We start from the raw sequence: 107400 nt of genomic DNA, 5'->3' as shown, positions 1-107400 counted from the left end.
TGTATTTGGGCAGTTCACGTGTTATGTTTGCTTTGTTAAAATCCCCAAGAATAATAATAACTGAGTCTGGGTATTGTTGTTCTGTGTCTGTGATTTGTTCAGCCAGCTGTTGCAGTGCAGCATTCAAACACGCGTTTGGCGCGATATAAACACTCACCAGAATAAAAGAGGAAAACTCCTGCGGCGGGTAGAAAGGCTTACAGTTAATAAAGAGCGCTTCCAAATTAGGACAGCACATCTTCTTTATCGTTGTTACATCTATACACCAACTTTCATTGATGTAAAAGCATGTTCCACCACCTCTCGTTTTCCCCGTTAACTCCGCGATGCGATCCGCTCTGAACAGCTGAAAGCCAGGCAGATGTAACGCGCTGTCCGGAATGGCTTCACCCAGCCAGGTTTCTGTGAAGCACAAGGCAGCAGAGGTTGAAAAGTCCTTGTTTGTGCGGGCAAGGAGATGTAGTTTGTCCGTATTGTTAGGAAGAGAGTGGAGATTCACAAGATGAATGCTCGGCAGCATTGTTCGAAAGCCCCGCCGACGGAGCTTGACCAGCACGCCTGCTCATCTCCCTCGCCTGCGTCTCATAGCGCGTTTAAACAACACAGCCACGCCTCTGATTAAAATGTCAAACAAATGTCCGAATATTCAAAATCCAGGAAAAGATTGACTGGTATATGCTGTCGAATGTTCAGCAGTTTGTCTCTGGTAAAACTGACTGGAAAAAGATTACTAAACACAGGACAAACAAACAAAAACAACAAAACAATATAAGCGCTCCACACCGAGGCGGCCATCCGTGGCGCCATCATGATGTATCAGTATACAACATAATGCAAAAAAAGGATGAGTACCGGTAGTATTTGGGCAAATGTATTAGGTTATCCTAGTATTATGGAGTACTCATCCGAGTATTCCATGCAAACAGAAAATTTGCATGCTGTGAATAGTATACACATTGCAAAAAATAGTATGAGTAGTATGTATGCTATTTAAAAGATTCCTATATGCGAGATCTCACTTTCTTTCTACTCTTAATGATTAGTCCATTTCTTTCTTTATAGCTTTCCCTTTTTCCCCTTAGGGTGTGAATAATCTCTCTCACACACACATAATCATGTTCACATATTTATTTAAATATGCTGAGACAGAAGTTCAACTGATAGATGTTGATGGTACATTAGCAGACTTTTAAATACTTCTAGGGCATGTGGTACCTGGGCGAGGCATTTCTACAGCAGATTGATTTCATTAGAGCATGCTGTTGTGTGTGGGTGCATGCAACCTAATGCATTCTTAAGTGTGGCCGATCAATGAGGAGTATGCACTAAAATTTCGCCTTCTCAGCAAACAGGAGGTCGGAGCTCAATCTGTTCACTCTGACCTCCACGAGCCAGAGGACATCTGTCCAACCTGACTGATCACCACCTGCTACAGTTCTGCTACTGCAAAACAGCACTGACACACACTCAAACACTTGGATTAATACTAAAATAATCCAACATAACAGAATCTTATCAGAATATCAAAAATGTATATATATATGTTTTTTCTCCTATCCCAGCTGGAAGGGTTACTTTACTAAGAAATTAAAATGTTGTTCCAAAGCCACATTACTTTTTCTCTTCTGTGGAATGCAAAAGGAGATGTTAGGCAATGTTAGGGACTGACAGCTTCAGTCACCATTCACTTTCTCTGTATGGGAAAAAAAAAAAAAAAATGCAATGAAAGTGAATGGTGACTGAGACCAAATGACAGAATTTTATTTCTGAGTGATTTGTGTGATACACAAGCAAGCACATCTCTTTGTAACATCTCTCAAAACCACATGACCAAGTCCAGAGCATGTGGCCTCGCAGTCACCTTTGACCCAGATACACTACAGCGTAATTTTTTTGCATTTCAACTCTGACCTTAACGGATTACGTTTTGGAATCACTGATCATTTGGCGACGCAATCTTTTGTGGTCACTGACATTCCTGGTCCAAAAGGTTGCAGAGAGGTCTCATAATATCAGTGATCTTTCACCGTTAGGAGTGGCACTGGAGTTTTGGTTTATCCAGTCATTAGACTTTGCATTGAATGACAACAGTTAGTAGGGCTTATGTGAAAACAGCTCATCATTTATTATTGATGTTTTGATCTGATGCAAATAATGCTCAATCCATTAAAGAGAAGGGACAGAGACAGGGTAAAAAGAGAAAGCATCACTGAGTGTGTTCAGCATGGCATACTGCTTCATTATGTTTAATAAAGTAGTATGTAGTATGTATAAAGACAATAAGGCATGATATACTATAAAGCTGTTCACTGGGGACATTAAGACTTTAAGACATGACCATCTGTAAAGCTGCTTTGAAACAATGTGTTTTGTGAAAAGTGCTATACAAATAAAATTGACTTGACTTTTGCACAGTATGTATAATTTCTGTGTGTATTGAATTCCTGGACCAACTATATTTGGCAGAATTTGCTGTATACAGCCAAGGGAGAGTCTTGGAGCATGTTTGGAATGGCATACTACCTACTTTTTTTTTTTTTTTTAAAGAGAGTAGTGTGTAGTATGTATACTGTGCACAGTATGCATATTTTCTGTATTGATGGAATACCTGGACCTGGTACATTTGACAAAAACATGCAGTAAACAACCAAAGCACACTGCATAGCATACTGTATCTCAAAATGCAATGTGTGGAAGAACCAGAAGCAATATCAGCCATTACTTTTAACATCTTGACTCATCATTTAATTGGGCTCCCAAAACATTTTTACAAAAAACTGGATTAAAAATGTAAAATAACCATATTTCTGAGACGATAACTAGAGTCTTACATACACCAGTTTCACTTGCTTTAAAAAATTTTTATAGAAGGCAGAATTCAATACAAGAACAGTATGCAGTAAATAGTATGCCAATATTCTATTCCGAACACCTTCTCAGCAAAGTAAATCAGACAACAGGAGACAGACTTTCACTGATGGTAAATACTGCCATTGTCATACTATATATATATATATTTTTTCATTATATAGAATAATTATAGAGATTAAATAGATTTAAAGGGTGGTTCACCCAAAAAAAAAAAAAAAAATCATGTCATCATTTACCCTTATCTTTTGAAAACTGTATGTGACTTTCTTCTCTCATGGAACACAAAAGGTGTTATTTACAGTAGAATGTCCAAGCTGCTCTTATTTTAATCATGTACACAGCTGTCAAACAAGTGAAGCCCCTGGACCCGATCAACCTTTAAGTGAAAAAAGGTATATGGTATTTTTTTTTTTTTTTTTGTAAACTATTGCCATCTGTTTGTATCCAATACAAAAACTAAGAACTGATTGCTTGCATCTTGCTTATATGATTGGGTTGTCAAAACAATGTCCATTCGTTCACTTGCCGTTTCTCCCTTTTATGGCATTTTTGTTAACAGTAAATGCTATAAAAAAAAAAAAAGTAATTTGTTTGTAATGTGAAATTTTAACAAGATACATAAAGGGATAGTTCACCCAAAAAGTTAAATTCTCTCATCATTTACTCACCTTCGTGCCATCCAAAACGTGTATGACTTTCTTTCTTCTGCAGAACACAAATAAAAGATTTTTAGAATACTATCTCAGCTCTGTAGGTCCATACAATGCAAGTGAATGTTGATCAGACCTTTGTAGCTCCAAAAACCACATAAAGGAAACATAGAAGTAATCTAAAAGACTCCAGTGGTTAAATCCATATCTTCAGAAGCAGTATAATGGGTGTGGGTTAGAGAAACAGATACAATTTTAAGTCCTTTTTTTACTCTTAATCTCCACATTCACTTTCACTTCTACATCTAAAAGTCACATGTGGTGCCTGTTTAGTTTCACTTTCACATCTGAAAAGTTAAAAAAAAAAGGACTAAAATATAGTTCTGTTTCTCACCCACCTATTATAATGCTTCTGAAGATGTGGATTTAATCACTGGAGACATATGGATTACTTTAATTTTCCTTTTTTCGATTTTTGGAGCTACAAAGGTCTGATCACCATTCACTTGCACTGTATGGACCTACAGAGCTGAGATATTGGTGTTCTGCAGAAGAAAATAAATTCATACACATCTGGAATGGGATGAGGGTGAGTAAATGATAAGAGAATTTTCATTTTTGGGTGAACTATCCCTTTAATGCACTACAAAAAAAACTTTCAATAATAGATATTTCTGCTTAGTTATCCTGTGTGATACAAATGGGATGCTGTAAATACTGAAATATAACAAAATTTAAAAAAGGACAGATATCTATAAACCAAACCTTGAATCATCAAAAATACCATATTACACTTTCAACAGCTCTTCACAACTATCTACAATCAGAAAGCCAAGGGATATCCACCTGGAAACAAGGCCAAGGTTTAGAGTGACTGTCACTTTCACAGATGAAGAAAAGTGCATGAAAAAGTCTTTCATGCTGTGGTCTTGCAATATGTTTTTGCCTCAGGCCATCGTAACCTATCGTGATTAAACATGTTTTTGATTAGTGTGTGGTCCTGATGGGGTTTGAGACACATGGACTGAAGCAGTCCAGCACAATGGATTTGTTTTCAATGGTGTTCTTCCTTTGAGACTACACTGATCTGCCGTCAGCCTGTGACCACCAGCGGAGACAGTAGACAATTGCATTTCAACAAATCATTGATCTTCAATCAGCCATAAAAATTTGTGAACTTATTACTGGACCTCTAAATTCAAAACCAGCTGTTACTGTACCAGTTCTGACCCAGAGAGGGTTTATCAGAACAGTTGTGAATGGTGTGCAGTGATTTGTGGTCGGTGGGGAACGGTTGAGCCTCAGCTAGGGAGTGCTTCCTGTGTCATCTCGTGAAAGGCCATTTTACAATCTGAGCGGTAGACTTTATGGACAGCAGGAGAGAGATCTCTACGCCCCTGATGTACTTTAACAGAGATGACTCTGTTCTCTTCCTCACACATAAATCGACACACATGTTAAGAGTTTCCGAAATAACCTTTAAAAAGTCATGCAGATTTAACCAATGTGCTTCTTTTGCACACTGGTTAAATCTGCATGACTTTTTAAAGGTTAATTCAGAAACTCTTAACGTGCAGAAAGAATGGCATGTATTGTAGACTGTACCAAAGATTCAGATGATCGGACTGTCCACTGAGAAATTAGGCTTGCGCACTGCTCTTATTATTTTTCTGTACATTAAGTACTCACACTTACCACATACTGTATATTACTATACATGTTGCCTTATATTATTTACTTGTACTTAAACGTATACACATTTTGCATACATATTACTTGTTACTTTGCACATACCATTATTCCAACTGTTTCAACATTCCAACATCACACAGGAAATGTCCATGCTCTGAAAATGACCATGCTGTGCCTTTCATGCCTCAACCCTCCTGATTAACTAGATACAATGGGCATTTTCCAAACGGCATATTTGCACCCTTGAAGTGCACTTCGGGAAGGGGACGCCACTTGAAGAGTCGCTCCAAACAAATGTAAGAAAGTTAATTTTTTCACAAAGGGTCCTGTCACTAAAATTTTAGTGAAGGGTACATTCAAACTGTGATGCCATGCTCTCCTTATAGAGCCCACATCAAGAGCTTTGTCCTTTGTAGTGAGTAGGGCATAGGGATGATCACTTTCGATAGGAATTCGCCCTATATTTGTAAAGAAGTAAGTGAAAGAACACCGTTTTGGTCTCTGTATTGTTAGGGTAAGGGTTTGGAGTATACTAATGAAATGGCTACTCAAATGATTAAAAAAATCGGAAGCACTGTGCATTTCACGTCACATCTGTTAACAGAAGCGAGTTCTTTCACTTGCATAGTGCGAAGGTGCACATACGCACAACTGTAGTTTCAGCCTTGAAAACCATAGACCAATTTTATCAGACAAAACATTCGGCCTGTTGCCGATTTTTCGCAAGATCACTCTGACTATTCTGAGCCACATTCTGTTCTATATACACCATGTCATGCATTACGATGATTATTTGAACTATACTGTCATTTCTACCTCGTTTGCACTTATTTATTTATTCTATGCTACATGTAAGGGATAATCTATGGCTAAGTGTCTGTTAAACAATTTTAAATGCACGACGTGGAGGCGAAGAACCACCCAACGCGAAGCAATGGTTTGAACTGCGTGCATTCCAGCCAATCAGGATAGAGTATTACAACAGACCATGGTATAATACTATATGCACTTCTAATTAGATGCTACTTATATTTTATTGGCTCTGTACTTGTAATATGATATATTCTAATGTAATCTAAGTACTGAAAAATGCTAAATTCTGTTGCGGTGATTTATTTACTGATAAACTGCATCAATTTTTTCCATTGCCATCGGTGATGGAAGACCTGGGGCACGTTCAATCCCAAACGGTGTGCACCGTTTTGCTATGGTTTCCGGGTTGAATGACATGTTTCCTCGAAATGGTGTGAAACGGTGTGCAACGGGCTTTGAGGTACGTTTTCTCTCATTTGGTGGGTGTGTCAGAGGTGTTACCCAATCAGCAGCGACATGTATATAAACCGCGCCGTATTAAAAAGGCAGTGCGCACAATGGATCCAACTAAAGTCCTTCACAAATGTGTCCACTGCAGCTTGGTGTATATGCAACAATTGAAGACATTAGAAGAAATGTTTGCCTTGTCATCCTATATTTAGGATAATTAGGAACCACAGTTTCCATATATCCCTTCACTCGATTGGGATGTTCTCTGCTATTCTGAATGGCAAGGGCAGTGACTGTAACATTGAGTGTATTTTGTAGTATTAAACACGTATTTAAACCGATTTCATCAGGCTCCGAAAATTCTTCGAAAAGAATGCAAAGCATGGCCTTCTCAGCTGTCATAGTTGCAACGCTTGCGTAACACAACAGTGTGTTCAACGCACCACTGTTTCCGTTTAAATAAACATTTTGCTACGTTTTGTCGGGGCTGAACGTGCCCCTGACTTAGAAAGTGTGTTTTAAGCATCATTGTGTGCGAATGTGTTTTAAGGGTTATGAGACAGATATAAGAGCACTAAGAGCAACACTGGCCTTTCATGCTGTTGTTTTTTTTATACACTCAAAGGAGCTCTTAAAATTAACAGAGGGAGAGAGAGAGAATGAATCCATGCTGCACACTTAGAAGCCTGCTAAAACACATTTTATAGCTCTTTAACAGATGTTGATGACATTACATACAAGCCTTTTTTAAGAGCTAAATGCCAAACCTCATTCATGCAATTAATATAATTTAATAAGTCTTAATTAGTCCTTTATTCCATCCGTAACAAATTTTGACTTGAGGAACATGTGGACCTTTTTGTGTGTGGTGGTAAGTGTAAATCAATCAGGCTCTGACACCCTTTCTGCCGAGGGTGTTTGACATGTTGTCTGTGGCCTCTGATGTAAAAGCATTTCAAAGGCACTATGTGATGGCATGCCATGTGTGCTAATGAGAGAATGCTGGTCTGGGACTTGTCACTAGATAATCTACCCACTTTCAACCCCAAAATAAGAAAGCTGTGTTTAAAGCAGTGGGGGGGGAGGGAGAGAGGGAGAGAGAGAGAGAGAGAGAGAGAGAGAGAGAGAGAGAGAGAGAGAATATTGCATAGAGTATTATAGTACTAAATAGCAGCACAGTTTGACACACTTCTCTTATCTCTTGCACAGGTTAACCAAGGCCCCCAGGCAACATACAGTAGAGTAAAAGGGCAAGAGAGAGAGAGAGAGAGAGAGAGACAGAGAGATGCAAGAGAATAGTACAGTGCTAAATAGCAGCAAAAATTGATATTCTCTTATCTCTCATCCGAGTAACTGAACTTAGAAGGTGAGAGCGAGAGAAAAAAAAAAGTGAGAGAAACCGTCTCGGGATCCTTTACATGTACACACAGGCTGACACTCCAGCACTGGCAGTGCGTTCGACCAAAAGCTGATCATGGTCCAGCATCCAGTCACCAGATCTGAGGAATTTGTAAAGACACGCAATTTAAATATATAAATAGTGAAGTCTGTAAAGATTTAATAGTGATGTTTTAACATTAAAAACCAAATGCTGCTGCCAAGAAAAGCACAGATCCACAGCTGTACAAGTTATATTTGCACTCTTACAAGGACTGTAGGTTATATTTATACTTTATAACTACAGGCAAGAATCGAAAATGTGTGCATGTTCCACACGGTTCTTCTTGCCTGCTCTAATGTGTTTATTGATTGAGAATGAAAACACACACAAGTCCATTCATGTAACATTATATGGGATAAATTTAACATGCCATTTTCCATGCAGACTGCACTAGGTTTAGTCCACATTTACAGAACAAAACATTGTTATTCGTGGTTATAGCCCACCCAATATGAGAATTAAAAAGTTTGTTAAAAATTGTTATCCATCTAATCAGGTTTCATTTAGTCTTATGTAGCCAAACTTTTGACTTGAAGTCTGGTCCTCATTGCTGCTTGTTCTGGTCCAAATCCACCCACTTAGACAGGAAGAGGTTTCCATTCAAATGTTTCGCATTTTTAAGCACATTTCTAAAAATTACACCGCAGAATGAGTGCAATATCTCAAGTAATTAGTGCTAAAATGGCTGCTATGCCTAGGTCAGAGGTGCACAAACCAGGGCCCGTGGGCCAAAGTTGGCCCGTGATGACCTTTGATTTGGCCCGCCTAGCCATTTATGAAAAAAAAATGAAAAAAATTGGGGGGAAAATGTATGCCATTGACACAGCTCTTTATTGCATTAGTTAAGCAGATTGCAGAGTAATGTTTATATATATATATATATATATATATATATATATATATATATATATATATAATATTTTAATATAATACAGTTTGATATTATGCAAAGTCTACTTTCAGCCCACGGCCATCAATCAAGATTTTTGGCCCTTCGTACGAAATGTTTGGGCACCTCTGACCTAGGCTATGCACTGCCAGCCAGTCTCTATACCTGGGAACGCTTGCACTCAAACCTATTTTAAACTTAAATGATAAACTTTTATGCTAAGAGTTAATGCTCATATCAAGCATTTCTAATAAAGGGATAGTTAACCCAAAAAGGGAAATTCTCTCATCATTTACTCACCATCATGTCATCCCAAATGTGTATGACATTTGAGGTTTTATAGTAAAATGTCTCAGCTATGTTAGTCAATTCAATGCAAGTTAATGGTGACCGAAATTTTGAAGCTCCAAAACCCACATAAAGGCAGCATAACAGTTATCCATACGACTCCAGTGGTTAAATTCATGTCTTCAGATGCGATTTGATAAGTGTGGATGAGAAAAAGATCAAGATTAATGTCCTTTTATACTATAAATATCTACTTTCACATTCTTTCTTTTTGGTTTTGTGGTGATTCACATTCTTTGTGCATTTCACCACCTACAGGGCAGGGAAAATTTATGGTAAAATAGGACTTAAAGATTTATATTAAAAATAAGTTGTTTCTGAAGACATGAATTTAACCACTAGAGTTGTATGGATTACTTTTACTGTAAGCTGTTTTTATGTGCTTTTTGGAGCTTTAAAGTTTTGGTCACCATTCACTTGCATTGTATGGACCTACAGAGCTGAGATATTCTTCTAAAAATCTTTGTGTTCAGCAGAAAGAAACACACCTGGGATGGCATGAGGGTGAGTAAATAATCTTTTCATTTTTGGGTGAACTATGAAGCCCAAATTTGCTTAAAAAGAGTTGGATGGAAACCCAGCAATTGTCTGACTGACATGTAAAGTGGCCAACCACAGTTTGTTAAGATTTAATGTGCCGTTTAGAACCACAATAATAAATCGGCGTGCCGAAGAACAATTCTAATTGTATAGAAAATGCTGATCAGATTTCCTGTTCAACCAAAAGCAGCAAGTGGTGAATAAATTCTCACTTTCACCAGTCTAAATCCGATATTCCAGACTTAGCCTACCATAACAGCAGATGAGACACATACAAGTCTGCTTTATTATGCATGGGCTTGGGCTATGTTTGGAATGGAATAATAGCCTACTGCTTACTGCACAGTATATACTGTATACTGACAGTATTTTAAGTAAGGTGAATTCAGGTAAATTGGACAACTTTTTGACAATTATGGAAATGTAAATGAATATTTTAAGAATATTTTGCATTTTAACCGAAGTTTGTATCTTAAACTGTTTGGCAGTACAATCAAATATGAGTCAAGAAAATGTTATTAAAAATGACAGTTAATTACCATCCGGTTCATTCATCACACTGAAAATGGATGGTCAAATCAAGTCCATTGCATTGTGGCATACAGTATTCCAATGTGCTCTGTTTTATACTTCACATTTTGGCAAATGTAGTAGGCCATCTAGGTATTGTATGCATACAGAATTTTGCCTACTATGCAAAGTATACATACTATATACGGCAGAAATGGTAAGAGTAGTATGCTATTCCAAACACAGCTAAGCAGTCTGAGGTCCAAGACTGACCATCATGCAAATAGCCTAAAAAAACTGAACGGACTTGAACTCAAATAGGACACAACTAACAGTTTGGATGTGGAATAATGTTTACTAATGGCTCTAACATCATAGCACACTGAACAAAGGCTTTTGTGAGTATTCAATCAATCACTTTTAAGACGTTTATTTCCCAGCCCTATTCAGTAATCAGTAAAACTTAAAATCAAACAAATCCCAATCATGTGAATCAGTCAGTTTCTTTAGCGCCTTAATCTCAACCATATGGCCAAACTTTTGGCCTGTGCTCTCAGCTACCGGGCACCGTTAGACCCGAGACACAATGAGACTCCTCACTCCCACCGAAACGGATACACTCGAGTTTTACACAGTGATTAATCACACAAACAGACACGCTATGCTGAACATGCCCCCTGATCACCTCCACAGCGGCGGCCGGGCCGAAAGGAGGCGGCCCGGTCGACACAGAGGCCACTTTGTGCAGGGAACACAAGCGATTGTTGGTCTGGGCGACAGGGGCCAGTTGTGCACATGAAAGTGCACATTGTGCGGCTGTTTTGACAACCTCGTCGAGAGACTCTGAGGATTTCCTGTTCGGCAGACTTTACTGCCGCTAAACGGTTATACAATCCGTCACAAAACCATTTCTCCTGGAAGTTCATAGGTGTTGTGGACACAAAGCGACATCTACTGGGGGTTTACAGGTAGTGCAATGAATTGTGGAAAGGAGAGAATGATGGACAATTGTTTTCAAATGGAGGTGTATAAAGTAGGAAAGGCACAGACAACGATTTAGTCGGCAAGGGTTCAAAGTATTTATTGTATCCAAGTAGGCCCCGAGCTTACCGTTTCTATGAGCACCATGTCAATCCGGGTATTTCGCAGCTAATCATAAATCTTCATCCACTGTCAATAAATGTGAGCTGTCCTTGTTTTTTATGAGGTATGGCTTCGCACTGTTTGGCTGCTCATTGTTGTTTGGACTGTCATGGGCTTCTTTATGGCGGAAGTCAACCAGCTAATCTTTTGTCATTTGCAGGGATGTTTCTAGCTATAAGCGGTAAAAGCGGTCGCTAAGAGCCCCAGAGCCACCAGGGGCCTCACACAGCAAGGTTGTTTTTTGTTTGTTTAATGCTGTTTTATTTTTAAATATACTGAAGGTGCGAGTAAGACTCAGGCCAAAGCCCTTCTGGTATTGAGGCCTAGAATGTTAGCATTGATTAGCGTAACACGACCGTTCCATAAACATTCTATGGCGGTACTGGCGAGGAAACAAGAGGCGGTTCTTTTTGAATGGATGTCTATGGAGGAGATGCTTCACAACGCTGAATAAACCACTTTAGTGAGGAAACAGCTAATCATTTAATGAGTTAACCACCTGTCTGCTAATGCAACATGTTTTACACTTAATCTGTTTGGAGTGAACTATGTGTTAAGTTTACTATGATAAAATTGCTTATATATATATATATATATATATATATATATATATATATATATATATATATATATAAAACAGAAGTCACAGACGATTTTATGACCGGAAGGAGTCAGTTTACGGCTGTCTACATTCATTTGTGACCGTTACAACCGTTACGCTCTCTCCAAAGATAGAACCGCAAAGGTTATCTCAGTGCTACATCCCTGCCAACACTGGATTGTGAAAAATAGGGATTTTTTTTTTTTTTTTTTTGCATGGGTGTATGGGGAGGAAACCTGGGTGTGTCTAGTCCAGCGGAACCCCATTATGAATGCAGTTTCATAGATTTGGGGATTTAGTAACTAAGGGGGGCAAATACTTTTTCACACAGGCCCAGTTGCTATTGGATAACGTTCTTGCTTCAATAAAAAACATTAGCATTTAAAAACTGTATTTTGTGTTTACTCAGATTGCCTTTGGTTTTGTTAGAATTTTTTTTACAATTTAGTATGAGATATACACAAAAACAGAAGAAATCAGTTTGCCCCATTTTCTTCCATTGTAAGTCCCTCACTGTCTGTAACCTAGAGTACCGCTTTTTGTTTAAAAGGAGGGACAAGTCGAAATTACTTTTGTGGTAGACTAGTCAACATTATGCCACAAATGCTGTCGATTGAGCTTAACTTGTATTGAACCCGGAATATTCCGTTAACCAAAGCTATGGTCTTTTCAGCAGGGAGAGTCAAACATATCAGTTTAAGCATCACATTTGACTACAGTCCCTTCTTAATGAGCAGTAGTTTTCTAAAGGTCCTGATCTGACCCTAATCACTCAATAGCTGGGTGGCTTCACATCAAAAGGCACATATGTAGAAACTCCACTGGCATCCTAACCAGTTTGATGTGCACTGGCAGTGCAACATTGCCAGTGGGAACACCAGTGATCCTCAAAACAGCTAAATCAACTGCCGCTTAAATGAGCACAGACACCCACACACGAAGAGGGAGACACTCACTTCAGTCCATGCGGTGATGTTGGCAGAGTGCGTCTTCTTTGAGGAACTGCCAGTAGCTCTTGGATTCGACTGGCGTCGGATGGGGATGAGCTGAACACTGGGAGTGTTTGTGTGGCTTGATTTGTCACGGTTAAATTTCTAATTAAAAGGCACGTAGAGATAGATTCTCTGTGCGCCGTGCCAGGACACTGCAAATGCAATAGCATGTGCGTCTTGCTTATGTAGGCATAATGTCTCCAAAGAAGCATATTGCGTTCAGGCAAAGATGAGGTGAAAAACCATATGCTTTAAATTTGTTTAAAACAACATATTTAAGGAAAATAAATAGAGCATGTCATGTTTATCATGTTTATTTCCTGCTAAAGCTGAAAACAAACCAGGATTGTTCTAACTGCTCATTTGCTGATCTGTGACATCTGAAAATCGCTTTAAATTTTTTATGCAAATTTAAATGGGTTAAAAAGTTTATGACATGCCATCTAAAACCTACAGAAACCTGGTTTTATTTGTGAAAAAATAAAATGGATATAATAGTCCATTTTATCTCAAGTTTGTGCTCTGAAAATTATTAAAAGTAATTGTCTTTCCTCTTCTTTTGTATGTGTATAAGAGTTAAAAGGATAGTTTAATCAAAAATGTCGATTATTTCATTTACTTAACCTCACATTGTTCCAAACCCATTACTTCCTTCAGTGAACAAGAAATGTGTTCTCAGAATGTTGGACTCCATTCACTTTCATTGTATGAAAAAAAAAAAGTTGCATTGAAAGTGAATGGTAACTGAGTCCAATATTCTAACTAACATCTCCATTTGTGTTCCACAGAAGAAAGGTCATACAGGGTTGGGACAATATTAAGATGAGCCATTTTTATGACGGAATTCATTCTTGGGTGAACTATCCTTTTAAGGTGAAGTGCGCTTTCTAGCGCACAAATCTGTCTGCACCTTTACTCAACTCTCAAACACCAAAATAAACGGTGCATGTGCATCTTGCCATCTTAATTCCTGTTACATGAAGCTGTGGGTATTCAAGTACAAAGTGAAACAAATAGTAATTCAGAAAATAAAAACTAATATCTTTAATTGTGTGCAGGTTGTTTAGCCAGCCTCTGTCAGCAGAGGCAGGATTCTCCATTAATGTATTCAGACTAGTTGACAGGATCAAACTTAATTTCAGTGACAAAATCCCATTTCAAGAGACACTGAGACCAAGGTAGCATGGACAAAATATCAGCACAGTTGACATGATACAGGGAACCAGCACAACCGTCAGAGATCTACTACAGCAAAGATCTTTTTAATGGTCCCAAATATACCAAACAACCAAGAGTACACTAATGTAAAAGAAAAATGAAGATATGACAAAAATCGATCACATCTAGAGTTCCACTCAATCTTTAATCAAGACGGGCTTACAAATTTTCCAAAAATCTGCAGTTTTGAAGGGCAACAAAAAGGTAAAACTATCTCCCCCCCCCACCCCCCACAATTGAGGTTTTAAAAACCTGTTCAAGTGCGACTGAAAACGTCCTGAACATTTAAAGGCAGGTCTCTTGTGTCATTTAAAAAAATGAGAGAGGAGAAGAACAGAATAAGAAAACGAGGGAACTGCTGGCTTTGAAAGAGGAAGAACTTCCCTTGCTGAGCCACAAGAACAATGGTGACATCAAACAATGACGACCCAGACCTCTTTGCTCCCTAATGTCCCGTCTGGCCCTAGAAACTAAAATAAGGAAAAAAAAAAAAAATCAAGAGAAAAAAGGGCAACAGAAAAAGGCATAGAGGAAGGAGAGAAAGAAATGGAGACGGAGTCAGCAAAGGTAAGTGGTGGTTGTGGATTGGTTGGCCCAGCTGGGTCATGTGAGGTCCTTCCCTGAGAGGGGGGGCAGTGTGTCTGGTCCAAGCCTGGGACGCTTTGTGGGGCACCAGTTTTGAGTGTCTGTGAGTGTGTGCGTGTAAGGTCTTTTTTTACCCCCCAGTACTTTTAGCTTTGTTGAAATACATTTGTTATTCAATCCTTTGTTATTTGTCCAAACCAGTTTTATATTTTCTTCGCTCTCCCTGTCCATTTCACGAGTCTTTCTTGCTCTCTCTCGGACTGGCACTTGGACAAACTCCACGTGGAAACATTCACCTTTTCATTCTGTGACCGAATCTTCTCCGTCTCTTGCTCTCCCTTTCTCCATTCCTCACATGGCGCCCCATGGACTCCTGTGGGGGGCTGCATTCATTTATTTATCCATTCATTTGTGTATTCATTCATTTAGTTTCAGTTTTGAGTTCTAGGCTGAGCACTGCAATAGTCTCTGGATAAGGCTCCCTTTGAGCATGTCCGTGCTGACTGAAGAAGGGAGTGCTTTAGGAGCTCAGCTTGGATTTCTTGGACAGCGGAGGACTTTCTTCTTTACTGTCTGCATCTTCCTCCTCCTCCTCCTCTTCATCATCATCAGGATAGTCCACCAACCCCACCACACCTCCCTGCAATAGGAGAGAGATGTAATCAAAAACAAGTAAACAGTAATAAATAGATTTCTATCGCATTATTTCAATGTAATATGAAAGTTAATGTGCACAGATTTTTTTTGTTGTCTAACCTTAGTGGTGACAGCTGCCATTGGGGGGGAACTCCGGGCTCCTGTCCCGGGAGAGCTTGGAGAACCAGGTGAACCAGGGTGGAGGGATGCGGTTGGGGGTGAGGACAGACTGGCCTTAGGGGAGCTGGAGAAAGAGAGTTTCAAACTGGGGCTCTGCCGTCCTGAGAGGCTTGTCTTCCCTGTCAACACCTCTTTCTCCTCTGACTCTTTGACTTTAAGAGAGGGGGAAAAAACAAGTAAACTAATCGCAAAGCAATTTGACGAGGATAAATGTCCACAGTATAAAGTACACTCTCCAAGCACTTTATTAGGAACACCTGTACACCTCCATATTCATGCGATTATCTTATCAGCCAATCATGTGGCAGCAGTGCAATGCATAAAATTGTGCAGATACAGGTCAGGAGCTTCAGTTAATGTTCACATCAACCAAATGTGATCAGTGATTTCTACTGTGGCATGATTGCTGGTGCCAGATGGGCTGGTTTGAGTATTTCTGTAACTGCTGATCTCCTGGAATTTTCACGCACAACAGTCTCTAGAGTTTACTCAGAATGGTGTCAAAAACAAAAAACATCTAGTGAGTGGCAGTACGGAAACACCTTGTTGATGAGAGGGTTCAACGGAAAATTGCCAGATTGGTTCGAGCTGATAGAAAGGCTACAGTAACTCAGATAACCACTCTGTACAATTGTATTGAGCAGAATACAATCTTAGAATGCACAACACGTTGAACCTAGAGGCGGATGGGCTACAACAACATAAGTTTTTGTCTACAAAACTAATTTAAAACATTTAAGCATACGCCTTCAGATCAAAAGATTTTTAAGATCATGAGAAACATTTCAGTCAAGTGTTTCAAAACTTTTGACCGGTAGTGTATGTATATTCTTGCAATAAAATAAAGGATCATAGTGGGTTGTCATCCATGTCATTGCGGATGCATGCACAAATCACATACGTTTCTTCCTCTCCATGAACTTGCTGATGGGATCCATCAGGTCCTCGTCACTCTTCATCTTATCTGAGGGCGGCACCACAGCTTCACCATCCTCCAAGTCTTCCTCATCCGTGTTAAACCACATCTCCTCCTCGTCTTCCAGCGTCCGTGCATCCCTGCGAAAGCGGTGATTTCTCAGAATCGACCGCATACTGGTGACAAACATATTAGACACACAACCAACGTTCATCAAAATGTACATTCATTTGAAAGTAACATGGCATTTTGATAGAGATTTTGCTAAATTTGAGAATCCATATTTATCAATATTGGTTTGAACGTCCACTATGGCACTGATTTACTAAGATCCCAAATAATGGGTTCCAATTTGCTTGTGCGCGACGTCGGCATAATGCGGGTGATTCACTAAGAAAAACTGCAAATAACTATACGTTCAAATATGTTGGAGCCGCCCTCAAAAAGGTTTTGCATGTGGTAACTGCATCAAATGCACACTCACTAACAGTATGACTCATTCATTATGCCATTTATAAGAACTATATGATATCATGATAAAACCCCTGCTATTTAACAAATGTAAGAGTAGCTACAGTTGAAGACAGAAGTTTACATACACCTAAGCCAAATACATTTAAACTCAGTTTTTCACAATTCCTGACATTTAATCGTAGAAAACATTCCCTGTCTTAGGTCAGTTAGGATCACTACTTTATTTTAAGAATGTGAAATGTCAGAATAATAGTAGAGATAATTATTTATTTCAGCTTTTATTTCTTTCATTACCTTCCCAGTGGGTAAGTTTACATACACTTTGTTAGTATTTGGTAGCATTGCCTTTAAATTCTTTAACTTGGGTCAAACATTTTGGGTAGCCTTCCACAAGCTTCTCACAATATGTTGCTGGAATTTTGGCCCATTCCTCCAGACAGAACTGGTGTATCTGAGTCAGGTTTGTAGGCCTCCTTGCTCACACACGCCTTTTCAGTTCTGCCCACAAATTTTCTATCGAATTGAGGTCAGGGCTTTGTGATGACCTCTCCAATACCTTGGACTTTGTTGTCCTTGAGCCACTTTGCCACAACTTGAGGGTCACTGTCCATTTGGAAGACCCATTTTTGACCGAGCTTTAACTTCCTGGCTGATGTCTTGAGATGTTGCTTCAATATATCCACATAATTTTCCTTCCTCATGATGCCATCTATTTTGTAAAGTGCACCAGTCCCTCCTGCAGTAAAGCACCCACACAACATGATGCTGCCACTCCCATGCTTCACGGTTGGGATGGTGTTCTTCAGCTTGCAAGCCTCACCCTTTTTCCTCCAAACATAACGATGGTCATTATGGCCAAACAGTTCCATTTTTGTTTCATCAGACCAGAGGACATTTCTCCAAAAAGTAAGATCTTTGTCCCCATGTGCACTTGCAAACTGTAGTCTGGCTTTTTTATGGCAGTTTTGGAGCAGTGGCTTCTTCCTTGCTGAGCAGTCTTTCAGGTTATGTCGATATAGGACTCGTTTAATTGTGGATATAGTTACTTGTCTACCAATTTCCTCCAGCATCTTCCCAAGGTCCTTTGCTGTTGTTCTGGGATTGATTTGCACTTTTCGCACCAAACTACGTCCATCTCTAGGAGACAGAATGCGTCTCCTGAGCGATATGATGGCTGCGTGGTCCCATGGCATTTATACTTACATGCAATTATTTTTACAGATGAACGTGGTACCTTCAGGCATTTGGAAATTGCTCCCAAGGATGAACCAGACTTGTGGAGGTCCACAGTTTTTTTTTCTGTGGCTGATTTCTTTTAATTTTCCCATGATGTCAAGCAAAGAGGCACTGAATTTGAAGGTAGACCATAAAATACATCCACAGGTACACCTCCAATTCAGTACACCTATCAGAAGCTAACTGGCTAATTGTCTAAAGGCTTGACATAATTTTCTGGAATTTTCCAAGCTGCTTAAAAGGCACAGTTAACTCAGTGTATGTAAACTTCTGACCCACTGGAATTGTGATATAGTCAATTAAAAGTGAAACATTCTGTCTGTTAACAATTGTTGGAAAAATGACCCGTGTCATGCACAAAGTAGATGTCCTACACAACTTGCCAAAACTATAGTTTGGTAATATTAAATCTGAGGAGTGGTTTAAAAAATGAGTTTTAATGACTTCAACCTAAGTGTATGTAAACTTCAGACTTAAAATTTGATAAGAATACCAGTGTATGACACTTCTCTCGAAATGTTTCAGAACAATTGTGGAACAGAGGATGAAATCAGCTCAATAACATATTGCTCCACTGATGTATAATAAAATGAAATCTGTATTTCAAACTGCAAATATCTTGACCATGGTAAAGTTAGCTGCGTGCAAGAGAGACACAGAAGCTGCACGGGAGAAAACCAGTGCTCCCTGCTCGTTTCAGGGAACAAGACACAGTAACTGTTTGGCCTAACCATGCCTACTGGTCCGCTTTGAGCACTGGAGGGAACCGGCACTTAAAATATTTCACAATATTTTGCCAGTTAAAAGCAGTTTTTAAACCAAAGAAATTCCACAATTTGGACATAAATTGTTGACATAAATTGGACATCTTATTTATAATAGTTATATCAGTTATGTTATCAGTTTTGATTTAGAGTTCTAAAGTACAATAGAATGTTTGAATAACAGCATGATGCACAGTGCGAATCAGATTAACATCTGCCTTTCATTCATATTGGGGGTATTTACACTTGGCCACTTCATTTGTTTTCAAAGATCAGATAGCTATCTGATCCTGAAAAGACCAGGTGTAAATGGCCTCCGAAACGCATTAGAGATGGATTGCAATCCGATCGCTCAAACCACTTCAGGAGGTGGTTTGAGATGCATTCCAGATGAAACTGGTCAAGTGTAAATGCATCTGGCTGTTCAAGACGCATATGTCAACTTTACTCTGCTCAAACTACGTCAGCATACGGAAAACGCGAAATATAACAGCTGCTACAGAGTATTTGCATAGGGCTCATATCGCGCAATAAATAACAAATTAAGACACAGATGCACGTTGTAGGAAAGACAAGACTTTCTTCATTTATTTTATGCAGATCGCTGAAGAAACTGAAACTAAACTCTGGCAATGAGCGCAGCCATGTTATTTGCATGAAGTGCGGGAATTGAAGATCGGATTCATATCCGTTTGGCGGAGACACATTGATGTGGCCAAGTGTAAATGGAATGTGCTTTTTCAATCAGATAGCAATCCGATCAGTAAAAATGCATGAAGTGACCAAAACCCATAGATAGACCCATAAATAGACCCATTGATTTGCTCTCACAGTTTCAGTTTCTGAAATGATTTCCTCGATAAAATACTTTGCCAATTAATCTATTTGAATTGACACACCCTTTCTTTTGTGTATATTGGAGGTACAAACTGAATATTCATTAGGTCAAACCAGAAAAAAATCTTACAGAATCTTGCGCAATCCTCAGAAGACAACATTAGTATATTAATTCTGAATTTTTTTTGAGCATGCCATTAAGTTTGCAAGTTTTTATACATGCAAACCTTGTGTGGTTAATACAAGGGATGTGCATGAGTAATCAAGTACTCGTTCCACACCAGAGTATTAAAAACACTACTCGAATATCGCAAATTAATTTTCCATTCGGCATTTGTCTGCCTTGAGCAGCACTGAATTACACAGTATTTTCACTCTAAATCGTTCACCAAATCCCGCAGTTTCAATTGAGCCCATTGGGGGCACTGTGAATACATGTGTCGTCGAGGTGTTGGATGAGAGATGATGATATGATGACATCTGTGCTTTTAAAGCAAAGCCAAGTAGGGCTGGGCGATTAATCTAATTTTATTTTCAATTACGATTTTGGCTTCCAATGATTATGAAAACAAGATAATCAAGATAAAACTATTATTGTGCCACATTCCATTTCACAATGAAACACCCCGGCGTTATATCTTTAAAGCATCCTTTATTTAAAAAAAAAGAGAGTGAAAAAAAAAGAAAAATAAATAAATAAATAAATAAATCGCACACATTTAAAACTACACTTCTCTCTCTACTGCCCCTGAATACCATATTAAATCAGGACTCAACATTAATGCTTGTCCAGGACAAGTTGATTTTTGAAGGGGCAAGTGAAAGAGAATTTTACTTGCCCGACCAGACAAGCAGGCTGATTAAAATGTTGATAACGGAAGAATAACCAGCTATATTTGTGATAGCCTAGGCCTGTGTCACTTATTAGAAAGTTCATATTCTTATTCTGCTGTTGAAATTAATCCAGAACACATAATTTTATAATTCGCTAGTGATCTATTAACAGCTGCACCCTGTTTGGTTGACAGGCAGCGTGTGTGTGTGAAAATGCTCGCACTAATGCGCACCTGAACGGTCAAATACATTTCAAAATTCTGCCAAAATGCCCGTCTTGGTGAGGTATTCATGTAAACACAGAGTGATGTCTAAAGTGAACGTTAACAGTGGAGAAAAAGTGGATTTGTATTAAAATGTCGGACTTGTAAGTATAAATGTAAGCTAATAGACCTGCTGCCGTCTAGTGTGTCATTTATAATAATCAAACAACCATCAGAAAATGAGAAAACACTCCCTGCTCTTGACTGGGTAACTTTAGTAGCTTTAAATAGTATTAATGTATTATAATCATACAGTGAAGACCAGTAGTTTGTTGCATTTCATTCTGAATGTTTACTTGAATACTTGATAGCCTGCAGACTGCTGTTAACTTTTAGAGCTGTTAAAAAAAAAAAAAGCACTGAATTTTCTTAATTTGTATTTTTTGTTCTATTATTTTTAATCTATTTCTAATCATTGCTGGTTTTTATTGTTATTTTATCACTGACTGTTTATTAGTCTTGAATAATTACTTAAGAACTTGAAACCATTCTTCCATAATTAACATATTAGTGTTATTTGTTGTGGTTTTGAAGCTGGTATTGAGAATAGTCAAATTTCACTACCGACTACTGAAATGTTGGTACTGTGATAATGTATAGCCTTTAATGTACATGGTAGATCTTGCTGCAATAATGGTGAAGTGTGAGCACCCCTGCTGTTAATGATTTCCTTTATTTGACTACCATACGTAACAAGTGCAATTTACATTTCATGTTCAAGGAAATCCACTGTTAAAAAGATACGTTTTTTGTTTCCAATGTCAATGAGTAATTGTGTTAAATAATCGTGATCTCAATATTGACCAAAACAATCATGATTATGATTTTTGCCATAATCGAACAGCCCTAAAGCCAAGTGTGGCAATAATACTGATTTTTGTTTTATTCTTATTGAATTCTACTCTATTTGGAAGCTTATTAGGCCGTGTGTTAAACCTCTGAGCACCAGCAGAGTGCATTTTATCAAAAAGCCAACATTCACCACTTGTTTTTCTGAGTATTATGTTAAATGATAAAAATGTGATAAAAAATGTGGTAGAGTTTATATATGTGCATTACCCTGATGCAGTCAGTATTGGTTTCTATGTAAGCTCAGGTTGAGTGCAAATGTTTTTTACTGTTATTTTTGCAGTTTTCCATTTTTATTATTGCATATTTTTTCCCAAAAGAAAAGCATAGCTTGTTGAAGTTCTCTTTTACCATTCTTGGTAATGTTTGTGAATAAAACAATATAAATTTCACATACTCGTAATCCTTGTAAAATTTAACATGCATCTTAATTTGAGTAATCGGGTACCCGTTTTTTGTGGGTTAGAACTCAACTACAAAATTACTTGAAAATGCCCATCCCTAGTTTATACACGCAAACAATGGGGTTATTTACACAGTCACTTAATGCATTTTTACTGATCGGATTGCTATCCGATTAAATAAGGACATTCCATTTATACTTGGTCACATCAATGTGTCTCCGCAAAACAGATATGTATCTGATCTTCAATCCCCACGCTATAGACCTTATTCACGCTAGCGCCATCTTTAATGGGAATGACAATGAGGCTGTGTGGGATAGACTTACCATTTCTTCAATGGCATGAACAGTATAAAGCTGTATAAAGCTCCTAGATCACATCTGATTTTCAACAACTCATGTTGTCTGGAGTTCTTTGTATACTGAATGTCCTTAGACAGATATTTTATCAATGTTTTGTCCTCGCTATCATGAATAAGGTCTATATGCAAATAAAACAGAGTTCACTTGCATGATTATGCTAATGCCGGGCAGCGAATTAAAAAAGGTGTGATTTATTATTTGACTTTGCCTGCATGTGCGTATCTGCATGTGCATGCGCTGAATTTCTGCCCCCTCAGGGCTTGTCGTAGGTACGACACATGCGTGTCAGCCCTGGTCATTGTCAGCTTTTAGTTTCAGTTTTGTCTGCAATCTGCATCAAATAAATTAAGAAAAAAGTTCTTTATATCCTACAACATGCAAATTCATTTTCGTCCAAATATGTCATATTCCACGACATTCTGCGTTTTATTGCTAATGCCATTTTTATGATTAGATTCCGTGTTTTCTACATACTACATGTGGTAACTGCGATATAAGCGGACTCGGATCGTTGAATTATTTAACATTTATTACTTTATTCAAAAATCAGTGGTCCGACTGTCATCGTTGTCTAAAGTTTATAACTTTCGCAAACTCGGGTGAAAAAGGTGAGACAATCAGTGATCCCCGAGCATGTTTTCTGGGGTTATTTTTTAAAGAATAAGCTAAAAGCACTAACTTAAGCTATTTTAATGATTCAAGTATAGCAAATGATCTGCACAATTGTGCAGAATTAGCTGCAAAAACAAAGGGTACTTTGTTGTGACTTGCTTCTGTTTCACAGATTTGTTCAGTTTAATCAATTGACTAGTTTAGTGACCACTTCTGGAGACACCACTAGGTGGTGACAAATGAGCGTCTTATGTGCTACGATTGAGTCATTGAATCATTTTGAGGTGTTCACGACCGAAATCTGCCAAGGAAATATAGTATTTAAGCACCATAAGAACAAAGCAGATCTATAGTTCTTTCGGTTTGTGAACTGCCGAGCATGACTTTTTACCCAAAAAGACATCAATAATAGTCTAATAATATTAATGAGTATCTATTATGTTCTTACATTCTCCTTTATTAAAATTTGCATGACAAATCTACTGACTTCAGTAGAATGTTTAAGCATTATAAGAACAAAGCAGATGTCCTCTGCCACCCAGATTGAGGCAAGTCACTGCGCCACCACGAGGATTAGAGTGCATTAGGAATTGGGCATTCCAAAATTGGGGAGAAAAGGGGAGAAATTAAACAAATATATAATAAAATAAAAAAGAACATAGCAGATGTACTGTATACATTTCCAACATGTAATTTTGCGTCAACGCTCCACTCAATGGCAGCGTCAAGCAGCGCTTTGCCCCTCCACATGACAAGCATTGCAGAAAGCATCATGGAGGGGTGAATTTACGAGCTTGCCATGCAAGAAAGCGGGAGATGTGCACAATAAACATTGAAAACATATTTGGAAGAGAAAAAAAAAATGTCACTTGCTTTGATTGCAGAAAATAAAGAGGACTTGTTTATGTTTAGGTCTTAGCATTTTTTTTGTTTTGTTTTTTGGTGAATGTAATGACTGTAGTTCAATAACTTGGGTCTCTGGATACTCTGAAACGATAAGGTAATAATTAATTAAAATACATGAGACATTCAATATCTCTTCATAAATTTGGACAGTTTTAAAATATTTATTGTAGCTTTGTACTCTCAAAAGACATCATTTATGAGGCAAAAATGTGCGTGAAAAATATTTTGGTGTGAAGTTGGAGCCGAGGTTGCGCTGACATGACACTTCATAGACTTTAATGTATTCGGCAGCACTGACATAAGTCATGTGAAAGCCCCTCATCATGTATAAACATCAGTCACTTTAACACATTATTAGCTCTTATGCCCTTTTCTCTATGTGATGAACAATGCTGATGCTGAAGTAAACTAACAAAATGCCCCTTTCATTCAGTCGGTCAGTCCATGTACCAGGTCATTCAGTTTATGAATGAGAAGTTTCACGAATGCCGCTTCTCACTGCGCACGTGCTGCTGTAGCCAAGCACGCGATTGGCTGTAGCTGTACCCAATCAAGCGATCTGCCTTGGTTTGACCACGATTGCCAAGCACAAGATTGGACTCTGCTGTAATCAATCACGAGGGTTTAAGCACCCTTAACCGCTGACTTTGTTTCCCAATGCACAGGCGCCGGCAGTGACAAAACGATACAAATTTGTGCATTTGACTCCTATTCTGAGTCCCGATCGCTACCATGTTTTTGTACATGTAACAAAAACCTTGCTAGCAACACAGTCAACCCATTTATTATACTAAAATATTTTCCAGGACAAATAATTATTTTCCAGGATATTTAGGTATTTTTCTAATTTTCCATTACTGGAAAACTGCATTGCTAAATTTCAAGTTTTCCAGGACGGTTTTCTGTTTTTTCATATGCTGACGTAGCGCTGTTTGGGTGGAGTAGAATTTACATATGTGGCTTGAACAGCCAGATGCATTTACACTTGACCGAGTTCTGTTTGGAATGCATCTCGAACCTCCTTCGGAGGTGGTTTGAGTGATCAGATTTAATTCAGATGTTGATCAGAAAAATGCATGAAGTGACCATGTGTAAATACCCCCAATGTGTACCCTCCACTTAGTGTTTGTCTTTTGTTTATATTATTCTAAAACAGCATACTGTTTGAGTATTTATATTATGTTTCCAAACTATGTATACTGTTTACAGTGTGTATGTGCATATGTATGTTCACGTAATAATGAAAGTTTGTCTGTAAAATGTGCCTTGTCCTGTCTGTAATTTGCACTCCAAACCTGGTGAAACAGCTGTATTCTTGTATATGGCTGGAAAGACAATAAAGCACATTCGACTTGACATGACCACTGACCTGTCAAGTTTTGGGTTGTCCTGTCTTTCTCTCTGCTGTTCATATCGGAGCTTCAGTCCCTTAAACGTCTGAACATAGTCTATGTCCTCCAGGGCCTTCCAGTAGTTCTCTATTATGTGAGCTGTCAGGGACTTCACATCCTCCTTTACACAAACAATGCAGCAATTATACACAAAATAAACATGATCTACCAGTCTTATCTTGTTCGTCTCTAGCTGTCCACCACTCCTAGATATTGTATCAACTACATCCTCTGTAAGTTGTAGTGTAAAGAATAAAGACCGCTGATAAAGACCATATACCTGATGTGATGCGTGTATAAGTGTACTCACCACTCTGACATACTCAAACATCTCTATGATAGCGGAGTTGATGAGGTTGTATCTGGATCCATTATTCAGGAAAGCTTTGACCACTGGCTCAAACAGGAAGTTCCTCATAATGTATCGGTTATAAAACTCATCCTTCAGACCAATGATTTTCCTCATGAAACGCAAAGCACCTGGACAAGAGAAATTAGCAAGAAAGGCTCAGAGAGATTTAACAGCCAAGTCATAACTGATGTCTATTAGCAGGGTAGCACTGAGTGGTTGGTCTTTTTCCAAAATAGATTAGTGCTTGTTAATAATGCAGGCACTGAATGTAGAATTACTTGGCATGTGTTGTAGTAATAGTGTAACAGTAATAATTATGAACGGAGCATTTCACTGTTGGATCAGCATCTCTAAGTTTTTTAAAATTTTTTATTATGCAGTTTGAATGTGCGATGATGGCGTGTAGTATGACAAAATGTCCTACGCCACTAATTTTTCCGGTTCTACTCATCTGACTGTCTGAGTCTACAGACTTTGACAAACTGTTTACACTTTCAGTATTAGAAACACAGCTTTTTTCTTCAAACCACTGTTCATCCCCAGATGATTTGATCTAAACTTAGCTCAAAAGCTTTTTGTCTCACATGAGACAAGACAAAAAGGAGTCAAATTAGACAAGCATACAGCATTTGTTTGCTTTAGAAAATGCCTGACTGATGTTTGATAGCAATATAATGACACCATGAAATCAAAATTCCCTGGTTTGTTTTGTTCATACTAAAGTGAACATTAAAGTGCTATATGTTTCTTCACATCTGAATTAGTGTCTTCTGACATGGGAAGGGAAAATAATAACCAATAATATAATTGGCTACTTTTCACAATCCAATCCAATCTGGATGGATGGATAAAATCATTTTCCTGCTAAAAATTACATTTTCTTTGGAAACATTATGGAAGTTAAATGCACTGTGAAAGCAGTTTCATGTTGTCTTAAAATTCAATGCTGTGTGTGTGTGCACATACACTCACATAAGGCTAAGAAAGCATGTTGAGATACAGTAAGCACCAGCACTCTGCGAAGGATGTCTTTATTGATAATGTAGTTCTTTATGTGATACGTGTGATGCTCCACGCAGAAAGTGAGAAGCTCGACGATCAGAGCCAGCAGCTGGCACGTCTGGAAATCATCTGACGAGACAAACACACAGTGAGGAAAATGTTGTGCGGTCCTTAAATAGGTCTGCAAATGTCAATTGAGAAATGATTCCAAATGTCTGATGCACATAATCTTTAAACCTGTCAACAATAAACACTTATTTATAAAACATGATAGATCCTACAAGCATGCATCCATACACACAGACATTCAAAAACTTTTTTTTAATTACCTTTGCTGGGTTTTTCCTCTGTGGTGTTGGCCAGAAGTGGAGCAGAGAGCACATGCATGCAATGCTTATAGAAGAAACTCAAGAACTCAGTCTTCTCCGTTTTCTACAGGGAACCAAATAATTGCAACTGTTACAATCTAGCAGAAACTAACAGTTACTAGAACCTGCCAAATTACAATGACAAGATGGTGCAAAGTTTCAGACATCAATCAGGGTTCCCACACTTTTTGACCAATGAATTACCATGACTTTTCCATGACCCTTTCTGTCAGCAGGGCTCCAGACTGCAACTTAAATGGACGCAAATGTGACAATATAATTCATTTAAAATCTAGTCGCCACTGGTGACAGTCGGGGACAATTTTTGTGCATTCATATGCGGTTTCATCGGATATCATCTTGTGTTAAGGGATGCCACTGTGAGAGTTTTTGATGGTTAGATTACCGCCTAAGGAAAAATAAATAAATAAAATCGCAGGTTAACTGGTTTTACAATTATTTGCTAATTATCATTGCTAATTAATTATGCTACAGCACTGAGGCAAAAAAGTCATATCACATAACAACTGAAAATGTTAGTGGACGTATTGCTTGGGGATATATGGACGCCAAGCACAGAACTACAATAGGAAAACGGATAAATACAAAACAAATAAGAGGTGCTCCAGCATAGGACACAACACCTCTTATGCGCATCCCGAGCTCAGTGATGTGCTTCAATGTTACCAGAGCGCTTTGGGTTGCTTCAAAATTAAGATTTTTGTAGGTAATGTAAGATTATTGTAGGTGCGCAACATGTCGTTCACGGCATCCAACAGTTTTTCTTCTGCAACAGTTTATTTAAGCAATCCGTTGTCTGTCAGACACCCCACTATAAAGAATCGTCAACAGACTCAACAGAACAATACTGTCCTTTAACCTGTCCACAACACCTCGCAAATAAACCTGTGGACTATGCATAATGGAAACATTGCTTACAGCAGGCAATTTAAAGTTTGAAAATGACTAAAATTGAAATGTATTGCTGAATGCAGTGCATTTGTACACAAAAAATGCTTTAAAAAATGAGGATAATTTAATAAGCAATTTCTCAAAGTTGACACACTTGTAGTAACTACACTCAAATGCAAAACATAACAAAAAGTTGCATCTTTTAATTCATCACTTTAAAATCACCACAGCTAAAAACTATTGAACTTACTAGTTTGTTGTTGAATGACTAGTGGAAAATCCTGTCCCATTTGAAGGATGTGTATCCTTCTATGACTTCTGTCAGCATGTTTACATCCGTCGTGTTCAGATAGGAGTCTAACAGATCGAATTCCTCAGTTATATTTTGGAGTTCGTATGTAGCCCCAGTTTAACATGAATTGAAAGTTCATGTTCAGTCCACGACACCTGGCTAAGCGCCATGCAGACACCGTCCGTAACCATAGCAACAGCTCCACTACCCACATTTAGACTTACAAAATCTTACGAAAACTTTTATACTATATATATATATATATATATATATATATATATATATATATATATATATATATATATATATATATATGTGTGTATGTGTGTGTGTATATATATATATATGTTTTTTTTTTTTTTGTCACATGTAAATTAAACATTTCACTGTTTTTAACCGTAAATTTGAATTCTTCCAGTTAAATTAACTGACATTTTTAATAGCGGTTAATAGTAAAACCGTATAATCGCGGCATCCCTAGTTGTGACTTATTGAATTACATGTTCCAGTATATTTCCACCACTTTGCATCCTTTGTTTATAATGAGCTCGCTGCACTCAACAACATAGTGCGAGCCATGACATCACTCACAAATCAGACATCGCTATGGCTTGTTAGCAATTTTTACTACACGAGCAATATTTAGTGCATCCAATATTTCAAAGCATAATTTTCCATAATTTTTTCAGGCGAAATTCCTCAACATTGGCAGTTTTTCCATGACAGTGGGAACCCTGATTATACATTTATGTTAAACTAAGTCTCACATTAGCAGTTGCCAGCATGTTCTCTGGGTCCACTAGTGTCCGCAGTAACCCCATTAACTGTACAGCACCACCCAACTCTGGATCCGTGTCACAGATCATATGCTCAATGATCAGATTTATCAACAGAATGTCCTGTTCATAAAGAGAGAGAAGTATTGAGGGCGACAGGCATGGCTAACAGCAAACGGCTCTTTCAGCAAGATCACATGGGTCAGTGGGTGTGTGTGTCACTTACTTCATCGTTCTGTTGAGACTCCTGCATAACAAACTCTCGCACCATGGAGGGATTGTACTCCACCAGGTAGGAAAAGATATCAGTGGCCGCTCCACGCACATGCACATCGTCCATGCCCTTTCACACAAAACACATACACACGTTAGTAAACACAGAGAAAAAGTGCAAGTTTAAAATAAGATTTTCATTGAGAGGAAAGTTTGGGCTAGTAAGAGAAAGTTTCAGATGTTGCAGAACCTGTTCTCTACATAGTGTAACAATTTTAGATGTACAATAAGAAAGGGCATAAGAGTGGATTTCAGATGTTAAGGTATAGAAAGAAAAAAAGGAACAACCGAACTAAGGTTCACAACGAAGCATAAGCCTGTTCAGCTAGGGTTTGACAGTAAATCTCTTTGGAATAGCAAAGATCTCTTACAAGAATAACTTCCAGCGCTGGCAGGATTCCCATGTTGGAAAGCGTTTTGAAGAAAGCATCTCTGTTTTGTGGTTGTAACGTTTGGGAGAATGCACAAAACTCTTTGAGGAAATTTACCTGGATATGATATGATGACAGTATCAGTATCGTGACAGCAATGGGAAATGTAGCTTGTATCCATTGTTCAGTTATTGCATCTAATACTACTAAAGTTATCTTACCAATTCATGCCGTTTGTCATCATCTGTGGCTTCATCAGTTAGCTGTGCAAAGAGCTCAGTCAAAAACTTCTCATCGTCCTGAAAACAACAGACCCAAGAGAATAATCAGAAATAGTGTGCTCTGGATAAACTATCAAACAAACCTTGATATAATAAAAATTAAAAAAAACACACACTTCTGTTTAAATCTGAAAACAAATTGCTCTCGAAATAGCAGGGTGTATTTGTGCACAGGATACAGGAATCTGATGAGATGGCAGCAGCTATTATCTGATGAGTTTAGTCCTCAGAAGTGAAAAAAGCTCTACACAGATACACCAAACCCTTTAACAACGTGTAGTAAATTACGAAGACTTGAGAGCAACAATTATTTGAGATATATATATATATATATATATATATATATAAATAATTTTAGGGGTGTAACGGTTCTCTGTAAAAAAAAGGAATTGTACGGTTCACTGCCCACAATTGAGGAAGCATTGGCACCGCAGTTCACCTCAAGTTTATTGACGCATATGGAGCACAAGGTTTTGTGAGAAAAAGCGTCAAATAGACACGCACAGTTACAACCTCCGCTAATGCACCTGAATGGATCTGTAAATGGATACGTTCCACCTGTTGTTTCACGTGGGTCAACTTGATGGCACTGTTCTGCAAGGGTTGTATGTAGTTGAAAATGGAGAAAACGAGCCGCTGATAGAGAAGCCCCCTGCGTTATTCAGGTCTCCTGTCTGAAGACATTTTCTTTTTGCAGTCAATTACAACAGAGATGGTCAAAAAATGTTTACAAAACAAGCACCGTTTTCACACATTGCTCGTCATGAGTGCCGTTTACCTTTTAATACATCGACATATGATAATTTACACCGAAATCACCGGGGAAAGATAGCCCGGACACGCATAGAGCCACAGAAGAGCCAAACTGCACACACTCCCTTTCATTTTTAAGCAACCACTCAGTGCTGATTCAGACAAGCATAAAACGATAACTAAAGCGACTGGGGTCTTCATTGCCAACGATATGTTTCCCTACTGCGCTGACGAAGATGTGCGACTTCCACGTATGATTAAAACACTCAAGCTGCATCACAACAGCCCTCGTGTCCATTTTAATATCAAAGTTCCTTCTATAATGATGTACAGCTTCCGAATATTGAATATATGTGCAGTAGAGTTTGAAAGGTATTTTATGTCAATGCATGTAGCGTAATAGTGCAGGTATTAAGTTAAAATGTTGATTTATTAATTAGAGAAAAGGGTTTAGTTTAAGAAACTTAGTGAAAATTAACCATGGTTTTACTATAGTAATCATGACTGCTGTCACCATGGTTTTCTTTGCAGAAATCATGGTTTTGATACAATTAACCATGGTTAATATAATAACAGTAATACTGTAGTTTCCATATAGTATCCATGATTATAATATATATTGTAAACATGTCTGTAACCATGTTGATTTTGTGGCTTCTATGTTTTTACTACAAATACTAGTTAAACTATGGTTACTGTAAAACAATGATTTTTAATCAAGGGCAAACCTGTTGAAGTGTTTGTTACCAAATAGAGTATCCTTACTTTGGATTTGGCAGTAATATTTAATAATATTTTTTTCCTGTACATTGCAAATACCGAACCATACCGAAACTGTGTCCCTGAAACTGTGATACAAATTGAACCGTAAGAATTTTGAACCGTTACACCCTTTATATACATACATACATACACACACACACACACACACACACACACACACACACACACACACACACACACACACACGTATTAGGGATGGGCATTTTGGTAATTTTGTCTACTCAAGTACTCGGACTACTTACTCGAGTACTTGAGGGGCACTGACATGTACATAACTGTATATATAATAACATGTCTGACAAACGTCTTTGGCTGCTGAATTGCATCTTGTTCCAGTGTATCGTCTATTAATTTTTATAGGCTGTTATAAAATAATCTGTTACAAAATGTACAAACGATTGCATAATCAAAACATAATGCATCATATTTTGTCATTATGCGAAGGTTCGCTGCCCAAATGAAAGAATGGGCACAACGCGCGTCTGTCTGTTCTTCCTTCAGGTTACCATAGCAATCTTTGTAAGCACGCACCAGTTTTTTTCTTGACTGTCTGAGCAGTCTATTTTCAAATCGTTTTCAGTTTTGAAGACGGTGCATTCTGTTCCATTTAGCTGCACTCTGTCAAGCTGTTTGAATCACTCGCCTGCTGCATATGCGTTGAGTCCACTGCCACACGCGCCTGGTGTGTGTGTGTGTGTGTGTGTGTGTGTGTGTGTGTGTGTCCAAGTGTTCGCTCCTGTGGGAAAGCCGCGATGTTCCGTATTGTTGATGTTATAATTCATGAAGCGTTCCATTCAATTTGGAGAGTCTGAATTTCCACCTTTCAACTGGGTAAATTGCAATGGAATGACACTTTATGTTGGACTTCTAACTTGGAAACTGGTGCAGAAACCTTCAACTCCCATTTTGTCATGATGTAGGTGTGCATTACGTCACTTAGGGCAGGGAGGTTTACAGTCAGTAACAAACATTTACTTTTACTGAATAATATCCATTAACGAGTCAAAGTTCTTACATTAAATAATAATAAAACGTGTTTAGCAAATGTTTTGCAGAGACAGGTGTTCAAAACACGGTTAATTACACTGTTTTGATTATCGTAACGATAGCATTGCAGCATCGTATATCAGTTTGATTGCTATGAGACATCCCTGATAATCAATGTACCCCTCAAAACCACAACGTAATCAATCTCATAATTAAAAGTAAGCTCCCTCTTTGACACGTTTGCGTTTAGTTGTCAGGTAATTGTCATAGAATTTCAAATTAAGTGAAAAGTCACATCATGCGTGATCACATCGATCATCGTTTTCATGATCGATCATTGCTGCCACGTCCGAGTACCCGAGTACTCGTGCCCATCCCTAAAATATATATATATATATATATATAGTTGAAGTCAGAAGTTTACATACACTTAGGTTCAAGTCATTAAAACTCATTTTTTAACCACACCACAGATTTAATATTAGCAAACTATAGTTTTGGTAAGTCGTTTAGGACATCTACTTTGTGCATGACAAGTAATTTATCCAACAATTCTTTACAGACAGATTGTTTCACTTTTAATTGACTACATCACAATTCCAGTGGGTCAGACGTTTACATACACCAAGTTAACTGCCTTTAAGCAGCTTGGAAAATTCCAGAACATGATGTCAAGCCTTTAGACAATTAGCTTCTGATAGTAGGTGTACTGAATTGGAGATGTACCTGTGGATGTATTTTAAGGCCTACCTTCAAACTCAGTGACTCTTTGCTTGACATCATGGGAAAATCAAAAGAAATTAGCCAAGACCTCAGAAAAAAATTGTGGACATCCACAAATCTGGTTCATCCTGGAGAGAAATTTCCAAATGCCTGAAGGTTCAATCTGTACAAACAACAGTATGCAAGTATAAGCACCATGGGATCACGCAGCCATCACGCAGTCTCCTACAGATGAATGTAGTTTGGTGCGAAAAGTGCAAATCAATCCTAGAACAGCAGCAAAGGACCTTGTGAATATGCTGGAGGAAACAGGTAGACAAGTATCTATATCCATAGTAAAACGAGTCCTATATCATCATAGCCTGAAAGGCTGCTCAGCAAGGAAGAAGCCACTGCTCCAAAACTGCCATAAAAAAAAAAGCCAGACTACAGTTTTGCAAGTGTATATGGGGACAAAGTTCTTACTTTTTGGAGAAATGTCCTTTGGTCTGATGAAACAAAAATTTTACATTTTGGCCATAAGGACCACCGTTATGTTTGGAGGAAAAAGGGTTAAGCTTGCAAGCCGAAGAACACCATCCCAACAGTGAAGCATGGGGGTGGCAGCATCATGTTGTGGGGGTGCTTTGCTGCAGGAGGGACTGGTGCACTTCACAAAATAGATGGCATCATGAGAAAGGAAATTTATGTGGATATACTGAAGCAACATCAAGACATCAGCCATGAAGTTAAAGCTTGGTCGCAAATGGGTCTTCCAAATGGACAATGACCCCAAGCATACCTCCAAAGTTGTGGCAAAACGGCTCAAGGACAACAAAGTTGAGGTATTGGAGTGGCCATCTCAAAGCCCTGACCTCAATCCAATAGAATATTTGTGGGCAGAACTGAAAAAGCGTGTGCGAGCAAGGAGGCCTACAAACCTGACTCAGATACACCAGTTCTGTCTGGAGGAATGGGCCAAAATTCCAGCAACATATTGTGAGAAGCTTGTGGAAGGCTACCCAAAAGGTTTGACCCAAGTTAAACAATTTAAAGACAATGCTACCAAATGCTAACAAATTGTATGTAAACTTATTCCCAGTGGGTCAGGTGATGAAAGAAATAAAAGCTGAAATAAATCATTCTCTCTACTATTATTCTGACATTTCACATTCTAAAATAAAGTAGTGATCCTAACTGACCTAAGACAGGGAATGTGTTCTATGATTAAATGTCAGGAATTGTTAAAAACTGAGTTTAAATATATTTGGCTAAGGTGTATGTAAACTTCTGACTTCAACTGTATATATAAACACATTATGGTGCAATGAGAGCAGGCAAAAAGCACATTAGTGTTGAAATATTTATTTTTCAGCCAGTACTCAACAGTAAACAATCTTCCCTTTCTGAGAATGACATTTTCAATGGAGTCCACCTCTCTGCTGCATGATGCACCTTTCAGAGTACGGTGTGGATTGCAAACATAAAAATAGTTTTATTGCCCAGGTAGATTTGCTACAGTAGATCCATATTTTATCATTATATATATTTTTTAAACCCAGTTAAATATCAGCCACAACATTAAAACCACTGACAGGTGAAGTGAATAACATTTATTATCTCGTTACAATGGCACCTGTCAAGGGGTGGGATATATTAGGCAGCAACTGAACAGTCAGTTCTTGAATATCATGTGTTGGAAGCAGGAAAAATGGGCAAGAGTAAGGATCTAAGCGACTTTGACAAGGGCCAAATTGTGATGGCTAGACGACTGGGTCAGAGCATTTCCAAAATGGCAGGTCTTGTAAGAAAAGTGGTCCAAGGAAGGACAACTGGTGAACTGGCGACAGGGCTATGGGCGCCCAAGGCTCATTGATGCGTGTGGGGAGCGAAGGCTAGCCCATCTGGTCCGATCCCACAGAAGAGCTACTGTAGCACAAATTGCTGAAAAAATTAATGTTGGCCATGATAGAAAGGTGTTAGAACACACAGTGCATCGCAGCATGCTGTGTATGGGGCTGCGTAGCTGCAGACCAGTCAGAGTGCCCATGCTGACCTCTGTCCACCGCCGAAAGCGCCTACAATGGGCATGCGAGCATCAGAACTGGACCATAGAGCAATGGATGAAGGTGGCCTAGTATGACGAATAATGTTTTCTTTTAGATCATATGGATGGCCGGGTGCGTTTGCAACATTTACATGTAGAAGAGATGGCAGCAGAATGCACCATGGGAAGAAGGCAGGCCAGGAGGCAGTGTGATGCCCTGGGCAATGTTCTGCTAGGAAACCTTGGGTTCTGGTATTCGTGTGGATGTTACTTTGACACGTACCACCTACCTAAAGATTGTTGCAGACCACGTACACCCCTTCATGGCAACAGTATTCCCTGATGGCAGTGGCTTCTTTCAGCAGGATAACACACCCTGCCACACCACAAAAAAATTTCAGGAATGGTTTGAGGAACATGACAAAGTGTTCAAGGTGTTGACCTGGCCTCAAAATTCCCCAGATCTCAATCCGACTGAGCATCTATGGGATGTGCTGGACCAACAAGTCCGATCCATGGAGGCCCCACCTCTCAATTTACAGGACTTAAAGGATCTGCTGCTAACGTCTTGGTGCCAGATACCAAAGGACACCTTCAGAGGTCTTGTGGAGTCCATGCCTCGACGGGTCAGAGCTGTTGCGGCTTGAGGGGGACCTACACGATATTAGGCAGGTGGTTTTAATGTTGTGACTGATCGATGTATTATTGCAATATAAAATAATAATGTTAAGAAATTATTATAGAAATATTTTATTGTATAGTAAAAACAATAATAATAATTTACCATTATTATTCAATAGTAATTTATTTCTTTATTCATTTCTTAACTTGCTCGTGGCATTGCTATGCAGTCCGGTTAAACCCTCAAGCCCTTATTTTGGCGGAAGCTTTTATTTTGTAGTGGAGACTGGACACCAACCTTTTAATGCCTTGCTGTCCACAAAAACACACTGTCATAGGGCTATTTTAAATTTGTATAGTAAATGGTAGCAGTCAAATATCAAGGTATGTGAAATTACGCAAATGTGCAATTTGTGTAACTGGAGTGCTTTAAATATAACACGCTCAGCGCACATTAGCACACCGAACAGTACTCAGAGCACATCTGTCAGGGCACCAGATAGACGGAATGTGTGTATCGAGCACATAACCGCTGTGAAACCACTGAAAAGCATGTGTAATACACTGACCTAATTTACATGCATTTAAGAAAGCACTAGGCCCACACACTACAGATAAAACAGCTGCACACATAAGTGCAGCACAGCTAGCAGCACGTTCAGACTATTTAATTAATTCAATCACAGCCCTCGCAGTTCGCACTGGGTCATATTGTGATTTCGCTTTTATTTCGATTAATTGCGCCGCCCTAAATTTATGGTTGTAAATATATATTTTTCTAATGTTATTTTGGGTCCACTCTAAAGTGGAATCAGAGACAGAGAGCCTAAAATCTTGATCTCAAGCTGAATTAGAGGGTGACTGGTGCTGTATTTTTGATCAATGCATGTTGCAGCAAGGTTTGTCATGGCACTGCTACTGTACCACCTTTTCATGTATATAAAATATTACACTTAAAAAAATGAGGAACCAGATATTGTTTGACATCACTTTGTCATGGGAAAGTAATTGATCAGTCTATCCCCTAAAAAACAGCTCTATGGTTTGTTGTTTATTTAACATCTAGGCTCATCAGAAAACAACGTGATATTTTAGCACACTACAGTTCTTTATATGTACATGTATTTACAAGGACAAAACCACCATATTGAAATTGTAACAAGGTTTGAGTCTATGAAGGAGAACGATCATCCAGCCTGCCTGCAAAGCATTTGTGACATCATATGATATGGCTCTAAAGAACATGATGGTGCTGTTTCCATGGAAACAAGCCCCCTCCCCTAATTCCAGTCCCTGTATCAAACAGTTCCACTGTAAGGACTTCATATAGGCATAGGTGTGAAGCACATACATAAATCCATGAATATATCCAAAAATCTAGCCACAAATTGATGTTAAATTAAAAATAAAACCAACACCTTGGATGCCATACTGTAAAAAAAAGCTCTTTAACAAAATGGTGAAAAGGTCAATTAGGATGCCTGCTTCATATTAGGTGAGGTGATAAAAGTATCCTTCAAAAACTCCTATGTTCACAAATTTGTGCAGACGAGCATTATGCAACCTGTGTGAAGCATTAATGAACCAGAATAATTACAACAACAAAAATGTTTCTGATCCAATCACTAAAGCAATAAAGCTGTTAACTTAAATAAAACCCAAAGAGCTTCAGATGCAAATGTATTGTCTACATCTGCAGAGCTTTTGGTGTGGAAGCAATAAAGACTTCTCTATGACCTTTACAAAAGGGAACCAAAGTTAACCCCACCATGAACATCCCATTGAGACCAATGAGATGGTCTTGGGTAATGGAAAAAAGGGAAATGTTAGTAGCAACACAAACATTTGAACATGTAAGCTTATTCACTGTATCTTCTGCAAACAGGATCCTCTGTAGAGGATGCATTCAAGTTGTTGAGAAGGAACTTGCTGGTGTGTTAATTGTTGAGAAGGCACATAATGAGTCTGTCTAGTGCATGTTGTTACCTGTGAGATGTAAAGTGAGAAGGCTGCTTCTATGCATTAAGTGTTAATCTATGACCCCGTTTCCACCTGGTAATAACATGTATTTTTGGTGATCGGATCACATGTGGTCAAAGCTAAATACAGGTCTAAACTAGAGCCCGACCGATATGGGATTTTTGAGACCGATACCAATTTTAGAGGGGGAAAATTCACAGATTACCGACAGAGTGGTGGATATAGTTAATTTTTGAGCTGGAATGAAAATAGACCTTTTCTATGTGAACTGTTCACCGATTTTGCACCGATACAACTATGCAAAGGTACTCAGAAGGCTGCTTTCTTAAACATTTTTTTTTTAAAGAACATTTGACATTATTATTGTCAACTAATTGTAGAAATGAACACTGAGAAAATAAAGAATAATTAAAAATACAACAAATAGCTTAATAAACATCAGTACTGTATGTTTAGTATCAGTCAATGGCTGACCATTAACAAAGAATCAATACAAATACAATAAATAGCTAAATAAACATCAGTACTGTTTAGTATAAGTCAACTGCTGAACATTAAAATAAAGAATAAATAAAAATACAATACATAGCTAAATAAACATCAGTACTGTTTAGTATAAGTCAATTGCTGGCCATTTAAATAAAGAATGAATAATACAATAAATAGCTAAATAAAAATCAGTACTGTATGTTTAGTATCAGTCAATTACTGACCATTAAAATAAATAAAAATGAAATAAATAGCTAAATAAATATCAGTACTGTTTACTATCAGTCAAATGCTGGCCATTAAAATAAAGAATAAATAAAAATAAAATAAATAGCTAAATAAACATCAGTACTGTTTAGTATCAGTCAAATGCTGACTATATTAATACTGCAGCAGTGTTACACCATATTCTGCTATACAATTTCAGGGGAAACTTTCAACAGTAGAAAACCAGACTTAAATATTACATTTTATAAATGCAACAACTGAAATTGTTCGGTTGAAGGGGGTAACAAACTGTGAATCCTGAACAAAACAGTTGGGTGAATACATGTTTACACATTAGCTTCCACTCAGCTGACAAGCAATTAAAATAGCTACTTGGTTAGCTAGTTAGCTTTAAGCTCGTTGTCATGGAGAGTAAAAGATGGACGTTGTTTATTTACTTTCCAGCATTGCATCTCACCAACTAGGCAACAACGTAGCGTGAAAACAACACTCAACAGGCACAATCCACCACCGCACTGTTGTCTGCTGAGCTGCAAAAAGATGCTCTGATGGTTACCTTTCAATCTGCTACATTACTTACTGCACTAAAAAATTATAGCTTGCTAACACAGCAAACAGATGTGATAAACATGAGTGACATGGTTGTCAGGGACAGGGTTAACATTATACTAGTTATATTGAAAAGGGAAAATGATGGGGTCATTGTTTATTAACTTTTCAGTATGTATTTCACAAACTAGTTAGCAACTTACCGAGAACACACCGCTTAACACCGCACCGCTTAACTCCGCCCTGTCTGGAGAGCCACCGTCAGCTCAGAGTCAGCTCTGTAAACAATGGAGTTGGAGCGCACTCTGCTGGACAAACTACGTTATGACACCAATTCTAAAGCATTGTTTTCTGCATTATATGTTCTGAAAAAATATTTTCATACCTGCGCATATTGGTAAACATATACGGCGATACCGATATATCGGTGAAAGGCTAATATCGGCACTAGTCTAAACGTGATTGGAAAACCACATATGTATGTGGTCAAAAACACATCTGAACGCATCACATTTGATGTGTAAACACTATCCGTCCTGAATGCGTCCCGGCAGCAGCAAAGCGCAACCCTCATCTGCCAATCACCGCTGCACTAAAACAAGAGTTTAAACTTTGCTGGTTATGAGTGGTTTAAAAGGTAATAACCGTCCGATCAGAAAAATTAAAAAGTGGATATATACACAAGGGTGAGAACTTCATAGATCATCTTCAGTATGTCTGATATCAACATGCAGAGACACAGATGAGAAGCATGAACATCTGCAGCTCAGGTTAATACAACTAATCCACTAAAATAAGGATACAACTTGAAATATTGCTTTTGTGCGTAGATTAAATTTCAGCTGCATCTGGGAGAAATAGCACGCCCTTTTTTTCATGCTTTCTCTTACTTTGTTGAGGTGCATTATCATGCAGTAACACACAAGACATAGTGATTGATGTCGTCATGAAACAGAGACCCTCCCCTCCAAATCTGATTACACAAGTAGTCACAGGAGATGCATTTAAGCGACTAGGTGTAAACAGAGATGTGTCTCACCTGATCACATGAGATCGAATCACCCGAGAAGCATCTTAATACCAGGTGTAAACGGGGTCTATATCTTCTTTATCCCAGTACAGCTCTTAAAAGGAATGTTCTGAGTTCAATACAAGTTAAGCTCAATCAACAGCATTTGTGGCATAATGTTGATTACCACATAAAATTCAGCGCTCCAGACTAACTTTTGAGAGCGATGGCACCAGCAACTCATTTGCAAGCACTGGTGAGGGGTGGGGGTTTGCAGTCTAAAAAATTACAAATTTTATGACAGAAACTAATAATAAAATAAATTTATATTACATAAATAAGTGCAATTACCAATAATATTGCATATTTTGCCCCACTGAAATGCTCATTGGATGATAAGGCATTGATTTTGAGTTGGTATGCAGATGTAAATTTACTGGCTATAAGGTTATCTGTAGCATCTTAAAATGTAGTAAGTTAACACTTAATTTAGATAGGGTAAATTATTCTGAAAGTGCAACTGAATTGGGTCTCCTTTCATCAGGATCTTTTTGATACATGTTTAGTCATCTCATGGAAACTTGAAAGCAACAAAACCAGTTAGATTTTTCTACAATCAGAGGGCATTAAAAGAGAACATATTTTACACAGAAGAAAAACTAGCTATATACATAATTCACAAAGATCCAGGCTTTAACACCCTTGATTCTATTTTCCATTTTCCCCTATAGAATTGACCAGTATTTTTTTTTTACAAAACCATGGAAACCTCAGGTAAAACCAAGTATTTTCACTACCATGGTTAGATGTAACATGATTTCTATAAAACAAATTATCAGGTGTAAATCGGATGTTTCATCATGATACGATCTTATATCGATTCTCTTGGCCTGCGATCCGATATTTGCCGATACTTTAAAGTCTGCCCCGATATGATTGCGATCGATATTCCGATATTATGTGCCTATTTTACACAATTAAAAATATTGTGCCCTCAAATGCAACAAATATAATTTCAATATATTATTGAGTTCTCTGAAAAGTGCACATTTAGTATTCACATTGGGACATCCACAGTAAAATAAGGTACTTCAGATGTTGAAAAAAATAATACAGATAATAACATAAAAAAAATAACATCACACACAAGTGATCATCAATCGTTTGATTACAGCTCATTTTTCAGTTTAGTCCAATTCAAAGTACTTACATACCCATGACTTGTTTCCAACTATCTAAAAAAAAAAAATCACATTCCATACAATTTTGCTAATACCACAACACTGTAGTATGGTACCAAAATTAGCAACAAGATTATATTTTACAGTTTGTTTTACTTTTTTGGTATCACGATATTTCGTTAGTAACATTATACCGCACAACCCTAAGCAGCAGTGTCACATTTTTGCTGAACTTTAATGTATAAACCTGTTAATTTGACATGCAAATGTTATTACACCTACCGGTACATAAAAAGCAATCTTTGCAAACAAGTGACGCAATTAAACTAAACTATCGCTCTTGTTTATGAACAACTAAGCAGACTATCGTACCATGTCTGACATTGGAGCAATCTAGTTTTGCTTCACCACATCGTGCGGCTCATACACTATATGGCCAAACGTTTGTGGACACCATATGTGCTTGATGAACATTTGATTTCAAAACCTTAGGCATCAATTTCCCCCTTTGCTGTAATAACAGCTTCCACTCTTTTGGGAAGGCTTTCCACTATACTGTATGTAGTAACATGGCTGCAGGGATTTGCTCCCATTCAGACACAAGGCTATCAGTGAGGTAAGGAACTGATGTTGGTCGATGGGGCCTGACTTACAGTTGCTGTTCCAGTTCACCCCAAAAGTGATCAGTGGGGTTCAGGTCTGGGCTTTGTGCAGGCCAGTCAATTTCTTCCACGCCAGACACAGTAAACCATTTCTTTATGGACATCACTTTGTTCACAGGGGCATTGTCATGCTGGAATAGAAAAGGGCTATCCCCAAACAGTTGCCACAAATTTGGTAGCACACAAAGCCCAAGCCATTACATAAAAAAACATTAAGATTTTTCTTTACTGGATTTAATGGAGTAACCAAATTCGTTAATTAGAAGGGGGTGTCCACAAACTTTGGCCATATTGTGTACTACAGCACATTTCCCAAGAAAGACTGAAACAGCTAAATTTGCTTTACCACTGAATGTCAGGTGTTTAAAGATGAAGTTATCTGCTTTAAGCGTTTCACTTCAAGCAGCTGTTGCATCGCTCATCTCCATCTCTCTAGAGCGCTATCTGACATGTACAGGTATTTTTTCTGAATTTTGAATAATATAAATAGGCCTATGTAATGATTGACATAATATAAATAATGTAAATACATATTAAAAACATCATTCTATTATCTATATTTAATATATTTTCCATAAACATAACTGATTTAGCAGCAAGGTCCCCTTTTTCACTGTTCCATCTCTTAATTTTCAGTGCATTTTGTCAACTTTAAGGCCTTTTCATACCAAACGCGAACCTTCGCCGTGATTAACATTTTTTTACGGAAACAATGGATTCCTAACGAGCCCTTCACACCTGTCGAATCACGCGCTGACAAAGCGAAGATTTTTTTTTGCGGTGAGTGTGTTGAATGTTTTTTTCCTTGCCCGGCGAAGAAATGCCCCGACCAAAAAATTTAAGCTGTGAATCACATGTCAGAAGCTGCAGTTCCCAAAACCAGCAGAACAGGTGGTGCTAAAGCACAGAAAGCTATTTTGACCACCGACTAGGGATGCTGCAATTAAAAAATAGTTTTTACTATTAACCGCAATTAAAAATGTCACAGTTAATTTAACCAAAAGAATTTAAAATCCACGTTTAAAAACCGTGAAATGCTTTATTTACACGTGGCGAAAATATTGTGAATATAATATAAAAGGAGTTACTCATAAGATTTTGTAAGCCTAAATGTGAAAACCTTGTGTGTGGGTACTGGAGCTGTTGCTATGGTTACGGACGGTGTCCGTGTGGTACTTGGCCAGGTGTCACCGACTGAACGTGAACTTTCAATTTACGTGAAACTGGGGCTACTACACACAAAATCCAAAATATAAGAGGAATTCGATCTACCAGACTCATATCCACCAAAAAAACAGCTGTTTGGGAGCATTTAAATGATTGACTGAAGACAACGGATGTAAATTATGCAGACAGAAGTCATAGAAAGATACACATCCTACAAATGGGACAGCATGCTCCACTAGTCACACAACAACAAACTAGTAAGTTTAATATTTTTAGCTGTGGTGATTTTAAAGGGATGAATTAAAACATTTTGTAACTTTTTGCAACTTTTTGTCATGCTTAAACGTGCAGACAGCGCATGGTGCATTGCGTGTAGTTACTATTAGAGTAAACTTTGAAAAGTTGCATCTTAAATCGACATCATTAAAGAATTTCTTGTATATATTCACTGCATTAAACAATAAATGTACATTTTAGTCATTATAAGACTTTAAACTGTCTGCTGTTAGCAATGTTCCCATTATTATGCATAGTCCACAGGTTTATTTGTGAGGTGTTGTTGACAGTATTTTTATAGAGTCTGTTCCAATTCTTTATGTTGGGGTGTCTGACAGAAAAGATTGCTTTAATAAAATGTTGCAGAAGAAAAAAAAAAACTGCTGGATGCCGTGAACTAGGCTACATGTTGCACACCCACAATAATCTTACATTTACACTTCTGAAGCACTCCGGTTACATTGAAGCACATCACTGAGCTCGGAATGCGCATAAGCGGTGTCATGCGTTAGATTGGAGCTTCTATTTATTTTTTCGTGTATTTATCAGTTTTCTTTAGGGGTGCACCAATCTAAATCGACCAATTTCAGTCTTAAATCCATGATCGGCAATTAGCCAATTGTGCCTAGATTCAAGGATTATCTTTTTTGCAGCACACATACACTGCTACTCTAATGAATAAGCACTTGCTTAGCCCTTGAAGCATACAGTGTGGCCACTGGAGGGTGAGTTGGTGGGAATTCTAAGCATTCACGAATTTAAACTTTTAGACATGCTGTAATTTAAATGAATATGCCGGTTTGTTTTAAAACATGTGTAAGAATAACGTGTATGAACATTAAGCTGCCCATTTTCTAGAGTAAATACAGTAGTTATTCGTGCTCACCGTGCAGTGAGTCAGGAGAGGATAAAGAGACTGCAAACAGGCATAAAACTGATTAAACAACAAATAAACATGCAAATACAAATCAGAGTATACGTGATGCAACGCGAGTTGTGACAACCAGACAGTGTGTGGAGCGATAGAGACTGTTTGAGCAATCACAGGGCTCCAGACTGCAACTAAAATGGTTGCAAATGCGACCAAAAATAATTGATTGCGACAATAATTCAAAATCTAGTCGCCATTGACAGTTGGGTTGTGTGCGCTCATATGTAGTTTTGTCAGATATCATCTTGTGAGTTACTGAATACATCTTTTCACCCGTTCTGTTGTGATGAGCGCACTGCACCACATGCAACAGTAAACCCAGCGTGAGAGAGTAGTGGCCAAATGACTTTTTAGAACCGGGTCTTTTTCATGAATCACCCGACAAGAGCTCGTTTGAACACAGAAGCTCAGGTTAGCAGTCACTTTCTCAGCGAATCAATGTGTTCACAACTGGGAGTGTAGACATTTCAAAATAAGATTCCCATGTGTATTTCAGGCTTCTTTTTTTCTCCATGCGCTCCAAGTCCTCCCTTGCGACTCCAGGAGTGGTAGTCAGCATCTTTACTCGCTGAACTACCCAGGCCCCCGTATTTCGGGCTTCTTTATAATTAAAAGTCCCGCACCACCGTGTGTGTGTGTGTGTGTGTGTGTGTGTGTGTGTGATATATATATATATATATCATACATACAGTACCTTTTCAGACCCCTGACCAATTATCTCATATTACTGAAATTTCATTCTGTTTGATATTTAGCACTGGAACTTAATCAATTATTGTTAGGAGACATTGGTTTTATGCTGGGAAATATTTGTAAAAAAAAAAAAATTCTCGATTGCATAAGTATTCAACTCCTCTGCTGTTGAAGCTGCCAGGTTACAGCGATGAAAGAAACTGACCTAACAAGGACACAATTACTTTACCACTGGCATCCACCTGTGAACCATTAAAGCTGCAAATCACATTTTCTGGATAAAAAAACCCATTGTTGAAGGATCATTGGTCAGTCCACAGAAGTTAGAGATGAAGTAATAAAAATGCTTAGATTAGGGAAAAGGTACAAAATAATATCCAAATGTTTGGATATCCCAGTGAGCACAGTTGGATCAATAATCAGGAACAGGAAGCTGCGCCACACCACCTAAGTACTGCCAAGAAAAGGACGTCCATCAAAACTCAGCGCTCTAACAAAAAGGAGACTTGTGAGAGAAGCCACAGAGAGGCCAACAATCTCTTTGAAGGAGCTACAAAGTTCAGTGGCAGGGAGTGGAGTAATGTGCACCAGTCAACCGCTGGCCTGTATGGAAGGGTAGCAAGAAAGAAGCCGTTATTCAAAAAGTACCATGTGAAAGCATGTCTGGAGTTTGCCAGAAAGCATGTTAGTGATGCAGCTGCGATGTGAGAGAAGGTTTTGTGGTCAGATGAGACCAAGATAGAGCTTTTTGGCCAAAACTCCAAGCGCTATGTGTGGGGCAAACCTAACACTTCCTATGCCTCAAGACACACCATCCCTACAGTGAAGTATGGTGGTGGCAGCATCATGCTGTGGAGATGCTTCTCATCAGCAGGGACTGGGCATCTTGTTAGAATTGAAGGAAGAATGGATGGAGCAAAATATAGGGAAATACTGCAAGAGAACCTGCTTCAGTCCGCTAAAAAACTGAAGCTTGGGAGGAAATTCACCTTTCTGCAAGACAATGATCGCAAGCACAAGGCCAAAGCAACATAGGAGTGGCTCAAGAACAAAAAATGTCCTACAGTGGAGTTTAAATATATTTGGGTAAATCGTATGTAAACTTTTGACTTCAACTGTATCTCTGCCGTGTAGAGGTGTGAATCTTCACTGGCCTCACGATTCGATTACAATTCAAAGGGTAACGATTTGATTATAAAACGATTCTTGGTTCATCTTGTCCTTCAATTTCTTTCTGTTTTCAGTTTATTTTATTTAACAGCTGTTTTAAAAAATCAGAACGAGTCACATTACATAAACTGGCCTTTTACATTCAGTATGAGCTGTGAACAAAACATGGAACATTCACAAGATTAAATAAATGGTTCTGTAGTTAAAAACAGTATCTCAGTTTTTCAATTTCTTTCTTTAGAACCTTATAACAAAATCTCTTAAAAGCACAGGAAAAAAAAAATATTGGTTCTCCATCAAAACACACTGAATACTTTTACTTCAACTCATTATATAATTTTTTTTAATTTTTGTTTAAGCATTGTAAATAATTTAATAGTATTTAATTATTATTTAAAATTAATCTATGCCATGCTATTCATTTTAATTTTTAACCACAACTGGAAGTTGCTGGTCCAGGATGATGCATATATCTGCTTCTATGAGAGAGCACCTGTCAGCTTCTCCTCTCCTCACCTGCAGAGGTGACAGTAAAGCTGTTTAAATAGCGCAGTTGTTGCTTCAGAAATTTATCAAGCGTCTCGTATGCACGATTCCATCTGTTTGCTCTACGAGTAGAAGATCGCACGACCCTGTCGCAAAAGCAATGATGGATTCAAATCTTTATCATCAGGTGTGCGCGCTATCCTGATGAATAACTGGCAATAAAGCAAAAGCCGATGAAATGGAGAGCACGCAAGAGTAGAGAAAGGCATCGGGGGAAAAAAAGAATTAAATGAAAACATCACCAACATCTCCCGAACTGCTGCCTCGTCATTATTTTCTTCTGTGTTTTCCCCCGTTGTGTGCAAATCAGTGCAATAATGGGTGCAAGCTCGTCTTTCATGTTGTTTGTTGGCTTATCACGAATAAACTCTCCCGTTACTACGTGCGTGGGTTTGTGAAAGAATTTCGGGATCGTAGTTTCATTCGGGCACAAATGGTCATGTGTTTGATACAGCTGGTCTGCAAACAGTCGTGTTTATGCACTTGACTTTAGTGTATGTACTTAACTCGTGTCTTTGTTTCTACATCTGCCTTTGGTGCGTGCGCCACTGCTCTACTGTGATTTAAACTGAACTCAGAATCGATTCTGATTCTTTTGAGAATCAATTCAGAATCGTTTGAGTATGAATCGTGATGCATCGCTGAAACGATTTTTTCCCCCATCTCTACTGCTGTGTGTTATGCCCTCATGGATTTTACTGGATGCCAGTATGTCACAATGACCTTTAATATTGACAACAAGTCAAGTCACGTGGCTTTATTGTTATTTCAACCATTTACAGCAGGTACAGTACACAGTGAAACAAAACAATGTTCCTCCAGGTCCATGGTGCCACATAAAAACAACACAGAACTACATGCGACTACAAAGAACTAAATAAGACTAAAGACAAACACAGGACTACATAAAGTGCACATGTGCAAACAGCACAAGACAGTACAATAATTACTAAAACAGGACTATTCATAACTGTTTTCAATACAAATAAATGTCAGCAATTAACAATTTATGTAATTTTACTGTGTGGGACATAAACATAACTGCAGAATATAACTTGCAAAAGTGTGGCTAAGGGCACTTTTTTAAAAAAAAATCAGTATCGGCCAATCTTAGTGTTAAAAAAATAAAAATAAAAAATGGGTATCGGCCTCAAATTTCCTGATCATTGCACCACTAGTTCTTACTGTAGGGCTGCCCTTAGCATCCACAAATTTCCCAGAAATACGTCCAATAAGACATTCAATTGTGATATGTTATGCATTTTTTCATTAGTGCTGTTGGATAATAATAACATTTGCAAATAATCGTGAAACTGGTTAACCGTGATTTTTTTCCTCAGATGGTAATCTAACAGTCAAAAACTCAAACCGCGGCATTCCTACCACCAACATTAAAGGATTAGTTCAAAGTAAAATTCTCTCATAATTTACTCACCCTCATGCCATCCCAGATGTGTATGACTTTTTTTCTCTTTAGAACACAAGATTTTTAGAAGAATAATTCAGCTCTGTTGGTCCATAAAATGCAAGTGAATGGGTGCCAAATTTCTGTAGCTCTAAAAAGCACATACAGCCATCATAAAAGTAATCCGTTCGACTCTAGTGGATTAATTAGTCTTCTGAAGCGAAACGTTAGGTGTGTGAGAAATGGGTCAATATTTAAAACTTTTTTTTTTTTTTTTTACAAAAAATATACTTCTAAAAATCTTAATTTATGTTCTGCTGAAGAAAGACAGTCATACACCCCTTGGATGGCATGAGGGTGAGTAAATTATGAGAGAATTTTCATTTTTGGGTGAACTATTCCTTTAAACGCTGAAAGAACTCCTGAGGAAATCCTTAACCAGCATTGAGGACGCGTGTTTCATTTGCATCAAATGCCTTAAAAAGTTTTTTCTCCTATGGGTTCTCTTAACATGTCAATTATATTGGGGCATCACTGCCTTCCATGACCATTAAAAATACTATCTGATCTTACATGGATTGGCTTCATAATGTATTCCATATAGCTGTATTTTTTCCTTTGCATGTAATCTTGAAAATGTCTTTGTATATCAAAAATGTGGTATTGTCTCCTCAAAATCTGTGCAATTGTTAATAGTTGTTAACAGCTGTCGCTGGCAAGTATTAAAGTATCTAAAAATGGGTCAGACTGAAGATGGTTTTGTTGGGTGAGGTGTTGTATTTCTTGCATTGTATAGACTCTTGTGCATTTAAACGCAGTCACGTTTAGTTAGTAACATGTTTTGAGCAAATTTAGATACACATGCAATAAGATACAATCAGTATAGTTCAAATTGACAACATCAGTTACAACAGTCATTATATATGTGCATTACGCAGTGATGGAAAAATTGTTTTACTTATACATGTGGCAGTGGCATATAATCACTCTTATTTCAAATAACGTTTTAACCGTTAATATTTTTTTACACTCAAATTGTTTTAATTACCCCTCAGACTGTGTACACATGATAATACTGCCAGTCAATTTGTCCAGCAGGTGAACTGAAATAGTTTGTGAAGTGTCTCAAATGTATTCTTTCTCGCCAAATCAACAACAAACTCTTCACCACTGCAGCAGCTTGTAGAGAAACTAGTTTTCTTTTTTGGATCTGCTTGTAAATAGTGGTCAACCGATATATTGCCTAGACCAATAAATCGGCCGATATTCAGAATTTTTTAATTAACGGTCAATACATTTTCCCCTTTGGCCGATTTGTTTCTTGATGGCACTCAGAATTGCCTGCTTGCATGTGAAGCGACTGAGACTAGTCACGGTTTGTTTTGTTGTTACATGCCATCGTGTTACTACAATAGACAGGTGTACAACGCTCTCATTTAAACGGTACGCATATCAGAGCCGCAGCAGACGCGTTTGAGCTCATAATGTTAAAGTGCTCACCTGTTTCATTCTCCCTCTCTCTCATCAACAGTTCCCTGTAACTTTTAACTGTCTTATCTAATGATAAAAATGTAAATATCAATAAAATTTATATCATATACCTTCTGCAAATATGCAGATATCTCATTTAAACAGATGTAATAAACCAACCTCACACAACTTCAGCAGATCCAGCATCCTGTGGAATGCTCACATATTTACTGTGAAGCACGTATTCTAACAGTTCCCTGTCACTTTTCTAATGATAAGATAAATATCAATAAAACTTCTATTATATACCGTCTGCAAATATGTAGATATATTGTTTAAAAAGATGTATGAAAATCCAGCGTTTTCTTCCCGTCAAACGCTCATCTAATATCTTCCTCTGAAGCGTGTATTCCATCAGCTTGAATCAAAAACTTCAGGATCAAGATCAAAAGTTCCTCTGATTCACAAATCATGACAGTCACTCCGTGACAATCCAAACAGGCGATCCAGGCCGTTAAAACTGTCAGGAGACTGCTACTTACACTGGATCCGCACGAGACGGAGTGCAACTTCAAGTAAAAGCACTTCACGTGCGCTATAAGTAAATGTCATATTCACTTTGCACTGTATGTACAATTGGTTTGATTCAGTCTTTTGTGAGAAAATGCGATTGCTAACTTGGACATGCCTTCCATGGTTGCTAGACTACTGTGAGTACTGTTATTTCCTTCTTTCTAATATATTAATTTCTTCATGTACAAATAAATTACTAAAATTTGATGACTAAACAGAAATCAGAAGAAACTGCTATCTACCATTTTAAATACAATATAATTTTTAGATTCTTTTTTACAAAGTTAAAGTTCAGTGTGAAATTGAGTAAATTAAGTTATTTACTATATTAAATTGAGTGATATATCAGCACTGTATCGGCCACCCTGTTCTCTGGATATCGGCATCGGCCATTAAAAAAAAACTCACATTGGTCTACCACCACTTGAAGAAATTTTCATCTGTCATAGGCGGAGGGCAGACCAGCTGAAAGGTGCTTTGTGCCACCTGCCATACCAGGGTAAAATTGCTTGTCAATTAACACCACCTATTGTAAAGGTGTGAATGTGATAACGGCGGTCATTCATGTCGCTTTCGATATGCAAGAGCCATTCGTCGGCAGTTCGTCTCTCATAATTGAGTCGCCTTTGGTGTGAAAAGGCCTTTAATCTGGTGAGCATTTAGTTAAACTCTTAAAGGGATAGTTGACCTAAAAATGTAAAATACTGCTATAACTTATACACCTAATGTATCACAAATCCTTAAGACTTTCTTTCATCCATGGACCACAAAAGATGTTAGGCAGAATGATAGTCTCAATCACCATTCACTTTCATTGTATGGAAAAATATTAATGAAAATAAATTGTGACGGACTAACATTGTGCCTAACATCTCCTTTTGTGTTTCATTTGAATTCCTCACTTCTGTGAGCTTGGAACAACATAAGGTTGAGAAATCATGACAGAATTAAAATTTTTGGGTGAACTATCCTTTTAATGACCTGTTTAAGTATTTGTTAAAGGTATTTTCCAAGAACAACAAAGGTGCAAGTTGGTACATGATTGCATCATGACTTGCAGGGAAACAAGTGCCTGAACAACAATATTGATCAGAATATTGCTTCTGTATAAATTATATTTACACCACAATTGAAACATTTTCTTCATTTTTTCTGCCACGGAGACATAGCGCGTGTGGAGGCTTCACGCCATCCACCGCGGCAACCACGCTCAACTCACCACGCGCCCCACCGAGAACGAACCACATTATAGCGACCATGAGGAGGTTACCCCATGTGACTCTACCCTCCCTAGCAACCGGGTCAATTTGGTTGCTTAGAAGACCTGGCTGGAGTCACTCAGCACGCCCTGGGATTCAAACTAGCGAACTCCAGGGGTGGTAGCCAGCGTATTTTACCACTGAGCTACCCAGGCCCCCTCATCTTGTTGTACTTTTGAAACGGTCGATGTTTTAACGTTTATGAACTGGCCCCATTCACATCCATTGTAAATGCCTTACTGTAAGCATGATTTTTGCTTCTTTTTTTAATAAACAAGGGTAGAGTCTAAATTATTTTTGTGGTAATCAACATAATGCCATAAATTCTGTCGACTACTGAGCATAACTTGTATTGAACCTGGAACATACCTTTAATGAGCATTTTACATATGTGTGTGGCCAAGTTAGAAAACCCACCTGCAGCATGCCGACGATCTCCACCTTGTTGAAGAAGATGAAGGAATGCAGAGTGGAGAGCATGTTCTCTTCGAACACAGAGGGGGTTGGCAGCACCATGTCCTGAATGTACTGCACCCGGTACGTCTGGTGAATCTTCTGTCGCAGCTCTGGGTCTGAAATGGGAATGACCTCTTTAAAGCGTGCTGTGGTGGTCAGGAACTCTCGATGCCTCCGGGGTTGGGGCAGCGACGGGTCGAACTCTAGACACCCGATCACATCCATGATGCATTCTTCAGAGAACATGACTTCAAAGAGTGCTGTGCGGTTGAGCAGGAAAATGCCTTTGATGATGTCATAGAGGTGGTGCAAGCCTTCTCGGTTCTCCAGGTCCTCGCACACACGGAATAGCTCCAGCAGCTTGCGGATGTAGCCCTCATTCTCCAGAGCTAGGGCCAGTTTTTCTCGCCGTAGCGGAGAAGGTAAAGACGAGGCCACCAACTCAGCCACCTCCTCCAGTCGGGAGAGCTCACAAGGAGGAAGTTCAAGACCAGGCGAAGACATGTCATCAAAACGCTCCTCTTCGGACTCATCTATCAGCTCCTGGGTGATGTCTACTGATGGGTCCTTTCCCTGGACCTATGAACACGAATCCAGATATACAAAAACAAAAGTTAGGCTTTCTGGATAGGGTACGCCACCAACATTATATTTAGAAGACAGAGTATTCATGTCTTTTTCAAGATTATGACCAGTCATGACTAGTGGGATTACATTGACAACAATCACCTGACATATTTTCTCCCAGATCTCGTCACAACCAGCCTTTTCCTGAAAGCTGAGGGCCAGATCATAATTTTCAGCTTCAGACCATACTATTAATGTGTCCTTGGAAAAAAAAAAAAAAAAAGAAAAACACCATCAGTACATGCCCAAAGAACATGTGATTAAAAAAATAATCTGGGTTCAATACAAGAGCAAAAAGCATTTGTGGCATAACGTTCATTACCACACAAATGTACGCGTCCCTCCTTTAAAAAAAAAATTCTCCTGGATGTAAACAGCAAAATGCAAATAAAATCTCAAATTCGCATTAAAAAAAAAGGTTTACGCTCAATAAGAAGAAATGCACATAAACTATGATGGAAACACGTTTACAAAATAAACGCCTATTGAATTTAATAAGAATACAAGATGCCAATCAAAAAAATGCGAGTGTGACTGAATAACATGTTCATAACTGGACTAACCAGCAGACCAATCATCGCAACTGAAATATTGCTCTGCTCATCCTGAAATAACGGTGTCTAGAAAATCCCAAACCTGCATAGAGTTTGCAAACAAATAAGTCAAATACAAACTTGAACTGTGGGGAAGAGCATGTTTATTGACTCTTTTGAAAAATATTTTTAAGACCCACATGGCGACAACGAAACACATATAGTGCTCCCAAAACTGTGATGCACTGTCACTCGCAGACATGAGAGTCTGTGTGCTCTAAGCCGCGAGTAATGAATTATTATTTTATTAATAAAAGTCACAGTGGCTACAATTTCTCCAGAAGTGACGATTTTGTTCTTTGAATATATGGGATGGAAACACGGCTTTCTTCGCACATTGTTTTTGCGATATTATGGTTTTTCGCATAAATTTAATTCACAACTTGGATGGAAACATAGCTAGTGAGGCACTTGCAGTAGAAGTAAATAAGGCCAATTTTTGGAGGGTTTAAATGCAGAATTGTTAAGCTTACATATTTATAAAAGCACTTACATTCATTATTCTGTTAAAACTCATGTACTATTTGAGTTCTAAAGTTGTTTATATCGTTATTTTTGGGGAATTACAGGGTTTACAGCGTTAGATTGTTATGGCAGCTAAGTTGTAAAATAGGATATAACTTAATACAGAAAAGTTAGCAAGCAATTTTATCACACTAAAATCATGTTAACATGCATATTGGTTCTGTCCTGACCCTTGTGGCTACACTTTTGAAACAGTGGTTATTTTAACATTTATGAATTGGGTCCTTTCACTTTTCACTTTCCATTTTAAGTGCCTCGCTGTAACCCAGATTTTAGCTTTTTTTTTTATAAAAGGAGGGACAAATCAAACCTTATTTTTTGGACTAAACAATATTAAGCTCAATCAACAGTATGTGGCATAACTTGTATTGAATACAGAATATTCCTTTAAAAGAAAATTAAGGAAGTGTTATTCTAGCACTAACAATTCAAGTTCTGACATTGTCATCTAGTAGGGATCTAAAAACAGTTTAAGCAACTACATTAGTTTCATTAGACAAATGTGTGCTTAATCTTTAAACAAGACATTTAGAAGCATAGAATTATGAATTGGAGTACTAAAAACACTTAAGTATTCTCAATATGATCATGTCTCAATTCAAACGCACCTGCTGTTTCTGGTAGGCGGTGTTGGGGTTGATTTTTGATTCCAGCAGCAGTGACCCTGTTTAAAACAAAAGGAAAGTCTTATTTCCACTGTGAATAACAGATGGACCTGTAAAAGAATGTCATCTCAATAGTACTTTGAAACCAACCATCACTTTCGGCGCGCACCAGGAGAGACATGCCTTTCAGCCTCTCCACGTAGGCGGACGACACATGCCCCGTCCCCCGATCATCCCACTGCCGGTCCTCATTCAGAGTGTACACTTTTACTCGTCTACGAGTGTCAGTCATCCTTGCAAACAACTCGAAATGGTTTTGCCCTTGATTCAATATCTCTCAACGTCAGAATCTGCCTTCAACATCAACGTCCAAGCTCGGTGAATGCACAGATCCGTGAAATATATGGCATTTACTAGCAACCTGTTTGTGAAGATGATGTAGTTTGTTGTTATGGCTCTATCACAGTAAATTTATGTAGACCGGATGAATTATTCTGGCCTGTCGAGAGATGGTCAGTTACCTGCTCTCTGCAGCCGAGACTCTCCACAACATAACCGGTCAATATTATGAATTATTTTAAACGAATTACTGAAAACTATTCTGGAGGTGAAAAGGTGAGTAGAGATTAATTAAAAAGCATGCAGCCACGAATGCAGAATGTTTATTTTTGGCCGTTCACTCTTACTTTCAGCTAGCTGTGTTAAGCTAACGCTGCGATCAATTCAGTCAAACGGGGTTAGCTTAGCTAGCACCTCAGCTAGCAGGCTATCTCCTCGCGCGAGTCATTTTAACCCAAAAATGATCGAACCGCACGCAATTGAATTCCAGAGATGTACCGAGAGTGTTATTTGATCATTATACTCGCGCGCGGTCAGTGAAAATGCGGGCAGACTCGTGTGTGATTGGCTATATTTTCTCCAAGTATTCCGCCATATTCTGCCTGAGGGCCGCGGAGGGACCAGCCAGTCTGTTTACACAAAGATAAACATTTCCCGGTACAACTAATCAAACAAAATCGCTCGTTTCACTTTCCGGGACGGCGAAGGGTCAACACGACCGTCGAGCACTTTTATATCGCAGCGTCTTGAAGGAAAGTAATTATTAGCCCCACTGTGAAGATTCGGCCATCTTGGGTCCCCTCAGAAAGTCGCTACGGGGTTTCCTGTGCTGCAGGTGTAGGGCCGACGCCACAGTTTAAAGACACAGTGCGCCAAAATGACCACCAGCACACAAACGGGTGTTTCGTAATACAAAACACTCGCTGGTGGAAGGTAAGACATGTGAGCGTATATATACGCTATATATATATATATATATATATAAAAGAAATAATAAAAGTGCTGGCATGTAAGGTTTTGTTCTTGTAATTTCGTTTTTTGAGACAACAGACAAAAGTTAATCTTGGTTAAAACACTGAACTTTGATCAACTTTAAAACAGAGTTCATCATTATAAGTTAGTCATACACAGGTCTGTTAAGAATAGGTATCAGTGATGGAGAATCGACTCCAAAAGAGTCGATTCCTCGACTCTGACTCGTCCTAGAATTGGGCTGTGTCTCCTTTGGAAGGCTGCATGCTAGGTAGGACGCGTCCTTTGAAGGCTGCAGTAAACCGAGTGTCCTCCTTTAAACAAGTCTCGTTTAAATGAGACGGCCTTCGTAGGACAAACTGAAAGGAACATAACATGGTTGCTATGACAGCACGCCACTCTTTAACAAGTGCAGCACTTTGAGTAAAGGGAACAAAGTCCCTTTAGAAGGGAATGTATGAGGTAAATTTTAGGAGAGTTATAATGATGTAAAGAGAAAAGAAAATAGATTTTACAGGTGTACTTTTAGTCTAATACTTTATTTTAATTATATATTAATATAATTATACATATTATATACTCTGCACCCATCTAATGAGGTACTTCAACTTGGGAATTAACATTACTTGCGTTTGAACGTCATATTTACGGGCAAATTGGCGTCATTGTTTTTAGACATTTCCGTTGCAGCAAAGAATTGTGGGTTATGAGTGCCCACAAAGGATACACCTCATGCATCCTCCGAATTCCCGTGAAAGAAGGTCGCATTCGAAGTGTCCTACTTGCTTTTCTGAAACGAGACAGCCTCGATGAAGTATGCGGCCGACAAATGCGACCTCCGGAGGATGCATCCTTCCAAACGAGACACAGCCTTGGAGTCGACTCTGATACAGGAATCGATTCTTTTGTTCGACTCCGTAACTTTACGAACAGGACGTTGTGATTGGCTCACAAAAACGAATATGCGTCCTTAAGACCAATCACATCCTCTACAAACACCTGTTGGTGGGACACCACCTCATTCATCATGCGCGTTTGAGTGAGAGTTAATGTGCGTGTGTGCAAAAGAGAAAGAGAGGGTGTGACAGATGGTTTGTGTAGTATTATATCAATGCAAGGGACAGTGGTTGTAGAAGTGGATTCTCTCAATTTGTCTAGTTTCTATATGGCAATGAAATTACTTCCGACCCAACTTGTTATTTTCCCTCTTAAAATTGGATACGAACAGCAACTAGGGAATGACAGTCATTTTAAGCTAAAGTTATGCAATGTTATAAATATGTTATAAAGCTTATACTAATTATAATAGCAGGAGTTTATGTCTTCATGTCACACATTTTAAAAACTCTTAAGAGAAAATAAAAACTAAATTTAGTGTGCGATGAAAGACTGCAATTTTCACAGGGCCATCGCCAGAACATATGTATGGGATCAAAATCCCATCAAAAGCATTGCGGTCACGGATCCAAAAATAATAAGTGCAGATAAAAAAAATAAATAATAATAAGTGCAAAAATAAATAAAAAGCGCAGATCAAAAAATAACAAGCATGAATCAAAAATATATAAACATTTAAAATATGCTGCAAAAAATTGCAAACAAAATAATATTTTCCTTGGTTATATTACTGTGTTTTGTGCTCTCTCACAGTTTTGCTCATATTTTCATTTTTTGGTACGCTTACGCTGTATTTTTCTTTGCTTTTGTTTCCAAGTTCTGTGCTTGATTTCCCAAAACTAGAGTTTCATGTAAATCAGGGGGCGTTTTGCATCCCTATTGGTCCACTAGTTCTTGATCGACAGCTCCTCCTCTAGCCAATCATTTGAAGAAGGGAGGTGACGTCACTCCAACGCAACTCCGACGGCTGCTGCTCAATATTTTATTATTTGTGGTTGATAGATACGCTGCTTGTGTCTGTTTTGAGTATTTTCTGCCAGCTCTAAGAAACAATGTGTTGTCTGAGTAGGCCATTATCATAGTCCGTTAACACATGTATCGAGTCAGCTGAATTTAGTTAGCAGAGTCTTTAGTTTAGGCATTATTTAAGACTTCCTTGTTTGTAGGTTATTGGCTGCATATCTAAAAATACAAAAAACAAAAAAAACCAGGCTGGGTTGGTGTGGATGTTTGATGCATGTTTTTACTAGCTATCAATGCTACTATCAATGTAGTCGCGAGTTCAGAACCCAACTTGATCCGCTTTTCCATGAAATAAAATCCAGATCCCGACACCAAGGCCTATTAAAAATACTGATGAATATAGAAATGCTTACATATAACTGGACTTTTTTTTATTATATCAAAAATCTAAAAGGTTTGCAGTATTGCTGATACCTACATGCACACTTTGGAGTTGGTTGTATGCCTGTAAGTCATTCGCTTCAAATGTTACTTAAGTTGTATACTCTGTTATGGAAATGTTTGTAAATGTTTTGGATATGTATACTCCAATGTTGCCTGTATCTTTAGAGATGGTCCCTAAATTTGCAACTATTTGTGAATAGTCATGATAGCTATGATCATCATGATGGCGCCGTGGATGGCTGCCTCGGTGTGGAGCTCCTCAGTTCTTTTGTTGTTTTTGTTTGTTTGTCCTGTGTTTAGTAATCTTTTTCCAGTCAGTTTTAACAGAGACGAACTGCTGAACATTCGACAGCATGTACCAGACAATCTTTTCCCGGTTTTCGAATAGTTAGACGTTTTATTAGACATTTTAGTTGGAGGTGCAGCTCTGCTGTTCAAGAGACGCAGGCGAGGGAGACGAGCCGGTGCGCTGGTCAAACTCCGTCAGCACGGAGCTGCCGAGTATTCACTTAGCGAATCTCCGCTCTCTTCCTACAAAACGGACGAACTACATCTCACCCGCAAAAACAAGGACTTTTCAACCTCTGCTGCCTTGTGCTTCACAGAAACCTGGCTGAGTGAAGCCATTCCGGACAGCGCGTTACATCTGCCGGGCTTTGAGCTGTTCACGGAGTTAACGGGGAAAACGAGAGGTGGTGGAACATGCTTTTATATCAATGAAAGTTGGTGTATAGATGTAACAACGTTAAAGAGGATGTGCTGTCCTAATTTGGAAGCGCTCTTTATTAACTGTAAGCCTTTCTACTCGCAGCTGGAGTTTTCCTCGTTTATTCTGGTGAGTGTGTACATCGCGCCAAACGCGTGTTTGAATGCCTCGCTGCAACAGCTGGCTGATCAAATCATAGACACGGAACAACAATACCCGGACTCAGTTATTATTGTTCTTGGGGATTTTAAGAAAGCAAATCTCACACGTGAACTGCCCAAATACAAACAACACATCACATGCCCCACCAGAGACAGAAATATACTTGATCATTGCTACAAAACAATAAAGGATGCATATCGCTCTGTCCCTAGAGCAGCTTTGGGACTCTCTGATCACTGTCTGGTTCATCTTCTTCCAACCTACAGGCAGAAATTAAAATCAACCAAGCCAGTAGTAAGGACTGTAAAGAGATGGACCAATGAAGCAGAGCTGGAACTACAAGCCTGCTTTGACTGCACTGATTGGAGTGTTTTTGAGGCTGCATCCACAGACCTGGATGAGCACACAGATACTGTTACATCATATATCAGTTTCTGTGAGGATATGTGTATTCCTACTAGGACTTATTTAAAGTTCAACAATGACAAACCGTGGTTTACAGCAGAGCTCAGGCAGCTTCGTCAGGCCAAAGAGGATGCTTACAGGGGTGGGGATAAAGTCTTATACAATCAGGCCAGGAACACACTGAACAGGGAAATCAGAGTGGCTAAAAGAAGATACTCTGAGAAGCTGAAAAACAAGTTTTCAGCTAACGACCCTGCATCAGTGTGGAGTGGCATGAAACAACTCACAAATTACAGGACTCCTACCCCCAACCCTGTAGGGAACCAACAACTGGCTGATGACCTGAATGTGTTCTATTGCAGATTTGAAAGGCCCAATCACACACTCCCACACCCACTCTGACCTTCACTTCACACAAAATTGCCTGTTCTGTGGCGATTGACGGCTCGCTCCGGCACGCTGCAGTCGTTCACAGTGGTTTATGTCAGGGATACTTTGTCACTGGGCTACATTAGTGGACAGGTGTGCTCAGGTGAGACGTTTACCGTAATTTCCCCCCTTGGGTGGGAAAATGGTACAAAGCAGCGATGCCTGAAGATTTCTTGTTTAAGCCTTAAAAAAATGTTCACCGTGTTGGCGCGCCTCCTAGTTTCACAGCCAGTGCCATTCTTCCAGAGCTGCAAGAACAGCTTATTATGGCTTGACATTCTCCCTATTCAGTGAGAGTTCAAGTTTCTGGCTCTGTCACCTTGCTGTGGTTATTAAACATGCTTCTCGTTTACCCCACCATTGCGAGGCAGGAACAGAGTGTGTCATTTCCTCTGTAATGCAGGATGGTTCGCCCTGTTTTTACTATGGTGGGCAACATGCTAGGAGACAGCCTATGTTGCAACAGAGTTTTTAGGCACCTCCATGTCACCTAATAGCCATCTCACTTTCCCCGCCGCTGCATGGTGGGAAGAGTTAGTGCCTTGACACAGGTAATTTCAATGCCTGTTTGTACTGTTGTTGATTCTGTGCTGCAACGCAAAGGTTTTAGGCGCCTCAATATCGCCTAATAGCCCTCTCACTTTCCCTACTGTCGCAAGCTGGAAATGAGGATTTGCTACATGCTCGGATGCAACTACGTGCTACGATTTGCGAAGCTGCCACCTCATTTAAATGCTGTTATGTCCTCCACCGAAACGGTGCGGGACGCGCCGATTCTCAGCTCAGAGATATTAAATCTCCTTGCAAAAGACACGATAGAAATGGTATCAGTGGACGATGCCCACAGCGGATTCCACAGCTGCTATTTTCTTGTCCCCAAAAAGGACAGTGGATTATGTCCCATTTTGGATCAGAGATGCTTGAACCGAGCACTCTCGAGGTTTCCGTTCAAAATAATTACTCAGAAACAAATTCTGTCTCACGTTCCTCCAATGGACTGGTTTGTATCGATCGACCTGAAAGATGCTTACTTTCACCTACACTTAGCCCCTCATCACAGGCCATTCTTGAGATTTGCCTTTGAGGGGACTGCTTTCCAGTTCAATGTCACGTCTTTTGCTTTTTTGCCTTTCACGGAATGTGTCGATGCGGCACTCACTCCGCTGAGGCTGAGCGGCCTTCGCGTTATGAATTACCATACACAATTGTTTGCTCTTAGCACAGTCAGAGGAACAAGCTTGCAAACACAGAGACCTGTTACTTGCACATTTGGAGCATTTGGGACTGAAAGTCAACTGGTCAAAGAGCATGTTAACGCTCAGCCGTCAGATTTCATTGATGGGCATGAATCTCAACTAAGTCTCTATGATATCACTGGCTGGGGTGCCAGGTCACCTGAACCGCAGTGAAGATTTGCTTTCGCAACAGGGCGTTAAAAAAAAAAATCTGATCTTCAGGGAAGTACCTGGGCATCGCAGGAGGACTGAAAAGTGCAAAGTGTAGTATAAAAATTCGTTTTAATGGCATCTGTTTTTTTATTTTATTTTTTTATGGCCATTATCAAACGTCTTAATGCTACTAGATTTAATACATTTATTAAATACATGTCATTGATGACTTTGCCACAAAGAAGTCCAGGCATGAGTAGTTTTGAAACCATATATTCTTGATTTTTTATTTTTGCACAAAAAGTGACTGGAAAAGATCTACCCAAACGTGGATGACACTAACCTAAACATTTTCCTTTTTTTTTTGCCTGTTTGTATTTAATTTAATTATTGTGTGCATTTTTTTTTTTTTCAAATAAGGTAATTTGGAACAAGTTGCTTGTTGTTGGTCAAATTTGTTTTTTGTATAAATAAATGTTCATATTATATAATATTGAAAAAAAAAAAAAAAAAAGAAAAAAGCTTTGCATTGGAGTTCAAGTGAAAAATGTTGGTAATCTGATATCTTGCCTAGGGCACCAACTGAGTGACTGGCCCTGGCTCGACATGTGACAGTCATTGTCCTGTTGATAGGGTGCTTTTGGTTGTTTTAAGTATTTTTTTTTAAGTGACACATTCTAGGCTAAAGGGAGTAGAAATGGGTCCTCAGTCAACTGCAGTCACCCGCCTAATCCTGTTGCCAAAACTGAAGCAAACGAGTTCCTCAGACCTAGCTGAAGTAATGTCAGCGTGTATCGCTGTCCTTTGTAAGAGAAATATAATTTTACTGTCAGGACCTACAGGTGTATCTCAATAAATTAGAATGTCGTGGAAAAGTTCATTTATTTCAGTAATTCAACTCAAATTGTGAAACTCGTGTATTAAATAAATTCAATGCACACAGACTGAAGTAGTTTAAGTCTTTGGTTCTTTTAATTGTGATGATTTTGGCTCACATTTAACAAAAACCCACCAATTCACTATCTCAGAAAATTAGAATATGGTGACATGCCATTCAGCTAATCAACTCAAAACACCTGCAAAGGTTTCCTGAGCCTTCAAAATGGTCTCTCAGTTTGGTTCACTAGGCTACACAATCATGGGGAAGACTGCTTATCTGACAGTTGTCCAGAAGACAATCATTGAAACCCTTTACAAGGAGGGTAAGCCACAAACATTCATTGCCAAAGAAGCTGGCTGTTCACAGAGTGCTGTATCCAAGCATGTTAACAGAAAGTTGAGTGGAAGGAAAAAGTGTGGAAGAAAAAGATGCACAACCAACCAAGAGAACCGCAGCCTTATGATTGTGAAGCAAAATCGATTCAAGAATTTGGGTGAACTTCACAAGGAATGGACTGAGGCTGGGGTCAAGGCATCAAGAGCCACCACACACAGACATGTCAAGGAATTTGGCTACAGTTGTCGTATTCCTCTTGTTAAGCCACTCCTGAACCACAGACAATGTCAGAGGCGTCTTACCTGGGCTAAGGAGAAGAAGAACTGGACTGTTGCCCAGTGTTCCAAAGTCCTCTTTTCAGATGAGAGCAAGTTCTGTATTTCATTTGGAAACCAAGGTCCTAGAGTCTGGAGGAAGGGTGGAGAAGCTCATAGCCCAAGTTGCTTGAAGTCCAGTGTTAAGTTTCCACAGTCTGTGATGATTTGGGGTGCAATGTCATCATCTGGTGTTGGTCCATTGTGTTTTTTTGAAAACCAAAGTCACTGCACCCGTTTACCAAGAAATTTTGGAGCACTTCATGCTTCCTTCTGCTGACCAGCTTTTTAAAGATGCTGATTTCATTTTCCAGCAGGATTTGGCACCTGCCCACACTGCCAAAAGCACCAAAAGTTGGTTAAATGACCATGGTGTTGGTGTGCTTGACTGGCCAGCAAACTCACCAGACCTGAACCCCATAGAGAATCTATGGGGTATTGTCAAGAGGAAAATGAGAAACAAGAGACCAAAAAATGCAGATGAGCTGAAGGCCACTGTCAAAGAAACCTGGGCTTCCATACCATCTTAGCAGTACCACAAACTGATCACCTCCATGCCACGCCGAATTGAGGCAGTAATTAAAGCAAAAGGAGCCCCTACCAAGTATTGAGTACATATACAGTAAATGAACATACTTTCCAGAAGGCCAACAATTCACTAAAAATGTTTTTTTTATTGGTCTTATGATGTATTCTAATTTTTTGAGATAGTGAATTGGTGGGTTTTTGTTAAATGTGAGCCAAAATCATCGCAATTAAAAGAACCAAAGACTTAAACTACTTCAGTCTGTGTGCATTGAATTTATTTAATACATGAGTTTCACAATTTGAGTTGAATTACTGAAATAAATGAACTTTTCCACGACATTCTAATTTATTGAGATGCACCTGTATAAGCAGTAGTTTTTGCTGCATTTGTCATGGCTAAACAAGCAGGAGTGTTACACAGCTTGCAATGACAACTTGCTGCATGAAATAGATTTTAGTACAAGCTTTATAACCTCTCTCACATAGTATTGAGGTATGCTATATAGGGAGAGATTTCAGTTATAATTCAAAGTGAAAACAAAAGCACAAGTAATGGCATTTTATTTTTATACGTTACTACATGAATTCATTAGGGACGTGACCAAAGTGTCTAGTTTAATGGTCACGAGTTCTGAAATGTGTAGATGAATGAACTTTCATTGATTAGCTAGTAACAGTGGAATAGTTGAATATATATTGCTCTGTATGCTCTAAAAACAGATTATTCACAGCAATTCCCTATAGTAAAACAGGCTTATGAGTTTTTGGATAAGGTAACAAGACAGTCCTATCCATGTTGAAATAGATTTCCCACAGTCCTTGGTGGAGACTAATAAAAAGCCATTTTTGTCTGGTTTTATGACACTCCACAGCCCTAAAATTTCCCCTAAATTCTATCCAGCACCTTCTTTTAGACTGAAACTGAAGGAAAAAAATATCTACCGATAACCTAAACTAAAATGTTTAGGTTTTGCATCTGAATTTTTCTGAGCTGTGACCTTCCTCTACAGTAGAGACTGAATCTGGGTTAAGTTTTCAGACCACAGCATGGAATTACACAACTACATTTTCCAATTACTTTAACTGTCATGCTACAATATTATTAACAGTAACAATAATACAGAGTAATAATTAATAAAAAGTCAATAAAAAAAATCATCCACCATACAAACTAGGACATATCAAAACAAGCTCACAGTCATGGTTTCTATCATTTTTAACACATGCAAATGATCGAGGAAAGAGCTCTGAAATACTTAGTCTTTGTGTGAGCAGTCTACAGAGTTACAATTAAATGCACAATACTTATATAAATCCAAATAAATAGGCTTTTAGAAATTGAGTTTACTGGCAAATCGTCCATTAAACAAAACAAATCTACTGTAAAATTGTCAATTATAAAAACAATAAAAAAAATACAAAAGGTACTGACATTGACGCTCTGGTAAGAAGACTTTTTTTTTATTATATTACATACACAAAACAGAGAGGGTGAAAAAAAAAATCTGACAGAACTGAGCAGCACCGAGGACAAGAGCTGGGAAATAAGATGGCTCAGAACAGTCTCCACAATCTGAAATGTGTAAGTAGCATACTTTACTAAATAAAGGAACAATTAAACCACAATATAAAACGCAAGAAAACACAACATCAGTTGAGAGGGGTTTTAAAAAAATGCCTCAAACCCTAAACCCATTTTTCCAATCGTACTTTCTTGTCCCATAAATATCATGTGTTCCCAACCCTGATTACAAAAATGGCATTTAAAATGCAAAATATTTTTACTCTATGCTTGGGCCTACTGACTGAAAAGACATGCAATCAACAACATCTGAACTAAGCAGCATCACTTTATCACTAGGTTCATCTACTTTTGCCCTGTGATGTAGAGTAGTTCTGATAAAGTTGAATAGCGTCAGATGAAATTCAGCCCATTTACATCCTAGCTGCTCACTCCCTATTTGCCTGCCTGCTGGGCTTGACGTCTCAAGAGCACATAGATCTTTTCTTTGATCCAGTCTTTGTTGTAGGGCTGGTAGGTTTGTGTGTCTGCCCTGTACCTGTTTTAATGACAAGAGAGGGTGATTTGGAAGATGAAATATAATTTATGAGATGACTAAGTCCACATACAAAGCTCACACTACGGTATACATTTCCAGGGTTGATTTTAAAACAAAAAAATGTCATATGGTTATGCACTACACAATACCTTGGTGTAAAAGTGTGATACTTACACAAGACAGCTGAGGTCAGCAAGATCATCAACAAAATCAAATAACTGGCTGATGTCATATGTGATAGAGGGACTGTTGGGATTCATCCTCTTCAGATGCTCTTCATACATCTTACACACTCCTAGAGGAAAAAGTTAAACATGTATTAAACGCATTAGAATTGTCCACAGCAATTTTTCCTACCCATTTCTAAAAGGTAAAACCTACCTTCCATGCATTCATTAACAGACTCATAGTCTGCATATGTTCTGCCCTCTGGTCTCTTGGTGGGCTGCACCAGCAGAATCGTGTGAGACTGAAAGAAAAAAAAACAAACAAGTATGAATGAATACCAGATACATTTTGACATATTTATGCAGTTCATATAAAAAACAATTAGAAATACTTTACAAATGAATACACCAGAAATAACCAAATTATCTGCCAATTAAAGGGATAGTTCACCCCAAATTGAAAATTCTCTCATCATTTACTTCCCTGCATGCCATCCCACATGTGTATGACTTTCTTCTACTGAACACAAAGATTTCTGAAGCTCCAAAATGCACATAAAGGCAGCATAAAAGTAATCCACACACCAGCAGTTCAATCTATATCTTCAGAAGTGATATAATAGGTGCGGGTTAGAAACTGTTCAATATTTAAACCCTTTTTTACTATAAATTCTCCCTGTCCAATAGGTGACGATATGCACAAAGAATGCAAATTGCCAAAAACAAAAGAAGAATGTGAAAGTGGAGACTGACCCTTTCTTACACACCCCCCATCATTATCACTTCTGAAGATATAGATTGAACCACTGGAGTCATATGGACTACTTTTATGTTGCCTTTGTGCATTTTGGAGCTTCAAAATTTTGGCACCCATTCACTTGCAATGTAAGGATCTAAAGCTGAAATATTCTTCTAAAAATCTTTGTTTGTGTTCAGTAGAAGAAAGTCATATACATCTGGGATGGCATGAGGGTGAGTAAATGACAGAATTACAATTTTTGTTGAACTATTCCTTTAACAGTGCTTTGACTACTGACAGTAAGTGAGCTTAGTAGAGCATACATCGAGGTCCAACAGTCGGAGCCCACATTGGTACTCTGAGATTCAAAATCTACCCTTTAAACCTGGCAATAAACAGGGTTTTAGGATTTTTAAATATATAAAACGACAAAGCATATTTACATAAAATGGTTGAGAAATGTTTAAGATGATGCATTATTTCTAGGTCACTAATCAGATGCAAGCAGATTTGGGCGATTTCCTTTGAACGAAAAGGTCAGACTTTCTTAATTCTTCTTGTCAAAATAAAATGCTCTTCGGAGTATTCTCAAATCAAGCTGAGATAACAGTTTTAGCAAAAATGTGATCAAATAAATTAATTTTTCAATAAAATGCGTTTGCTGATAATGATACGGATGATGGCATTTGTAATAAACGTATTAAACTAACAAAATAAAAGGATTTCCCAAGTGGTCTCAGACTTCTGGACCACACTGCATATATATTGAATCTATGATAACTTAATGTTATTGTTTAAACCAGCTTACCTGTTATAAGAACCAACTAAACTCAAATGTTCATACGGAATCTCTGACATAAGACCCAAAAACGCCAGCTGTTGTACTCCAACCCTCCCCCAACAACAAAACAACCTAGAGGCTTCTTACCCTGACCGATACCATCACTGATGAAATTAAATATGAGATTATCAAACTCAAAACAGAATTCTTAACCTTGTAGCGAAAGCAAGTCTAGAATTATTCTACAACAGAACTCGTTCATTTTGTGTTTATTCGACGGTATCTTGCTACGCTACTGCTAGCGCTTATCCTCACTAAACATTTGTTGAACGAGTCAATGCAGCCAATGAAACAACGCTTTCTTACCACACACAAGTCAATAACACACACCGTTATATATAAACACAGCAGTTAAATACTGACCATGTCTGTATCTGAGATCTTAAAGTCTCAACAAATGCTGGGCTAACCGTTGATGGATATTCACGGGTAGCTACTACAGAGAGCATAAATGTGCGACGAACAATCACTTCCGGTAGTAGCGTCGACCCGTTGACTCTTCAAAATAAAAGTCAATGTCACAATTACATATTTTGAATGCAAAATTGGTAAAATTGTAATTCCTGTCATTCCGAGTGGCATTTCGGCTTTGGAGCTTGAAAAACGAAACATACTGTTTAAATATATTTATGTTTCATCATTAAAGCGACATGTTATATGGAGTGGTGATGGTGTAGTGGATTAAAGCACTGAACTGGTAAGCAGAAAGTTGTTGGTTTGATCCCCACAGCCACCACCATTGTGTCCTTGAGCAAGGCACTTAACTCCAGTTTGCTCCAGGGGGATTGTCCCTGTAATAAGGGCACTGTAAGTAGCTTTGGATAAAAGCATCTGCCAAATGCATAAATGTTATAGATAAAAATCATACCGGCAGTCAAGCTTTATGACTTAAAAAATTAACATGTCCATCCAGTTACATGGGTAGGGTCAGGGTGGGTAATAATGGGGTGGACAATAACAGGGTGGATTTACATGGTTTGTAAACTAACAAACATTTGACATTAATATTGATCATTATATTTATGTTAAGATAAATATAATGAAATGAAAAAAAAAACACAAAAAAAAAAAACAAAACACATTAATGTTCCCTATGTCTTAACACAACAGAGTGGACATGTAATGCTTGAGGACATAGGACCAACATCACAAAATAAAGGAACACTTAAAAAAACAGAGTTACGCACTTCAATTAACTAAAAAAAAAATTCCTGATTGGCTTATGTCAACTTCAGTGTGTGTGTGTGTGTGTGTGTGTGTCACACCATAAGAACCCCTTCTGTCATCGTTCTATTTCCAGAGACTTTTATGTTGAAATTATCTTGGACTCTTAGTTTGAAGTGTTGGTATTTTCCTGGTCATGTCTAAGTTCCTGATTTCCTCCCTGATTTTTTCCAGCTGTCCTTAGTTTACTCATTAGTCTTCATGTGTATATGTACACTGGCATCCAAAAGTTTGGAATAATGTACAGATTTAGCTGTTTCAGAAGGAAATTGGTACTTTAATTCACCAAAGTGGCATTCAACTGATCACAAAGTATAGTCAGAACATTACTGATGTAAAAAACAGCACCATCATTATTAGAAAAGAAGTCATTTTTGATCAAATCTAGACAGGCCCCATTTCTAGCAGCCATCACTCCAACACCTTATCCTTGAGTAATCATGCTAAATTGATAATTTGGTATTAGAAAATCACTTGTCATTATATCAAGCACAGTTGAAAGCTATTTGGTTAGTTAAATGAAGCTTAACATTGTCTTTGTAGTTGTTTATGAGTTGCCACAGTATGCAATACACTGGCATGTTTTAAGGTCAATATTATGTCATAAATGGCAAAAAAGAAACAGCTTTCTCTTGAAACTCATCAGTCAATCATTGTTTTGAGGAATGGAGGTTATACAATGCTTGAAATTGCCAAAAAACTGAAGATTTCATACAAAGGTGTACACTAGAGTCTTCGAAGACAAAGGACAACTGTCTCTAAAAAGGACAGAAAGAGATGTGGAAGGCCAGACGTACAACTAAACAAGAGGATAAGTACACCAGAGTCTCTAGTTTGAGAAATAGATGCCTCGCATGTCCTCAGCTGACAGCTTCATTGAATTCTACCTGCTCAACACCAGTTTCATGTACAACAGTAAAGAGAAGACTCAGGGGTGCAGACCTTATGGGAAGAATTGCAAAGAAAAAGCCACTTTTGAAACAGAAAAACAAAAAGAAAAGGTTAGAGTGGGCAAAGAAACATAGACATTGGACAACAGATAATTGGAAGAGAGTGTTATGGATTTTAACCCCATTGAGCTTTTGTGGGATCAGCTAGACTGTAAGGTGTGTGAGAAGTGCCCGACAAGACAGCCACATCTATGGCAAGTGCTACAGGAAGCGTGGGGTGAAATGTCACCTGAGTATCTGGACAAACTGACAGCTAGAATGCCAAGGATCTGCAAAGCTGTCATTGCTGCACATGGAGGATTTTTTGATGAGAACTCTGAAGTAGTTTAAATTTTTTTCAAACTATAATAGTAATTTTTCACAATATTAATGTTCTGACTATACATTGTGATCAGCTGAATGCCAGTTTGGTAAAGTACCAATTTCTTTCCATAACAGCCAAATCTGTACATTCTTCCAAACTTTTGGCCACCAGTGTACCCCTCAGTTTCAGTTGTTCCTTGTCAGTTCTTGTCCTTGTTACCCTTCAAGGCTGTAGGTTTTTGTAACTTTGTCTTCTGAGAAATGTCAGTACAATAGTAGAGAGAATTATTTATTTCAGCTTTTATTTCTATCATCACATTCCCAGTGGGTCAGAAGTAGAGGTCTTCACGGGTCCACCCTAACTCGAGGACCCGAGACCCGACCCGGGGCTCGTATGGGTTTGGATCCACATCTTATATGGTCAGCCGGGTCCAGGTTGGGTCCCATTCTATTGCTGCAGGTCCAACATTATGTGTAATACAAGTCAATCCAAGAAGACCCGGCTGTGATCAGACAGCGCTGCTGATGATGATGGTGCTGTGTGTGTGTGTGTTGTAACTTGCAACATTGTAAAATTAGGATGAGAATGTGTGGGCCGGGAAATAAGGTGAAAAACAGAGCGGAGCCACAACGAGCTGAGTGACGTCAGAGGCAGAGCGGAGTTAAGGCACACGATAGCAAATTAGCAATGCTAACGTTAGCAGCCGTGGCAATGAACGAGCAATCATTGTTTTAGTTCAAAAGGGCAAACAGTCGAAGTTAACTTGTGCGAGATGCAAAAAAACCGCAAAGCTGATTCTAAACAAGTTGCGTTTGTCACTCGTCACCTTGACAGCAAGTGGACTTTTGAAACTGAAATAATGAGTGGGTTAGCTATGCTGTTTCAATCAGCAAGAGAGGAATCACAGAAAACCTGGATGTATTTTACCAACTTTCTTGGCAAAGAGGATGGATTATATGCATCACGGCCAGGCACAGGGGAGAAGGCTACTAACGTTTCATTAGGTAAGACACAAAGTTTTGTTTTCACAACTTGTAAATTAACTTGTTAATAGCAATCAGCTGTGAAATCAGTGTCGATTGGGTCTGTGTCTCCTGGCCGGGTCTGGGTCCCAGCTTTCAAATAATAGACGGGTCCGGTTCGGGTCTGGCATTTCTCGGTTTTGCATGGGTATGGGTACAAACTTTCAAACAATAGACGGGTCTGGGTAGTACATTTCCGGATCTCTTTGGGTTCGGACACCAATTTTTGGACCCATGAAGACCTCTAGTCAGAAGTTTACATACAGTTTGTTAGTATTTGGTAGCATTGCCTTTAAATTGTTTAACTTGGGTCAAATGTTTTTGGTAGCCTTCCACAAGCTTCTCACAATAAGTTGCTAGATTTCTGGCCCATTCCTCCAGACAGAACTGGTGTAACTGAGTCAGGTTTTTAGGCCTCCTTGCTCGCACACGCTTTTTTAGTTCTGCACACAAATTTTCTATTAGATTGAGGTCAGGGCTTTGTGATGGCCACTCCAATACCTTGACTTTGTTGTCCTTAAGCCATTTTGCCACAAATTTGGAGGTATGCTTGGGGTCATTGTCCATTTGGAAGACTCATTTGCGACCGAGCTTTAACTTCATGGCTGATGTCTTGAGATGTTCAATATATCCACATAATTTTCCTTCCTCATTATGCCATCTATTTTTTGAAGTGCACCAGTCCTTCCTGCAGCAAAGCACCCCCACAACATGATGCTGCCATGCCCATGCTTCACGGTTGGGATGGTGTTCTTCGGCTTGCAAGCCTCACCCTTTTTCCTCCAAACATAACGATGGTCATTATAGCCAAAAAGTTCAATTTTTGTTTCATCAGACCAGAGGAAATTTCTTTAGTCTGGCTTTTTTTATGGCGGTTTTGGAGCATTGGCTTTTTCCTTACTGAGCAGCCTTTCAGGTTATATCAATATAGGACTCATTTTACTGTGGATATAGATACTTGTCTACCTGTTTCCTCCAGCATCTTCACAAGGTCCTTTGCTGTTGTTCTGGGATTGATTTGCACTTTTCACACCAAAATACGTCAATCTCTAGGAGACAGAATGCTTCTCCTTTCTGAGCAGCTGCATGGTCCCATGGTATTTATACTTGCATACCATTGTTCATACAGATGAATGTGGTACCTTCAGGCATTTGGAAATTGCTCCCAAGGATGAACCAGACTTGTGGAGGTCCATAATTTTTTTTCTGAGGTCTTGGCTGATTTCTTTTTATTTTTTCAAGATGTCAAGCAAAGAGTCACTGAGTTTGAAGGTAGGCCTTAAAATACATCCACAGGTACACCTCCTATCAGAAGCTAATTGTCTAACTGTCTAAAGGCTTGACATCATTTTCTGGAATTTTCCAAGCTGCTTAAAGGCACAGTTAACTTAGTGTATGTAAAGTTCTGACCCACTGGAATAGTGATATAGTCAATTAAAAGTGAAACAATCTGTCTGTTAACAATTGTTGGAAAAATTACTTGTGTCATGCACAAAGTAGACTTGCCAAAACAATAGTTTGCTAATATGAAATCTGTGGAGTGGTTAAAAAATGAGTTTTAATGACTTCAACCTAAGTGTTTGTAAACTTCAGACTTAAACTGTATATACAGTACTGTGCAAAAGTTTTAGGCACTTGTGAAAATTTTTGCATAGTGAGGATGTCTTCAAAAATAAAGACATAAATAGTTTTCATTTATCACTTAATGTCATACAAAGTCCAGTAAACATGAAAAAGCTAAATCAATATTCGGTGTGACCACCTTTGCCTTTAAACCAGCACTAATTCTCTTAGGTACACCTGGACACAGTTTTTCTTGGTTGATGGCAGATATGATGTTCCAAGCTTCTTGGAGAATTCGCCACAGTTCTTCTCTATCTATTTAGGCTGCTTCAGTTGCGTCTCTTTATGTAATCTCAGACTGACACGATGTTGCAGGGCTCCCTGTTCTTCTATTCTAATCTTTTTTATTTGCAAAAGTAATGTTTGTGAGTCTAACATTTATATTTCCTATTGACTACACTAAAGCTGAAGATATAAATAACCATCTTAAGACAAATGCTTTTGTGAAACATCTTATGTGCCTAAGACTTTTGCATAGTGTCTAGAGACTACAAGGGTCTACTATACTAATAGTCTACTACTGTTATTACTTAGTGAGATAATAGGCCTATTGCGAAACGATGCATTTGGTATTGTGTTTTCCTGCGTTATTTGTATATGCCTAGGCTACACGTTGCACTTGTTTGTGTGGTGAATTTTGGGGCCCACTACAAAATCTGCATACGGGCCCAGGGGTGACTTGCTACACCACTGGGGTGGACAATAAATTGAAAGTTAATTTAGTGATGATTTAGTACTTGCAAGATGATTGACGTGCAGCTCTGGGGACATGAGGAATGACACTAGTGCTATAACTGAAAATGATTTCATCAATTTAAAATGGAAACTTCTAACCTTACAGCAGTGTGTAACATTATAAATAGTTATAAATTATAATCCAGTAAAATTAAACATTATAAACACCACAACTTGTACTAGGGACTTGTATGACTTCAAATGGTTGGAATGACACAAAATCCATTACAAGATTGTGGGGACTTTTCGTTGCATGGTAAATATCATCAAACAATGAAGTTTTGCATAAACATTTTTATTCTAGTAAATCCTCAAGCATGCACTGCGAGTGCCCTTCAAGTGAAATCATCCACAGTCAATGTTCATGGTTTGTATTCACACTTTAATGGCAATAGCAAGAATAAAGTTAAAGTACACTGACAACATATGAATCAAAAAGCATAGTGACTGGAAGGATATAACATTCCAGCATTTTCTTTTTGCTTAATTCTAAATAATCAGTAAATGTGTATTTTCATGAAATTGTTCAAATGTATTTGCTGTTCTGATGCTGTTAGGTTTGACTAGTACTATAAATAAGTGTTTCTCAGAACTGAAAATAAAAAGCTTAAAGGTTCACTCAGTAATTTTTTCCTTATTAAAAAGTTTTACACAAAGAAAGACATAGTAGTTTTTGAAAATATGTTTGAAATCATTTGCACTTAAATGAGAGGAAGACTCCAGTCATATCAGTAGCCTAAAAAAGCTGTTTTAATCTACATGGAGTTGGTCACCTCATAAGGGCTTAAACATTAACACCAAATAACCAGACGAGTCCTACTCATTTCATCTCGGAAACCTCGCTGTTATTGAACACTTTTTCTCACAGAACAGATTAATCATGGCAGACTGCAAATAGGCATTACTGCAATGGTATCTGTTAGTGAAAACTTTTGTCTTTGTGATTTTGCTGCATCCATGCCAATAAGCATTAGTAAAACCCAAGACAACTGTCATATTAGTCAGCACTACATAAAAATTACTGAGTGAACCTTTAAATACATAACCGTTTTGTCATGTACTGTATATTTTAGCTGAGTACATGTATGCAAGTTGGATTTGTGTGTTTATTATTGGGATTTCAGTAACCCTTCTTTTATACCACTCATGCACGTGCACGTGACCTCAGTCTATACCCTCTGACCCCATTGACCCCTCTCCTGGATGTTGGCTCCCTTGGGGCAAAGCCTCTGGCAGCACCCTTGCATGTCTGCTCACATTCCTCCTTGGTTACAAAGTTATTGCCATTGCCTTGGCAACCACCATACCAGAACTGTGAGCAGGATCCAGAGGAAGAATCAAAGTAGAAACGAGATGTCCATTCATAGCAGGACCCAACATCTTGTGCCAAAGAGCATGCACTAGCAGAGGACTGACGGACTGGGCTATAATCCTGTAAACAAAAGAAAACCAAAAGAGGTCAAGTGTTGGAGAGAGTCTTCATACAATTAAAATAAATTATATTATGATAGTCAAAGCATAGAAAAAAGTTGTTTTACCCTATAGATGGAATCAGGACATCCTGCTCTTCCAAAACCTTGTGCAGCTGTTACTCCATCCAGACAGCAGCCATATCTATCATCACACACCATAGATAATGAGAAAAAAATGCAAGAAGCAATAAAATATATCCAACTGGGTTGCATACGTGGGATAAAACTGCAACATGATGTGCATATTTGCATATGTTTGGTCCGTTTTTCCAGAAGAAAGAAACATTTTAAATATTTATTTCTGCTAAAAAAAAAAAAAAGATTAAACTATTAAATGTACAATAGCATATTCAGTATATGGCTTTAAAACGAATAGACATGGACTATAGTACAGAAATGGCGATGGTTCTCGTGCCGAGCCTGTAACAGCTGGTTCACGGCCAGGGGAATCTGAAGCCTATCGTAAAAAAAAAAAAGTTTTTATCGTAAAACTCTTTTCCACCGACTTGAGAACCGAATGGTGAGTTAATGGGTTACGTGGCTACGTGGTAGTTTTACGTGACTATCCCACCTGCCCCCAAACAAACATGGCGTGTCACAGTGTTTGTGTACATCTTTTATTTCTGTTTATGAGGATATATTTAAACATACAGATAAATGCAATCCAATGTTATTACATTGCTCAATGAGACATGTCAGAGACGACATCTACGCTCAAGAAGACCAGTAATGTCAGCAGGTAGTGTGCGCTTGGCTTAACGTAATTACATTATTTAATATGAACATTTTTAATATGGCTTAACTTGCTAAATAATATAAACTGTAACAGTGGAATTGTTATTAGCATTGATGTAGCAGATGGTTATATTTGGATTTTTGTCATAGCGTATAATATTACGAATCCCACCTGTGTACTTGACAGATAGACATAATCTTCCTAAATAAGTGGGTATTCCCCTTGATGAACTTAACAATGCACAAAATAAGATGAGAAGAGTGTAAGGAAAGCTAACAAAGTTGGCAAATAAAATAACTTACCGAGATCAGCTACAAATGACCCCTGCGATTCTGTGTTTGTCTCGAGTGTTACTGGCTGAATTTAATGTCCCGGTTAGTTAACTGGCTGCACTGCCGCTTCTGCTTAGGTCCTTCTTATGGTCTCTGTACTCTCTTAAGTTTTTTTATTTTTATTTATTTATTTATGATTTGTTAAATCGTCCGGTAGAAGCCAGCGTGCATCATTTCTTCCCATTCTCTTTGTACGCTCTTTTTTCTCCTTAAGCGATCTCTCTAGTTTATCTCGGATCACCGTAAAGACCATAACACAAGTAGAACACTTGTTTCCTCTGTGTTTCCTAAATGCTTTTGAAGTTTGACATTTTTTATTGTTGTTATAGAGTAAAGAAGTAGTCCTTGCTGCAGATGGTAGCTACTGTTGTTGTTTGATAATCTTTACCTGGTAAAAAAACACTATCCCACCCTCCGCCCCCTGCTCACGTAATCGGTTCCTGCGTAGAGACCAGCAAGCTTTTGGGGCTGGTGCGGACATGTTTTTCCACCCCGAAATGGCCTTTTCTGCAGTGGAAACATGGCTCAGGAACCCGCACCCGAATCATGTCGGTGGAAAAGGGCTATCAGTGGACTTGTGAAACTCCAATTTGATTTCATAGGATATTAAAAAACGGGTGTGAATGGTGACAGTTGATGGCTAGGAAGATTTGGGTTAGGTAGACAGAGGATAAAAATTGAGGAAATTACAGAAGTAGGATGTGAATTCAACTATCCGTGTGAATGTATGGATGGATGATTTGACTGCATGTATGTACCTCATCCTGTAACAATCTTCCCGAGCACAGCCTTCTCCTTGAGGGCCAGAGGCTGCAGTATGGCCATCAGGGCAGCAGCCATAATATGACTGGGCACAATTTGGGCCAGACACAGGAGGGTATGGATCGCTTGGTCTATGAACTATCCATGGACCAAATGTAGAACAAATTTCAGCACATACTGTATATAATCAAAATAAGCACATAAAGAATGTATACAGGAGTCAAAAACTCATCTTCAACCAGAAACATTTGAACCTGAGTGCGCATCATGGGTATGAGGTACAAATCCACGCAAGGAGCTCTCATAACCACTGGGGTCCTGCACGCTGGGCACCACTAAACCAAGGCAACACAAGTACAGAATAAAAAGAAGAAAGAAAGTCACACAGATTTGGAATAACATGAGGGTGAGTAAATTATGTCAGAGTTTAAAGAAATTATGAAACTCACTCTGTGCGCCGGGGCAGGGCTGTGTGTTGCAGTTCTCCACAGCATGAGGTCTGCTAAGATAAGCGCATCTTTCATCTCCATATTGATTGTGATCCAAATCCATGCACACCACCTTGCGCTCCCGAGTGCCAGTTCCACAGCTATGGGTACACTGAAAGAGATAGTGATAGTGATGAGAGAGAGAAATATTCTTTAAGCTGATCTTACTGTTAATGTCCTTCCCTAACCAGGCTAAAGTCCCCAGTGTAGTATTTAAAGACTTGGTGGCAAGCTGGTCTCTGACAGGATCTGACATCATGTGGGCGTGAGAGACCACTACAGTGGTGCTCAGGAATGTGCTCCCCTCTGCCCCCGACACAGAACACCTCTCGTGTCTGATGTCCCTCACCACATGTCACTGAACACTGGAAGAAAGGAAAAATTATGATAAAACAAAACTGGAGTTTAGAGGCTTTTAGTCAATGTGTGTTTGCTGTGAAGGCCTCTGCCTATATGTTAGTGTGCTCCTAAATGATGACTAAATTCAGTTTTAGCACAATGTGCATTTAAACATCCAGGAAAATCTTGATGAATCATGTTGCACTACATGGATTTCTGTCAACCAAATGCTCTATAGAATGAGAAAGTCCCTCGTCCTAATACCACCTGCAAATGACTAGCAAATAGAAAATCGTGGTTGGTTTTGATGTAAAAAAAAAGAAAAAAAAGGCCCCTGTATCCTTGCACGTCTCCCAAAGAGTTTCATAAGAGATCTCAACAATGTTACACTATGCTTATATTTGCAAACACACCGACGATTACAATCAAAGGTCAGATGTTTCAATATAAACTATTCTAAGACCAAAGTATCTGCACTGGCAATCCTCTACACATACATTTAATAGCTCTGTTCCCTAACTATGTCAACAATTGTCTTATTTGTGTCCCCCTTAAGGAATTTTAAGAAAAACATCTAAGACAAAGTTGATAATTAATGGAGTAGTTTAACCAAATATAATTTCTCATCATTTACTCACCTTTATGCCGTCACAAACTCATATGACTTTTTTTTTCCTATGGAACACAAATGATTATATGAAGGTTATATGAAGTCTGTTTGTCCATACAATGCAAGCTAACAACTCTAGTGGTTTAATTAATGTGTTCTGAAGTGATTCAATCGGTTTTGGGTGAGAAACAAACCAAAATGTCAAGATTTATAGTGAAGAAGGACATGGTGTTACATTCTCACCCAGAACCGATCATATCACTTTAGAAGACTTGGACTAAACTACTAAAGTCGTATGGATTACCTTTATGCTGCCTTTATGTTCATTTTGGAGCTTGAAAGTTTTGGACCCCATTGACTTGCATTGTATGGACAAACACACACATCATATCACAAAAATCTTCATTTGTTTTCTGCAGAAGAAAAAAGTCACATGAGTTTGAGATGGGATGAGAGTAGCTGATGACAGAATTATAATTTTTGATTGAACTATCTCTTTAAATGAAACATAACTGAGATCTGTTATGTCTCCTGAACTATGAAAGAGAAACCGCTGCAATATAATATTCCCCTGCATACTATGTGTGCATATATAAGTATGAATGAGGTAATCACATACATCGCCAAAGGGACCGACACTGTACTCGGCACAGGGGTGCTGGTTGCAGGCTAGCTGGGAAGTTGGTCTCCTGAGGCCTTGTGCCATGCAGTGGGATTCATCTACGGCTGCTGATGTTCTCTCATTAATACAATGCACAGTACGGCTCTGCATGCCTCCACCACAGTGAACTGAACACTCTGAATAGGAGTCATATGTGTACCTATAAACACATTGTCACAAACTCACATTAACTAATCTGTCTAAATGGGACATACTGTATGAAGCCTAATCTCTTACTAACCCTAACCCTAACCTTATATAGCTTCTATATAAAGATAATTATTATTTCTATAGACTAAGCCTAACCAACATCCTAACCATACCCCTAAAAGAAAACATTATGCTTTTTTAGAATATTAAAGAATGGTGTTTGCTTTACTTATGAATCGATTTTCCAACTGAGGGAATCTCCAAATGTCCCTAAAGGAAGGGTTGTCAGTTTTTTGTCTACAAAAACTATAGTTAAGTACATACAGACACAAACATAACAGTAGGCCAAAACATATACCGTGTCCAGTAGTAAACTAAACAAAGTTTAATGCATCTTCTGCATGTGTCTTCTCACTCTTTGTTTATACACACATGGTATGTTCAAATTAAAACATGTTGACATTAAATACAGGGTGTTTACCGGAAAGTATCTATTATATGGGAAGCTGCCCTAGGACCATGTCTGGGCGAGACAGGAAAAGAGTGATCTTCAACTTCCACAATCTCCTCATGGCTTACCGCCTTTCAGCAAAGATAAGGGTGTTAGAATGATAAGTGTTTGTGTGTGTGGTTTGTGTTATAGTCAGTTTATACATACTCTGCAGACACCCTCCACACAGACGTCTCTACGGCCCACGTAGCATGGGGTGCCATCCACCACAGTGGGTCGGTGACGATAGTAGAAGTTCTCTCCTCTGGGCACACACACCAGCTCACATGGGTTTGAAGCTGGACCAAAACACAATCAGACCATGTGAATACAGAGCCTCAGCTAAGTACACCAGTCCACTGAACTGCCTGAAGAAAGTTTTTGACCATAACAAGAGATGAGAGCATCCAGAACTTTCTTACGGAACCATACGTTACATCTAATTATATTTTATACCCTTCATTTGTGTACCAAAGTCTTTCACTCATTGTAATTTAATGAGTTAAAGCTCCAATTAAAGTCATCCTGAGATCAAAGTGAAAATCATTTCATCTACATAGCTAAAAAATATCCTATCAACTTTTAAAACATCTTAACTCCCTTGTTCAGCTCAGTAACTGTGTAATCCATAAAATAAAATATTATTTAGTAAATGTTATGTGCCATTTTTTTAAAATTTTTTTTTACCTCCATAATATGGCAGCCAGGTGTAACGCTTTCCCTGGAATTCAATGCGGTCAAACTGAGAACACTGTTCTTCACGGAAATCTCTGGGTCCATCAGGGCATTCCTTTACGAAGAATAAAAGTTAGAAGACTACATTACACTTTTATTAAAACATATTGTGTATATGAATATGTGGACGCACATTGTTTATATGAATATGTGCATGTGTTTTGGTTAGGTTTGGCCAACATTGTAGGGATCAAATTTCCTCACACCGATAAAACCTGAAAACATTATTTGTGGGGACCAGCCAACACTGAAAAAAGTGGATCTATTTCTACTTGCTCTAATCATAAAAATGACTTTCGTTGATGTAATCTAATTTACCAGGTTAATTCTGTGAGATTAATATAATATAATCCCCCAAGGGTTAGGTTAAGGGGTAGGCTTAGGGTTATGGGATAGAAAATATCCTTAACTCAGTATTAAAACTATTCTAAGTCAATTTAAATTCCCACTATGAAAGAAAAATGTGTGTGTGCATTTGCTTAGGTGATCAGTTGCTTACTTGTGTGTTACAGAGTTTGTAGGATTTGGATGGCCCCACGCAATTGTGTCCACCATCCATCCTTAATATCAAAAGATGATAGTTATGATGAAATAGGATAGAAAGGAAAAAGTAATAAACACAAACAAACACATGCACATTCACCCACCTTATGGTGTTGCAGACCCTAGTTTTCACGGCTACTCCGGTGCCACAGGTGCGGCTGCAGGCTCCATACGGCCCATACTCACCCCAGTAATCATCAGCTGGCTGCCTCACCTACAACAAAACAAACATGGTCAAGAGCTTTGCATAAAACTCATAATTAATGAGATAATTCACCCAAAATTTTGAATTCTGTCATCATTTACTCACTGTCATGTTGTACCAAACCTGTGTGACTTTCTGTCTTCCGTGGAACATAAAAGAAGATATTAGGCAGAATGTTAACCTCAGTCTCCATTCACTTTTATTTAATCTTTTTTTATATATAATGTAAGCAAATGGTGGCTGAGGCTGCAAGTCCCTATCATTCTGCTTAACATTTCCTTTTATGTTAAGGAAGTAACTGATTTTTGGAACAAGCGAGGGTGAGTAAATCATGTCAGAATGTTCACTTTTGAGTAAACTATTCCTTTAATGTACTGACTCCAAAAATGCATATCAGCTATTAACTTTTACTATGCAAATTAATTTAAGAAGACATGAACAATACAAAACTGGGAGTCATACTCATCTATCAATATGGAAAGGATTAGAAAAATAATAAAATATATTTAAATTAAATATAAATATATAAAATAATAAATGTATTAAATAATTATATTTAATTAATAAGCATATGTACAAGTATAAACATTTTATATGGTCGCTAACATTGAGTTTTTAAGAGTGTAAAATGACAACGCTTGTTTTTTTGTTTTTTTTGACGTGAAATATCTGATATCTTAAACACGAACAGTTTGGTTTCTAATCAATTGTATTAATTCCTGAACACGATGTAGCAAAAAGGGATATAAAAACTTTTGGAGCTTTCAAGAAAAGCTTAGAGACATAAAGGCAGAAATCATGTGTTTCATGTTTGCATATTACTCACACAAAAAACTGAAGAGATCAAGCACAAGATCCCAAGAAGAGAGGGGAGCATCATCTTCAAGAAAATACACACACAATCTTTGTACATGATTTTGATAAAAAGAAATGTAAAATTGTTTGTGTGACAATTTGTCTCTTACCTTCCCAGTCTCTGACATTGAAAATCCAAAGTTCATCCAGTCACAGTGGGACAGTACAGATAATGATGGCCATTCACTCAGGACTGAATATCTCTCCCTTTGTGCACACGTACACAAACTTACCGACAGACGCCACTCATATCAGGTTACAATTAACCCCTCTTTGGAAGTTAATATCTTGCCTGAAACGTATCATAGTAATGGCAAGTAAAACAGTGACTTCAAATTACTGTATGTTCAAAAATGAAATAAGGTTGTTTTAAAGCATGTGCTTTAAATTCAAAATGCATCAAATTGAACCTTTAAAGGGGTCATGAAATGCTCTTTTTTTATAGTTTCATTATCTTCCCTGATGTCCACTGATAATGTTAGTCAAGTTTTTTTGTTTCACCAAAACAGTCATAATTTTGTAATATATTATAATTTTTCACCCTGTCTCTAACAATCTTTCTGAGAAGCTTGATTTTTGCCTCAGCTCCTCCTTTAAAATTCAATGTAAACACCCTCTGTTATGACTGGCTAACAGCGTGCAGCCCCTCAAATTCCAATAGTATCCATCTGCAGACCCGCAGAGCCATACTTCACAGCAGTTTCCAGGTGTCAGGCCATCAGTCTCAGGCCAGAAGCAAGGGCGAAGCTAATGACGAAACAACAGTCATGGCAGAGAACACGGTGAGTTGTTGTCTTTGTAATATCTTAATAAATCTAGCATTATTTGGTGAACAGTGAATCTATATATTAATGCTTAGTTTTTATCTGCTTACTACTCAGTCTGTAGGTGTGTTTCTTGTTATTCTTAAGCTTGAATTTTTTGACATGCTTTAATAAATCAAATATTTATCTGGGGACATTTCAATACCCTTCGGATTGTGTTTTGTAAATACCACCAGTGCAACAGTGCCCACACCAGCGGTCAGAGACACACCATCAACCACCAGTGCAACAGTGCCCACGCCAATGGTCAGAGACACATCACCAACCACCAGTGCAACAGTGCCCATGTCAGTGGTCAGAGACACACCACCAACCACCAGTGCAACAGTGCCCAAGTCAGCGGTCAGAGACACACCATCAACCACCAGTGCAACAGTGCCCACGCCAGCGGTCAAAGACACCATCAACCACAAGTACAACAGTGCCCACGCTAGCGGTCAAAGACACACCACCAACCACCAGTGCAACAGTGCCCATGTCAGCGGTCAGAGACACACCATCAACCACCAGTGCAACAGTGCCCACGCCAGCGGCCAGAGACACACCATCAACCACAAGTGGAACAGTGCCCACGCCAGCGGTCAGAGACACAACACCAACCACCAGTGCAATAGTGCCCATGCCAGCAGTCAGAGACACACCATCACCACCAGTGCAACAGTTCCCATGCCAATGGCTAGAGACACACCATCCATCACCAGTGCAACAGTGCCCATGCCAATGGTTAGAGACACACCATCAACCACCAGTGCAACAGTGCCCACATCAGCGGTCAGAGACATACCGCCAACCACCAGTGCCCACGCCAGCGGTCAGAGACACACCGCCAACCACCAGTGCCCATGCCAGCGGTCAGAGACACACCATCAACCACCAGTACAACAATGCCCACGCCAGTGGTCAGAGACACACCACCAACCACCAGTGCAATAGTGACCACGCCAGCAGTCAGAGACACACCATCAACCACCAGTGCAACAGTTCCCATGCCAATGGTTACAGACACACCACCAACCACCAGTGCAATAGTGCCCACATCAGCGGTCAGAGACACACCACCAACCACCTGTGCAACAGTGACCCCACCAGTAGTCAGACTGTGGGGTTTTCATGTTGATGATGAGGAATATAGAGAAATCATGTTTTTGACATAAATAAACCTATAATTGGTGTGCTTTATAAGTATTTGTTGGAAGAAAGAATAAGGACACATGCTTTGACATTTATTCAATTGACAGATGCTTTTATTGAAAACAACTTACAGTGCATTCAATCTATTGACTTATAAGTTTATGCATTTCCTGGGAACCCAAAACATTTTCGTTACTATCATGCTTGTTCTATCTCTACCGGTTGAAATGCAGGAGCTCTGTAGCTCAACTGGTAGAGCGTGGATCATGCTGAACATATACGATACTGTAAAAACATATTGCATAGTACTTTTTATGCAATTTGAACTGTTCTTGAAATTGTTTTGGTTGTTTTTCAGTATGCTCTGCACATTTTCTTGGGTGCACCCTTTGATTTTACCTCTGTAAGTAATTTATTACCACTTCAAGTAATTAAACTGGACTTCATGCTGTTGTTGCAGTTGATATTTAAAATGGTCTTTAAAAGTGTGACCTTCTGATTATAAGGAAATGGTGAAGAACATTGGAATTATGTCTGAAAGATATCTCCCTATTTCCCTCCAGACCACACTAGCCACCCCCTGAAAGACGATTCTAAATCAACCAAAAATATGTGTTACAGGACAGAAGCCTTTGTTCAGGAGTCACTTCCAAGAGGAGAACAAGGCACTCCCAGCAGCAATGAGGTACAGTATGTGTCAAATATAAACATATACATATAGATATTTATGGATATATATATCACACACACGCACACACACACACACACACACACACATAAGTGGCTGATTTAGGTATGGACGTCATGGGCAGTCGCCCAGGATGGCATCTTGCGGGGGGTGGCACGAGGCAGTATATATATATATATATACTGTATATGTAGTTGTTGTTGCAAATATTAAAACCAAAATGTAATTATTCTTTACTCTTCTCTAATGAAGAAGCTACCAATCTTCCAGAAAGACCTTCACATTTCATTTTCTTTTTAGGGATGACATGGAGATTTGTTTCCTGGAATTACATGATAAAACGGGCCTAAGAGTCAGTTGTTCTTTTGATGTGTTTAAGTCGTATATTTGTTTTATAAAGTTTGAGTGTTTCTATTAAAACTTTGCTGTTGTTTACAGGTTGTTTATATTGTTAATTTAGTTCTATTTTATCAATATTAACATTTCTTATTAATTTTCTAATTGTTCAATGTACAGTTTTGCCAGGCTTTGAAATTTAATTTTTATTTTTTATTTAATATGATTAAATATATGTGACATTAAATCCCTATGCTTTGTTCCTTTCTTAAGTACTATTTGTAACATCATGAACATGAAGGAAATCATATTATCTCATATAAAATAGTCAAATGGGTAACACTGTAAAATAAGGTTCCATTTGTTAACATCAGTTTACTACATTTGTTAACATGAATAACAATGAGCAATACATTTTTAGCATTTGTTAATCTTGTTAAAAATTAAATTTAAACATTTACTAATATGTTTTTAAAATTAAAAGTTGTATATGTTAACATTAGTTAATGCACTATGAACTAACAAAGAACAATTGTGTGTTTAACATTACCAAGATGAATAAATAATTGTTAAAAATATAGATCATTGTTCATTCATGATAACTACTGCATTAACTAATGTTAACAAATATGTTAACAAATGGAACCTTATTGAAAAGTGTCACCATTAAATGTTCCAGTGGAAATCGATGTGAAAACAGCATGTTTTAAATGTAATAAAGCAAACAAATGTAAGAATTTACGCTTCAAAACTGTAGGTGGCGAAAGCATTGGTCCGGAAACCTCCGGCCTGATGCCCGTTTCACACATGATCCGTATGCAGTACGTATGCAGTACGTATTTTTTTCAGTGCCCATGTTAACAGGTTAGAGCATTCAGACCGCATGCGGATGCAGAACGGCAATGGATTGCTGGAGCGGTGCAGAAGCAGCGGTGCAGAAGCAGCGGTGCAGAAGCAGCAGTGCAGCGATCGTTTCCGCACTGAGTCTATGTTTGCTGTGCTGCACGTGTTGAATTAAAGTGATAGCACATTGTTCATGGTCAGAATTGACACAAAAATGTAGCAGTTTCACCATAAATGCATATAATTAAAGTCTACTGTGTTTCACAGTCACCATATGACTTTCAGCCCTGGGTAAAGCAAGGAAAACCAAAACACACTATTACCAGTAGTTGCAAAAATAACAAATACGATCAGAAGTATATTTAAAGATATTTTTCATGTGAAATACACTACACAGCATGTTAGCAGAAAGCGGGGCAATCACGTGACAGGCTGGTGGTGAGAACTACACTTTACCTCACATTTGGAAAAACAAGACATAATGGATGACACTCGTCTCATCGTGGAGGTAGAAAAACATAAAGTTCTCTATGACCCGCAGGATTTCTTTTATAAAGATTTATATGCAAAATAAAAGGTATGGGAGGCAGTTTCCTCGGCTGTTTGTGTGGATGGTAAGTTTTAATTTAAACGATCTTTTCATGTAAGAGAAGTACCATGTTTAAAATCAAAATAATGGTGAACTACTTACCCATTGTTGTATTTGTGGTATACAGAAGCCGCGGATTAGTTGAGCACTGCAAACTCGTCTTATGTGAAAGCACAATCAAGCGCGTGCTGATTCCGCACCGCGTACACACCGCATACATACTGCAAACAAATCATGTGTGAAATTGGCGTGAGACTGCTGACCTGAAACCGCTGAGGCATATGGCTCTATGGCTCTGCGGCTCTGCAGATAGATATATCTCTCAAATTCAGCCATTTTTGAAACTCAGTCGTAAGAGAATGAACAAGCACCAAAACATTACAAATGTACATTTCACGGTTTACACAAATGCACATCCAACACATTGCATCCGAATATATTACACTATTCATCTCATGCACAACTTTTAACACTCACACTCTGTCTGCACTGGATGCTATAATCAATGATGCTGTCTACAATGGAAGTGTCACTCCAACAGTAAACAAACAGGTGTCCCGTTCCATTTTGTGCTGGCACTACTACTGCAAACAACACAAAGAAAAGTTTCAGAAAATTTGTGTCAACGTGTAGACAGCCTCAAGCCGGTGCGTTGCGTCAATGGTTGTGCCCGGTTTAGACAGCGTGTCAGCATCATAAACAATCATGACATTTGAAATATTAATGAATGGAACTGTTTACTTACATTTTTGATCAAGTCCAATAGTGATTTTAACTGTCCCATATCCTTCAGTGACAATTCCTTCATTTTAGAACTGCTTCACAAGATGCACACATCTAGTTTATCATCCTGCACTGAGGTGCACATCGCCGGAAACAAATCAAAATGCTCAAAGACGTCCATCTAGTGCGTGTTTACATACACCAACAATTAAAAATAATTTATGCACACATCTTTAAAAAGCATGCCAGAGAGATGACAACAGTCAAAGATGTCTGTGTAGTACATGTTTGTATACAAAAAGAATTCAAAATAGTCAAGATGGGTCCCCTTTCCTGTTCAGTAGTTAGGCCACAGACAGTTGACCTTTTGTCCTTCTCTCTGAGTGCGTTTACATTGACACCAGAAAGCAGGGTATTGCGAGAACGCGGCTTATTGAGAGAAAGCTGCGTTCCTGTTTACATGTACTGTATAAGCGGCGTACTTTTAACTCGTGTATACATGCAGCTTGGTGAGAAAGCAGCGTTCTCCATAGCAACGTAATATCCCTGCGACACTTGTGTAAATAACAAACATGGAATCTGAGAAAGACTTTGCTGTTTTGCTCTCTGTTGCTTCACTTTATTTACATATATTCCACAGCAGTTGCTGTGTTTGTTTCCTTAACTTTCTGTTGCGACCTGCAGCGGAATTGCGATAAAAGTTGGGTTTTCTCTATTACGTAAAACATCGGTATTCCCCCAGTGTATGAGCACATATACGTTGAGGTAAGGGACAGTTGATAATTTACACTGGTGTTTTTAATTAAGTATAGTTTATTGTATATGTGCTTTCCCTACTGTACTCCAAGAAATGTTGAAGTCTTTCAGCTTTGTTTACTTCTTGTTCAGCTCCATCCGATGGCGTGATACCCCGATCTATTCACGCACATGCGCACTCTTCAAAAACCTGTGAGAACAGCGCTTATGTTTTTTCTCTTTCTCTTAATCCCTTAAGTTGCGAAAGGAAACCCTCGTTCTCGTTTACATGGCGTTTCAGAACGCCACTTTCTGCAAAAACCCTGAAATAAACAGTTTTCTTAAGTGCATGTAAACAGGGTCTCTGTCTCTATTTACGAGCCAAGTGAGCACCAGTGGGTGGAGCCATGGTTGCGATGATTTTAAAATAGGCGTTGATGTTGTGGCTGTAGAGGCCGTCTTGAATTAATGAGTACCCCAAGTGACGTAGGGTTGTCGCGGAAGCAGAGAATGGGGTGTTTTGGCAGCTTGGTGTCAATAAATGCTTTTATTGCAATGGGGATTACGTTTTCAGTTCTGGATTTTACAGTATTTTTTTTTTATTATTGTAGAATGACCTCTTATATGTCAAAATATCAAGGAAAATTTGATTCCTTATGATATTGTAAGGCTAGGTGCCAAGAGAACTGTAACCCAGCACATGCCCACATGGAACAACGAAAGACTTCCAGGAAAAACAACGCTCAAACTCTCTCACAAGTAGGATCTGCACCTGAGAAATCAAAGGCATCACTGTGTGAAAAACCCAGCTTACCCCTACAAACTCCAGCTGTTCTCTCTTCCCCTTGTCTTCCCCACAAGGTCCACACACACACACACACACACACACAAGATGTATATGTGAAAATGTAACAAACAAATTCCATGTAAACAAAGAATGCAACTGTATGGGTTTGATATCATTTAAGAGGTCTCTGTGCAACTGGTATAATGGTCTCTTTCCCATGTTGATAAAACTAATGGTGACAAAGTTATAAGGTCTTTTCCAAATACTGCAAAATTCTGGAGGTCTATCCCCCTCCTTGACTTACAGTTTAAATGATCTCCTGTATGTTAACAAGGTTAAACCCCAGGAAGCCAAGAACCCATTACCCCCGAATTCTCATTGTTCAAAGGATAATACCATTTGGTACACAATGTTTATTCTGTCTGGGTATTTAAGGAATGTTGGCAGGAAGTTCGGGGAATCTGTAAGCCAGATCTCCCATGCTTTGCCGTCGCATGTAGTTTTCCTATTTTCCAGGTATGCCTCTTGATTCTTATCTTATTTTTAGTAATGCTTGTTTATCCTGATCATGTGTGAAATTGGCTTTGATTTGAATTTCTGTAACAATGTTTTATATCCTACCTGACAAATAAATTGTAATTATTTGATTTATTCTGAATTTCTCTGGAATCACTGTGACCAGTAGATCGCTATAGGGTACCTTTGTTACCGTAATGTTGTTGGGCCTCATGTATTCAGACAGAAGACAAAGGCAGGCCTAACACAGTCGTAAAACCTAACTCAGGCCCACATACCAAGTCATACATTTTACTGATAAAAATCGCACCAAAATCAAACAAAGGGAGTCCAAAACAGACTACAATTCCCATGAAGCCTTGCTCACTAAAGGATCGAACTCTTAAATCCTGTTGGATGAGGCACACGACAGAACGCACCTCAACCATGACATCATCAGGAGTAGAAATACCTCTGAAATGCTTCCGGGATTTGCTTCCAGCAACTTTGCTCGCCGTGTGTAGATGCAGCTCATCGCTGCTCTCAGGTGCAGCCTCGTGGCACAAGGAAGTAACATCCGACTTGAAACTGTGGCCATACAATCTCCATCTCGCTGGACGAGTTGAGATTACTCTGTGTTCCACCAAACACTCTAACGGATCCGAAGGAGACCGCCGAGCAATCCGCATCTTCATCCGTTTGCCTGCAGAAGTGAAGAGATAAAAGATTTCTCTTCCATCTTCAATCAAGTCGACGTCGCTGATTTCTCCGCCAGCCCACCTAGAATCAGCAGCCGTACCGCCCGCCGACAGAGCGAGGAAATGGCCTCCCGTCATCACCCGAGCCTCAAGGAACCGGGTCAGAGTTAAAGGACGGAGGAAAACACACTCTCTGTCCTCGTACGATTCAAGTAAGAGGTTTATGTCTGGGCAGAGATAGAATATTATAGTGTGTTATTCTTGTGTATCAAGGTTATTGCTTGTACAGTTTACGGACTGCCATGTCCGCTCATTGCTAATACTCAGGGTATTAATTATCAAGAATTTGATTTGCTGTATTGTAGTCCAACCACACTGGACTGTTGTGCAATTCCGCCATCGCGGGTGAGACCGGCAAACTGAGTTTATCCATTAAAGAATCAAAGACCGCAGGACGGTTTACGAGCCGTCCACCGCGTCTCCGAGTGATATACTAACAGCTGCTTTCTCTCTCACGATCGCGAAACTGGCTTTGGGGCCATCACTTAATTCTCTCTCTCTCACGTACTACCACACACACACACACACACACGCGCGCACGTGCGCGTGCGCACAACCCCTCACAAACATTCTCGCACACATTTTTGGCTAGTAGATAGCTTCGTGATAAAGCTCAGCTTTGTCCCTAAGCTACCATTGACTGGTTCCTCTCCGCCCACATTCGCGGCCATATTCTCTGGCCGGAAGTTTCGCGTGACATACTCTCCACGAGAGTCACATCCACCATTTTGTGCACGTTCCTCCTTACACACACACACACTCTCACACACACACCTTATGTGTTATAGGATTATTTTAATTTCCATATCTAATCATATCACTGTTTATTTTGAAGTTGTAAGTCGGAAGTTTATTGACTGCATTGTATTAGTTATTAATTGATATTACTGCATAAATAAACTTTGTTATATTACAAAGAGAAGTGTTTTGGTTTGTTTTGCATACACCTGTGTCATGCTGACGGGATGTCAGTGCTCGGATTCAAGATTTCATTCATTGTTTTTTCCCGAAAATCGATATTCTTCGGATGTCGATTTTCCTAAGAAAACAATATAATATTGAGACTGTTATACTATCTGGTTATTAGTCCCTGATTCCAGGGTGGTGCCCCGTCAATATTAATCCTTATTAATATTCTATTGATTTTTGATAATTGATCATTATCTTTGATGATTGTTGAATCTGAATGATCAATAAGCTAGTGTTAATTTTAATTAATGTTTCATCGATGTTAATGATTAGTGATTATCTTTGATATTTGTTGATTTAAAGGATTAAAAAAACTAACATTGATTCTCATCAATGTTCTATTGATTTTAATAATTAATAATTATCTTTGATAATTATTAATTATTGCTAATAACCAAACCTGCTCCTAAACGTAGTGCACTACATTTACTGGAGCCCCATATGAGGTTTTAATGAGTTAGATTCTATTAATTAATTTAAATATGAATTAATAACTAAAGAAATAATTATCAATTATTTCTGATAGTAACACTGATCTAAACAAGTAAAGCCCTACAATGTATTAGACCAGGGTGCAGACCTAATTGGAGATATAATATAGGAGATACCACCTAGGACAACCAGGTAGGAGAAACCACCTAGGACAACCGGGTAGGAGAAAGCCATATAAAGACTCTCAGTACAAGCCAAACCAGATGATATTCGTTAACCCTACAACCGCTGACTAAGAATGAAACTGGCTATCTTATGAGAGGGAGATCTACATAATTTAATAACGGCCGGCGTAAGACTCCAAAGCAACAATTGAGTACTGATCGAAAGGACAATGAATAGAAGAGGATTTAGAGTAATCAATAACCTAAAAATGTTAAATTAAAAGAATGATCAGAAATTAATTAGAGCTTAAATATAAATTAGAGGTCAACTTAAAATTGGAGTCAGATTAATATAAAATTGGAGTCAGATAAAATGAATAACGGAATCAATTTGTAAAGTGTAAATTAACAATAATTGCTTTACTTCAGCACTCAGAAAAGACAGAACAATGCAAAGACCTTCAAGGGGTCATTCTATTGGAATCCGACATCGGAACAAATAGTCAATGAGGCAGAGTCTTGACCATCTGTTGAGTCTAAAAACCAGAGGAGAGAACACTGCACACAGACATTTTGTGGCGTTTTGAAAAGTTATGGTTGATGAAGCTAAGGTACAAGCTCTGGCACAAAGAGCACTGGAGACAGACCAAATCATGATTCACGAGCAATAATTTGGCATGGGTGTCCTCTGCTCTACCTCATAGAGTGTTCTGGCCCAATTGTAAGTGAACAGCAGGCCCTCAGAACTGCCAGAAAAGCAACAGCAAATGCCCTGAATGAGGAACAGCAGGGGAAGACCAGAGGAAAGTACAGTAAGTGAAGGGATGGTGTCAGCCAGACAGGTGGCAGAGTGAACAGCAGAACAATGAGGTTAAAGCAACAGTATACTGAGCTCAGGCAGTTACACAACCAAAAGGTGAGTGTACATTATGTGAGTGCTGAATTATTTTAAGGTTCAGTTTGGCTGTTTATCTTAAATCATCTAACTTTATGTCTTCTGATAGTGCTGAACTGGAGATATACATTATCTTTTTTGTCATTTAAAAAGAAAATACAATCTTATCTTATATTTGTAATCTATAAAAAACTAAAGGGTTAGTTTACTCCAAATTGAAAATTCTGTCATCATTTACCCTTGTGGCATTTTAAACCCAAATGAATTTCTTTTTTCAATGGAATACAAAAGGCTCAGTCACCATTCACTTTCATTGCATCTTCTTTCTATACATTGAAAAGTACTGGTGATTATGTTCAATGAAAGAAAGGAAGTCATAGTGATCTGGAACAACATGAGATTGAGTAAATGATGACCACATTTTTATTTTCTAAATTGTATTATTCTATTTTCAGGATAACAATCCCTTTCAGTTCAAATAAAGCTACTCGGATGAAATAAACAAATTTGAAGAACGCGAAAATATTTATTTTCATTTTCCAAACGTTTGATATATAAGCATAAAATATGATAAGGGCACCATGCCCTGCAAAAGGTTGTTTTATCACTTGACAAAGCTTTGTGCATTGTAGGGTACAATGAGGCTAAAGGCACACATGAAGAAAAATTAGCTTTTTTTTTTTTTTCTTGTTACAAAGTGTATCAAGATTCAAGAAATACATCTGTTTTTATTTAATATTGATGGAGCAACATAATTTGTGTGAAAAGAAATAACAACGGAAGGTTTTCTTGAATACAATTCTTTTTTCCTTTTCTTTTTTAAAAGGTGGCGAGGGAGCCTTTTACCCCACACCTGGGTTAAAAGGCTCCCTAACTGGGGGTGAAAGGCCCCCAGGGGGTTTATATCGAAATAGTGTACATACCGGGGCAATAGTTACAGGGCAAAATTTGTCAGCTTAGGCCATCACTTTTGAGACAGCAAGATTCTTTTTTTTTGTCTTGTTTTTTACAAATTAAGATAATTCTTATTCAAAATAACCACTTCAGAAAATGGTACATAATTTTGTGTTCATTTCAATCACCTTTGACATTTCATTACATCTTAACATATTCTATAAACAAATTAATCTCCATTGTGATTGGACCAATGTGAGCCCACTTTGAACATTTTTCATAACAAATCTATTCCCCCACTGTGTTTAATAGGGGCCTTTAGACCCTGCAACAGAGGGGCTTGTTGTTTTTTACCCCAAATACTATCCTTTCACTTATTTGACAGTTGAATATTTTATATATATATATAATCACCTTGAACAAAATTGAAAACGAAAAATTAGTAATTTGTTTCGAAATAAATGTAATAATTTCCAGGATATTCATTAGCTACATAAGTTTACACCATTTAAAAAAATATTAAATATTAGATCAAATTGCCTCAAAATCAGCCTTTAGACATTACACGCAATGATCTCATGAAGAGGAAAAATTTGCAAAGTACTGTCACTGTGGTAGTTTTTTATGCTATTTAGTGTTTTGAGAGGAAATAAGATTAAAGGATGGTATCATGGTTGTTCAGTGGACAGCACTGTCGCTACCCACTGACCCTCATTGCAAGAAGGTCCCAGATTGAGTCCCTGCTCAACTGGGCCTTTCTATGTGGAGTTTGCATGGATTTCCTCCGGGTGCTCTGGTTTCCCCTACAGTCCAAAAAGACATGCAGGTTAAGATAATTAGACACCCTAAATTGCCTGTAAGTGAGAGTGTGACTGTGTGTGTTGCCCTGTGTTGGACTGGCCACCTGTCCATAGTGTTTCCCTGCCTTTGGCCTGATACAGCTGGGATAGGCTCTGCATAGGACAAGTGGCTATAGAAGATGGATGGATGACTGGATAAAATTAAAGAAGCCTTTAGCCCCGTTGTCCACTATTCAACACTAGAGGGAGATATTTTAACAAAATGGACGCTCTTTATAAACATAATTTACCATTGGGCGACCATTTTTTACAACAGGACCTGCAGAAGTTGAACTAAATGTTTACTAGTAGCTATTGCACTACATCTATTCATATTTAGTGGAAAACGTGTTTGACAAAGGAAAAGCTCATATTTGATCGAATAAACATCAGGAACATTAACCTTAAAGGGTAAAAAAGTTGTACAAAGTTCTATGTCTAGGATTTTTATATGTAGGCCTAGTCCTATCGATATTACCAAGATGACTGCATCGGATAAAGCCTGTTCCATTCGTCCTTTAGTCTGAAAACATAAATTATCACTCTCCACTCCACCCCTCCCGTCACGCCTGCTCCATCTCTTAAACACTTCTGCTCATACACACACAATACACTAAGTTCTGCACTCATCATTCGTCTTTACCTCTGTTGCGCCCTTTCGGATTTATTTTCTCAACACGGACATCATGCAACTCAACTCAGAAGAAGCTTTGTGAGACTTTCTTCACAGATTGTGGTCTAAACAGCAGTAAGTTTTATCATAACCGACCGTTTGTATTATAACATTTTTTTATAAGTTATAATGTGGAGCACGCGACTTTATTCATTCATAAAAGGGGCCGCTCACACCGAACGCGTTCTTGCGCTCAAAGAGCTAGACGCTTCGCCACATATAGAACAGAACGCAGCTGTCTCAAGACGCTTAGATCTTTAGAAAGTTGCCGTTCTTGATACAGCGTCTAAAAAACGCGGCGCTCCTGCGCGAGACGCTGAGAAAAACAGTGAAAGACGTCTAGCACATGTGGACGGCCCTTAAATAGAACAACTGTGGTAAAGTTAGTTTTACGTTTGACATTCGATGGATATACGGGTTCATACACATTAAACTTAAAAGACCTGATTGAGCTAAAGATGTCAAACCAACTGCAAAATACTCAGAATAGTATTCCCTCTATTGCACAAGGTTTATTTGTGGGAGTTTTTATTTTATTTTTTATTTTTATTTTTTTTTTATGGTAGTTTTTAAATAGAATATTTAATCCCTGTTTTAAATAGAATATTTGGTCCCTTTAAATCCATTAAACTCCAATACCACTTGACCAAAAGATGTCAAATCAATGGTAAATTATTCAGAATATTATACCCTCTATTGCACAAGGCTTATTTTTGGGAGTTTTTCTTTGGTAGTTTTTAAATAGAATATTTAATCCCTGTTTTTAAATAGAATATTTGGTCTCTTTAAATCCATTAAACTCCAAGACCGCTTGACCTAAAGATGCAAATTTGCAGTTGGCCTGAATATCCAACGAATGTCAAACGTAAAACTAACTTTACCGCAGTAGTACAACATGACTTTGTACTTTAAATTAAGGTTTTAAATATCTTTTGGACTATTTATCTAAACCTTAAATATACAGTTCATAGATGCAAACATGTAGGCTGGTAGGCTATGTAGCCTACACCAAAAGGAAACTTAGGCTGCTTCCCATATATTCAAAGCTTTATAAATAAATTTGTGATTTCTAACATTTTGCAATAATTTTAAATAGAATGTAATTTAATTTAAAAGTGAGCAAAGTTAGCTTTTTCTTCTATCCATTTACATTTAGAGATATAGACCTAATATTTACAAGTCATGAAAATTGTGCTTTTCATAACATAACCTACACGTTCCTCTAAACATTTTTTTCTTCTTCTTCTTCCCTTTTTTAATTTTACTTTGGATTGTATCAGTTGAAATGTGGGAATTACCGAGGACTCGTTATGTGGACTGTAACAGCTCAGCGGCGAGTGAGGAGACTGAGATTTCTGTGAATATCGGCGGTGTCAAACATGTTCTCTACAGTGACCTTCTGAACCGATATCCCAAGACACGTTTGGCGAAGCTGGCGAACAGCGCCACAGATTGTGCGCAAGATCTCTCTTTGCTCTGTGATGACTACGACTCCTCAAAGCGAGAGTTTTACTTTGACAGAGATCCGGAGGTGTTCAGATGCATAATGGAACTTTATTACTATGGAGAAATTCACATGAAACGAGGAATCTGCCCCATGTGTTTCATGAGAGAGATGGACTTTTGGGGCATCGATGCGGACTATCTGGATGAATGTTGCCAGGGTAGTCTAAACGAGGTGGAAACTGAACTGGCGGAAATCGCGGAGAAGGTCAAGACCATCCTGGACGACCTGGAGGGTGATGCCATGGCCACGAGAGGCCAGAGGTGCCAAGCATTCCTGTGGAAGCTTATGGAGAAACCAGAGTCCTCCTTAGCTGCACGTGTAATCGCCGTGGTGTCATTTGTCTTCATCCTGCTCTCCTCTGTGGTCATGTGCATGGGCACCATACCAGAGCTGCAAGTGCAGGATGCAGAGGGGTGTCTCATGGAACATCCAACCCTTGAGTCCATCGAGACATCTTGCATCATCTGGTTCACCGTGGAATACATTCTGCGTCTCATCTCCTCTTCGAATAAGCTGCGATTTGTGCTTTCCTTCATGAATATCATAGATTTTATGGCCATAATGCCTTTCTATGTGGTGTTGATTCTTACGCACTTAGGCACTTCTGTGATGGAGCTGGCCAATGTTCAGCAAGCAGTGCAGGCGTTGCGCATCATGCGCATTGCACGCATCTTCAAACTGGCGCGCCACTCCTCAGGTCTGCAGACTCTCACCTACGCGCTCAAGAGCAGCTTTAAAGAGCTGGGTCTGCTGCTTATGTACATGGGTGTGGGGATTTTCCTGTTCTCCGCACTGGGGTACACAATGGAGCAAAGCCACCCGGAGACCATGTTCACCAGCATCCCACAGTCTTTTTGGTGGGCTGTCATTACTATGACCACTGTAGGTTATGGAGACATCTATCCTAAAACCACACTGGGCAGGTGTAATGCCGCTGTCAGTTTTCTGTGTGGCGTGATAGCTATTGCTTTGCCAATCCACCCGATCATTAACAACTTTGTAATTTTTTACAGCAAACAGCGTGTGCTTGAAACCGCTGCCAAACACGAGATTGAACTCATGGCGTTACGTGCAAAGGAAGAAAAAGGCGAGTGCCAAGGTGCTGAAAAAATGCCATTGCGGAGGACACGGGGTTCGGTTGGCAATAGCATGGTTTGGGACAGTGCTGCTGTGAGCGAGTCAAAGAGTGACACATATATCCCATTACTTGGTGATGCAATAGCCACTGTGTCCAAATGCCAGCCTGTCTACAAATGCAAGAACAACTAGAGAGTGATTTGTTCTTAGTCTTGAACAGTATTTCAGAATGTGCTTCTAAACTACTTTGTGAAACATATCAATCAATCTATCTATCTATAAACTTTATCAATAAACCTCATCTGGTGAAATATATACATACAAAACTATTCATCTGGTAAATCTATATCCTATAAAAAGCTTCATTTAATAAACACTCACATATAGAGCATTGTAACAGAGCCAGATCTCTGTAAATTCAAAATAAGAGTGCCCAGTGTATTTCTGCCGACTTCTACTTTGAAGCGTAAAGCAACAGTCTCAACCTAATTTTTATGCATTTTTCTACACATTTCTTACAGTTTAGTGCCATAAACAACCTTCTCCCTAGTTCATGTAGACGTCTATGACTTGGCCAGTTTAAGTAACCTATACTCTCTCTCTCTAGATTTTTTTAATCTCACCTGTTAATTAAACAATGGCGTGAATAACCATCCCCCTCTGTCAGAGAATGAATGATGTGTCACTAGAGTGCTGCACTGCTTTGAGCGTTCTTCAGGGTGTAAGCCACTCAAGACAATTTGTTGGGTCCTGAAAGACATGGGTTGACATGGATGTATGTGTTTGTGTGTGGGACGTCCATTTGTTGTGAATTAGTGTTCTGATGTGTTTGTGCCCACGTGGAAAGAAAGGGTGTCAGTGCATTTGTCTTTGTGTGTGTAGGCCTGTTGATGGCTGGACACTGAGATATGGCTAAGATCGGTTGGTATGTGGGTGGAGAAAAGAGCAGGCACTGCTAATAGCCAGTAACCACTGGCGCCCACCAGTGCAGCCAAATGGGCATCACGCACAAACAGAGCATGCCAAAAATGTTGGCCAAGAGATGGGAATAAAGGCCACAGACCATCTCCAAACACACACGTACCACCATTTACAATATAAATGAAGAGGGAAGTACACCTCTAGAATGCCCATACACAGCCTGCTGTCACTTATCATTTGAGACATTTGGTGTCCCATTAGGTTGATAAAATACACAGCTCACACAAGGCACAGCCTAAGATAGAAGCAAATGTTCCATGCAGCTCACTGTATCCAAAATCTTCCAAGTCAATTGCTCATAAATCAGTATCAAGTTACACATACACACATTGCATTGTAACCAGAGCACACAGCATGCACACCAGACACATTTTAGAATCTCAAAGCCCACTGCTTGTCAACTTCTAAAAATACGAGCAACCATGTTCCCCCTATGAGTTCCAGGAGGTAAAATCAACCATTACGCACAAGCTGTACAACTGCTACAGCCTACAAACAAAGCCAAAATGATGTTCCCAATGTGTCTTTCAAAACATCTATTTTCACAGTGACCTGAAAAGGTCACTGTGCTTGATCTTTAGAAAGTTGGCAGAAATATAATTGAGTGTCTCTTCCAAAGAAATAAACAGGTGTGAGCTAATCATAATTCATAGTTTATGTGAATTCCCTCACTGAGAGGGAGAGAATGTGAACAAGTGAAATCTAATAGAAACAAAAAAAGAAATGTAATGACTGTATTAAAATGTGCAGATCCACTTAATGTACCAAGAGACAAAGGCAGCTTCTCTGATTTAATTTGAGTGGGTTGTATGGAAAATTACATTGCAGAAGAGGCATTTTCCTCCTTTCTTAACACAGCAGCCAACCACAGTTAACAAAAATATATTTAAGAGAAAATGGTGGAAAGTCCTTTTGGACATGTTAATATTTAAAAGTACTACAGGAACCTTCTTGTTCTGTTGGAATAAAGCTGTCTCAAAAGGAAATAAAATAGGAAATTTCACAAGTGTACTTTACAGTAACTGAGTGACTTTAGGACTGTGATTAGAAATATAATAATGATCAAAACTAACAAAATATGTTTGGCAGAATGTTAGCCTCAGTCACCATTTACTTTCTTTGCATCTTTTTCTATACATTGAAATGAATGGTGACTCAGTCCTTTACATTTAGCTTGAAATCTACTTTTGTGTTCTATGGAGGTAAGTAAATGATGACAGAACTTTCATTTTTGATGAACTAACCCTTTAAATTTCTAGAAATGTCCTTACTGTGGTATTGATTCAGTTATTGTCCTACTTTTGTAGTACAATTAATTGGCAAGTTATTCCTTTAGTGATGGGACCTTAAATCAGTCAACTTTGATTGGACCAGAAAGCCTAGATATTAAGAATAACTCTAGGCAAGGCTAATTATGCTTGCAAATAATATGGAAAATACATTTCCTTCCCATAGTGTCAAATTAAATTAATTAATATAAAAAAATCAAATTAATTATTTTAAAAAAAGTGAGTTATGATGAGCGTTTTGGTTCGAGCTTGGTGCAATGACCACAGTAAAACATCTGGTGCCCAACTATGCTGCTATACCATCCTATCATGTGGACAAATACAAGTGTGTGAACATTAATAACCCAAACAGTGAACACACAATTTCCTGTTGTAGGGATTAATTCATAAATGATGTCATTAAAGGTATTGTTCACCCAAAATTTAAAAATCTCTCATGATTTACTCACCCTCCTGGCATCCCATATGTGTTTGATTTTCTTCTGCAAAACACAAATTATAATCTTTAGAAGAATTTCTCAACACTGAAGGTCCATTCATTGCAAGTGAATGGGTGCCAAAATTTTGAAGCTCCAAAATCCACATAAAGGGAGCATAAATGTAATCCATATGACTCCAGTGGTTAAATCCATGTCTTCAGACATGATATGATAGGTGTGGGTGAGAAACTGATCAATATTTAAGTCATTTTTTTATCATAAACTCTCCCCCCTGCCCAGTAGAATATTAATCAGCAAAAACAGAAGAAGAAGAAGAAAGTGGAAATGAAGGAAAAAGGACTAAAACATTGATCTGTTTCTCACCCACACCTATCATATCGTGTCAGAAGATATAGATTTAACCACCAGAGTCATCTAGAGTACTTTTATGTTGTTCTTATGTGGATTTTGGAGCTTCAAAATTTTGGCACCCATTCATTTGCATTGTATGGACCTACTGAGCTGAGATATTCTTCTAAAAATCTTCATTTGAGTTCAGCAGATGAAAAAAGTCATGCACATCTGGGATGGCAGAAGGGTGAGTAAATGATGAGAGAATTTTCATTTTTGGGTGAACTAACCCTTTAATGTGCAATAGTTAGCTGTCAGTAGCTCTTAAGGCTTGAAAATATGGCAAACGTGCCTCTTAAGGAGACAGGCCTGTTTCACACTGTAAGCGCAAGACATTTAGGTTGTGGACACTGAGACTGTGAATTCATACAAATACTTGGGTGTCTACCTAAACAATAAACTGGACTGGTCTGATAACATCAGGTGTCTTGTACATGAAAGTCGTCTTCACCTCCTCTGACGACTGAGGTCCTTTGGAGAATGCAGGGCACTGCTAAAGACTTTTTGTGACACTGTGGTAGCATCTGTAATTCCGTACACAGTGGTCTGCTGGGGTGAAGGCATCTCAGAGAGGGACAAAAAGAGACTTGATCAGGAGGGCTAAGTCTTGGGTTAGGTCTTTCCTGGGGTGTCCCTTGGGATCCATCGATGAAATAGGAGAAAACAGGATGGGAACTAAGTTGTCATCCATCCAAAACAACACCTCTCACCCCCTCCATGAGACAGCGAGGGCCCTGGGCAGCACATTCATTGGCAGGCTCATTCATCTGCATCACTCAAAAGAGCATTATGAAAAGTCTTTTCTTCCATCTGCCGTAAGACTGTTCAACTAACATCACGCATGATTACTAGACTGTTTTTAAACCCTTTATGCACAATATTTATCTATTTAAAATGACAACATCTAAGTAGTGCAATACTAAATTGATGTATTGCTGTCTGCTGGTACTGATTACTTTGTACATATTTTATATAGTTTTTATATCTTTTATAAACAACCCCAATTCCGAAAAAGTTGGGACAGTATGAAAAACTCTAATAAAAACAAAAAGGAATGATTTGTAAATTATATTCACCCTTTGCTATATTGAAAGCACTACAACTACACATTATATGATGTTTTACCTTGTGAATTTCATAATTGTTTTGAAAATGTACAGTAATTTCAAATCAGATGATTGCAACACACTCCAAAAAAGTTGAGACGGGCAAAAAAAAATTTCTCCCCAATTTGAGAATGCCCAATTCCCAGTGTGCTCTAGGTCCTCGTGGTGGTGTAGTGACTCGCCTCAATCCGGGTGGTGGAGGACAAATCTCAGTTGCCTCAGAGTCTGAGACCATCAGTCCACGCATCTTATCACATGGCTTGTTGAGCGTGTTATTGCGGAGACCTAGTGCGTGTGGAGGCTTCACGCTACTCTCCGCGGCATCCACGCACAACTCACCATGTGCCCCACCGAGAGCGAGAACCACATTATAGCAACCACGAAGAGGTTAACCCAATGTGACTCTACCCACCCTAGCAACCGGGCCAATTAGTTGCTTAGGGGCCAGGGGTGTGTCAGTGCCCATGGCATGAGTAACTCGCACATCTGTGAGGGCACCTTTAATGCAGACACCTTTGTACAAATTTTGGAGCAACTTATACTGCCATCCAGCACTGTCTTTTCCAGGGACGTCCCTGCATTTTCCAGCAGGACAACTTCAAACCACATACTGCCCGGATTACAAGTGCATGGCTGTGTAAGTAGAGAGTGTGGGTGCTGTACTGGCCTGCCTGCAGTCCTGACCTGTCTCCAATTGAGAATGTGTGGGGCATTATGAAGCACACCATATGGCAACGAAGACCCCGTACAATTGTGAATGGGGGAAAATTCCACTTTCTAAACCTAACAAACTTGTGTCTTCAGTGCCCAAATGCTTAATTTAAGTGTTTTTAGAAGAAATTATGTTTCACAGTGGTAAACACTCGACTGTCCCAACTTTTTGGGACAGTCAATCATGTGTTGCAATCATCTGATTTGAAATTACTGTACATCATATAATGTGTAGTTGTAGTACTTTCAATATGGCAATGGGTGAATATATTAGCATTTCTCATTCTGTCCCAACTTTTTTGGAATTGGGGTTGTAGTTTTTTATATTCTTAAATGCTCTCTGTTTTTTCTATCTTTTAACTAAGTGCTGCTGTAATGTGAATTTATCCTCAGGAGGATCAATAAAGTTTCAATTCAAATTCAGTTGAACTACAACAGCAGGCTCGCATTGTGCTTTCACAATGACAACATTTCTGTTGCATAACAGAGCTGTGGATCTTTACATAAAATAAAGTGATTTCTGGGTTATCACTTAGTGCATTTCCTGTGATGATGACAATAAGTTATAAAATGGTTGTCAGGATTCGGGAGTTGGCCATTGGGAATTATTACAAGCTTGATCGTCATTAAATCTAATTTACATTTGAGGGGGATAACATTTACATCCAAATGCTAATTAATTTACATGCAATGGAACCCATAGCACAAAGTGTTGCTATAAACTGCTAAAATCATCTTTATTCAATCAGACTTACCTACAAGATCACAGAGGAACTCGACATGTTGCTTCCAAATGTTCCAGTATCCTGACATCGACATCATGCAGAGTTACCAACAAGCGTCATCTTTACATCAATTAAAATGTGTTTACTTTTTCCTACGGCGCTAATGATTACGTGTTGTGCGAGCAACCTCAGAGACTCACGTTCTGGTCACATGGTAACCAGAAAGTAATTGCGTTCACATAATAAATAATTAGCACATTTCTGAGATTGCATATCCCTCTAAGATTACATATTTACTCCACTGATGGTTAGGTTTAGGTTTGGGGTTTGGGTTTATGATTAATAAAATATGTATTCCGGTTGACTGTATTAAATCATTTACAACTCTGCTTCACAGAGTTGCTGACGCGGTCAGTGTGAAAGCTGTAACCTGTTAATTTGAGCACCAAAGTAAAAGTGCTGCTTTCACGTGTGGTGTGAAACAAGCATTTTTCTTCACAGCCTCATGTCATCTCAGCTGCCTTTAGGAATCTAAATCCAGTAGGACTCACTCCTGTTTTAAAGGAAATGACAGTCATTCTATAGTCCACTCACAATAGCAAGGTCATCCTAAGAACGGCTAAGATTAAAAAGCCCAGTAAATCCCTGCTCTTAAATCATATGGCAGCACAATCTGTCCACAACATATACTAGCCTGATTGCTGTTGCTTGGAGAACCAATGTAGTGACCTTCAGGCAAGTGTGCCCTCCACACAAAAGACACTTTTATTGAAGATATATTTTACACACTGTGCTTACAGCAGATGCCTAATTAAGGAAATTGGTTATGAGTGACAGAGCAAGTGGAGTGCAGAGCGGTGCAGGCCCATTACTTTGTATAATTAATTACCACCAGAAAGCAGAATTATGAGCTCATTCCTCTCTGGATATGGGCAATATTCTGAGCTCAAAGTAGTTTTTGGCAAGGAGATCTAAAACCATTTAAACACAGCAAGAGTGAGTGTGACCTTTTGAAAAGTTGGATTTTCATTTTTTTACTAATGGATATATTCAAGAGTACTAGATTTATGGAGAAATGCTTTGGTCAGATGTCAGGATTTGAGAGCTAAATATAGACTGCATGCACTGAATGAATAACCTTTAGTTTAATTTGTCCCGTTAAAGTGAAATTTGACATTATATACTGTTTGTGTGTAAATGTGCACAAATGTAGACAAATTCGTCTTGCAAAGTGCCAGTTGTATTATTGCTTTTAACCATAATTGCGTTACAAAAGAAATACAGTACTTTTCTCTTTGACTGAAAGAATGCTCAAACAATCATGTATTATTATGACTATGTCACATCCTTCTAAAACAATGCTAAAAACTCCTGTCAATACAAAGAGAAATATCATCTTCAAGGTTACAGAGTATCATGTGTATGCACTCTTGGAAGGTTCTTATGGGGTTTACTTTTGCTAAGTTCAGGGCCTTATTACAATTTAAAAAGTAAAACTAGAGTCAGACAATGCAGCCTATGGTATTTTTGGAGTTTTGAAAAGTTTAAACTTCATAACATTATATTTTTGGTATAAGTCTGATTTTGCTCCTTTCCTGCTTAGATAAATATATATTTTAGTCCTTTTACATTGATGCAGAAAAAAAGGAATATAAATTACATTTTGGGAGCCTTTGACATAATGGCATTATTATAAAATGAGGTTGATTTCATTTCATAGAACACAAATTAATTACTCAAAGCCCTATACAGTAGACTCATGTGTAGGATGCCCAAACATACAGCGTAGAAGAGAGCAACACTGTCTCATGAATAAAGGATGGTATGTCATTACTGTATGTATTGAGCTTTGGAAATGCTTTCAGTATGAAGACTGTGCTTGAGATAAAGCCACTGTGTCATAGTCAAGTGAATGAAAATGCCTTTATTTGTTCATCACACATACAATTTCCATAATTCTGTCAAAAATACAGGGGAAATGAAAGAATGGGGGTAATGGGGCAGAAGTAGGAACGAGCACAAGCTCTGATCTCCCATCTTCTCAATACCCTCTGTAAAAAGGTTTAATTTTCATAAGTAACCTCCCTGGAGACTGCCCTTATTTACAAGAGTCATAAATCTCTCCAAAGGTGGCACAATTATTTTAGATATGCCAAGGATTTCTGAGGACAAAAACAGTACATCAGAGATCAAGGGAGACAGACAAGAGAGAACCAAGAGAGAGAGAGAGAGAGAGAGAGAGAGAACAAGAATATTTTAATAAAGGTTATAAATAGCCATAACTGTCATAATAAACAGATGTACACATTTTGTTGGAAAAATATTTCAGAAGGAACAAGAACGAGAAAGACTATTTTTGTTTGCAATCTTTTAACAAAATTAATAATAGGCTTAACTGTCATAATAAACAGATGTACACATTTTGTTGGAAAAATATGTCAGAAGGGTAACGTAATGGCTGTCTTTTTAAACTTAAACTAAAAAACATCTATGAAATCACTTGACGAGCCAAAGTCCCTTTCACGGTAAGTCAGTGCACTTAGTAACTCTCTTGGGAGCACTCCCAAGCAGATGTCATCTAAGAATACAACAAGTGGCATAAGTGGTACAGCTCCAATCAAATTGAGTGGTGAATGAATGAAATCTCCAAAATGGTGGGTCAAGTTTTTTTTTATCAAATATCAGCAGTAAAATCTAAAAACAATGGTATCATAAACTGTGATTCTTTAGCTCAGATCACGATAAAAAAACAACTATGGTATTTTCCTGGCTGGTCCTGCTAATGCGCATGCGTATTTTTGAGTTAAACCTAGACATACTTTTTACATGATCTTGGTGTTTTGATCTGCCACTCCAGGTATTCCTCAATTTAGTTGTCTTTTATCACGTGAACTGACTTTTGTTTTAACATTTAGTTGAATGTTTTGTTTTTTTAATTATAAGATAATTTGCATCATTACCGCATATGTGGGTCCTATTTAACCCATATGTGTTTCTATTAGGATTCAATGCATTTAACAACACTGGTATTATTTTTGTAATTCATTGATTGTTTTCAGTTTTCATTTGTTTTGTAATTAAATATATGTTAAACACCATGTTCTCATTTATATTTATATGTAATATGCAAGTATAAAAAGTTGTCGTTCAGCAGATAACTTCCAAAGTGCTTGACATTACACCCATTACAGGGACAGTTCTTATGGAACAACCTGAGGTTAGATGACTAGTTCATGGCAAGGGCAAAATGGTCATAGCTCCTGAACCACCTTTTTAGTGTGTTTGAACCTGCAAATTTTCTTTTTGTAGTACGCCTCAGCACACCAAACAACAAACACGGCTTCATAAAGTAATACTGAAATATAAAGTCATACGATAATATATAGTACATAAGGGTTGTAGGGTTTGTAAAAAAATAAATAAAAATAAACATTTTATCCATGGAAATTGCCCATATTTCTGTAATACAGGTTTTTTTACACTGTCACCCAAAACTCCTACTCCATTTTTAATGTGTCTGAAACTCTACTGAATTGAATAAAAGATATGTTAACAATTATCTTTTTTTTTAATTACTTATAAAATTATCATCAGAATTGATTTGATTTTTAGTTTTATAAATAACAAGCATATAGTTTTCACCTGGGTCTTTTCTGAGCCACATATGCATTTAAGGGGGGTGACGTTACATATGCTTTATAGGGTTAAATGTGCTGTAAGTGATTTTAGCCATTCTGGAATTTTCACCAGACAAGCTGTTGAATTAGCCACGCCCCCTCTGATGGAAAGGGAGCGTCCAACTCAGCATTTCAATGTCCGACCCTGAACGTTTCGTGGGAGCAGGACACTGCAGCGGCACTTATACAAGCATATACTGTATGTGTTGCCCTGTGAATGTGCACAGTGATTGACAGGCATAAAGTCATCTGATTGCCTAAACAAACCATCTGATGGAGGCCCGGTTTACTGAGCCTAGGGCTATTACAGAGACAGGTGTGATGATGATAATAATAATAATAATTATTATTATTGTATTTTATATAGCGCCTTTCTTGAACCCAAGGTCGCTTTACATGAGAGCAAATACATGAAACACAGCAAATGGACAGATAACACATACACACACACATACACACACACACACACACACACACACAAAATAAAACTCCCTAACAAGCAGCTGAGAGATAACACTGAGTGAAGAGATGAGTATTTAGATGTGATTTAAAGGAGAAGAAATTGGTGAGTTTCTGAAGGTGTTGTAGGAGAGCATTCCAAAGTCAAAGAGCAACAGTCATAAATGACCTGCCTCCCACTGAAGACAACCTGAACTTCAGGACAAACAGGAAATTTGCACCAGTAGACCGTAGAGTGCGAGCAGGTATATAAGGCTGAAGCAACTCAGTGATGTACTGAGGAGCAAGTGTGTGAAGAGCCTTGAAAGTTATCAACAATATCTTGAATTGAATGCAATTGGTAATTGGTAGCCAGTGAAGCTGTTGCAGAATGGGAGTTATGTGCAGACTTTTTACAGGAAGTAAGAACTCTAGCTGCAGAATTTTGGATGTATTGTAGGCGATTTAGGGTCTTAGTGGGTAAACCAAAGAAGAGTGAATTACAATAATCCAGTCTAGAGGAAATGAACATATGGACTAGTGTTTCTGCATCATTCGTATTGAGTACTGTACGGAGATGGGCAATATTGCGTAAAAAATTACGTCTTTATAATGTTATTAACATGAGCCTCAAAGGTGAGTGATGTACCAAAAATCACCCCAAGGTTATGAACAGTGAGAGAGGGCTAAATGGCAGTACCATCAACATCCAAAGTAAGGTCTGGACAGCATGATACCAATTATTTGGGGCCCATTATCAAAATCTCAGTCTGCTCAACATTGAGCTTCAAGATGTTAGCATCCAACCAATGTCTTAAAGCATGGAGGCACACAGATAATGATGGTGGTGGGAATGGTGTTGAGGGGCTGTAACTAACATAAATCTGGGTGTCATCCACATAACTGTGGAAACTAAGGCCATGTTTCCATATAATTTTGGCAAGTGGAAGGACATAAATTACTAAAAGAAGGGGGCCCAGCATTGACCCTTGAGGGACCCCTCTTAAAACAGAAGCAATTGATGATTTGTAATTCTGTATTGAGACAAACTGCTGCCTGTCTTGTAGATAGGATATGAACAAACAATAAGCCGGAGATGCCTATAGCTGAAAGACGAGTAAGAAGGATTTTATGGGAGACAGTGTCAAAAGCTGAGC

General features: G+C 38.5%; 4 protein-coding genes across 5 annotated transcripts; 1 reads left to right on the top strand and 3 right to left on the bottom strand.

The window, feature by feature from the left end:
- Positions 1–13956: 13956 nt before the first annotated feature.
- LOC127415924 (serine/threonine-protein phosphatase 4 regulatory subunit 3-like) lies at positions 13957–55487 on the bottom strand. 2 transcript variants are annotated; one of them, XM_051654939.1, is made up of 16 exons: positions 54843–55487; positions 54472–54742; positions 54325–54380; positions 52701–52799; positions 51933–52550; positions 29975–30052; positions 29754–29870; positions 29336–29452; positions 29101–29232; positions 27091–27193; positions 26732–26890; positions 25718–25887; positions 25386–25528; positions 16461–16651; positions 15500–15711; positions 13957–15383 (listed from the first exon to the last, which is right to left on the bottom strand). In XM_051654939.1, exons 2-16 carry the CDS (start codon positions 54611–54613, stop codon positions 15264–15266), a joined length of 2457 nt encoding a protein of 818 aa, XP_051510899.1. In that variant the 5' UTR covers positions 54614–54742; positions 54843–55487; the 3' UTR covers positions 13957–15263. The 2 variants fall into 2 exon arrangements, with proteins under 2 accessions (XP_051510899.1, XP_051510898.1); XM_051654938.1 differs by having other exon boundaries at positions 54472–55487.
- A 9042-nt stretch (positions 55488–64529) lies between these two features.
- On the bottom strand, positions 64530–67388 carry LOC127415927 (enhancer of rudimentary homolog). Its single transcript, XM_051654941.1, has 4 exons — positions 67255–67388; positions 65526–65613; positions 65319–65439; positions 64530–65144 (listed from the first exon to the last, which is right to left on the bottom strand). Exons 1-4 carry the CDS (start codon positions 67255–67257, stop codon positions 65042–65044), a joined length of 315 nt encoding a protein of 104 aa, XP_051510901.1. The 5' UTR covers positions 67258–67388; the 3' UTR covers positions 64530–65041.
- A 5677-nt stretch (positions 67389–73065) lies between these two features.
- Positions 73066–81373, bottom strand: LOC127416167 (papilin-like). The gene is made up of 14 exons (XM_051655358.1): positions 81238–81373; positions 81099–81152; positions 80172–80281; positions 80024–80084; positions 79477–79579; positions 78958–79088; positions 78781–78881; positions 78108–78309; positions 76728–76904; positions 76501–76651; positions 76306–76386; positions 76048–76189; positions 74288–74363; positions 73066–74181 (listed from the first exon to the last, which is right to left on the bottom strand). Exons 1-14 carry the CDS (start codon positions 81271–81273, stop codon positions 73894–73896), a joined length of 1713 nt encoding a protein of 570 aa, XP_051511318.1. The 5' UTR covers positions 81274–81373; the 3' UTR covers positions 73066–73893.
- A 12285-nt stretch (positions 81374–93658) lies between these two features.
- Positions 93659–98425, top strand: kcnf1a (potassium voltage-gated channel, subfamily F, member 1a). The gene is made up of 2 exons (XM_051655385.1): positions 93659–93977; positions 95183–98425. The coding sequence occupies exon 2, from the start codon at positions 95188–95190 to the stop codon at positions 96676–96678; it is 1491 nt and encodes a 496-aa protein (XP_051511345.1). The 5' UTR covers positions 93659–93977; positions 95183–95187; the 3' UTR covers positions 96679–98425.
- Positions 98426–107400: the final 8975 nt, after the last annotated feature.

The sequence above is a fragment of the Myxocyprinus asiaticus genome, chromosome 25 (genome assembly GCF_019703515.2).
Source record: "Myxocyprinus asiaticus isolate MX2 ecotype Aquarium Trade chromosome 25, UBuf_Myxa_2, whole genome shotgun sequence".
NCBI classification, from domain to species: Eukaryota; Metazoa; Chordata; class Actinopteri; order Cypriniformes; family Catostomidae; genus Myxocyprinus; species Myxocyprinus asiaticus.
This window is presented reverse-complemented; position numbering and strand designations above follow the sequence as displayed.

Excerpts from the sequence above, each read along its gene's own strand:
- LOC127415924 (XM_051654938.1), bottom strand. The coding sequence starts at position 54,613 with ATGACTGACACTCGTAGACGAGTAAAAGTGTACACTCTGAATGAGGAC. Across the intron at positions 29,453-29,753 it reads CAGCGCTGGAAGTTATTCTT|GGCATGGACGATGTGCATGT; the intron begins GTAAGAGATCTT and ends TTTGTGTGAAAG. Across the intron at positions 25,888-26,731 it reads ACATGCTTTCTTAGCCTTAT|GTGCTTTGCGTTTCATGAGG; the intron begins GTGAGTGTATGT and ends TCTCTTGTCCAG.
- LOC127415927 (XM_051654941.1), bottom strand. Across the intron at positions 65,440-65,525 it reads TGTTAATGAATGCATGGAAG|GAGTGTGTAAGATGTATGAA; the intron begins GTAGGTTTTACC and ends TTTTTCCTCTAG. Across the intron at positions 65,145-65,318 it reads GCTGACCTCAGCTGTCTTGT|GTACAGGGCAGACACACAAA; the intron begins GTAAGTATCACA and ends TCATTAAAACAG.
- LOC127416167 (XM_051655358.1), bottom strand. The coding sequence starts at position 81,273 with ATGAACTTTGGATTTTCAATGTCAGAGACTGGGAAG. Across the intron at positions 81,153-81,237 it reads CAATGTCAGAGACTGGGAAG|ATGATGCTCCCCTCTCTTCT; the intron begins GTAAGAGACAAA and ends ATTTTCTTGAAG. Across the intron at positions 78,310-78,780 it reads CATATAATAGATACTTTCCG|GTACACATATGACTCCTATT; the intron begins GTAAACACCCTG and ends ATGTGTTTATAG.
- kcnf1a (XM_051655385.1), top strand. The coding sequence starts at position 95,188 with ATGTGGGAATTACCGAGGACTCGTTATGTGGACTGTAACAGCTCAGCG.